The 144,179-nt window shown below is 41.3% G+C and overlaps 2 protein-coding genes and 1 pseudogene across 42 annotated transcripts; 1 reads left to right on the forward strand and 2 right to left on the reverse strand.

The window, feature by feature from the left end:
• Positions 1 to 13,602: 13,602 nt before the first annotated feature.
• Positions 13,603 to 17,614, reverse strand: frzb (frizzled related protein). Its single transcript, XM_035773965.2, has 6 exons — positions 16,708 to 17,614; positions 16,518 to 16,556; positions 16,307 to 16,366; positions 15,856 to 15,921; positions 15,302 to 15,506; positions 13,603 to 14,976 (listed from the first exon to the last, which is right to left on the reverse strand). Exons 1-6 carry the CDS (start codon positions 17,165 to 17,167, stop codon positions 14,853 to 14,855), a joined length of 954 nt encoding a protein of 317 aa, XP_035629858.1. The 5' UTR covers positions 17,168 to 17,614; the 3' UTR covers positions 13,603 to 14,852.
• Positions 17,615 to 18,893: 1,279 nt separating this feature from the next.
• On the reverse strand, positions 18,894 to 101,017 carry LOC118386311 (nck-associated protein 1-like). 41 transcript variants are annotated; one of them, XR_008139856.1, is made up of 33 exons: positions 100,703 to 101,016; positions 93,727 to 93,744; positions 92,556 to 92,666; positions 91,147 to 91,239; positions 90,867 to 90,923; positions 90,557 to 90,699; positions 90,264 to 90,354; positions 89,892 to 90,029; positions 86,141 to 86,189; positions 85,871 to 86,027; positions 85,669 to 85,725; positions 85,457 to 85,553; positions 84,643 to 84,749; positions 83,470 to 83,602; positions 80,350 to 80,433; positions 79,938 to 80,003; positions 75,120 to 75,265; positions 69,840 to 69,972; positions 60,225 to 60,344; positions 57,262 to 57,401; positions 56,364 to 56,495; positions 53,615 to 53,833; positions 50,283 to 50,413; positions 49,872 to 49,969; positions 43,938 to 44,031; positions 43,595 to 43,677; positions 42,603 to 42,683; positions 42,296 to 42,389; positions 39,440 to 39,556; positions 39,036 to 39,145; positions 22,629 to 22,718; positions 21,285 to 21,501; positions 18,894 to 21,104 (listed from the first exon to the last, which is right to left on the reverse strand). XR_008139856.1 is itself a non-coding variant. In XM_052522582.1 (32 exons), exons 1-32 carry the CDS (start codon positions 100,820 to 100,822, stop codon positions 21,385 to 21,387), a joined length of 3,420 nt encoding a protein of 1,139 aa, XP_052378542.1. In that variant the 5' UTR covers positions 100,823 to 101,016; the 3' UTR covers positions 18,894 to 21,384. The 41 variants fall into 41 exon arrangements, 8 of the variants coding, with proteins under 8 accessions (XP_052378542.1, XP_052378543.1, XP_052378541.1 ...); XR_008139851.1 differs by having other exon boundaries at positions 18,894 to 21,124; XR_008139844.1 differs by having other exon boundaries at positions 18,894 to 21,144.
• Positions 101,018 to 102,907: 1,890 nt separating this feature from the next.
• LOC118386512 (dual specificity protein phosphatase 19-like) lies at positions 102,908 to 104,056 on the forward strand (annotated as a pseudogene).
• The last annotated feature ends 40,123 nt before the right edge of the window (positions 104,057 to 144,179 follow it).

Raw genomic sequence — 144,179 nt, forward strand, 5'->3', positions numbered from 1 at the left:
TTTGCAGACTCCATCAGGTTTTCTTCCAGAATGGTCCTGTATTTGGCTCCATCCATCTTCCCATCAATTTTAACCATCTTCCCTGTCCCTGTTGAAGAAAAGCAGGCCCAAACCATGATGCTGCCACCACCATGTTTGACAGTGGGGCTGGTGTGTTCAGGGTGATGAGCTGTGTTGCTTTTACGCCAAACAAAACGTTTTGCATTGTTGCCAAAAAGTTCCATTTTGGTTTCATCTGACCAGAGCACCTTCTTCCACATGTTTGGTGTGTCTCCCAGGTGGCTTGTGGCAAACTTTAAATGACACTTTTTATGGATATCTTTAAGAAAAGGCTTTCTTCTTGCCACTCTTCCATAAAGGCCAGATTTGTGCAATATATGACTGATTGTTATCCTATGGACAGAGTCTCCCACCTCAGCTGTAGATCTCTGCAGTTCATCCAGAGCGATCATGGGCCTCTTGGCTGCATCTCTGATCAGTCTTCTCCTTGTATGAGCTGAAAGTTTAGAGGGACGGCCAGGTCTTGGTAGATTTGCAGTGGTCTGATACTCCTTCCATTTCAATATTATCGCTTGCACAGTGCTCCTTGGGATGTTTAAAGCTTGGGAAATCTTTTTGTATCCAAATCCGGCTTTAAACTTCTTCACAACAGTATCTCGGACCTGCCTGGTGTGTTCCTTGTTCTTCATGATGCTCTCTGCGCTTTTAACGGACCTCTGAGACTATCACAGTGCAGGTGCATTTATACGGAGACTTGATTTGTAAGTCGCTCTGGATAAGAGCGTCTGCTAAATGACTTAAATGTAAATGTAATGTAAATGATTACACACAGGTGGATTGTATTTATCATCATTAGTCATTTAGGTCAACATTGGATCATTCAGAGATCCTCACTGAACTTCTGGAGAGAGTTTGCTGCACTGAAAGTAAAGGGGCTGAATAATTTTGCACGCCCAATTTTTCCGTTTTTGATTTGTTAAAAAAAGTTTGAAATATCCAATAAATGTCGTTCCACTTCATGATTGTGTCCCACTTGTTGTTGATTCTTCACAAAAAAATTCAGTTTTATATCTTTATGTTTGAAGCCTGAAATGTGGAAAAGGTCGCAAAGTTCAAGGGGGCCGAATACTTTCGTAAGGCACTATACATGTAACTGACAAAATAAAGGAAACACTTGAGTAAATGAGGATTACACATTATGTTGGTGTTTTCTTTATTTTTGTTACCTGTAGGCTGTAGAGAAAAAATGTGTTTGAATCAACCAGGGTTTCTGTCAATTCCATTTCAATTCAACCCTGATGAGCCCACTGCAGTCGTGATCTGGGTTCTGGGAGAGAATAACTAATGTCTGCCTCCTTGTCTGGCCCTGCAGGTGCACTCTGGAGAAGAGGAGGAGTGTGTGTGTGTGTGTGTGTGTGTGTGTGTGTGTGTGTGTGTGTGTGTGTGTGTGTGTGTGTGTGTGTGTGTGTGTGTGTGTGTGTGTGTGTGTGTGTGTGTGTGTGTGTGTGTGTGTGTGTGTGTGTGTGTGTGTGTGTGTGTTGAGCTGCAAATCTACCTGAAATATCTCACAGATGTGTACTGTATTCACACTGACAGGCTGCCAGGCCAGACTGTTAAAACAGCTGTACCTGCTGTAATGGCCCAGACTGCCACAGAAGAACAACATACCCTTTTAATGAGGTGAAAACCAAGTGGACTTTTCCTGAGTAGCCTACCCTACTATGTGTAAGGGCATTCATATCCATAATTGCACTAAGAGAGGCTGGAGCACGTATGCCCTGACTAACTGTCTTGGGCATTAGTACGGTGGGGTTGGGGGGAGTGGTTGCTGTGGTCTGTCAGGTGTCAGGTGGTGTAGCTACATGTCAGTACCTCTGTAATGTGTCATGTTCAAGAGCTATAGAAGTATGATTGAAGACTTAGGAGAGTCATGGGAGACTAGGCCAACAAGCTCTCAGTTTAACTGCAGAATCTGACTTTTGTCCATAAACGTCAAATTTCGAAAGTTAAGTTTAAGCATTAATTCTGAATGGTTGACGTAAGGATTAAGGTTTGGGATAGGGTTAAAACAAATTGAACACGTGACACTCAGAGCCAGAGCTCACAACTTATGCCCATTCACCATCCCTGTCCACAATGTCCTTGCAAACTCCAAGCCTATTTAATGGTAATAGCGCTCACCATTGCCCCTAGTGGTCAGTTTTGAAGTCATATCCCGATGTCCTGCTTACCAGGACGGATGTCAAATTTCGCAGTGGACCTTGAACAACTTGGCTGGACAAGGCCACTATTCAGGTCACCTCCTGTTCAAGTGTCTATTCGGCCAGCCATAACCCTAACTTGTAGGCTCTAGCTTATACAACGCATTACTTTTTTGGACAATGCTATACTTCGACAGCCTCTAGTTTTTACCTGACACAGTGGTCTGAGGTAGCCTAGTGGATAGAGCATTGGGCCAGTAACTGGAAGGTTGATGGATCGAATCCCTGAGCTGACCCAAGTTAAAACATTTGAAGGCAGTGTTACCAAATACTAATTGAGTGTATGTAAACTTCTGACCCACTGGCAATGTGAAAAAATAAAAGCTGAATAAATCATTATCTCTACTATTATTCTGACATTTCACATTCTTAAAATAAAGTGGTGATCCTAACTGACCTAAGACAGGGAATGTTTACCCCGGCCTTAAATGTCAGGAATTGTGAAAAACTGAGTTTAAATGGATTTGGCTAAGGTGTATGCAAACTTCCGACTTCAACTGTAAATGCAGAAGACACATTTCAGTTGAATTCATTAAGTTGGACAACTGACAAGGTTTCCACTGTGAAATTCATGGTTTGCAGCCCACATCGGCAGATGCTGGCTTGCAAAGCGTTATATCATTCCTATTGGAATCCAGACAGAATTAGGATATCTAATGACTGGAACTTTTGATCATCCGCAATCTGCAGTTGGAATGACTGCCAAGACTGATATATTAGACTACCTAAACCATCTAAACTGGAACAACCATCTCAATAACGGGTGAAATAAGGCCAAACATTTGCAGATTGGATTGGTTTAGAAAAATGTAATCAGAGGGTGGTTTTAACCTTCCAGACTTGGAATTGTATCAACTCACCACCCAAGGCTTTTACTTGTGACATGTTGTTAAATGCACTAAAGAGGAACAATGGGTACAATTGAAGATGTGCATGCTCATCCCCAGAATCGTTTCACTTCATAGTTAAGAACACTATAACAATATGGAAGAAAATGAGATGGATTCTACAAGAACCAATATCACTGCCTAAAAACACACCCATGTGAAACAATCCTTGGATTGCTTTTCAGAATTCACCAATAAATTGGCCCACATGGACAACTAAAGGCATAGAAACCATAAATGACATGGTAATAGGAAATACAATTATTTCCATGACAGAATTCAAATGCAGTTTTGGACTGATTAATGTAGACATTTTCAAATATATGCAGGTTAAAAGTTTTGTATCACAAAATTTCGACCTGATTGCTTTTGGACATCAGAGCAATGGTTGAGGGAATCCTATCTGTCAGATAAAGATATTGATGTGATAGGTAATATATAAAAAGTTTGCAGAGAGCCTATCCAACTGACAATTTAATAGAGAAAATAGAAACTATTGGAAACAACTATTGTAAAAAATAATAATAAATAAATAAATGTGTTATTTATCTTTGTGTATTATTAGCTAAATTAATCAGTCAATGTGCATGCAAAAACATACTGTAAATATTAAAGCATTCTAAAAAGCAACCTGCTGCAAAGCATTCTGGGAAATATGATAATGAGGCCCCTCCAATGTATTTTTCACTCTGAGGGCTCAATTCAATTTTTAAAAACTGAAGCGGTTACAGATTTCGCAAAACATACATTTTAAGGTACTTTCCAGCCGACATAAGCAACAATTACCGTGAATACAGTTTCTGCTCAACTAAAGTGGGAACATTGCCTTTAAATTTCAATCACGCTGTAAAGCTGAATTTCCACAATGCGGATTGAATGGAGCCCCGAGAGTGTTAACGGAAATGAACTCAACACAGTCGAGTAACAACAACGCCAATTAACTCCTTAGAGTCGATATCCTCGCCCTGGCGGAAATACATTAGATCCGCCTGTTTAAGCTAGATATATATGTTTTGTTTGCATGGCAGAGCTAAAGCGGTGTTTGAATCAGTCTTCTCACGGAAACACAAGTGTCACGGCATTCATCTGAAGTCAGTACCGCCGATCTGCCAACTTCTGTCTGTAGGGTTCGAACAATTTGGGCTACCCACTGATATATGACTCCACAATCGAAAGGTGAGACTCTCACGAACAAGTACATGTCCACAAGCCTCACAAGACTAGTCTGAAGGTAACCCAGTACCAGTTTTAAAGAATTATCGAAGTATATATGGAAGTACTTCAGTGACAAAAAAAGGGATTAAATATGGGTCTCTCAGATTTAGGACAGACACTTCTAAACATTTTATACTTATAGGAGTCATAAAACTGAAAATTAAATAGTTAAATGATCCTTAGTATGACTATCTTAAAACAATTATATATGGTAGCTTAGTAGGAACCCAGCCCCATGCCCTTAGACCTTTAGCACACAGCAGGAACACAGCTGTTTACACAGGGCTGACTCAGGCACTGCGTGTGTGTGGTGTGGGGTGGGGTGTGTGGGGGTGGTGTGGTGTGGTGTGTGGTATCCTGGGGGGCTAGAGAAAAGGCTAATCGATAATAATGACACGTATCTGTCTCAACAAGGTCCCCACACAGCTGGATTACTTTATATCACTTAGGTTTCATCTGTACATTCACCTGTATATTTTCATATCCATTTTCTTCGCATACATTTAAAAAATATATTTTTTAAACTCAACTTCAACATATTCTCCTGCAACCCCTCTCACCCAATGTGGTATGGATCTGCTATTTACTTTACCTTAGAACCGGAACCCCCAACAGAGGCTAGCCAGCTAACTAGCTATTAGCTAGTAGTCAGATAGCCACTGCTAGCGGTCATCAGCTAACCTTTAGCCCGGACATCTCCTGCCAGTCTGCACAGCGTGATTCAACACAGAGCATATCGGACTTCTTCTTCTCCATATCTCTGGATTCCTATCGCAAGCTCTGAACCTTTTCACCTGGATCATTGCAGCTAGCAAGCTGCTATCCAAGTGGCTACTCCTGGCTAACGTTTCTGTCCTGAAGCAAGCACCAATTACCTTGGAGCTAGCCAATGCTAGGCCCATCTCCCGGCTAGCTGAAGAGGTCCATCAGCCACTCCTTGGGATAAAATACCTATTTTGCCAATTGGCCTGGACCCCTTTTACTGCCGATATGGAGCCCCGCCGATTCATCACCACTGGACTACCGACGTAATCCGCCCGAGGGTGTTTTTCAACAGGCTCCTCCGTAGCAACGTCCCCTGAATGCCCATTTGCTAGCCGCGGCCCGCTAGCTGTCTAGAGCATATCGGACTGTTAGCTAAAGAGGTTCATCAGCCAATTTCTTGGGCTACTATACCTATTTTGCCAATTGGCCTGGACCCGTTTACTACACGGACCCCTGCTGATCCATCACGACTGGTCTGCCAACGTAACCGCCTGAGGGGGCTACAACAGACTTCTTCCTTCGTGACGTCCCTCTAAGGCCCTTCTGCTAGCCTGCTAGCCCTGGCCTGCTAGCTGTCTGAATTCCCGTGTCTCCAGCCCGCCTAGCTACTCACTGGACCCTATGATCACTCGGCTATGCATGCCTCTCGCTAAGGTCAATATGCCTTGTCCATTGTCTTCTTGGTTAGTGATTATTGTCTTATTTCACTGTAAAGCCTCCTGCCCTGCTCAATATGCCTTAGTTAACCCATTTCTTCCACCTCCCACACATGCGGTGGCCTCACCTGGTTTAAATTGCGTCTCTAGAGACAATACCTCTCTCATCGTCACTCAACGCCTAGGTTTACCTCCCCTGTATTCATACCTCATTGTCACTCATACCTTTATCTGTACATTATGCCTTGAATCTATTCTACCGCGCCCAGAAACCTGCTCCTCTTGCTCTCTGTTTTGAACGTACTAGGCGACCAGTTATTTTAGCCTTTAGCCGTACCCTTATCCTACTCCTCTGTTCCTCTGGTGATGTAATCCAGTCCCTGCAGTGCCTAGCTCCACTCCCATTCCCCAGGCTCTCTCATTTGTTGACTTCTGTAACTGTAAAAGCCTTAGTTTCATACATGTTAACATTAGAAACCTCCTCCCTAAGTTTCTTTTATTCACTGCTTTAGCACACTCTGCCAACCTGGATGTCCTAGCCGTGTCTGAATCCTGGCTTAGGAAGGCCACCAAAAACCCTGACATTTCCATCCCTAATTCTAACATTTTCTGACAAGATAGAGCTGCCAAAGGGGTCGGAGTTGCAATCTACTGCAGAGATAGCCTGCAGAGTTCTGTCTTACTATCCAGGTCTGTGCCCAAACAATTTGAGCTTCTACTTTTAAAACTCCACCTTTCCAGAAACAAGTCTCTCACTGTTGCCGCTTGCTATAGACCACCTTCTGCCCCCAGCTGTGCCCTGGACACCAAATGTGAATTGATTGCCCCCCATCTATCTTCAGAGCTCATGCTGTTAGATGACCTCAACTGGGACATGCTTAACACTTCGGCCACCCTACAATCTAAGCTTGATGCCCTCAATCTCACACAAATTATCAATGAACCCACCAGGTACAACCCCAAATCCGTAAACATGGGCACCCTCATGGATATCATCCTAACCAACCTACCCTCCAAATACACCTCTGCTCTCTTCAACCAGGATCTCAGCAATGACTGCCTCATTGCCTGTGTCCGTAATGGGTCTGCGGTCAAACGACCACCCCTCATCACTGTCAAATGCTCCCCAAAACATTTCAGCGAGCAGGCCTTTCTTTTCTTTTTTCCCCTTTTTTACCCCCTTTTTTCTCCCCAATTTCATGGTATCCAATTGTTAGTAGTTACGTCTCATCGCGACAACTCCCGTACGGGCTTGGGGAATATGAAGGTCGAAAGCCATGCGTCCTCCGAAACACAACGCAACCAAGCCGCACTGCTTCTTAACACAGCGCGCATCCAACCTGGAAGCCAGCCGCACCAATGTATCAGAGGAAACACCGTGCACCTGGCGACCTGGTTAGCGTGCACTGCGCCCGGCCCACCACAGGAGTCGCTAGTGTGCGATAAGACAAGGATATCCCTACCGGCCAAACCCTCCCTAACCCAGATGACGCTAGGCCAATTGTGCGTCGCCTCAAGGACCTCCCGGTCTCGGCCGGCTGCGACAGAGCCTGGGCGCGAACCCAGGGTCTCTGGTGGCACAGGAGCAGGCCTTTCTAATCGACCTGGCCCGGGTTTCCTGGAAGGATATTGACCTCATTCCGTCAGTAGAGGATGCCTGGTTATTCTTTAAAAGTGCTTTCCTCACCATCTTAAATAAGCATGCCCCATTCAAAAAATGTAGAACCAGGAACAGATATAGCTCTTGGTTGACTCCAGACCTGACTGCCCTTGACCTGCACAAAAACACCCTGTGGCGTACTGCGTTAGCATCGAAAAGCCCACGCGATATGCAACTTTTCAGGGGAGGTAGGAAACAATATACATAAGTAGTTAGGAAAGCAAAGGCTAGCTTTTCAAACAGAAATGTTCATCATGTAGCCAAAACTCCAAAATATTCTGGGACACTGTAAAGTCCATGGAGAATAAGAGCACTTCCTCCCAGCTGTCCACTGCACTGAGGCTAGGAAACACTGTCACCACCGATAAAACTGCGATAATTGAGAATTTCCATAAGCATTTTTCTACAGCTGGCCATGCTTTCCACCTGGCTACCCCAACCCCTGTCAACAGCCCTGCACTCCCCACAGCAACTTGCCCAAGCCTCCCCATTTCTGGACCCCTACAAATCAGCCGGGCTAGACAATCTGGACCTTCTCTTTCTATAATTATCCACACCATTTTTTGCAAGCCCTATTACTAGCCTGTTCAACCTCTCTTTCGTATCGTCTGAGATCCCCAAAGATTGGGAAGCTGCCGCAGTCATCACCCTCTTCAAAGGGGAGACACTCTAGACCCAAACTGCTACAGACCTATATTTATCCTACCCTGCCTTTCTAAGGTCTTCGAAAGCCAAGTTAACAAACAGATCACCCACCATTTCGAATCCCAGCCTATCTTCTCCGCTTTGCAATCTGGTTTCCGAGCTGGTCATGGGTGCACCTCAGCTACGCTCAAGATCCTAAGTTATATCATAACCGCCATTGATAAGAGACAATTCTGTGCAGCTGTATTCATCGACCTGGCCAAAGCTTTCGACTCTGTCAATCACCATATTCTTATCGGCAGACTCAACAGCCTTGGTTTCTCAAATGACTGCCTCGCCTGGTTCACCAACTACTTCTCCGACATAGTTCAGTGTGTCAAATCAGGGGGCCTGTTGTCCGGACCTTGGCAGTCTCTATGGGGGTGCCACAGGGTTCAATTATCCGGCCGACTCTTTTCTCTGTATACATCAATGATGTATACATCTTGCTGCTGGTGATTCTATGATCCACCTCTACGCAGACAACACCATTCTGTATACTTCTGGCCCTTCTTTGGACACTGTGTTAACTAACCTCAATTACAACTCTCCTTCCGTGGCCTCCAACTGCTCTTAAAAGTAAAACTAAATGCATGCTCTTCAACCGATCGCTGCCCGCACCTGCCGCCCGTCCAGCATCACTATTCTGGACTGTTCTGACTTAGAATATGTGGACAAATACAAATACCTAGGTGTCTGGTTAGACTGTAAACTCTCCTTCCAGACTCACATTAAGCATCTCCAATCCAAAATTAAATCTAGAATCGGCTTCCTATTTCGCAACAAAGCATCCTTCACTCATGCTGCCAAACATACCCTCGTAAAACTGACGATCCAGCCAATCCTTAACTTTGGCGATGCAAAATATCCTCCAACACTACTCAGCAAATTGGATGCAATCTATCACAGTGCCACCCATTTTGTCACCAAAGCCCCATATAATACCCACCACTGCGACCTGTATGCTCTCGTTGGCTGGCCCTCGCTTCATATTCGTCGCCAAACCCACTGGCTCCAGGTCATCTATAAGTCTTGGCTAGGTAAAGCCCCACCTTTTCTCAGCTCACTGGTCACCATAGCAGCACCCACCCGCAGCACACGCTCCAGTAGGTATATCTCACTGGTCACCCCAAAGCCAATTCTTGCTTTGGCTGCCTTTCCTTCCAGTTCTCTGCTGCCAATGACTGGAATGAATTGCAAAAATCACTGAAGCTGGAAACTCATATCTCCCTCACTAACTTTAAGCACCAGCTATCGGAGCAGCTCACAGATCACTGCACCTGTACATAGCCCATCTGTAAATAGCCCATCTGTAAATAGCCCATCTAACTACCTCATCCCCATACTGTTATTTTTTATTTTTTATTTTTTTTTCTCCTTTGCACCCCAGTATCTCTACTTGCACATTCATCTTCTGCACATCTATCACTCCAGTGTTTAATTGCTAAATTGTAATTATTTCGCCACTATGGCCTATTTATTGTCTTACCTCCCTTATCTTACCTTATTTGCACACACTGTATATAGACTTTTTCTATTGTGTTATCGATTTGTATGTTTGTTTATTCCATGTGTTACTCTGTGTTGTTGTTTGTGTCGCACTGCTTTGCTTTATCTTGGCCAGGTCGCAGTTGTAAATGAGAACTTCTTCTCAACTAGCCTACCTGCTTAAATAAAGGTTTAAAAAAATGGCCCTGGACAGGTAGGTATTGTTTTGTTCTCAATGTAGCCGGTGTGAAATGCCTAACAAGTTAACGATACGTAGCGTTCAATCACTGGTGCCACTCGCTCTGAGACCTTAATGTGGTTGTTTCCCTTGCTCTGCAAGGGCCATGGCTTTTGTGAACAGATAGGTAACGATGCTTCGTGGGTGACTGTTGTTGATGTGTTCAGATAGTCCCTGGTTTGAGACAAGGAGAGGGATGGAAGCAACACATGAAGATTGAAAATGCTATTCTATTCTTCCTCAGTGTAATCCAGTGTGAAGTTACAGCCTGTGGGTAACTTTATAGGTACTCTAATTGAGAATGTAAGTCAGGCACTTGATGGAGAAAAGCCATTAACTTGAATAGAGGGCTCTTGGGTATAACTAACCACTATGTGAAACACATAAACAGATAGGATAGGGGCCACACGGGACTCCCTGTGTACGTTACTTAGCCGAACACTTTTTCATTGTGTGAACCAACCTTCTTCATTCTAGTCAGTGGCTGCTGCACACAGTTTGAGCAAATTAATTTAGGAACGTAGCTACAAATAAAAAACAAACTCTCTCTCAGTTGAACTATTATCCAATGAAATTATAAAGCTTATAACACAAAACAAAATTCCAATATTTTTTCGAATGGTTATTTCAAATGACGTACACTTTCAAAGTTATTTTGTGTGTTTTCCGTGAACTTCAATGTTCCCCTAATAAAAACCACACTGTGGTTATAAGGTGTTACAACTCACTGACGCCAGAAATGGTGGAAGGGCTGCCAGCTCTACACCGCTCCACAGCTCTCCGCTCCAACCCATTCCAGTGGCCCCGGGTTGGTCGGGTGGGTGGGGTTTTTCCACCTCTCAGAGGAAAATAAACATGGAGCAATCATTCAGTCACCCCGAGGCCCAGCAAACAGGCTCAGCGAAGCCTCGTTGAAGCCAGCCATCAGCAGGGGAAGTAGAGGTCATCTCTCCAGGGGGAATATTAAACATGCTGGGCCTGGGCAATAAGCAGAACAGCAGCAGCACAGAACCTGTCTCTATACATCTACCCAAATTTCATGTTTCACACTTCTAACGCCCATGGTCTGGCCCGTTCACACTTCCACCAATGATAAACCACAAGATAATCAATTAGGATCTGTTGCAGCCTGGTAAATCTTATCTGACGCAAGTTAGTTTGCATTGGACATGGGACAAAAGCAACCATGGAACCAGCTGGGACACTGGTTAAACACATTTTGTCCGGACTTGATATGCTTCCTAGCTAATTCTTCTAACATGTGGCTCTTCTACTCATAAAGCCAGAGGATGAGGAAGGAACAGATCAGCCATCTCCTCCAAAGGGGTCCAAAGGGGTCGCTTGTGGTGATGAGAGATTTTGTTCCAGTGTGTTCTCTATGTGACGGTGGTCGGTGCATACCGCAAAGCGGTGAGGACAGAGAAAACAGAGGTTTCTGACAGAGAGAGAGCAAGAGGGAGAGAGGTGGATGGAGAATAGATGGAGAGAGAGCGAGAGAGATGGAGGAAATATGGAAATAGAGAGATGGAGAAGAGATGGAAAGAGAGAGAGGGAGAAGAGATGGAAAGAGAGAGAGAGAGAGAGAGAGAGAGAGAGAGAGAGAGAGATGGAGGAAATATGGAAATAGAGAGATGGAGAAGAGATGGAAAGAGAGAGAGAGAGAGAGAGAGAGAGAGAGAGAGAGAGAGAGAGCGAGATGAGTTTGATGTGTTGCCACTGTGTTCTCATCCCTGGACCGTTTCATCCCTCTCTCCAGCCACAACCTCTGAGCTTTGAGCCAGCGAGGGCTTTGACCCAGGGTTCTCCCCATCCCCTCCCCTCCCCCCTGCCTTCCCCTGAGCTCCAGCACAGGAAACAGAGCTGCTGAGCTTTCATGGGAAACGGGTAGATACTGCCTCAGTCTCCCAGCGAGGTAGAGGAGAGGAACAGATAGAAGGAGAGCAGATAGAGGTGAATATTCTGGAATCACAGAATAGTTTCTCATCATGCATCATTGCATTGTTTTATTCTACAGGAGAATGACAAATGGCAACTCTAATTAAATTGTTTTAGAGTTGATGCATAATTTCATTATTGCAAAGTCATAATGTGAAATAAAATCACTCCTTTTGCAGAGTGAAGAGGGATTAAAAGTGCACTTTATCTGACCTATCGTTCCAGCTTTCAGCCGAGAGGTAGCAGGTACAGTAGGGCTTGATGGTGTGTCACTCACTGTGCTCTTATGGAAGTCATTAAATATGTGTCTTATAAACCCAGTCAGTAATGTGTTTAGGGAGGCAGGAAGGCGCTGGCCTGGAACAGAGTCGTGCCTCTTCCATGATCTCACACCACTTGAGCTGTGATCCAAATGACACCCTATTCCCTAGATAGTGCACTAATTTTGACCCTGGCCCATAGGGTAGTGCACTATAGGGAATTGGGTGCTATTTGGGACACATCCCAGCCCCGAGCAGAGCGGCTACGCCGGAAAACAAGATTTACATCTCTCACTGCACTGTACTGGGATTTGATGGTTTCCATATGGTGCATCATTTACGTGAGTAAAATGCAGGAGGTGGGACAGATTAATTATGAGAGTGATTTATCCCAAGCGTCCGGTTGCACTAAAACAAGACAGAGGTAGTAGTGTGTGTGTGCACCTGTGCATGCCTGCGTGTGTATGGCTGAAGATGGCCTCCCAATTCATGGACCGAACATCGAGGTGGGCTTGTTATAACAAGTTCATTTTGTGTTCACTATCTCATAAACTCACCACAGACAGTCCATGATTAAGTCTCCTCACTCGTATATTCCTCCCCTACACTTCATATCTGATCACCTGTAAATAAGGTTCCGGCAGCACCCGACAGGGTGAAATAGAAACGATCATCATTCTTAGTCTATGGACTTCACATAGGGAGATGTAGAATCTTTGATGACATACAGTAGTGTGGGCCAGGAAGCATTCAAGACCTCAGTATTATCGCTGACCTGGGTGACAAATAATAAAATATCCACTTTCCTATTTAGTTTCACATGACAAGTAAGCAACAGTAAAATAGTTAAATTATGAATTGTATTCTTGTTCTATTGTGAATTTTTTACTATGCACTCTATTCTTCACTTGAGTGGTGAATTAGGTTGCTTGACAAACTAATAAACTTTGTATGGTTCATGTGATACTGGTAGACCTCTTTTAGTGTGATGAGAATCTGTTTTGCTGCTTCTGTCTGTCACTGCGCAAGGCCAAGCTTTGTCTGTTCATAGCGAGCAAGCATTATTTCACATTCGAGGCCAACACTCTTTCCCTGTCGATTGGTTTGGTTTTGAGACTGTACTGTTGGATGATAAACAGACTCCCTCTGACTAAGAGCATGAATGCTTTCATAGGCTGGGAGGGAGCAGGCGAGCAGTATGCTGATTTGGCCTCAGTCCAGATTCTCTCTCTGACTTTCCTCAACCTCGTAGCCACTCATACATATAGCTTCCCTCTTCATTCCTTTAACTCCTGTTCATTTACAGTACAGTACAGACTTCTCAACAAGCTTCTCTCAATATGTTGAAGTGTGTAGGCTAGTCAGTCATGGCTACCCATGTTGTAGCTTAGTCGGGTCAATTTAGTCAGGTTGAGTTCTTCAAGTAGGTTAGGCTATACAGGTACGGGTAATACTGTATACTACATGTTTGCTGAGGAAAATATTGTTTTGGAATAAAAACATGTTCTGATCACATTATGTGCAAGACAGCTCATACAGCCATGGACTATGTGTTGGATATGACACCAGCCAGACAACGTTTAATAAAGCACTCAAATCAGATTTAAAATCACAATTGAGCGGTGGTTAGCATTTCATAGATTTATATATGTATGTATGTTGTGTACGAAGACAAACCAGAGTGATGTATATGAGAAGTATAAAACTACAGTTCAGTTTAGAAAAACCCGAAGCACCAAAAACGACCGGAAGAAAGACACTTAGCAAATCATCAGAGCTCCAAAGCATGAGACATATAAGAAAGCAATTCAAACATTTGTTCCAGAGAGAGAAAAAGAGAGAGAGAGGGAGACATATTACATGTAATGCAATCATTATTTCAATAGCTCAATGTTGTCGTGTTTTGTGTTGTCATCAATGACATGATATACTCTGTCTTCTTGGATCATTCTGACTTTTCTTCACATACAGACAAAAACATGTCCCGCCTCCCTCCCACCTTCCTCATCCTTTGTTCATTTTTCTCCTTTGAAACGTGTTAAATCTTCTTGTAGTGTAAAATAGCCAGATTACAACTTGTTTGTGTTTAAAAGAAATAAAGCATCACAGAGCACCCCATCATAAAAGCACTTTGGTATCTTAAAGACATCCACTTCATCCCATGTGCAGTCTCTAGCTGCTAGATAAATATTCATCATTTTTCTTTAGAGTGCTTCTAACATAATGCTGTGCTAAGACCATTGTGCATCCTAAATGACACCCTATTTCCTATATAGTTCACTACTTTTGACCAGAGCCTGGGCCAAGTCCAAAGTTCCCTATATAGTTAATAGGGTGCCATGTAGGATGCAGTCCCTGTCACTCTTCCAGTAAAGTCCCTCGCAAGTCTCGTCCAACTGTACACACACTCAGCACTGTTAAATGAACATTTTGTTTGTGCAAAAAAAATTATGAAAACACACACAAAAAAAAAGAATGATAAACAAATACAATACAAAACAAAGCAACAACTAAAAAATAATCTACATTCAGCTACAACAGTTTTGAAAAATAAAACGTGCAATAGTGCAATTTCAGTTTTCTGTCTGCAAACACTTTTCTTTCTATCTCCATATGTTGTCCCATATGTCATCATTTAGGGTTGCAACATTCTGGTAACTTTCCCCAAATTCCTAGAATTCCCAGTTGGAGGATTACATATTTCTTGCTTATTCCCTCCTGATTCCAGAAAACTTGGAATTTTGGGAAAGTTGGTGGAATTTTGCAACCCGATCATCACTGCACAGGGACGCGTCTTGGTTGATCAGTGGCGGCTCCTCCGCATATTGCTTCTCCCAGAGTTCCCCCGGCTCTGGTCCCAACGCCTCACCTTCCTCCCCATACGGTCCTTCCACTTCTGTGCAATGGAGCCTTCGATGAGCAGAAGTCTACAGACAGGTGGGGGGCATATGAGTTACAATGTGTTATGAATTACATAAAGCTGGAAGTAGGGCTACAGTAGGTCCTACTGCCTTCCTTAAAAATGTACAACAGGGTTGGAGTCAATTCCATTTCAATCCTGAATTGAAATGGAATTGACTCCAACCTTGTTGTACATTGTTAACTGAAAGTTCCATTCCTATTCTCCTCCATTGCTATCAATTATGACATTTGGAAATGACAGCTCTGCTGATGTACACAATCATATATAAATGATTCCATTAATGATTGTTGCTAATAGAGATACAGTAATACGACTGGCTAAAGACGTACCTGGATCTCTCCTCATTCTCGTAACCCATGATGATGTACTCGTCGTTGGCAGTGAGAGGAGGACAGGGACAGCCAGAGTTGTAGTACAGTGTGACTGTATCACGAGGGATGTTCACTAAGGAAGACTTCAGGATGTCTTTGACCTCCACGATGGCACTCAGATCATGATTTCTGCTTCTAATCTCCTTCACCCTCGCACGAATCACTGGGAGGAAAAGATTAAACACAATTTTATTTCATTTGATTATTTTAGGAACCTTTACATTTGAAAGCCAATTTGTTTGACTGAACATTCAGGGACGGTTTCCTGGACATGAATTAAGCCTAGTTCAGGACTAAAAAGCGCTTTTGATGGAGATTCCATTGAGAGTGCTTTTTACTGCAGGACTAGGTTTAATCTGTGTCTGGAATAACATCCAGAGTTTTAGGACAATGATAATATCATGCATTGTAATAATCAGCTAACTATATCTCTCTCATTCTGGAATCTTCTCTCACTCACTTCAGAACTGCAAAAGTAATTGCCTAAAAAAATCATACAGAAAATAACCCACCATAGTTGTAATTACTCTTTAGGTAAGTCTTGAGACCCAGTCTTACCGACTTGCACTTGCATCGATCTGAAACAATAAAAGGATGTGATTCATTGTAGAACATCTGGTATTTGAACAGCAATATTACATTCTTGAAATAAATGTAATGACAAACACATGACATCAAAATCTATATCATATTCTAACATAATACTGTACAGAAAAGATTCTTCAGCACTAAATTCAATAGCCAAAAATATTGTAGACATTTCTAAGCACATTAGGATACATTTTTAGTATGTTAGGACAAAAACAGCTCCATGCAAAAGTATGTTAGGACAAAAACAGCTCCATGCAAAAGTATGTTAGGACAAAAACAGCTCCATGCAAAAGTATGTTAGGACAAAAACAGCTCCATGCAAAAGTATTCAAATGTTTAGATAAAGCAAAGAAAATATGAATATTATTTTACCATTGTTGGCTCCTTTACAGTTCACATTGTGAGAGTCACTTGGAAAGTCAGGAGTTGATTCTGAATAAAGATGACAATGATAAGAACATTTTCACTGAAGAACAGTACAATCTATCACTTCACAAGTAGCCTCTAATAAAATAGGCAACTGTGGTTTAATTTTTTTATCAATCTATATTGGGAACATATTCAAGGGTCACATGGATCTTACCAGGTGAGCATTTTGAGGGGTCTTGATAATAGGGGTTGTCTGAGGAAGAGAGGAATAATATTTACTTACAAGTGGCTGATGTAGAGAATTGTACATCATCATCACCATCATATTTTCCCTTTGATCTCTTTATATTATGTGAGGTATATTTATTCACAATATCTATTTCAGAAATACACCCTTATCCTACCTGGTCCTTCTGCTTTGACAATGGCCTCTGGCGAGATACAGACTCCCCGGTCATAGACTGGCAGATCCTCGCAGGCCAAGCTCTCTGGCCAGGTGTGATTATACCGCTTCATCACCGGTTCACAGCCGCACTTCGCCCGTTCACACACCGACTTGCATGGCTTGATAGGGTCGTGTTGGAAGTCAATAGTGCATATTGGAGCGTACATTGCGCACAGAAAGAACAGTAAATCTGGACTGCACTGAGTGCCAAGAAGCCCTTCAAACTGCTCAATCGCTAAGACTGCGTTCGCCTGGGTGCTGTGGTGGAGGTGGTTGGGCATTTTCGTCATGTTCCAGGGCATGGACTTGCACAGTGGGATCCGGATGGGCTCGCAAGCCGCTGCGGACGCTCTGGGTATCCCAAACAGACAGGTAACCGCGAGGAAGGAGACGAAGAACTCGTGTGAAAACATGATCATCCTCAGTTATATTCAGACAGGTGGTTTCGGATAACAAAATACAAAAAAATGAAAGCTAAATGCAATGCCTGGTTATGAAGTAAGCATGGATAAACTTCAATGCAATCCTAAAATCTATAGCCCTAAAGTTGCTGTCGAAAGTTGTCTGTCTACCTGGACGTGTCCAAATTTAGCGTCACGTAGAAGGAACGAGGAGCGAAAGTCATCTTTCGTGCGTAAAACCAAAACAACAAAGCCTATTCGAATCGAATTCCTAGCGGGAGATAACGTGGAGATTCCTTTAGTTTTCCCACTGTTCTTTTGTTGCTTATTCCATCGGCGCGTGTGTGATCATATTGCGGGTGGAAGTGGGCTGGGGTGGTGGCTCCGCTCTCTCTATCCCTTCCTCCCCAGACCAGTTTGCGCTGCAGTGATTGCTCGCTGGAATCGCAGTGACCGCACAGTGCGGGACCAGCTTTTTTACCCCTCCGCATCATCATCATGCCTCAGTCTGACCCAGGACACTCCTCTCCTGCTTCAAGCCAATACCAAGCAGGGCTGGATAGCTTGTCCCACAGCCTTCTTTGAAACGCGTGGTCGTTAGGCTATATAGCCTATTTCATAACTCATTTCAGTAGCTAGGCCTATTAATTTATATTTGGATTAAAAGTAAAGTCATGAAACCCTTATAAAGACACCAGTATAAAGTCACAAATCTAAAGACATATGAGGACAGTGCTAAGTACACAATGAACTTTAATCAAGCCTAACTAGTGTAAACACAACACAATTGTCTTTGAGTGTTAATAGGCTTATTGGCTGTTGACAAGATTAAGAATGTGTTAAATAGCATCCTTTATGCAAACAGTGTTTAAATAATATACAATGAACAGCATGGAGGATTTTAAAGGGATCGTTTACATTACATGTGACCAAGAGGTCATATAGGGTCAAATAGTTAATTATAATTAAGATACAGTATTCACTATTTAATTAAATACCATTTTAGTGTTCACTATTTAATTAAATACCATTTCAGAGTTTTCTGGATCCATGCAAAATTAGGCCAAATAAAGTGGAGCAAATTACTGTTATGAAAACTTCTTAAAGAGCCTTTTCATTTAGTTTCTCATAAATAGTGTACCAGTGGAAAAGAGATCAGCCATTATTATAACGTTCATATTTGTTCCTCCAGTCAAACATGAACACGGAAACGACTGATCGTGTGTGTGTTCACACGTATCTATGCTTGTGTGATCACGTGACTGAGGGGGTGTTTAACATTATGACCAGGGGAACGTCAATGTGATGGCTGCTGGCCGGCACCCTCAGGGTGGAGGAACACTTCCCCACTAATATTTTGACAGCAAAAAAAACACAAAAAAGCACGAAACAAGTGACTAAGACCAATGTTGGCCTACGAAAATACAACTGTTCTTGGAAAGCCGTTCAAGTTCTAGACAACCTTTGTTTCAGAATACACTGACAAGCCAACTCAATAACACAATAAGACAATCAGGTCAGGTGTGAGTTTGACAATTAGCTGCCAAGTGTGACAGCTTGAACTTTTGTGGACATTTCTCTAAACGCATGTCTCAAATGCAAACTCAAGTTAAAACGATTAGGCTAATCGTAGTACTGTATGTCTGTCTGAGTATGTATAGAATTTTGTGTGCAGTTTGTGTCCTGAAGTTTAGATTCAAACATGTCAACAACAACAACACAAAGCACACATTAGGCCAGTAAGTGGATATAGCCTAAGATTTATTTGTCACGTTATGGAGGACACACAGTTCATCGAAACATCGAAAACATATAAAAGTGGTCAAAGGAGAGCTATTTATTAACATTCAATAAATATGAAAGAATGTTTATTATATACCATACAGACAGGTACAATGGAGTGGTTATGCCAATGAGGCATTTAGTTAAAAAATTATTCTATGCTTTATACAAATATCAACGATCTGTTACCACTTTTCATAATATTTAAGTTTAATACCAACATTTTAGCTTAGCTCCAAATAATATAAAATGCTATGGTTTCTCAACAGTTTGGCAAATATCTCAAAAGAACACAAGAATGTAATTAACACAAATTCACAGATACACATACTGTAATAATCAACAGATGATGGTGAATGGAATAACTGTGGATCATCATTTCCCCAAAAATCTGCAATTAGTTTTGCACATTGCAATGTTCCACTTAATAGCAATTTTAGTGTTACATTTTTTAACCCATTCAATATTTAGAAACGAAAGCCTATGACAGTATTCAAAAATGTAATTAAGTAGTAGTGTACCACTGATCATTGTCAACAAAGCTTACATCAGATTAATTTAAGTAAACAAATTATTCATTCATAAAACTGGGTGAAAAGAAAAAACCCTGATCCCACAAAACCAATAATATTATTTTTTGTTTTCTTTAAGACTGAAGATGAAACACAGCACACCCACAATGGTCACATCATCATATCAGACTCTCAAGTTGTACAGAGCCATATATTTCTATTCTCAGTATAGGGCTCTGGGGCTGCCTGCATGTATCAAGCGTCTCAGAGTAGGAGTTCTGATCTAGGATCAGGTCCCCTGTCTATGTAACTGCTGGGTGTAACCCTAGCTAGCAAACTGTCATGGTCAAAACATATAGACTAAATGGTTGCTAAAATGGGAAGAGTTCTGTTCATGATAAGAAGTTGCTCTGCTTTCTTGACATCGAAATCAACCAGACAGGTCCCACAGGCCCTAGTTTTGTCGGACTTGGGACTACTGCCCAGTTGTGTAAACTTGTGCGGCAAATAAGGACAAAGGAAAATTGCAGTTGATCCAGAACAGAGCAGCACGTATTGCACGGAAAATGTATACAGAGGGTGGATGTCAGTGGTATGCATGTCAATCTCTCTTGGCTCAAAGTCTTTTTTTTGCCAGGTGTTGATTGGTTAAAGGTATCGAACTGTTTGTTCAAGCAGTTGGCACATAGTTCGGACACTCATTGGTACAACACAAGACATGCAGCCAGAGGTATCTTCACAGTCCCCCAGGTCCAGAACAGAGGCTGGGAAACGCACAGTATTACATAGAGCCATGACTAAATGGAACTCTCTACCACCCCGGGTAACTCAAACTAGCAATACAACCAGATTTTTAAAAAATGGATAAAAGAACATCTTACTGCACAACGGGGACTGTGAAGAGACATTTTTATACATTTTGTATTATATTCCTCATTGTATTAAGTATTGCATTATGTAGTGTATTCTGCACTGTATTAAGTATTGTATTATGTAGTGTATTCTGCACTGTATTAAGTATTGTATTATGTAGTGTATTCTGCACTGTATTAAGTATTGTATTATGTAGTGTATTCTGCATTGTATTAAGTATTGTATTATGTAGTGTATTATGTAGTGTTATGTATTTTATGTATTCTATTTGTCGTTTTGTTTCCTGTTTGGACTCCAGGAAGAGATTAGCAGTGGGATCCAAATAAAATATTACATCTCATTAATTGTGATCTAAAAGGCTAAACTGATTTCAAATGATCACTCCTACTCTGAGAAGCTTGACACATAAAGGCCCCCAATGTTGTCTCCTTCACTCTCTGTATGCTAAGGCTCCAGACAAAACCGCTTTCTCTCGCTAGGCAGGGAGCCTCCCCGCCTGCCTCTCTCTTTCGCTAGCCTCCCTGCCTCTCTCTCTCTCGCTAGCCTCCCTGCCTCTCTCTCTCTCTCTCGCGAGCCTCCCTGCCTCTCTCTCTCTCTCTCTCTCTCTCGAGCCTCCCTGCCTCTCTCTCTCTCTCTCTCGCTAGCCTCCCTGCCCCTCTCTCTCTCTCTCTCTCTCCAGCCTCTCCTCCTCCTCTATAGCCTCTCCTCCTCCTCTATAGCCTCTCCTCCTCCTCTATAGCCTCTCCTCCTCCTCTATAGCCTCTCCTCCTCCTCTATAGCCTCTCCTCCTCCTCTATAGCCTCTCCTCCTCCTCTATAGCCTCTCCTCCTCCTCTATAGCCTCTCCTCCTCCTCTCTAGCCTCTCCTCCTCCTCTCTAGCCTCTCCACCTCCTCTCTAGCCTCTCCACCTCCTCTCTAGCCTCTCCACCTCCTCTCTAGCCTCTCCACCTCCTCTCTAGCCTCTCCACCTCCTCTCTAGCCTCTCCACCTCCTCTCTAGCCTCTCCACCTCCTCTCTAGCCTCTCCACCTCCTCCTCTCTATCCTCTTTTCACCTCCTCTCAGGGCTCTCAGGTGGAGGAAGGCACACTCTGCTTGTAGACGGCGTGGTATGCGTTACGGAGCAGCACATAGGGGAAGCAAGACTCCAGAAGGTCCATGGTCAGGAATGGGGACTCCTGCACAATCTGGTAGAGAAAACACATGGATGGATAAGGACACAACCCAAAATAAACACTGTGTGAACAAAGTTACACATAGGTTGCATCCCAAATGGCACCCTATTCCCTATATAAGTGCACAACTTTTGACCAGGGCCCACATACGGCTCTGGTCAAAAGTAGTGTGCTATACAAGGGAATAGGGTGCCATTTGGGATGCAGATTAAGTTTAATCACACTTTTGTGATCTTGCTTCGTTCTCTATGTTATCGGGGCAGAGTAGCCCCATGGATTAGGCAGAAGGGTGTGTGTGTGAGTGAGTGTGTGTTCTATCCTATGCCAGGTCCACTGCAGGATAAAGACTGTGGCTGATTCTTCCTTCTTTCCATTACAGTTGTCTTTCTATTCAACAACCTCCCTCCTGTAGATTATTCTTCAAAGGAAAGCAAATCTCCAGACCAATGAGTAAGCATCTCTGATCAAAAGACCATACATGTGTATGCATGACTGCATATGTAATTTTCAATACAGTCAGAAAGAAAATAGTGCTCTGTTCATTTTCCAAAGAAAATAATGCTCGGCTCACTTTCCAGTAGAAAGAGGTTATGCAATTCTCTTCCTTTTCCTTCTACTTTGTGCTGGCCAATGCTAGTGAAAATGTTGACCTTGGAACCAACTGGTATATTACATGTGTTAGTTAGATGATGGTTAGATGATAATTAGATGATGTGACAATGTGTTAGATGATGGCTAGCTTAGTCATAATGCATGTCAAGTTCAAAGTTCAAGTGCTACAGTATACAGTACAACTCCAATCTACTTGGACTATTGTAATCCTTATTTATAGTAAGCCTAACTTTCTAAAACTGCAACTCTTAGTCATTCTGTTTGATATAGTGTCATCAATTTTTAGTATAGGACTCTCTCCTAAATGAATTTTCCAGGTCTCCTTTGGGAAACATTTCTTCTGACCTAAACGGGACTTCCTGGTTAAATAAAGGGTTAAAATAGAACATTAATCTGCATCCCAAATGGCACCCTATTCCCTATATACTGCACTACTTTTGACCATGGCCTATAGGGCCCTATATAGTAGTGCACTATATAGGGAATAGGATGCCATTTGGGACTCATCCATACAGTATGTGACTCACCATATCCAGGAGCAAGTAGACAGATTCTCTGTTCCTTGTTGTGGTTTTGTCAGTCTCCTGGCCGATCTTCAGCAAACTGGAGGAGGCAAGCTGCACGGGAGAGAGAACCGTTTCAATCAGTTTCAACTGACTGTGTAGAAGAATGGTAAAGAACTAGAAGCTTTAAGAACAACTTCAAAATGGGGCGGCAGATAGCCTAGCGGTTAAGAGTGTTGTGCCAGTAACCAAAATGTTGATGTTCCCTTGAGCAATGCACTTAACCCTAAATGCTCCTATAAATTACCCTGGATAAGATTGTCTTCTAAATGACTCAAATGTCAAATGTAAACTTTAACACTGAAAGAAGCATGGTGTCTTTTCACGACGTTTCTACAAGTCACCAAGCTGCACAGGAGAAAACAACTCTCACACCGAGGGCCGGTTTCCCACACACAGATACATCCTATTTCTGAAACTAAACAGCAATTCAAACTTTTTGTCCTGCAATATTTATCTGTGTCTGGGGAAACCGGTCCTAAATGTATAGAAGCACTCGTGTCTCTATCACTTTCACAATGTTACTAGACATTTAAAGCACAATGTTACTAGACATTTGAAGCACAATGTTACTAGACATTTGAAGCACAATGTTACTAGACATTTGAAGCACAATGTTACTAGACATTTGAAGCACAATGTTACTAGACATTTAAAGCACAATGTTACTAGACATTTAAAGCACAATGTTACTAGACATTTAAAGCACAATGTTACTAGACATTTAAAGCACAATGTTACTAGACACTTAAAGCACAATGTTACTAGACATGTAAAGCACAATGTTACTAGACATGTAAAGCACAATGTTACTAGACATGTAAAGCACAATGTTACAAGACATTTAAAGCACAATGTTACTAGACATTTAAAGCACAATGTTACAAGACATGTAAAGCACAATTTGTAAGTCGCTCTGGATAAGAGCGTCTGCTAAATTACTTAAATGTAAATGTAAATGTTACGAGACATGTAAAGCACAACGTTACTAGACATTTAAAGCACACTGTTACTAGACATTTAAAGCACAATGTTACTAGACAATTAAAGCACAATGTTACAAGACATTTAAAGCACAACGTTACTAGACATTTAAAGCACACTGTTACTAGACATTTAAAGCACAATGTTACTAGACAATTAAAGCACAATGTTACAAGACATTTAAAGCACACTGTTACTAGACATTTAAAGCACAATGTTACCAGATATTTAAAGCACAATGCTACTAGACAATTAAAGCACAATGTTACCAGACATTTAAAGCACAATGTTACCAGACATTTAAAGCACAATGTTACCAGATATTTAAAGCACACTGTTACTAGACATTTAAAGCACAATATTACCTGACATTTAAAGCACACTGTTAGTAGACATGTAAAGCACAATGTTACTAGACATGTAAAGCACACTGTTACAAGACATTTAAAGCACACTGTTACTAGACATTTAAAGCACAAAGTTACCAGATATTTAAAGCACAATGCTACTAGACAATTAAAGCACAATGTTACCAGACATTTAAAGCACAATGTTACTAGACATTTAAAGCACAATGTTACTAGACATTTAAAGCACACTGTTACTAGACATTTAAAGCACAATGTTACTAGACATTTAAAGCACAATGTTACTAGACATTTAAAGCACACTGTTACTATACATTTAAAGCACACTGTTACTATACATTTAAAGCACACTGTTACTAGACATTTAAAGCACAATGTTACTAGACATTTAAAAAACAATGTTACCAGACATTTAAAGCACAATGTTACCTGACATTTAAAGCACAATGTTACTAGACAATTAAAGCACAATGTTACTAGACATTTAAAGCACACTGTTACAAGACATTTAAAGCACACTGTTACTAGACATTTAAAGCACAATGTTACTAGACATGTAAAGCACACTGTTACAAGACATTTAAAGCACACTGTTACTAGACATTTAAAGCACACAATGTTACCTGACATTTAAAGCACACAATGTTACCTGACATTTAAAGCACAATGTTACCTGACATTTAAAGCACACAATGTTACCTGACATTTAAAGCACAATGTTACCTGACATTTAAAGCACAATGTTACCTGACATTTAAAGCACAATGTTACCAGACATTTAAAGCACACAATGTTACCTGACATTTAAAGCACACAATGTTACCTGACATTTAAAGCACACAATGTTACCTGACATTTAAAGCACAATGTTACCTGACATTTAAAGCACACAATGTTACCTGACATTTAAAGCACAATGTTACCTGACATTTAAAGCACAATGTTACCAGACATTTAAAGCACACAATGTTACCTGACATTTAAAGCACACAATGTTACCTGACATTTAAAGCACACAATGTTATCTGACATTTAAAGCACACAGTTACTAGACATTTAAAGCACAATGTTACTAGACATTTAAAGCACAATATTACCTGACATTTAAAGCACAATGTTACTAGACATTTAAAGCACAATGTTACAAGACATTTAAAGCACAATGTTACTAGACATTTAAAAAACAATGTTACCAGACATTTAAAGCACAATGTTACCTGACATTTAAAGCACAATGTTACTAGACAATTAAAGCACAATGTTACTAGACATTTAAAGCACACTGTTACAAGACATTTAAAGCACACTGTTACTAGACATTTAAAGCACAATGTTACAAGACATTTAAAGCACACTGTTACTAGACATTTAAAGCACAATGTTACCTGACATTTAAAGCACAATGTTAAGACATTTAAAGCACAATGTTACCTGACATTTAAAGCACAATGTTACCTGACATTTAAAGCACAATGTTACCTGACATTTAAAGCACAATGTTACCAAGACATTTAAAGCACAATGTTACAAGACATTTAAAGCACACAATGTTACCTAGACATTTAAAGCACACAATGTTACCAGACATTTAAAGCACAATGTTACTAGACATTTAAAGCACAATGTTACCAGACATTTAAAGCACACAATGTTACCTGACATTTAAAGCACAATGTTACTGACATTTAAAGCACAATGTTACTAGACATTGTTACTGTTACAAGACATTTAAAGCACACAATGTTACTAGACATTTAAAGCACAATGTTATGACATTTACACAGACTAGACATTTAAAGCACAATGTTACTAGACATTTAAACAATTACTAAAGACATTTAAAGCACAATGTTACTAGACATTTAAAGCACACTGTTACAAGACATTTAAAGCACAATGTTACTAGACATTTAAAAAACAATATTTAAAGCACAATGCTACTAGACATTTAAAGCACAATGTTACCTGACATTTAAAGCACAATGTTACTAGACAATTAAAGCACAATGTTACTAGACATTTAAAGCACACTGTTACAAGACATTTAAAGCACACTGTTACTAGACATTTAAAGCACAATGTTACTAGACATGTAAAGCACACTGTTACAAGACATTTAAAGCACACTGTTACTAGACATTTAAAGCACACAATGTTACCTGACATTTAAAGCACACAATGTTACCTGACATTTAAAGCACAATGTTACCTGACATTTAAAGCACACAATGTTACCTGACATTTAAAGCACAATGTTACCTGACATTTAAAGCACAATGTTACCTGACATTTAAAGCACAATGTTACCAGACATTTAAAGCACACAATGTTACCTGACATTTAAAGCACACAATGTTACCTGACATTTAAAGCACAATGTTACCTGACATTTAAAGCACACAATGTTACCTGACATTTAAAGCACACAATGTTACCTGACATTTAAAGCACAATGTTACCTGACATTTAAAGCACAATGTTACCAGACATTTAAAGCACACAATGTTACCTGACATTTAAAGCACACAATGTTACCTGACATTTAAAGCACACAATGTTATCTGACATTTAAAGCACACAGTTACTAGACATTTAAAGCACAATGTTACTAGACATTTAAAGCACAATATTACCTGACATTTAAAGCACAATGTTACTAGACATTTAAAGCACAATGTTACAAGACATTTAAAGCACAAAGTTACTAGACATTTAAAGCACAATGTTACAAGACATGTAAAGCACAATTTGTAAGTCGCTCTGGATAAGAGCGTCTGCTAAATTACTTAAATGTAAATGTAAATGTTACGAGACATGTAAAGCACAACGTTACTAGACATTTAAAGCACACTGTTACTAGACATTTAAAGCACAATGTTACTAGACAATTAAAGCACAATGTTACAAGACATTTAAAGCACACTGTTACTAGACATTTAAAGCACAATGTTACCAGATATTTAAAGCACAATGCTACTAGACAATTAAAGCACAATGTTACCAGACATTTAAAGCACAATGTTACCAGACATTTAAAGCACAATGTTACCAGATATTTAAAGCACACTGTTACTAGACATTTAAAGCACAATATTACCTGACATTTAAAGCACACTGTTACTAGACATGTAAAGCACAATGTTACTAGACATGTAAAGCACAATGTTACCTGACATTTAAAGCACAATGTTACTAGACAATTAAAGCACAATGTTACTAGACATTTAAAGCACACTGTTACAAGACATTTAAAGCACACTGTTACTAGACATTTAAAGCACAATGTTACTAGACATGTAAAGCACACTGTTACAAGACATTTAAAGCACAATGTTACTAGACATTTAAAGCACAATGTTACTAGACATTTAAAGCACACTGTTACTAAACATTTAAAGCACACTGTTACTATACATTTAAAGCACACTGTTACTATACATTTAAAGCACACTGTTACTATACATTTAAAGCACAATGTTACTAGACATTTAAAAAACAATGTTACCAGACATTTAAAGCACAATGTTACCTGACATTTAAAGCACAATGTTACTAGACAATTAAAGCACAATGTTACTAGACATTTAAAGCACACTGTTACAAGACATTTAAAGCACACTGTTACTAGACATTTAAAGCACAATGTTACTAGACATGTAAAGCACACTGTTACAAGACATTTAAAGCACACTGTTACTAGACATTTAAAGCACAATGTTACTAGACATGTAAAGCACAATGTTACTAGACATTTAAAGCACAATGTTACTAGACATTTAAAGCACACTGTTACTATACATTTAAAGCACACTGTTACTATACATTTAAAGCACACTGTTACTATACATTTAAAGCACAATGTTACTAGACATTTAAAAAACAATGTTACCAGACATTTAAAGCACAATGTTACCAGACATTTAAAGCACAATGTTACTAGACATGTAAAGCACAATGTTACTAGACATTTAAAGCACAATGTTACTAGACATTTAAAGCACACTGTTACTATACATTTAAAGCACACTGTTACTATACATTTAAAGCACACTGTTACTATACATTTAAAGCACAATGTTACTAGACATTTAAAAAACAATGTTACCAGACATTTAAAGCACAATGTTACCAGACATTTAAAGCACAATGTTACTAGACATTTAAAGCACAATGTTACTAGACATTTAAAGCACAATGTTACCAGACATTTAAAGCACAATGTTACCTGACATTTAAAGCACACAATGTTACCTGACATTTAAAGCACACTGTTACAAGACATTTAAAGCACACTGTTACTAGACATTTAAAGCACAATGTTACTAGACATGTAAAGCACACTGTTACAAGACATTTAAAGCACACTGTTACTAGACATTTAAAGCACAATGTTACTAGACATGTAAAGCACAATGTTACTAGACATTTAAAGCACACTGTTACTATACATTTAAAGCACACTGTTACTATACATTTAAAGCACACTGTTACTATACATTTAAAGCACAATGTTACTAGACATTTAAAAAACAATGTTACCAGACATTTAAAGCACAATGTTACCAGACATTTAAAGCACAATGTTACTAGACATTTAAAGCACAATGTTACCAGACATTTAAAGCACAATGTTACCAGACATTTAAAGCACAATGTTACCTGACATTTAAAGCACACAATGTTACCTGACATTTAAAGCACACAATGTTACCTGACATTTAAAGCACACAATGTTACCTGACATTTAAAGCACACAATGTTACCTGACATTTAAAGCACACAATGTTACCTGACATTTAAAGCACACAATGTTACCAGACATTTAAAGCACAATGTTACCAGACATTTAAAGCACAATGTTACCTGACATTTAAAGCACACAATGTTACCTGACATTTAAAGCACACAATGTTATCTGACATTTAAAGCACACAGTTACTAGACATTTAAAGCACAATGTTACCAGACATTTAAAGCACAATGTTACAAGAAATGTAAAGCACAATGTTACTAGACATGTAAAGTACACTGTTACCAGACATTTAAAGCACAATGTTACCTGACATTTAAAGCACAATGTTACTAGACAATTAAAGCGCAACGTTACTATACATTTAAAGCACAATGTTAGACATTTAAAAAACAATGTTACCAGACATTTAAAGCACAATGTTACTAGACATTTAAAGCACAATGTTACTAGACATTTAAAGCACAATGTTACTAGACATTTAAAGCACAATGTTACTAGACATTTAAAGCACAATGTTACTAGACATTTAAAGCACAATGTTACCTGACATTTAAAGCACACAATGTTACCTGACATTTAAAGCACAATGTTACCTGACATTTAAAGCACAATGTTACCTGACATTTAAAGCACAATGTTACCTGACATTTAAAGCACAATGTTACCTGACATTTAAAGGACACAATGTTACCTGACATTTAAAGCACAATGTTACCTGACATTTAAAGCACAATGTTACCTGACATTTAAAGCACAATGTTACCTGACATTTAAAGCACAATGTTACTAGACATTTAAAGCACAATGTTACTAGACATTTAAAGCACAATGTTACAAGACATTTAAAGCACAATGTTACAAGACATTTAAAGCACAATGTTACCTGACATTTAAAGCACAATGTTACTAGACATGTAAAGCACAATGTTACTAGACATTTAAAGCACAATGTTACCTGACATTTAAAGCACAATGTTACTAGACAATTAAAGCACAATGTTACTAGACATTTAAAGCACACTGTTACAAGACATGTAAAGTACACTGTTACCAGACATTTAAAGCACAATGTTACTAGACATTTAAAGCACAATGTTACTAGACATTTAAAGCACACTGTTACTAGATATTTAAAGCACACTGTTACTAGATATTTAAAGCACACTGTTACTAGACATTTAAAGCACAATGTTACTAGAAATTTAAAGCACAATGTTACTAGACATTTAAAGCACAATGTTACTAGACATGTAAAGCACAATGTTACTAGACATGTAAAGCACAATGTTACTAGACATTTAAAGCACAATGTTACCTGACATTTAAAGCACACAATGTTACTAGACATTTAAAGCACAATGTTACTAGACATTTAAAGCACACTGTTACCAGACATTTAAAGCACAATGTTACTAGACATTTAAAGCACAATGTTACTAGACATTTAAAGCACAATGTTACTGACATTTAAAGCACAATGTTACTAGACATTTAAAGCACAATGTTACCTAGACATTTAAAGCACAATGTTACCTGACATTTAAAGCACAATGTTACTAGACATTTAAAGCACAATGTTACTAGACATTTAAAGCACAATGTTACAAGACATTTAAAGCACAATGTTAAAGACATTTAAAGCACAATGTTACCTGACATTTAAAGCACAATGTTACTGACATTTAAAGCACAATGTTACTAGACATTTAAAGCACAATGTTACTAGACATTTAAAGCACAATGTTACTAGACATTTAAAGCACACAATGTTACAGACATTTAAAGCACAATGTTACTAGACATTTAAAGCACAATGTTACCTAGACATTTAAAGCACAATGTTACCAGACATTTAAAGCACAATGTTACCTAGACATTTAAAGCACAATGTTAAGACATTTAAAGCACAATGTTACCAGACATTTAAAGCACAATGTTACCTGACATTTAAAGCACAATGTTACTAGACATTTAAAAACAATGTTACCAGACATTTAAAGCACAATGTTACTAGACATTTAAAGCACAATGTTACTAGACATTTAAAGCACAATGTTACACAATGTTACCTAGACATTTAAAGCACAATGTTACTAGACATTTAAAGCACAATGTTACTAGACATTTAAAGCACAATGTTACCTAGACATTTAAAGCACAATGTTACTAGACATTTAAAGCACAATGTTACTAGACATTTAAAGCACAATGTTACTAGACATTTAAAGCAACTGTTACTAGACATTTAAATGTTACTAGACATTTAAAGCACAATGTTACTAGACATTTAAAGCACAATGTTACTAGACATTTAAAGCACAATGTTACTAGACATTTAAAGCACAATGTTACCTGACATTTAAAGCACAATGTTACTAGACATTTAAAGCACAACTGTTACCTAAACATTTAAAGCACAAGACATTTAAAGCACAATGTTACTAGACATTTAAAGCACACTGTTACTAGACATTTAAAGCACAATGTTACTAGACATTTAAAGCACAATGTTACTAGACATTTTGTTACTAGACATTTAAAGCACAATGTTACTAGACATTTAAAGCACAATGTTACTAGACATTTAAAGCACAATGTTACTGACATTTAAAGCACAATGTTACTAGACATTTAAAGCACAATGTTACTGACATTTAAAGCACAATGTTACTAGACATTTAAAGCACAATGTTACTAGACATTTAAAGCACAATGTTACTAGACATTTAAAGCACAATGTTACTAGACATTTAAAGCACAATGTTACTAGACATGTAAAGCACAATACTGACATTTAAAGCACAATGTTACTGACATTTAAAGCACAATGTTACTAGACATTTAAAGCACAATGTTTAGACATTTAAAGCACAATGTTACTAGACATTTAAAGCACAATGTTACCAGACATTTAAAGCACAATGTTACCTGACATTTAAAGCACAATGTTACTAGACATTTAAAGCACAATGTTACCTGACATTTAAAGCACAATGTTACCTGACATTTAAAGCACAATGTTACCTGACATTTAAAGCACACAATGTTACCTGACATTTAAAGCACAATGTTACCTGACATTTAAAGCACAATGTTACTAGACATTTAAAGCACACAATGTTACCTGACATTTAAAGCACACAATGTTACAAGACATTTAAAACACAATGTTACCTGACATTTAAAGCACAATGTTACTAGACATTTAAAGCACAATGTTACCTGACATTTAAAGCACACAATGTTACCTAGACATTTAAAGCACAATGTTACCTGACATTTAAAGCACACAGTTACTAGACATTTAAAGCACAATGTTACTAGACATTTAAAGCACAATGTTACCTGACATTTAAAGCACAATGTTACTAGACATTTAAAGCACAATGTTACTAGACATTTAAAGCACAATGTTACTAGACATTTAAAGCACAATGTTACTAGACATTTAAAGCACAATGTTACTAGACATTTAAAGCACAATGTTACTAGACATGTTAAAGACATTTAAACAATGTTACTAGACATTTAAAGCACAATGTTACTAGACATTTAAAGCACAATGTTACTAGACATTTAAAGCACAATGTTACTAGACATTTAAAGCACAATGTTACCAGACATTTAAAGCACAAAGACATTTAAAGCACAATGTTACCTGACATTTAAAGCACAATGTTACTAGACATTTAAAGCACAATGTTACCTAGACATTTAAAGCACAATGTTACTAGACATTTAAAGCACAATGTTACTAGACATTTAAAGCACAATGTTACTAGACATTTAAAGCACAATGTTACTGACATTTAAAGCACAATGTTACCTGACATTTAAAGCACACAATGTTACCTGACATTTAAAGCACAATGTTACTAGACATTTAAAGCACAATGTTAAAGACATTTAAAGCACAATGTTACTGACATTTAAAGCACAATGTTACTAGACATTTAAAGCACAATGTTACTAGACATTTAAAGCACAATGTTACCTGACATTTAAAGCACAATGTTACCTGACATTTAAAGCACAATGTTACTAGACATTTAAAGCACAATGTTACTAGACATTTAAAGCACAATGTTACTAGACATTTAAAGCACAATGTTACTAGACATTTAAAGCACAATGTTACTAGACATTTAAAGCACAATGTTACAAGACATTTAAAGCACAATGTTACTAGACATTTAAAGCACAATGTTACTAGACATTTAAAGCACAATGTTACTAGACATTTAAAGCACAATGTTACTAGACATTTAAAGCACAATGTTACTAGACATTTAAAGCACAATGTTACTAGACATTTAAAGCACAATGTTACTAGACATTTAAAGCACACTGTTACTAGACATTTAAAGCACAATGTTACTAGACATTTAAAGCACAATGTTACTAGACATTTAAAGCACAATGTTACTAGACATTTAAAGCACAATGTTACTAGACATTTAAAGCACAATGTTACTAGACATTTAAAGCACAATGTTACTAGACATTTAAAGCACAATGTTACTAGACATTTAAAGCACAATGTTACTAGACATTTAAAGCACAATGTTACTATACATTTAAAGCACAATGTTACTGACATTTAAAGCACAATGTTACTAGACATTTAAAGCACAATGTTACTAGACATTTAAAGCACAATGTTACCAGACATTTAAAGCACAATGTTACTAGACATTTAAAGCACAATGTTACTAGACATTTAAAGCACAATGTTACTAGACATTTAAAGTACAATGTTACTAGACATGTAAAGCACAATGTTACTAGACATTTAAAGCACAATGTTACTAGACATGTAAAGCACAATGTTACTAGACATTTAAAGCACAATGTTACTAGACATTTAAAGCACAATGTTACTAGACATTTAAAGCACAATGTTACTAGACATTTAAAGCACACTGTTACTATACATTTAAAGCACACTGTTACTATACATTTAAAGCACAATGTTACTAGACATTTAAAGCACAATGTTACTAGACATTTAAAGCACACAATGTTACTAGACATTTAAAGCACAATGTTACCTAGACATTTAAAGCACAATGTTACTAGACATTTAAAGCACAATGTTACTAGACATTTAAAGCACAATGTTACTAGACATTTAAAGCACAATGTTACTAGACATTTAAAGCACAATGTTACCTGACATTTAAAGCACAATGTTACTGACATTTAAAGCACAATGTTACCTGACATTTAAAGCACAATGTTACTAGACATTTAAAGCACAATGTTACTGACATTTAAAGCACAATGTTACAGACATTTAAAGCACAATGTTACTAGACATTTAAAGCACAATGTTACCTGACATTTAAAGCACAATGTTACCTAGACATTTAAAGCACACAATGTTACTGACATTTAAAGCACACAATGTTACCAGACATTTAAAGCACAATGTTACTAGACATTTAAAGCACAATGTTACTAGACATTTAAAGCACAATGTTACTAGACATTTAAAGCACAATGTTACTGACATTTAAAGCACAATGTTACTAGACATTTAAAGCACAATGTTACTAGACATTTAAAGCACAATGTTACCTAGACATTTAAAGCACAATGTTACCTAGACATTTAAAGCACAATGTTACTGACATTTAAAGCACACTGTTACAAGACATTTAAAGCACAATGTTACTAGACATTTAAAGCACAATGTTACCTAGACATTTAAAGCACAATGTTACTAGACATTTAAAGCACAATGTTACTAGACATTTAAAGCACAATGTTACTAGACATTTAAAGCACAATGTTACTAGACATTTAAAGCACAATGTTACTAGACATTTAAAGCACAATGTTACTAGACATTTAAAGCACAATGTTACTAGACATTTAAAGCACAATGTTACTAGACATTTAAAGCACAATGTTACTAGACATTTAAAGCACACTGTTACTGACATTTAAAGCACAATGTTACTAGACATTTAAAGCACAATGTTACTAGACATTTAAAGCACACTGTTACTAGACATTTAAAGCACAATGTTACTAGACATTTAAAGCACAATGTTACTAGACATTTAAAGCACAATGTTACTAGACATTTAAAGCACAATGTTACTAGACATTTAAAGCACAATGTTACTAGACATTTAAAGCACAATGTTACTAGACATTTAAAGCACAATGTTACTGACATTTAAAGCACAATGTTACTAGAAATTTAAAGCACAATGTTACTAGACATTTAAAGCACAATGTTACTAGACATGTAAAGCACAATGTTACTAGACATGTAAAGCACAATGTTACTAGACATTTAAAGCACACTGTTACTAAACATTTAAAGCACACTGTTACTATACATTTAAAGCACACTGTTACTAGACATTTAAAACACACTGTTACTAGACATTTAAAGCACAATGTTACTAGACATTTAAAAAACAATGTTACCAGACATTTAAAGCACAATGTTACTAGACATTTAAAGCACAATGTTACTAGACATTTAAAGCACAATGTTACCAGACATTTAAAGCACAATGTTACCTGACATTTAAAGCACAATGTTACCTGACATTTAAAGCACACAATGTTACCTGACATTTAAAGCACACAATGTTACCTGACATTTAAAGCACACAATGTTACCTGACATTTAAAGCACACAATGTTACCTGACATTTAAAGCACAATGTTACATTTAAAGCACACTAGACATTTAAAGCACACAATGTTACCTAGACATTTAAAGCACAATGTTACCTAGACATTTAAAGCACAATGTTACCTAGACATTTAAAGCACACAATGTTACAAGACATTTAAAGCACAATGTTACTAGACATTTAAAGCACAATGTTACTAGACATTTAAAGCACAATGTTACCAGACATTTAAAGCACACAATGTTATCTGACATTTAAAGCACACAGTTACTAGACATTTAAAGCACAATGTTACCAGACATTTAAAGCACACAATGTTACCTGACATTTAAAGCACACAATGTTATCTGACATTTAAAGCACAGTTACTAGACATTTAAAGCACAATGTTACTAGACATTTAAAGCACAATGTTACTAGACATTTAAAGCACAATGTTACTAGACATTTAAAGCACAATGTTACTAGACATTTAAAGCACAATGTTACAAGACATTTAAAGCACAATGTTACAAGACATTTAAAGCACAATGTTACAAGGCATTTAAAGCACAATGTTACTAGACATGTAAAGTACACTGTTACTAGACATATGAAGCAAAATGTTTCTAGACATTTAAAGCACAATGTTACTAGACATTTAAAGCACAATGTTACTAGACATTTAAAGTACAATGTTACTAGACATTTAAAGTACAATGTTACTAGACATGTAAAGCACAATGTTACTAGACATTTAAAGCACAATGTTACTAGACATGTAAAGCACAATGTTACTAGACATTTAAAGCACAATGTTACTAGACATTTAAAGCACAATGTTACTAGACATTTAAAGCACAATGTTACCTGACATTTAAAGCACACTGTTACTGACATTTAAAGCACACAATGTTACTGACATTTAAAGCACAATGTTACTAGACATTTAAAAAACAATGTTACCAGACATTTAAAGCACAATGTTACTAGACATTTAAAGCACAATGTTACTAGACATTTAAAGCACAATGTTACCAGACATTTAAAGCACACAATGTTACCTGACATTTAAAGCACACAATGTTACCTGACATTTAAAGCACACAATGTTACCTGACATTTAAAGCACACAATGTTACCTGACATTTAAAGCACACAATGTTACCTGACATTTAAAGCACACAATGTTACCTGACATTTAAAGCACACAATGTTACCTGACATTTAAAGCACACAATGTTACCTGACATTTAAAGCACAATGTTACCAGACATTTAAAGCACAATGTTACCAGACATTTAAAGCACACAATGTTATCTGACATTTAAAGCACACAGTTACTAGACATTTAAAGCACAATGTTACCAGACATTTAAAGCACACAATGTTACCTGACATTTAAAGCACACAATGTTATCTGACATTTAAAGCACAGTTACTAGAAATTTAAAGCACAATGTTACTAGACATTTAAAGCACAATGTTACTAGACATTTAAAGCACAATGTTATTAGACATTTAAAGCACAATGTTACTAGACATTTAAAGCACAATGTTACTAGACATTTAAAGCACAATGTTACTAGACATTTAAAGCACAATGTTACTAGACATTTAAAGCACAATGTTACAAGACATTTAAAGCACAATGTTACAAGACATTTAAAGCACAATGTTACTAGACATGTAAAGTACACTGTTACTAGACATATAAAGTACAATGTTACTAGACATGTAAAGTACACTGTTACTAGACATGTAAAGCACAATGTTACTAGACATTTAAAGCACAATGTTACTAGACATTTAAAACACAATGTTACTAGACATTTAAAGCACAATGTTACTAGACATTTAAAGCACAATGTTACTAGACATGTACAGCAATGTTACAAGACATTTAAAGCACAATGTTACTAGACATTTAAAGCACAATGTTACTAGACATTTAAAGCACAATGTTACAAGACATTTAAAGCACAATGTTACAAGACATTAAAAGCACAATGTTACTAGACATTAAAAGCACAATGTTACTAGACATGTAAAGTACACTGTTACTAGACATATAAAGCACAATGTTACTAGACATTTAAAGCACAATGTTACTAGACATTTAAAGCACAATGTTACTAGACATGTAAAGTACACTGTTACTAGACATATAAAGCACAATGTTACTAGACATGTAAAGTACACTGTTACTAGACATTTAAAGCACAATGTTACTAGACATTTAAAGCACAATGTTACTAGACATTTAAAGCACAATGTTACTAGACATTTAAAGCACACTGTTACTAGATATTTAAAGCACACTGTTACTAGACATTTAAAGCACAATGTTACCAGACATTTAAAGCACACAATGTTACCAGACATTTAAAGCACAATGTTACCAGACATTTAAAGCACAATGTTACCAGACATTTAAAGTACACAGTTACTAGACATTTAAAGTACACAGTTACTAGACATTTAAAGTACACTGTTATTAGACATTTAAAGCACACTGTTACTAGACATTTAAAGCACAATGTTACTAGACATTTAAAGTACAATGTTACCAGACATTTAAAGTACAATGTTACCAGACATTTAAAGTACAATGTTACCTGACATTTAAAGTACAATGTTACCAGACATTTAAAGTACAATGTTACCAGACATTTAAAGCACAATGTTACCAGACATTTAAAGTACAATGTTACCAGACATTTAAAGTACAATGTTACCAGACATTTAAAGTACAATGTTACCAGACATTTAAAGTACACTGTTACTAGACATTTAAAGCACACTGTTACTAGACATTTAAAGCACACTGTTACTAGACATTTAAAGCACAATGTTACCAGACATTTAAAGTACAATGTTACCAGACATTTAAAGTACAATGTTACCTGACATTTAAAGCACAATGTTACTAGACATTTAAAGTACAATGTTACTAGACATTTAAGGTACACTGTTACTAGACATTTAAAGTCTACCACTCTAACCTTGCCTCTTGGATTTTAACTAAACACTGCAGGGTTTCAAAGAGGATGAGGCTTTTGGGCTGCATCTCACATGGTATCAGACTGGAGACAGCATTACATATTTTAACAGTAGTAATACTTTGTATTGCGCTCCAATATTGTAAGAGACAATATTTTATGAGGAATAATTCCAATGGAAACACAGAGGGGAAAACAAGGTTGGTGGTGTGCTGTACCCTCCTCCTCAGTGATGCAGAAAAAACCCCGGTATCCAGGAAAATTCATTTCAGATATTAAAATAAAAAATGATTTAGAATCACAGAAGGTTTATGGAACATTAATGTTTATCAATCCCGGTCATGAAAATAAAAAAATGAAATAAAATAAATATCCTGCCTCCTCCCACGCCGTGTGTAATAAATTCTTACACGACCTTGGCTGTCCCAAATAGCACCCTATTCCAGGGCCCAAAAGAAGTGCACTATATAGGGAAGTGTGCCATTTAGCATACACTCGCTACATTTAGAAAAACCCACCAGAGAGATTAAATAGATGAAAGAAGAGAGCTGCTTTTAATAAATAATAAGAAAGGGTGGAGAGAAATGTGTGGTATAAACCAAATGGACTACCACTAGAAAACGTACTGCGAGGAACTCTTTGAGGCGGTCCTCGATGCTGCCCTTGTGGATGGTGAATAAAGCTGCAGCGATCTGGTTTATAGCTTTAGCCAGACAGTGGATGTTGTTGCAGTGACCTGTGAAAGGATGACAGACAAGTAGATATTTAGTGTCTCGACTATGTCGTTAAACACTGCGGGTAAAACTATCTACTATATCTCTCTACAATGTTAACTTGAGACTAAACCACATCAATCCATATACATGGAACAACAAATTAACATAAAATGTCCTTAAGACATCTTATTACTTACTGTATGTCACAGCACTATTAACAAAGGACTATTATGAAGGAACCATATTCAGTATAACAACAAATAGACTTAAAATGTACATAGGAACATTTATTTAATGTATCTAAAAACAGGTACCTTCAATAGCAGGGCTATACTGGGACATGACGTTGCTTGCCAAGGTGGGCATAGAGACCGCCACAAAGACCATCAGCAGGCACGCTATCTTGTACTCCTCCTCAGGACTGATGTTCTCTGTTACCAAAGAAAGAAAATGTCTGTTAACAAACCATCACCATGACAGCTTAACAGCACGACTTTATCTTGGCATCATGACATAGAGAAAAATATATATAAAAAAAATAGCAGTTTGGGGGAAATCGGGGGGATCCAATTTGGATATTATCTGAACACGAAGACCCTCTAGCCAAGACAAACTGCAATAAGGCTCTGTAATTAGCTGTAATTTATATTAACAGGACAACACTGGGAGATGATTCAACTATGTGGACCCAGCACGGGGTAAGAGTGCCTCCCAAATGGCATCCTATTCTCTATATTGCACTACTTTTGACCAGACCCTTATGGGTCTCCCTAAGGCCCTGGTCAAAAGTAGTGCACTACATAGTGAAAAGAGTGCCATTTGCATCCTAGGGGATGAAGTTGAGGGTTGATAACTATTTTGATATTAAACAGAGGTTTGTATAAGAACAGTAGGGGCATAATAGAAATGTCTTCGCTGGCCAAACGGCCGGCAGGGCTCTTAATGGCTCTGACAGAGTTAAAGCAATGTTATTGAGTATTTTCCTTAGAGCAACAGAGAGAGGCTGGGAACTTGAGGAGAGCCAGTGGTTTCGTCCCAAATGGCACCCTAATCCCTATATAGTGCACTACTTTTCACCAGACACCTATACAGGGGATAGGGTGCCATTTGGGATGCAAAAAGAGGAATCTCTGGGAATAGGGTAACATTTGGGACATAGAGTGCATTCGGAAAGTATTAAGACCCCTTGACTTTTTCCACATTTTGTTAAATTACAGCCTATTTCTAAAATCGATTAAATAGTTATTTTCCCCTCAATCTACAAACAATACCCCATAATGATATTTTTGTCATAAAAAAAAAAATCACATTTACATCAGTATTCTGACCGTTTACTTTGTACTTTGTTGAAGCACCTTTGGCAGCTATTAAAGTCTCACATCTTCTTGGGTATGACGCTACAGACTTGGCACACCTGTATTTGGAGGGTTTCTCCAATTCTTCTCTGCAAATCTTCTCAAGCTCTGTCAGGTTGGATCGGGAGCGTCGCTGCACAGCTATTTTCAGGTCACTCCAGAGATTTTTGATCGGGTTCAATTCGGGGCTCTGGCTGGGCCACTCAAGGACATTCAGAGACTTGTCCCGAAGCCACTCCTGCATTGTCTTGGCTGTGTGCTTAGGGTCATTGTCCTGTTGGAAGGTGAAGAGTTATCTGGAGCAGGTTTTCATCAACGATCTCTCTGTACTTTGCTCCGTTCATCTTTCCCTCGATCATGAGTCGTTTCCCAGTCCCTGCCACTGAAAAACATCCCCACAGCATGATGCTGCCACCACCATGCTTCTTTAGATGTGACACTTGGCATTCAGGCCAAAGAGCTCAATCTTGGATTCATCAAACCAGAGAATCTTGTTTCTCATGGCCTGAGAGTCCTTTAGGTGCTTTTTGGCAAACTCAAAGCGGGCTGTCAAGTGCCTTTTATTGAGGAGTGGCTTCCGTCTGGCCATTCTACCATAAAGGCCTGATTGGTGGAATGCTGCATCAATGGTTGTCCTTCTAGAAGGTTTTTCCATCTCCACAGAGGAACTCTGGAGCTCTGTCAGAGTCACCGTTGGGTTCTTGGTCACGTCCCTGACAAAGGCCCTTCTCCCCCGATTGGTCAGTTTGGCCCGGGCGGCCAGCTCTCGGAAGAGTCGTGGTGGTTCCAAACTTCTTCCATTTAAGATTGATGGAGACCACGGTGTTTGTGGGGACCTTCAATGCTTATGATATTTTTTGGTACCCTTGCCCAGATCTGTGCCTCGACTTAATCCTGTCTTGGAGCTCTACGGAAAATTCCTTCTACCCCATGGCTTGGTTTTTGCTCTGACATGCACTGTCAACTGTGGGACCTTATATAGACAGGTGTGTGCCTTTCCAAATCATGTCCAATCAATTGAATTTACCACAGGTGGACTCCAATCAAGTTGTTGATATATCATTTTGCAAACATTTAAAAAAACCTGTCATTATGGGGTAATGTGTATAGATTGATGAGGATTTTTAAAAATGTAATACATTTTAGAATAAGGCTGTAACGTAACAAAATATGGAAAAAGTGAAGGGATGCACATATGGAATGGACAGCACTTTGTGGATATGGCTGCAGGCTACATGACTTGACAAACTAATACCAGTGTGTATAAGCATCAACATGTCCTGTTAAGTAACACGTCCCTCAGGGGTGCTGGGGTGTTAAAACATTACCTAAACAAAGCATGGCATATCTGTTGCGATTATGAAAAATTGACAGGACATGTATTTCTTTTTAATTTATGAAAACATTAGTTTGATACATGACCTCAGCAGGGAATGTAGTTCTAATTAATGCTTGTCCAACTCTCTCTCTCTTTGCCATTATTAACAGATTTACTTTCAAACTCTGAGATTTCAACAGCGAAAACTATCCCTATACACAGTGTTTGCACATGTAACTCAGGTTATGATGCATGTGATAGCCATCGTCATTTCAGCTCAACAGCTAAACATATCCATTAATTCAAAATGGAAATTGCCGATTGACCAAGATGTGCAGCAAACTAGTTCACATGTGTTCTTGTTACAGTTAGTCATTATTCAAAAATAATTTAATTGAATACACAATCATAGAGACGTCCTCAATGGTGCGTACAGAGAAATAGACTTCCATGTATCAGCTGTGTGATGAAGCAGTGTATGGAGTGTCCTATCTTACCTGACTTCTGGGAGGAGAGGGCCACCACTAAGGCAGGGTCTATCTCACAGGGCAGGCCTGCTGCAGAGGACAGCTCATACACATTCATGGCCACCTGATGATCAACATACAGGACATCAGAGAGTCAGTCTGCTTCAAACACAACAGCCATTTATATATCATATTAATAATATGAATAATATATGCCACTTAGCAGATGCTTTAATCGAAAGCAATTTACAGTACAGTGTATGTGATCCTTGTGCGAACTGAACCCACAACCTTGACCACATGAAGCATCAATTAAAGGTCCTACTGTGTCTCTCACCTTCATGTCGGTCTCTCTGGGAATGTGATCCTTGAAGTCCTCCACTGAGCTCACCAGGAATGGGATGTGGCACGACAACACCTGTTGACAAGAAGAAGATAATGTGTTACCTCAATACTAAGCCAGAAATATTTGATTTAACCAACTTCAGCACAGGGTGTAATATGAGAAATCAAGATAATTGTGTACTCTATTGTGTCAATATATGATGCCAATCAATTTAGAAATGAAGCATTTGTGTTTAGTGAGTCTGCCAGATCAGAGGCAGTAGGGATGACCAAGGACGTTCTCTTGATAAGTGCATGGAATTAGACAATTTTCCTATCCTGTTAAGCATTAAAAAAATGTAAGGAGTACTATTGGGTGTCAGGTAAAATGTAAGGAGCAAAAAGTACATGATTTTCTTTATGAATGTAGTGGAGTAAAAGTCGTCAAAAATATAAAAAGTAAAGTACAGATACCCCAAAAAACTACTTAAGTAGTACTTAATAGTATTTAAGAAAAAAAAAAAAGTATTTAAGTACTTTACACCACTGCCCACGGGACACGTCTGAAGTCGGTACCGCCAATGTGCCAACTACTGTCTGTAGCTTCTGAACTGTTTGGACTACAAACTAATTTGGAAAGGGGAGATTCTCACAAACAAGATGGTGTTCCCCGTTTTGCTCTACGACCTCCACAAGTGTCACAGGACTCATCTGAAGGTAACCTTGTACCGGTATAAATAAACGAATGGAAATAGTTTGGTACCCCTACCAAAAATGGGGTTAAATATGGGTTAACATCTAAAAAAAATCATTTCTGATCTTTTGAATATCTCCTAGATATAGGACAGACACTTTAAAACCTTATTCGTTATGATATATATTTTTTTACTCTCTGTTTTGCCATTCATGAAGGTGTTTCTATGAGCTATAGCAGTATTATTATCATTAGGATATATATTTGTTATATTGCTACAGGGGTCCTACAATTCAAAAGAGCCGACTTACATCTCGGAGTGCCTCCTGAGCCAGTGATCGGAATGAGAGGATAACGCCGATGATGGTCATCCGTTTCAGAACACTGTCGACTGCTGTAACACCAAGACAAAAAACATGTGAGCCTCACAGACAACTGACATTTTACTGGTATGCAAATAAGATTTAGATGTTATGTTACGTCACTTTTGCCCTTCAGCAGCCATAACCAAAGGTCCGTACGCATAACAGTTATATTTATGGGAGAATGTATCATGTATCTGTTGCTTATTTGGCCCTTGGCAGCACTGGGCCTAGTGTCTGTCTGGCACAGTAAGACTGACCAGGCCAGTAGAAATACAGACAGAGTACCCACATGAGAGCTTCTTGAACAGAGCAGCCATTTCTACCGGCTTGTCAAAGCTGGTCCTCATCTGGGTCAAAACCTCAACGTTGTCCACCACCAGTTTCTGAAGAGGAGAAGAGGAGAAGAATGAGTTGAGGGAGACAGGGAGAGGAGTAGTAATGTGAGGGAAAGAGGAAGGAAGAGAAATAGGGAGATATATAGTATATATACAGTGCATTTGGAAAGTATTCAAACGTTCACTTTTTCCACAATTTGTTACAGCCTTATTCTAAAGTTGATTAAAACTTCTTATGGCTTAGATCCCGTTAACAGGATCGATATGACAACAGCCAGTGAAAGTGCAGGGCACCACATTCAAAACAACAGAAATCTCATAATTCAAATTCCTCAAACATACAAGTATTTTACACCATTTTAAAGATAAACTTGTTGTTAATCCCACCACAGTGTCCATTTTCAAAAAGGCTTTACTACGAAAGCACACCAAACACCAAGCCATTTTTCCAGCCAAAGTGAGGAGTCACAAAAAGCAGAAACAGAGATACAATTAATCACTAACCTTTTGATGATCTTCATCAGATGACACTCATAGGACTTCATGTTATACAATACATGTATGTTTTGTTCGATAAAGTTCATATTGATATCCAAAAATCTCAGTTTACATTGGCGTGTTACGTTCAGTAATGTTTTGCTTCCAAAACATCCGGTGATTTTACAGAGAGCCACATCAATTTACAGAAATACTCATCATAAATGTTGATGAAAATACAAGTGTTATGCATGGAACTTTCTCCTTAATGCAACCGCTGTGTCAGATTTTTTAAAAAGCTTTATCCGAAAAAGCACACCATGCAATAATCTGAGTACAGTGCTCAGACAACAAAACAAGCCATACAGATATCCACCATGTTGTGGATTCAACAGAAGTCAGAAATAGCATTATAAATATTCACTTACCTTTGATGATCTTCATCAGAATGCACTCCCAGGAATCCCAGTTCTACAATAAATGTTTGATTTGTTCGATTAAGTCCGTCATTTATGTCCAAATACCTCCTTTTTGTTCACGCGCTTAGTAAACAATCCAAACTCACGAGGCGCGGGCAAGTCCAGGCGGAAGTTTGTAGAACTGTCAAACGAAGTATAGAATCAATCTTTAGGATGTTTTTTTTATCATAAATCTTCAATAATAATGTTTCAACAGGAGAATCCCCCCCCAAGACAGGGATTTTTACTAGGCTTAAATGTATGTCAGGAAGTGTGAAAAACTGAGTTTAAATGTATTTGGCTAAGGTTTATGTAAACTTGTAACGTCAAGATCTACTTTGTGCATGACACAATTAATTTTTACAACAATTACCTTACAGACAAATGATTTCACTTATAATTCACTGTATTACAATTCCAGTGGGTCAGACGTTTACATACACTAAATTGACTGTGACTTTAAACAGATTGGAAAATTCCAGAAAATTATGTCATGGCTTTAGAAGCTTCTGACAGGCTAATTGACATAATTTGAGTCAATTGGAGGTGTACCCGTGGATGTATTTCAAGGACTACCTTCAAACTCAGTGCCTCTATGCTTGACATCATTGGAAAATCAAAAGAAATCAGCCAAGACCTCAGATTTTTATTTTTGTAGACCAAATGCCGGAAGGTACCATGTTCATCTGTACAAACAATAGTACGCAAGTATAAACACCATGGGACCACGCAGCCGTCATACCGCTCAGGAAGGAGACGCGCTCTGTCTCCTAGAGAAGACCATACATTGGTGCAAAAAGTGAAATTCAATCCCAGAACAGCACAGTAAAACAACCTTATGAAGGTGCTGGAGGAAGCAGGTACCAAAGTATCTATATCCACATTAAAACAAGTCCTATATCGACATAACCTGAAAGGCCGCTCAGCAAGAAAGAAGCCACTGCTCCAAAACCACCATATAAAAGCCAGACTACGGTTTGCAACTGCACATGGGGACAAAGATCTGAAGAAATGTCCTCTGGTCTGATGAAACAAAATAGAACTGTTTGGCCATAATGACCACCGCTATGTTTGGAGGAAAAGGGGGAGGCTTGCAAGCCGAAGAACACCATGCAGGGAATTGAGTGCCATTTGGGACACAATCAAAAACAATTAGAGGCGTTGAATTGTCTGTGATGGGTGTCTTGGCGCAACGAGCCAAAGGATTGTTTTTGAAATGTTGAGACAGTCATGTGTGCCGCTTGCAATGCCTCACATGTCATCCACTCCTTCAGTTTACTTTGAGACGATTCGCCAAAAAAGTAACTTGATGACCACGACTCGGTGTGCACAGACTGAATAAAACCAATGCTTAATTCCTACATCTGATTGTGAATCAGATACCAAAACAATTTTATTTTCACAAATTGCTTTCATATGTGGAGGGAAACGTTTGCATGTTAGAGAATCATAAATATGTACCAGAGCTACGTTAACACACCAATGTGTGCTCTAGGGACTAAACAAACCACCAATTATATTACAATCCAACGACCGGTTTGAAAAAACATGCATAATATTGTCAGTCTGCTGCGCTAAAATAATTTAACATTGATTATCATTCTTTAGATAAATGATATTCCAACAAGAACTCTTCTAAAACAATTTTGCAACACTAACAAAGACATTAGTGTCATGTAATGCACACTACCGTTCAAAGGTTTGTGGTCACTTAGAAATGTCCGTGTTTTTGAAAGAAAAAAATGTGCTTTTGTCCATTAAAATAACAAACTTGATTAGAAATACAGTGTCGACATTGTTAATTTTGTAAATGACCATTGTAGCTGGAAACTGATGATTTTTAATGCAATATCTACAGAGGCCCATTATCAGCAACCATCACTCCTGTGTTCCAATGGCATGTTGTATTAACTAATCCAAGTTGATCATTTTCTGTGAAGGGAGTAGTACACAGCGCTGTACGAGATCTTCAGTTTCTTGCATGGAATAGCCTTCATTTCTCAGAACAAGAATAGACTGATGAGTTTCAGAAGAAAGTGATTTGTTTCTGGCCATTTTGAGCCTGTAATCGAACCCACAAATACATATGCTCCAGTTCCTCAACTAGTCTAAAGAAGCCCAGTTTTATTGATTCTTTAAAATCAGCACAACAGTTTTCAGCTGTGCTAACATAATTGCAAATGATCAATTAGCCTTTTAAAACGATTGGATTAGCTAACATAATGTGCCATTGGAACACAGGAGTGATGGTTGCTGATAATGGGCCTCTGTAAATATTCCATTAAAAAAAGTTTCCAGCTACAATAGTCATGTAAAACATTAACAATGTCTACACTGTATTTCTGATGAATTTCATGTTATTTTAATGGACAAAAAATATGCTTTTCTTTCAAAAACAAGGACATTTCTAAGTGACCCCAAACTTTTGAACGGCAGTATATATCTATCTATAAGGAATGATTTTGTGCCTAACCATAGTACCTTTTCATCCCAGTTACACTAAATCGAATCAAAGAGATTTTGCAGCTCTAAAGTGCAACACTAATCAAATACCAAGCCACGGAACGCAGAGGTCTACGTATGTACAGTACGTCTATTCGAAGTGATTTTGGTTCTGATGTAGGTTTATCAATAGGCTGGCTAGCTGCTTTCCTAACACTTACCATGAACCCATTTTGTCCCAGTCTAATATACAGAACAAAAATAGAAACACAACATGTAAAGTGTTGGTCCCATCTTTAATGAGCTGAAATAAAAGATCTCAGAAATGTTCCATACGCATAAAAAAAATATTTCTCAAAAAATATGGTGCACAAATTTGTTTACATCCCTGTTAGTGAGCATTTCTCCTTTGCAAAGATAATCCATTCGCCCGACAGGTGTTGCTAATTAAGCAGCATGATCATTACACAGGTGCACCTTGTGCTGGGGACAAAAGGCCACTAAAATGTGCAGTTTTGTCACAAAACACAATGCCACAGATGTGTCTAGTTTTGAGGGAGTGTTGGCATGCTGACTTCAGAAATGTCCACCAGAGCGGTTTCCAGAGAATTTAAAGTTCATATCTCTACCATAAGCCGCCTCCAAAATTTTAAAGAATTTGGCAGTACATTTAACTGGTCTCACAAGCGCAGACCACGTGTAACCATGCCAGCCCAGGACCTCCACATCCGGCTTCTTTACCTGCGGGATTGTCTGAGACCAGCCACCCAGACAGCTGATGAAACTGTGGGTTTGCACAATTGAAGAATCTCTGCACAAACTGTCAGAAACCATCTCATGGAAGCTCATCTGCGCGCTCGTTGTCCTCACCAGGGTCTTGACCTGACTGCAGATCGGCGTTGTAAACGACTTCAGTGGGAAAATGCTCACCTTCGATGGCCACTGGCACGCTGGAGAAGTGTGATCTTCACGGAAGAAACCCGGTTTCAACTTTACCGTGCAGATGGCAGACAACATGTATGATGTCATGGCGGCAAGTGGTTTGCTGGATGCGGGGAGGTTATTTTATGAGCAGACAAAAGCTACAGACAACAAACACAACTGGATTTTAACAATGGCAATTTGAATGCACAAGGGATACCGTGACGTGATCCTGAGGCCCATTGTAGTGCCATTCATCCGCCACCATCACCTCATGTTTCCACATTATAATGCACGGCCCCATGTCGCAAGGATCTGTAGACAACTCCTGGAAGCTGAAAATGGCCCCGTTCTTCCATGGCCTGCATACTCACCAGACATGGCACCAATTGAGCATGTTTGGGATGCTCTGGATTGCTGTGTACGATAGCTTGTTTCAGTTCCCGCCAATATCCAGCAAACGGTAGCCACTCCAGATACTGACTGGTTTTCTGATCCATGCCTCTACCTTTTTTTTAACACATCTGTGACCAACCACCACCCAGTCATGTGAAATTCATAGATTCATGGATTTATTTCAATTGACTGATATACTTATATGAACTGTAACTCAGTAAAACCTTTGAAATGGTTGCATATTGAGTTTATATTTTTGTTCAGTGTAAGAACTAATCAAAAAGATTTTGCTGACCCTACATAATTCCGTGGTCCTCTTTTTTTAAACAGAATTCTTATTAGTTACCCAAAATTCAGTACGGGTAGGTAGGGAACTTGATCCATCGTCAGTCAGTCAGCAGTAAGAGGTTAGCAGAAACCCCCACTGCCTCTGCTCTTCTCTGGGAAACACCTCATTAACGAATAATGAAGAAACAAACAAATTTGCTCCGCTGTGGGTCTGGTTCTGTTTCCAGGGGGGAAAAAACTCTGCTTCTGGAAAGAGCCTCTAACCTCTATTGGCTCATACAAGGAAGTATCTCAAATGGCACCCTACTCCCTATATAGTGCACTACTTTTGACCAGATCCCATAGGAGACCGCCATAGGGCCTAAGTCAAAAGTAGTATATAGAGTATATATAGAGCAGGGGTGTCAAACATACAGGTCCAAACCAGCACCGGTTTGAGTAAAAAATAAATAATAATAAAACAAATCGATATACTTTAAAATTAGTATAATCAAATCAAAACTGTGTAGAAATGATAATGGACCTACATTCATACAATTTACTGACTGTCCAGCCTACTGGCAATGAAATATTTAAAACATTCAGTGCAGCCCTCTGGACTTCATTGAAGACCGATTGCAGCCCGAGGCAAAATGATCTTGACACCCCTGATATAGGATACAGGGTCTCCTTTTGGAGCACACTAGGAATTAGAGAAGCGAGAAACCAGGGACGTGTTCATTAGGCACCAAACGGAACAATGTGGTCCTAAACTGGCATGGGACTATTTGGACCAAAAAAAATATATATGTATATTTTTTTGTTGCTATGGCCAAGTGCCCTAATGAACATGACCCAGCCTGCCCTGAGTTAACCCTGGATTACCAGGTCCTCAACCTGTAACCCCTGACCTCCATGACCCCTCACCTTGAGCTCGGCCACCTGGGAGGAGATATGCCACATGAGACTCTCACTGAGGAACTTCATCCCATAGGGCCCCAGCAGCTCTGACAGGGACCGCATTTCTGAGAAGAGAAGAAGATGACTTTATTGTCCAATAAATGTCCAACGGAAATTTGGCGTTCTGCTTTAAACCAACACAAGATGTCTTCTTCTGTATACTTAAGGTGCTTTATCGTCCACAAATGTCGAACATACATGCTTTTTTGTTTTATCCCAATCCTTCCGACATAAGATGGTAATGTTTTGTCAGTGATTCCTGCTATTGCTATAAAAAAGCCATGTTTAAATATGCTAGATAGTAAATCATCTGACTCACTCTCAGTAACATGAATGTCTATTGGTGTCTAAAAGGACAATATAAGTAATGAAGCTTACCTGAGATATCAGAATATTCCTCTGCATTGAAGGTGAGCTCGTTCTCTGTAGGCAGGTTGACAAAAGCCTTCATGGCTGGGAAGTAAGCAATGTGTCCGTTACTTACTTGGCGCAGTAAGGTCTCCAGATACCTGAAGGACAGAGAGAATGTATGGTGTCTGCGTCATTGAATGGAAGGCATGATCAAGGCTGGGATTCAAATCAATCAATGAATTTCTCAGATTTTCACAGAGATCACGTTCACTGCCTTCCTGAAGACAAACAATGTATACGAAACGCTTCAGTCAGGTTTTAGACCCCATCATAGCACTGAAACTGCACTTGTGAAGGTGGTAAATTACCTTTTAATGGCGTCAGACCAAGGCTCTGCATCTGTCCTCGTGCTCCTAGACCTTAGTGCTGCTTTTGATACCATCAATCACAACATTATTTTGGAGAGATTGGAAACCCAAATCTACACGGACAAGTTCTGGCCTGGTTTAGATCTTATCTGTCGGAAAGATATCAGTTTGTCTCTGTGGATGGTTTGTCCTCTGACAAATCAACTGTAAATTTCGGTGTTCCTCAAGGCTCCGTTTTAGGACCACTATTGTTTCCACTATATATTTTACCTATAGGGAATGTCATTCGGAAACATAATGTTAACTTTCACTGCTATGCGGAAGACACACATCTGTACATTTCGATGAAGCATGGTGAAACTCCAAAATTGCCTTCCCTGGAAGCCTGTGTTTCAGACATAAGGAAGTGGATGGCGGCAAATGTTCTACTTTTAAACTCGGACAAAACAGAGATGCTAGTTCTAGGTCCCAAGAAACAAAGAGATCTTCTGACAATTGTGGTACAGTCGTCTCTAATAAAACTGTGAAGGACCTCTGCGTTACTCTGGACCCTGATCTCACTTTGGACGAACATATCAAGACTGTTTCAAGGACAGGTTTTTTTCCATCTACGTAACATTGCAAAAATGATAAACTTGCTTTTGTCACTTCTAGGTTAGACTACTGCAATGCTCTATTTTCAGGCTACCCAGATAAAGCTATAAATGAACATCAGTTAGTGCTAAATATGGCTGCTAGAATCTTGACTAGAACCAAAATATTTGATCATTACTCCAGTGCTAGCCTCTCTACACTGTTGTCCTGTTAAGGCAAGAGCTGATTTCAATCAATCCTTATCCCAGTCTGCTGTTCCCATATGCTTCAAGAGGGCCACCATTGTTCCTGTTCCCAAGAAAGCTAAGGTAACTGAGCTAAACGACTACCGCCCCGTAGCACTCACTTCCGTCATCATGAAGTGCTTTGAGAGACTAGTCAAGGACCATATCACCTCCACCCTACCTGACACCCTAGATCCACTCCAATTTGCTTACGACCCAATAGGTCCACAGACAACTCAATCGCAACCACACTGCCCTAACCCATCTGGACAAGAGGAATACCTATGTGAGAATGCTGTTCATCGACTACAGCTCAGCATTTAACAACATAGTACACTCCAAACCCGTCATTAAGCTCGAGACCATGGGTCTAGACCCCGCCCTGTGCAACTGGGTACTGGACTTCCTGACGGGCTGCCCCCAGGTGGTGAGGGTAGGTAATAACATCTCCACCCGCTGATCCTCAGCACTGGGGCCCCACAAGGGTGCGTTCTGAGCCCTCTCCTGTACTCCCTGCTCACCCACGACTGCGTGGCCATGCACGCCTCCAACTCAATCAAGTTTGCAGCCGACACTACAGTGGTAGGCTTGATTACCAACAACGACGATACGGCCTACAGGGAGGAGGTGAGGGCCCTCGTAGGGTGTCATCAGGAAAATAACCTCACACTCAACGTCAACAAAACAAAGGAGATGATCGTGGACTTCAGGAAACAGCAGAGGGAGCAGCCCCCTATCCACATCGATGGGACAGTAGTGGAGAGGGTAGAAAGTTGTAAGTTCCTCGGCATACACATCACGGACAAACTGAATTGGTCCACCCACACAGACAGCGTCACTTGAGTGGGTTGAGTCACTGACGTGATCTTCCTTGGGTTATGCCGTGGGGGAGATCTTCGTGGGCTATACTCAGCCTTGTCTCAGGATGGTACGTTGGTGGTTGGAGATATCCCTCTAGTGGTGTGGGAGCTTTGCTTTGGCAAAGTGGGTGGGGAAATATCCTGCCTGTTTGGCACTGTCCGGGGGTATCGTCACACGGGGCCACAGTGTCTCCTGACCCCTCCTGTCTCAGCCACCAGTATTTATGCTACAATAGTTTGTGTTGGGGGGCTAGGGTCAGTCTGTTATATTCTTGGAGTATATCTCCATTCTTATCCGGTGTCCTGTGTGAATTTAAGTATGCTCTCTCTAATTCTCACTATCTTTCTCTCTCTTTTTCTTTCTTTCTCTCTCTTGGAGGACCTGAGCCCTAGGACCATGCCTCATGACTCCTTGCTGTCCCCAGTCCACCTGGTCGTGCTGCTGCTCCAGTTTCAGCTGTTCCGCCTGCGGTTATGGAACCCTGACCTGTTCACCGGACATACTACCTGTCCCAGACCTGCTGTTTTAAACTCTCTAGAGACAGCAGGAGCGGTAGAGATACTCTGAATGATCGGCTATGAAAAGCCAACTGACATTTAGTCCTGAGGTGATGAGGTGCTGACCTGTTGAACCCTCTACAACCACTGTGATTATTATTATTTGACCCTGCTGGTCATCTATGAACATCTTGGCCATGTTCTGTTATAATCTCCACCCTGCACAGCCAGAAGAGGTCTGTCCACCCCTCATAGCCTGGTTTCTTCCTAGGTTTTTCCTAGCCACTGTACTTCTACGCCTGCATTACTTGATGTTTCGGGTTTTAGGTTGGGTTTCTGTACAGCACTTTGTGACATCAGCTGATGTAAAAAGGGCATCATAAATAAATTTGATTGATTGATGGTTCACCAAGGATGCGCAGAAATCCCCTTACAAACTCAATCGCAGTGCACAGGACATTTATTTGCGTTTGTTTGAATCAAGGCCTAAATCTGTTATTCATAGACAGGCAGAAAGAGGACATTTGTATTGTTTTGTGAATGTATTGCTTGTGCCAGTTGGTGTAGAGGCTGGTGATGGTGGGTTTGGGTTAAGGGGGTTAAAGAGTGCAGGGGTTAAATAGTTTGGGAGTTAAGGGGGTTAAAGAGTTCGGGGGTTTAGGGGTTAAAGAGTTAAGGGAGGTCAAAGAGTTTTGGGGGGGGTGAGGAGTTATGGGGGGTTAAGGAGTTATGGGGGGTTAAGGAGTTATGGGGGGGTAAGGAGTTATGAGGGTTAAGGGGTTAGGAGGGTTAAGGGGTTAGGGTTAAGGGCTCACCAGTTGGTGTAGAGGCTAGTGATGGTTGGTTCTCCGTGACTGTCCAGATGTTGTGTCTGCTGCAGCAGCACGTTGTTGAACACCCTAGTGATATCTATCTGAACATAGTTCTCTATGCTCTGGAGCACAGTCATGTAAGCCCTGACACTGGTCAGCAGCTCAGATGGTTTGGCTATCTCCTGGGTCGCCTGGTTATACATGGTCATCCCCACGATAGACCTAGAGAAGGAACAAAACAGGATCGATCAGTCAATCAATCAAAGGCATGATGAAGAATTCCTTATATTTCACTGACAGGGATGCAGAGAGGGAATTCATCATGTCCAGGAATTTGATATTTGACTGGCAGATCCAACAGTTAAGATTGGAATAATAGGGATCAATCAATCAAATGTACTTATAAAGTCCTATTTACAACAGCAGATCATCCCTGTTACTGTTAGTTACATGGACTCCAGGGAGTTTGGGCGACTCTTCAACAACGTTCAACAATGGCTGTATTGTTTTCCCTAATGCCTAACCTTTCCGTATTTCTACGTAGATAACTTGGTGTGGAGTGGGCAGATCTGATCCAACATGGCAGGGTTAAAAAAAAGTGGTAAAACGCTTTTTCACACCCTGACCGAGCATTAGGAACATTTTGTAAATAACTAGCCACTTTTCCCTTCTGTCTGAAGTGTGCTGGGAACTGGGAACCTAAGAGCAGTAAAACTTTTATCCTGCACTGATCTGGAGGAGCAGGGCGGAGTGGTAAGTGGCGGTAATTGGGTATGTGTGTGAGCCCTCTCCTCTGTGGGAAGCCTGGACAGTGGAGGGTTCACGGCACTGTGGAGAGGGGCCAGCCAACGCACCCACCACACACACACACACACACACACACACACACACACACACACACACACACACACACACACACACACCACACACACCAAAGCACCAACGTCACAACCCCAACTCCCACAGTGGAAAGCCAAAGCACCAACGTCACAACCCCAACTCCCACAGTGGAAAATAGCTGTTACTCTCCAGCACAACGTTTATTTCATTGGACCGGTCAGGCCCCATTCTGGATGCATGTCAAAAATCACTCTGACACCAAAAAACATTTGTCTGTTCGACTAATAAATCACATATCACATCATTAACCCCAGAGAGGTTTTTTGTTAAACTCTTGTCTAGGGATTTTAATTCAAATTAACAAATGGATGACAATGTTCCTTGATTTATAACAACAAACTAAGCCTCCTTCCTTTTGCATGAGATAGTCAATGGATTGGTGTTTGGGGAGGAGAGACAGATTTCATAACTGACCAGCTAACGTTACAACACAGTGGTGTCATGATGTTGGCCTGGGGGTAGGTTTATGACAGTTATAAATACCTCTTCCCCCCTTTTTCCTCTCTCTACCCTACTGATGTTACATTTGAAAACCCCTTGGTTAACATAGAGATTCTGGGAACATCAGAAGGTGGAGGGAAATGAACTATATTCTGGTAATCTGACCAATTGAACATATGCAGTGGTACTTAATGAATATGATGTCAGTTCGGTTGTCATCTGAGACATTCTCATCAATGATAAGATGACAAACTCTACAGTGTAAAGTCTTCACATCAGAGTTATCGGATTCACATGGAATTGTTGTTCAATTTAAATGTTTGAATATGAAATTATTCGTGATGGGATGAAATGTGATTTTAGCTTCTAAAATGTGAGAATTGGGTTTTCATGAGTGAATTAGGCCTGACTCAGTGGCCCGCCCACGTGAAGATACATAGGTTGTAAACTATGAAACACACCCCTTGTCTCCCTCCACTATATAAGCCCTTGACGAAAATGTAACCTCCTGTTCCGAGGATGTGAGGACGATGGTCCGATGTCAGAATGGTTCAGATAATAACTACAGAACGAAGACAACATCAGCGTGAGCTTTGGTTGCGAATGGTATGAACTTTGAACTCTTATTCACTACAGAAGTGATAACTCATAGCCGTTGAGTTAGCAACAGCAGCTGCAAACGAGGGTTAGGAAGGAACAGACAGAGTATCCCGTCTATCACACAATGGGTGGTAATTTAGAATGCATAAGATACTGTATTTACGATAGCACAGCTTCTTCCTTTGTCCCTCAGTCTTCCCGCTCTTTCACTCAAACCCAGCCCTTTTCTTGTGTGTAACCAGCTGTCATATCTGTTCCACCCGCTAGGGACGTTTTCCTTTATGACGTCATTTTTAATCAAGGTGTAATTCTGTGTGATTAGTTAGGTATTTAGTAAATAAATAATGAAACCCAATTTTGTATTGCTGATTCAACTTGTTAGCCAGGGTTCGTGAAGATAACCAAGAATTTACAACTTTCAGATGAGACTGAAGTCAGGTGACGATTAATATTGACTGCTATTGATGTAAAATATTACTAGGTCTTTAAGAGTTTATTCGGAAGATAACAGCTCTATAAATATTATTTTGTGGTGCCCCGACTCTCTAGTTAACTACATTTACATGATTAGCTCAATCAGGTGACATTAATTACGGAGAAATTATTTTATAGAATAGCGTGTCATATCACTTAATCCGGCATAGCCAAAGACACGACAGTGGGAAGCCATCAGACTATCTGCAGGAATTCACTCATAGCCTCCTGTGAGGATTGGTGTTTGGATTCCCTAAGTTTGTGTGTGTGTGTGTGTTCATGCACATGTGCGATCGTACATATGCGTTTGTGTGTGCAAGCATGTGTGTACACTCACTTGGTGAAGCGGATCTCCAGGTGTGAGGTGAGGTACTCCCTGGGAGTGAAGGTGTGTTCCCATATCACCATGTTGGGTACATAATTGATGGAGAAACACAGCTCGGATAGTGCTGTGTGAAGCTTATCCAGGCTAGGAACACAGACAGTTAGGCAGACATTAAAACCTCATTTCGTTCAGATTAAAGGGGAAATTTGTGACAAAGCAGATGGATTACACATCACTTTTTTTAGCCCAGACCTGAAGCTATATTATCCTAGCCCTGGTCATGTTCTGTTTCTATGCAGCTTACTGGACGCTGAGAATTAGGAGTATAGTAGTAGAGTTTGGACCAAATTCAAGTGGAATACCCAGAGCAGGGAGGGCAAGTGATGGCAGTAAATCTTAGCATGGTATTTTTAACACACAGTGGAAGATGAGGTTGCAAAACCATGTCTGCATCCCAAATGGCATCCTATTCCCTATGTAGTGCATTACTTTTGACCGTTGTCCACAGGGCTCTGGTCAAAAGTAGTGCATTTTGTAGAGAATAGGGTGCCTTTTGGGACACACACAGACCATGACTTACAACACCATCCAATAACAGTGCCCTGTTGAAAATATCTGAAAGTGGATAGGTGGTCATGGGGAGGGGAACAGGTAGCCTAGTGGTTAAGAGCGTTGGGCCAGTAACAAAAGGTCGCTGGTTTGAATACCCGAGCAGACTTGGTGAAAAATCTGTCGATGTGCCCTTGAGCAAGTCACTTAACCGTAATTGCTCCTGTAAGTCACGCTGGAAAAAAAGTGACACAAATGTAAATGTTTAAATCTTTTCTTGATTCCTCCAAATCGAGCATAGACACATTGGGAAAGAGTCCCTAACCTTACTTAGAGACCCTACAGAGTGTACACTACTTACTTGGTGACCAGCAGCCTGTTCTTCCTCATGCTCTCTACTCCAGGCTTCTCTCTCTCAGGTTCTCCTTTCTTCCCCGTCTGCTTCTTTGACTTCTTGTTCACCGCCTGACTGATGGTTTTGGCACAATGTTTTGGCAGCAGCTACAACAGGAGCACAGCAGGGACAGGAAACCCCCTTTAACACTCACAGACCAATAAGGAATGAAGTGACAAATTATGTTTCCAAGGCACTTAGTTGGGACGTGCACAATGTCGGCTATCTGGTATTCTATTTACTAGGCTTGGGCGGTATACAAATGATTTTTCAATAGTTTTTCAATAAATGTGAACATTTGTAGCTACTTAAGTTATTACCTGCAGTCAACTTGTGCAATACGTTAGGAGATAAAGCAGATTGCATTCTTCATTTTACTTGTCACATTATTTTAAATGATGAAGCTTACCATAGTTCCCTAGAACAGTTGATCCAGTCGGGTGTTTGTTAGTAAATAGCACAACAGGAAACAGCAGGAGCTGGTGAACCCATAGTGTTCTATATCTATCAGAGTCTCTGCTGTGTGGCGCACATGAGCTGATGAACTTATTACACTTGGATACAATTCACTACTAAATATTTGCCATCAGATATCTTAATGGCTTTCTGCCAGAAGTCAAAGTGATCTGGATGCGTTCTGTACAGACTCCATTTTTTTCCCTGTGTTTCCTACTAGTGTTTTTCCCCCTCCTCCTTCTCCCATCTACGCCGTGTACACACGCTGCTCTTCTTTCAGTAAAGCATGCATCACAACTTTCTCAATTTGCACAATTTCTCCTGTCCACTTTCACTTGTAAAATGTCCACACTCACTGAAAATGGGATTCAGTAACAACAGGCTATGCTTTTATAACTTTATGAGCTGGATTTGCCGCTCTTTGCAATTAGCTTATGTTTGGTTTCAAACGTTAGCATTTAGCTAACAGCTTCTATATGATTTTGCTATTAGTTCGTGCTAATTCTGTTAGCATTCTGGTAATAGCGGCCCAATGGGCTTTTCTTGTGTTTTTAGCGCACCCTTGTGTGTTATCCGGTAATACAGTAAATCACAAGATGCGAGAAGGATGGTATAGCAATATGAAAATCTGGATACCGCCCAAGCCTATTTACCTGTACATGACAGAAATAGAATTTTGAAAAGTATCTGACTTAAGACCTACATTGAGTCAGTCATCAGTTGAAAAACTTAAATGGCTAGTAAATAGGTCCAACATACTAACATACAATAGTTCCAACACACAGATAACAAGGCATGAACTCAATGTACCTTACGGGCCTGTTTTCCAGACTCAGATTAGGCCTAAATGACGAGGCTTAACCTGTGTCTGGGAGACCGGCCCTTCTCAGTAATTATAATAAATGAGATAGCTAGGAATGACACGAGAGCAGACCCAGACCACTCCTACCAAACAGTAAAAAAAGAAAAATGTTAAAATACATTACACATTTCGTAATGACAGAATGCATTTTAAACTTCACGCACAGTAAAACTTGTGTAGGACTTTGGCCTAATGAAATTATTTTATCCACAGGAGTGGGGAAAAAGGTGCTTGTACATTAATAAGCAAAGACAAAGACGGCCTTAACGACACGTAATAAAATAAAGACAGCCTTAACGATACGTAATAAAATAAAGACGACATTAACGATACGTAATAATAAAATAAAGACGGCCTTAACGATACGTAATAATAAAATAAAGACGGCCTTAACGATACGTAATAATAAAATAAAGACGGCCTTAACGATACGTAATAATAAAATAAAGACGGCCTTAACGATACGTAATAATAAAATAAAGACGTCCTTAACGACACGTAATAAAATAAAGACAGCCTTAACGATACGTAATAATAAAATAAAGACGACATTAACGATACGTAATAATAAAATAAAGACTGCCTTAACGATACGTAATAATAAAATAAAGACGTCCTTAACGACACGTAATAAAATAAAGACGTCCTTAACGACACGTAATAAAATAAAGACGTCCTTAACGACACGTAATAAAATAAAGACGTCCTTAACGACACGTAATAAAATAAAGACGTCCTTAACGACACGTAATAAAATAAAGACGTCCTTAACGACACGTAATAAAATAAAGACGTCCTTAACGACACGTAATAAAATAAAGACGTCCTTAACGACACGTAATAAAATAAAGACGCCTTAACGACACGTAATAAAATAAAGACGGCCTTAACGACACGTAATAAAATAAAGACGGCCTTAACGACACGTAATAAAATAAAGACGGCCTTAACGACACGTAATAAAATAAAGACGGCCTTAACGACACGTAATAAAATAAAGACGGCCTTAACGACACGTAATAAAATAAAGACGGCCTTAACGACACGTAATAAAATAAAGACGGCCTTAACGATACGTAATAAAATAAAGACGGCCTTAACGATACGTAATAAAATAAAGACGGCCTTAACGATACGTAATAAAATAAAGACTGCCTTAACGACACATAATAATATAAAGAGGACACTTCAACAAGCCTATTTCACACCATAGCCTGCTGAATTTGCAAGACGACTCGTCTTTCATTTACATTTTGGCACAAATTAAAATGTTGCACTGACTCGCCCATAGACTGATGTTTCAGCATTGTATAAATTAAGAGTTCAGCCTTCGACTAGCCACGTGCGACATGCACGAGCAGTTACAAGCCTGCACGAGTTAGCGGCAGGTGGACGAGCAATATCCACCATTGTAGTGTGGCTGAAGCCTGATCTGGAAAGAGAAGCTAAATGAAGCTGGCTAGCTTTAGAAAATCCTGAGTAGATCAAGCTTGTATCGTAATATAGCCCTTTGGTCGCTGAGAGTGGACTGTGATTAATCACCATGACAACAGAACCTCACCTGGTCTCTGAGCGTGCACTGTGATTAATCACCATGACAACAGAACCTCACCTGGTCGCTGAGCGTGCATTGCTCGGTGCAGATGTCTGTGATGAGGTTGCGGGCCTGTTTAGCCATCTCATCCAAAAACATGTTGCACAGGGACAAGCTACGGTCGCCTATGTGATGCCTCTGTAGGAAGGAGGGAAAAGGGGAAGAAAATGTTATCCAGGGTAAATCAGTTTGCACTATAGGAGATTGGCTGGTGGATGGTTAGGTGAACGGCTGTTTGTTAGCCTGGTCCCAGATCTAACTCCTTCAGTATTTGTCAATGCCAAACAGATCTAGCGGTTTGTGAATAGCAAAAGGTTCTAAGGTAGGTAGAGAGGTCTGAGTGAACCTGTCATTCATAGGTAGCCAACCCTTAACAGTACACACTGACTGAACAGCACACACCGCCACGCTCTAAAACTGGTCACACAGTCTCCACAAACAACTCTGGTCAAACAGAATAGCTCACAGAATAGGGCTGCGGGCAGCTGAGCGGAAACGGAGGAAAACTAAACTTTCGGAGGACCTACCATGCTTCCACTCCCTCCTCTCTACCTTCTCTTCCTCTGTGTACGTGCTAAAGCTGCTTTCTATCACTCTAATTTTCAAGCTTCTGCCTTTAACCCCAGGAAACTGTTTTCCACCTTCTCTTCCCTCCTTAATCCTCCACCTCCTCCTTCCTCACGGATTACTTTGCCAACCACTTTGAAAAGAAGGTCGACAATATCCACTCCTCATTCACTCAGCCTACAGAGTCCACTGGTCCCACTATTACAGAACTACCTTATACCTTGACCTCCTTCTCCCCTCTCTCTCTCCGTATTAAATCCTGCAACTAGTGATGTCCAGCCGACCTGACAACCTGCTCGCACGACCCCATGCCTTTCTCCAGACCATCTCTGGAGACCTTCTCCCGACCATCTCTGGAGACCTTCTCCCATTCCTCATTAAGATGGCCAATGTTGCTCCCCTCCTCAAGAAACCAACTCCTGACCCCTCTAATGTCAAAAGCTATAGACCAGTACCCCTTCTTTCCTCTCTTTCCAAAACCCTGAGCATGCTTTTGTGAGTGAAATGTTATGTTTGTGTATCAAATCAGTGCTTAGAGCGTTGGGCCAGTAACTGAAAGGTTGCTGGATCGAATTCCCGAGCTGACACGGTAAAAATATGCCGTTCTGCCCCTGAGCAAGGCAGTTAACCCACTGTTCCCTGGGCGCCGAAGACGTGGATGTCGATTATGGCAGCCCCCCACACCTCTCTGATTCTGAGGGGTTGGGTTAAATGCGGAAGACATATTTCATTTGAATGCATTCAGTTGTACAACTGACTAGGTTGTACCCTTTCCCTTTCCCCAAATCAATGCTACTTTTCTAATAACCAATTAGATAGGTTCATGCAGGTGACTGACTGATTGTGTATGGAGGAATCCTCACTATCACTGATATGCAACTCGGCAGGACTCCCAGAATGTTGCTATGGGAACAACCAAAGTATCTCAGTTTCAAGGTCTCAACTTGGAGAGAGAAATCCTCATGAGGTATTGGTCAGCAACATGTGCGAACCACCGGTAATGATTCATTAATCATGCAAATATAACTTGTCTGTGTACAGTATAGCTGTATATAAGAAAACTGCTGGGACTGCCCCAAGGGAGCTTCTGATAGACCTGCACGGTGTGCAGAGTTTTTTGTAACCTGTTGTAAGCTTGCTCATAAAAGAGTGATTCATTTAAGCTCGACTTTAGGTGTCCCTGGTGTTGAATTTCCACCACACTTTCTATGACCAACTCTCTCATTATCTCTCTCAGAACGATCTTCTTGACCCTAACCAGTCGGGCTTCAAGACGGCTCACTCAACTGAGAACTCTCTCCTCTGTGTCACGGACGCTCTCCGCTCTGCCAAAGCTAACCCTCTCTCCTCTATTCTCATCCTCCTAGATACAGTGCCTTGCGAAAGTATTAGGCCCCCTTGAACTTTGCGACCTTTTGCCACATTTCAGGCTTCAAACATAAAGATAGAAAACTGTATTTTTTTGTGAAGAATCAACAACAAGTGGGACACAATCATGAAGTGGAACGACATTTATTGGATATTTCAAACTTTTTTAACAAATCAAAAACTGAAAAATTGGGCGTGCAAAATTATTCTGCCCCCTTAAGTTAATACTTTGTAGCGCCACCTTTTGCTGCAATTACAGCTGTAAGTCGCTTGGGATATGTTTCTATCAGTTTTGCACATCGAGAGACTGACATTTTTTCCCATTCCTCCTTGCAAAACAGCTCGAGCTCAGTGAGGTTGGATGGAGAGCATTTGTGAACCGCAGTTTTCAGTTCTTTCCACAGATTCTCGATTGGATTCAGGTCTGGACTACCAGGCAGGTTGCTCATACCAGGTGACATGGAGAGGAGTCTGCATCACATGCTCTCAATACTGGTGTCCCAGTGGCTCAGTTCTAGGTCCTCTCCTCTTTTGTCAACACACAAAGTCACTCGGCTCCATCAAATCCTCACATGATCTCTCCTATCATTGCTATGCGGATGACACTCCTAGGTGGCGACATGTCTGCCCGGCACGCAGAGATACATCTCAGCTTGAATTTCGGCCCATCACCTGAAGCTCAATCCAATCGAGAAGACGGAGCGGCTCTTCCACCCAGATAAGACCTGCACGCGCTAAGACCTCTCCATCGCGGTGGACAACTGTGTCCCCCTCCCAGAGTGCAAAGAACCTTGGCATGACCATTGACAACACTCTGTCATTCTCTGCAAACATCAAAGCAGTGACTCGCTCCTGCAGGTTCATGCTCTAGTCTACAACATCCATACAGGTCCCCTGTTACTCAGTTAGTAGAGCATGGCGCTTGCAATGCCAAGATAGTGGGTTTGATTCCCGGGACCACCCATACATAAAAATGCATGCATGACTAAGTCGCTTTGGATAAAAGTCTGCTAAATGGCATATATTACACTGAGTGTACAAAACATTTAGAACACCTTCCTTATATTGAGTGGCACCCACTTTTTCCTTCAGGACAGCCACAAATCGTCGGGACATGGATTCTATTAGGTGTCGAAAGCGTTCCACAGGGATGCTGGCCCATGTTGACTCCAAAGCTTCCCACAGTTGTGTCAAGTTGGCTGGATGTCCTTTGGGTGGTGAATCATGTTGAGCGTGAAAAACCCAGCAGCGTTGCAGTTCTTGACACAAACCGGTGCACCTGGCCCCAACTACCATACACCATTCAAAAAGGCACTTAAATATTTTGTCTTGCCCATTCACCCTCAAATGGTACACATACACAATCCATGTCTCAATTGTCTCAATGCTTAAAAATCCTTCTTTAACCTGTCTCCTCTCCTTCATCTACACTTATTGAAGTGGATTTAACAAGTGACATCAATAAGGGACCATAGATTTCACCTGGATTCACATGGTCAGCCAATGTCATGGAAACAGCAGATGTTCCTAATGTTTTGTATACTCAGTTGATTATAATAATAGAGTACGACCCTTCCTCACACAGGAAGCTGCAAAGATCCTAATCCAGGCTCTGGTCATCTCCAGTCTATACTACTGCAACTCTCTGTTGGCTGGGCTCCCTGCTTGTGCCACCAAACCCCTGCAACTTATCCAGAAGGCAGCAGCCCACTTGGTGTCCAACCTTCCCAAGTTCTCCAATGTCACCCCGCTACTCCACACACGCCACTGGCTTCCAGTCGAGGCTCACATCCACTAACCGACCCTCCCTATCTTCAGGCTATGCTGAACTGAAACCCTACACCCCAACCCAAGCACTCTGTTCTGCCACCTCTGGTCTCTTGGACGTCCCACCCGTACGGGTCAGCTCAGTCCAGTGTTCATTTTGGATTTAGCCGAGACTTAGTCATTTTGACAAAAATATAATTAAGTCTTAATCATTATTCAAATGAAAAAAATGTGACAGTCGAGTTATTTTCAAAATGACAAAAGCAGCAGGCAATTTTAGTAAACTAAATGGCCTTTCATTTCAGTCACATCATATTTGTATTGTCTCATCAACCTATAGTAAACAAAATCACCGACTTCCATGTGCACAAACACACAGTACACCATAGCCTTGTCCTACCAACATATTTTTCTGCATAACATCATATTCTCTTCCTAACAGCAGAAATATGATAAACATCTACAGTGCCGTGAAAAAGTATTTGCCCCCTTTCTGATTTTCTCTATTTTTGATATTGAACATTAACAGATCAACCAAAACCTAATATTAGATAAAGGGAACCAGAGTTTAGATATAACAAAAAAAAGATAGTTATTTTATTAATTTTAAAAAGTTGTGCAACACCCAATTCCCCTGTGTGAAAAAGTAATTGCCCGCTCAATAACTCATTGTGGCACCTTTAGCTGCAATGAATGATACCAAATGCTTCCTGTAGTTGTTGATCAGTCTCTCACATCGCTGTGGAGGAATTTTGGCCCACTCTTGCTTTAACTCAGTGACATTTGTGAGTTTTCAAGCATGAAGTGCTTGTTTCAAGTCCAGTCACAACATCTCAATTGGGATTAGGTCTGGACTAGGCTATTCCAAAACTTCAAATGTGTTGCTTTTTTAACCATATTCATGTAGACTTGATTGTGTGTTTTGGATCATTGTCTTGCTGCATGATCCAGCTGCACCTTAGCTTCAACTCACAGACGGATGACCTGACATTCTCCTGTAGAATTCTCTGATACAGAGCAGAATTCATGGTTCCTTCTATTAAGGCAAGTTGTCCACCATCACACTACCACCATTATGCTTGACCGTTGGTTGATGATCTGATAACATTCGGTATCAAAAACAGAGAAAATCAGAAAGAGGGCAAATACTTTTCATGGCACTGTATTAGAATATATGAGAATTATCTGGCCATGTAAATGCCTATTTCAGCCTACATTGATATTACACATTACATACAAACCAAACAGACACACGCAAGCACAGACAGAGGGACAGAAGAGAGAGAGATAGGCAGGCACAATCACCAGATGATGGTGTAAAGTATTGGCGAGTAGTATGGGTTGCACCTCCATCATTCATCCCATCATTGACATTGTCATCATCATCATTTCACATGCCACAGCCACATTGATGCCTAAAAGTATAACGGGAGCTAATGACTGTTTCATCCAATGATGTAGTTGAGTCACTAAAGTAAAAGTCTTGAGTCCCCATGCTCGAGTCCTGGTCCAAGTGCTCAAGTCTGAGTCTCTAGGTCCACATGAACTCAAAATAAAAGATATTTACCCAGTCAGATAGTGTAGTGGCGAGAGGAATTTAGTCAATCAATTGTTTGCTCTCCCGTTCCCTTTCTTTTCCACCAAATGTTTGCATATAGGCTACGTTCAGTTGAAAGATGTTCTCGAATGTTGAAGATAGAAATACCATGAATAGAGGTAACGTTTTTTCTTTAGTTAACATGTCATCGGAAGGTTTGTTCTACATAGCATATTTCTCTCTCAACGTCTAAACGTTGCGTCCTGCTGAACGCGCCCCCAGGTTGTTAGCTATAGCTAGCTATAGCTAGCTAACTGAACAAGGTGTAGCCTAAACCAATGGTTAACAGTCCGGTCCGCAAGTAGCTACATTTTAAACTAGCCCGAGATATGCTTCATGAATGTAAAATGCAGCCCACCAATGCATGATAGAAAAAAAAAAAAAGTAGTGCCAGTATTATGGGTCATGTCTTTTGAACGGTAACCTAAGGGCTATTTTCTCTGAATAAAAGAGCGGGAATTGTCTTCTTTGGCCTCAGAACCTATATATGAGATGCAGTGGGAAAATTGGGAGTGTTGAGCGAGACTACATTTACTGTTGGACATAGGCGGCAGAAAAAGCGCTTAGGCCCAATACTTTTTTTTAATGCAGAAAAACCCTTCCCCCTGAAGCTAGAACAGCCAATTCCCTGCCCATCTTCCAAAAACATCTGAAACCCTACCTCTTCAAAGAGTATCTTAAATGAATCCCATGGCAGTTTGCTCTTTAAACCATTCAGTTTGGTCTTTTTGAAAGCCATAGAGGGTGGGGGAGTTATTTGTTCCCCCAGGCATGGAAGACATGAACAAAGGTTGAAATTTAAAGCTGTGAGTGACAGGTCTTATTTCTCCCTCAGGCCATTGCTAACCGGCAGACTCTATATTAATACTGTGTGTGTGTGCTCCTTACACAACATACTTCAATTATTATCTAGTCACTCAACATTTTCTGAGAAGATTTCACATGGAATAGCTTTCTTTCTAATAACTGTTGCATTTTCATTTTTGTTGAAATGATTATGGCCTAAAAAGGTTCAAATGCTGAGGATTTTTCAAAATAAATCTAAATCGGATGTAAAATGACGTTTAGCTGCCAAAAGAATAAAACAAAAAAAATCTAATCAGATGCCTTTCGCTGAAGTTCTGTGACCTTGGTTGCGTCCCAAATAGCATCCTATTCCTTATGTAGTGCACTACTTTTGGCCAGGGAACTATGTAGGGAATAGGGAGCCATTTGAGATGTATGAGGCCCAGAGGTGGGAACCAAGTCACTATTATTTGAGTCACAAGGTCCAAGTCTGGAGTCGAGTCTGGAGTCAAGTCCAGGTCGTGCATTCTAAGAGCAAGTCAAGTTGAGTCAAGTCACACGTTTTTTTCAAGTATGGTAAAAAAAAATGTATACAGGCAACGACTTGTTCAACAAAAAAAAATCTGTCTATTTATGGAGGCTACTAAACAGCCCTTTATTTAGTCTACAACACATTATGTAATAATACATTAACAACCAATTCCAAACACAAGCTTCACAAGTACATTTTCACATAGCAAAATACCAGTAGGTCTCTGTTAGCAAGTGTTGCTTGATGCCCCATTGCTGGTGAGCTTGCAACGTAAACAGTTCATATTCTTGATGACCAAATCACTTGATTTTCAGAGCCCCCATATTTTATTTTACCTTTATTTAAATAGGCATGAGACAATTTTATTTGATATTAATGTATGATTTGATATTAATTCATGTCAATCATCTCTCCCTACAATTTGACATTTGTGCTGCACCCGATCTCCTATAGCTGTACAGCAAATCAGCAATCTGTTCACTCAGCAGTTTTCAAACATTTTGACCTGCGAAGCCCAAAAAGGATTGGTTCAAAGCTTGCGACCCCTCGTGCACGCGCGCACAGGGCGAACACAATCACTCCGCAAACGTAGCGTGTCATTACAGCCATAAACAGTGATGCACTTTCAAAACACAAGATACAGAAATAAACTGCGTTTTACATTTGGAGCTGAAAGTCATTCATGTTAGCAGTCACTATCAACTAGGGCTATTATGTCACTGTCACTTCTCTGGAGGTCAGAGCAAGCAGGATCATAACTGTATGCAGCGGAGGTTGCATGACCTGTCTGTAGCCTTTTTCTTACTCTCAAACATCGGCATTCATTCTCCAGAATGTAACATCTTCATCCCGTAACTATTGAAGGTAGTGCGATGTTACAGTGATCTTTAGACATAAAGCCAGAACTGAGGTATACAATTATAAACCACCCAAACTAGGCCTATCTGAAATTTGAAAATGATCAATGAAATCACCAGCTTGTTGTGGCAAAAATGCGTCCCATAGAAGATTTATATGGATAATATTAATGTAGGTATGCTACTCTCTTTTTGCCAGGCAGAACTGGAGAATATCAAACAAGCGCTTTCTGGTCACTAATCTGAATATGTGCGTCTGCCTTTGCGCGCCAATGCTGGTGACTGGTCAACAGTTAAGAAGCACAACGTTTTGGTTCTGAAGCACAGATTAGTTTTTGAAACAAGAATTTGGTCCAATGCCGTAGGCTAACGTTAGGTGACTAGATCGAATAAGCAAAAATATACATATAAAATACAAACAGTATGTATGTAGCCTATTAAAATATGTATGGAAAATATATATTTTTCCCATTCAGTTTCACACTCAATACCCCAAAACCTTCTCACTGTGCTAGCTCAGCCAACCTGTGTTGATTGACAGTTTGCTGGTTCAATCAGAGGGCAGAAAGTGTGCATTTCACCAGCCAATCAGTTTTTTTGCAAATGCGATACTGTCTCTGGCTGCGTGTAGAGCAATCCACGGAGACTCTGTGCCACAAAATGAGTGACAAGGCGTAACAAAACCTGCCCAGATAATTTTAAGTAATCATTCTCAAGTCAAAGTCGAGTCCTGAGTCTTGCGGCTCGAAGTCCAAGTCATGTCTCAAGATATTTTATGTTCTATCAAGCCGAGTCTCAAGTCATCAAATTTGTGACTCGAGTCAGACTCACATCTCTGATAAGCCCTGGTCAAAAATAGAATAGGGTGCCATTTGGGAAACAGACCTTTTACTGTTAATACAAACCACTGTAAAATGTTCTGTGCAAGATGGAAATATTCTTGGAAACATTTAATGCTTTTCCAACATAAATAAAGTTTGCAGCTGCCCAAAGCTATGAGGAGTGGACATAGGAAGAGGAACATTTTGAAAACACGCTGAGAGAGGGAGTTTTGTGAAATCCAAGCCTATGGCTCAATAAATCTATTTTATTTCTCTAAGTGCACTCAGACAGCTCCTAAGCAAAAGGCCCTCCTTTGACCACTCTGCTTGGCCACATGAGAACGCCCATTGTGCCACTTCTTTTGGTACTGTTTGTCAACCAATTAGGAGCGAAAATATGCCTTATTTACCAAACTAAATGGATATTGGGCTCCATGTTTGGCAGGAACAAACATGAATGGGCCTGGCGTATTTCAGCAGAGAGGGAAACAGAAATCTGTTGTGGAGGCTGTGTGAGCGGAGGGCTTCCACATCCCCCTGGGAGTAGCTAGTAGCTGCACCAGTGTATGGTTCAACTACAGATTTAATAAATCATGCTTTTCAGCCCTCTACTTCTCAGTACACATCCGGGTACATGGACCACAGCGCTGGACGCTTCGTTACACAACATTCCACAACCCCAGAAAATTTGCAGTTACTTTCCTGATTCTCCGTATGACTCCATCCTGCTGTTGCGGAAGGAGACAGAGGCTGTGTCCCAAATGGCACACTATTCCTTATTAGTGCGCTACATTTGACCAGGCAAATGTTGTGGCCAAAAGTAGTGCACTAATAGGGAATAGCGTGTCATTTGGGATGCACATATGAGCCTTAGCAGCACTGAGACGGAGCTGAAGGAGACTTTTCCAGTCTGTGTGAGACATCCTGTGAAATGGCCTGTTTCTCTGAGACTAGCAGTCCCCCTAAGAGCTACAAAACTAATGAGAGAGATGAGTCCAAATGGAATAGGCTGCTACTGCACCAATATATTTTACTTAAGATTCCAATTCTTGGAAAGACATCTAAAGAACATACAAAAACACTCATCTTTACATTACATGTATTATACATAAACGTGTCAGGGGCCATTACATGTATTTTATGTATTCATTTATTTAAGTAGGAAAAACCCTTAAAAACATATTTTGCAAGGGCGACCTGATCAATTGAACATGAGTTATGTTGAAAATACATTTCTTTAATAAATGACTATCGCAGAGTGACCCGCCAGACCTTAGTGATGCTTACTGTGATGTTTTGTGACACAGTGGTAACATCATATCTCAATGGGACACTCACCTCCTCAGGACAGAGCTCATGGGTGCAGCTCATGAAGTGGGTACAGAGCAGAGGGAAGGAGATGGAGTGACGAGACTGGGATGGCAGCTCCAAACACTGCTGGAACATCTTCTCAAACGCACGACTGTAAAAGCTATCAGAAGGGAGAAGGAGAGAGCGAAAGAGAGAGTGAATGGGAAAGAGGAGGAGAGGGAGAGAGAGAGGAGAGAGGAAAAGAGGAGAAGAGAAAGAGACGGAAAGAGGAAGAGAGAGAGAGAGAAAAGAGGAGAGAAATAGAACGAGCATGAGCTGCAAATTTCAAACATACATCTGGTACAATCATATTTAAATCTGTCCAACCCTCTCCTCTCCTGTGCTGTCTCCACCAAACATAAAGAAAAATAACAAAACCTCTAACAGACAGTTACCATGGGGTTTTAGAGGATGAATGATGGCTATATAGCCTATTAGCTTTTACTATATTTTCCTTGTAAACGACTAACTGAATATGGAGGTAGATGTAAATGTAGACTCCAGAGGTAAACCTCCCACTTGCACACTGCACCTTTGATCCAATCTATTTCTATTGATGTCGTGTCTTCCTGTTTTTACTTTTATACGTACATTTGATGTGTTTTTATTAATACTTTAATTTTTCAATCAAATTGCCCAGCAATGACTCTAAAGGACTCTGAATTCATTATGTTTTCGGAGATTTGAAGTGGGTCATGTTTACATCTGTATCGGACTCTTTTAAAGAACTGTGTGACTCTCTGAATCTTGAACAATTAATTAATGCACCTACAAGATCAAATCCCAGAGCACCTAACAAACCAACGCTAATGGATATTCTTCTAACGAATACCCCTCACAAATACACATGGACTGGGATATTCTGTATTGATGTCAGTGATCACTGTGCAAAGCTTGTATTAGAAATACAAAAATTACCCTGTTACATTTTAAAGACATTTTAGACAGTTTGATAAGCAAGCATTTACATGATCTGATTCCCAATGTTGACACTGCCTGGGAATATTTTGATATTTCTGTCCATTAGTGATCAGCATGCCCCTGTGAAGAAATGTAGATTCAGTGGAAGGGACCATCCCTGGTTTTCTGATAACTTAGCAGAATTAAATAGAAACAGAAATGTTTATTGGGCTCAAGATATACATATAAATCTAATTGTATTAGTCACATGCGCCGAATACAACAGGTGTAGGTAGACCTTATAGTGAAATGCTTACTTATGAGACCCTAAACGACAGTTCATTTTTAAAAAATATGGAGAACAATAAGAGAGAAATGTAACAAGTATTAAAAGAGGAGCAGTAAAATATAACAATATATACAGTGGGGTGCTGGTACAGAGTCAATGTGAGAGGGGCACCGGTTAGTTGAGGTAGTATGTACATGTAGGTAGAGTTAATTAAAGTGACTATGCATAGATGACAACAGAGAGTGGCAGTGGTGTGGAGAGGGGAGGGGGGGAATGTGAATAGTCTGGGTAGCCATTTGACAAGATGTTCAGGAGACTTATGGCTTGGGGGTAGAAGCTGTTTAGAAGCCTTTTGGACCTAGACTTGGCGCTCTGGTACTACTTGCCGTGTGGTAGCAGAGAGAACAGTCTATGACTAGGATGGCTGGAGTCTTTGACAATTTTTAGGGCTTTCATCTGACACTGCCTGGTATAGAGGTCCTGGATGGCAGGAAGCTTGGCCCCAGTGATGTACTGGGCGGTTCGCACTACCCTCTGTAGTGCTTTGCGGATGGAGGCCGAGCAGGTGCCATACCAGGCAGTGATGCGACCAGCCAGGATGCTCTTGATGGTGCAGCTGTAGAACCTTTTGAGGATCTGAGGACCCATGCCAAATCTTTTCAGTCTCCTGAGGGGGAATAGGCTTTGTCGTGCCCTCTTTACGACTGTCGATGAGAATGGGGGTGTGCTCAGTCCTCTTTTTTCTGTAGTCCACAATCATCTCCTTTGTCTTGATCACGTTGAGGGAGAGGTTGTTGTCCTGGCACCACACTGCCAGTTCTCTGATGTCCTCCCTATAGGCTGTCTTGTTGTTGACGGTGATCAGGCATACCACTGTTGTGTCATCGGCAAATTTAATGATGGTGTTGGAGTCGTGCCTGGCCGTGCAGTCATGAGTGAACAGGGAGTACAGGAGGGGACTGAGCAAGCACCCCTGAGGGGCCCCTGTGTTGAGGATCAGCGTGGCAGATGTGTTGTTACCTACCCCTACCACCTGGGAGCGGCCTGTCAGGAAGTCCAGAATCCAGATGCAGAGGGAGATGTTTAGTCCCAGGGTCCTTAGCTTAGTGATGAGCTTTGAGGGCACTATGGTGTTGAACGCTGAGCTGTTGTCAATGAATTGCATTCTCACATAGGTGTTCCTTTTGTCCAGGTGGGAAAGGGCAGTGTGGAGTGCAATAGAGACTGCATCATCTGTTGGGGCGGTACGCAAATTGGAGTGGGTCTAGGGTTTCCGGGATGATGGTGTTGATGTGAGCCATGACCAGCCTTTCAAAGCACTTCACGGGTACCGACGTGAGTGCTACAGGGCGGTAGTCATTTAGGCAGGTTACCTTCGTGTTCTTGAGCAGACGCACTATGGTGGTCTGCTTAAAACACATTGGTATTACAGACCCCGACAGGGAGAGGTTGAAAATGTCAGTGAAGACACTTGCTAGTTGGTCAGCGCATGCTCGCAGTACAAGTCCTGATAATCGGCCTGGCCTTGCGGCCTTGTGAATGTTGACCTGTCTAAAGGTCTTACTCACATCGGCTACGGAGAGCGCGATCACACAGTCTTCCGGTACAGCTGGTGCCCTCATGCAGGTGTCATTTGCCTCGAAGCGAATATAGATGTAGTTTGGCTCATCCGGTAGGTTCGTGTCACTGGGCAGCTCTCGGCTGTGCTATCCTTTGTAGTCTGTAATGGTTTGCAGGCCCTGTCACATCCGACGAGCGTCAGAGTCGGTGTAGTACGACTCGATCTTAGTTCTGTATTGACACTTTGCCCGTTTGATGGTTCGTCGGAAGGCATAGCAGGATTTCTTATAAGCTTCCGGGTTTGAGTCCCGCTCCTTGAAAGCGGCAGCTCTAGCCTTTAGCTCAGTGCGGATGTCCCCATAATCCATTGTTTCTAGTTGGGGTATGTACGTACGGTCACTGTGGGGACGACTTCATCGATGCTCTTATTGATGAAGCCAATGACAGATGTGGTGTACTCCTCAATGCCATCGGAGGAATCCTGGAACATATTCCAGTCTTTGCTAACAAAACAGTCCTGTAGCTTAGCTTCTGCTTCATCTGAGCACTTTTTTTAATCGATCTAGTTACTGGTGCTTCCTGCTTTACTTTTTGCTGTAAGCAGGGATTTGGAAGATAGAATTATGGTCAGATTTGCCAAATGGATATTAATATTTGCTGGTTCAGTTTTTGATAACGGTGGGGCCCAGGTCTCTAATGTAAGTTCTGTTACAGTAAACTATGATATAGGCCCTCATGTGAACCATTAACTTTGAGCCTGTTTCTTATGCAGAGGTCTATAAAGCACTAAAGGCAATAGACAAAGTCTGCAGGCCCAGACAACCTGTATCCCTACCTCTTTAAGATAGCAGCTGGTATTATTACTGAACTTGTGGCTCACATTTTCAACTTGAGTCTCTTGACCAATTCCATACCCAGCATTTGGAAATCAGCTTATGTCCTCCCACTGCTAAAGGGAGGAGATCCCTTAGATGCCGATAACTATTGTCCTATCTCCAAACTCCCTATCCTGGCCAAAGTCTATGAATCCCCATTGAACTCAGTTTAAAAAAAACGTCTTAATTGAAAAGAACATACTGAGCTGGGTTCAGTCTGGCTTTAGATCGAGGCACAGCACCACAACTGCAGCTATGGCAGTGACAAATGACAAACGCACCTGATAAGAAACAAGATTGTGCTGCTCTGTTTGTTAATTTATGAAAGACATTTGATTCAGTTGACCATGAATTGTTGCTTGCTAGACTCAGTAACATTGGTCTCAGTAAAGGGGCAGTAAATTGGTTTAGGAACTATCTTTCTGACAGAAAACAATGTGAATATACCAACAATCACAAGGCTAGCATTCTTGAGATTAATAGAGGTGTGCCCCAGGGTGCCATTTTAGCTCCTGTATTGTTCTCAATTTTTATTTATGATTTGTGAACTGGGATGCAACCAGCAAAGTTGTATCTATATGCAGATAATAGTCATATATTAATGTGCTCATTCTCTGGTTCAGGCTGTTGAAGAGCTTCAGACTGCTTTCTGTCACTGCAGGCCTCCCTTTATGGTCTCAAACGGGTCTTGAACGCACAAAAAACTAAATTAATTAACTTTGCCAGAGCTCGCACTCAGCCAAAGAAGGTTAAAATTTGTCACATCTGGTGGCTTATTAATTGAAAAAAAAGTGGCATCCTACAAATACCTAGGTATATAGTTGGATGACATGTTTTCCTTTAAAGTTCATATGGATAATCTTGTGAAGAAACTGAAATTGTTTTTTTTATTTTAATAGTAAGCCTTGCTTCCTGCTTACGGCTAGAAAGGTTGTCCAGGCCACTTTTCTCTCTGTAAATGATTATGGTGACTTGTATAGGCATGCAGCCTCCTCCATCTTACAGAAACTGGACTGTTTATAATGCATCCATTGCACTTTATTACAAATGCCAAATCACTCACCCATTGCACCATGTACCAAAATGGTGGTTTGGACCTCAATTTATATGCGCAGAAAGCTACATTTGTATGCGTTCGCCTACAAAGCCCTTTTGGATAAACTCCCTCTTTACCTCAGCAGTCTGGTCTCCTTCACCACCAGCAGTTACCATACCCGGTTTGCTAGGTGGTTGCTACTTAAGTCCCCAGGACATTTACAGAATTAGGTAAGACTGCCTTCTCGTCTTGTTTTTTGATGGGAGAATGTTACAGGAGTGTAAATTCTTTTTTCGGCTGGATCATGCTGGTGAATTGTATTGTAAGTTTAAATGTTGTAATGTATTGATTGTTACTGCCTCCATTGAAAAAGATCCTGGTAAAAAAACATTTTTTTTTTAAAAATGGGACATGTAGGTTTTTCTAAATAGGAATCCGAATCCCAAATGTAGGAAATAGGAATCCCAAATCCCTACCAGAATAGGCCCTGCTGTAAACTAGCGTCTTGTCCAGGGGGTGTACTTCTACATCAAGCTGCCTCACGCTATGGAAGCAGGAGATATGCGCCTGCCCTTTGGGTTGTTCTGGCGCAAACAAGGTTTACTTACCAGAATATGGAGAGGTCAGACGTCTCCACCAGCATCTCCACCAGGGAATCCACCATCTTGGTGTGAAATATAATGGTATTCATCATCTTGCCTAGCTCACGGTGGTCTGCGATGCCCAGAGAAGCCTTTGACACACTAGTATAGGCCTGACCAAGAGATAAACAAGGCATTATTGGTATGTCTGACCGGAGGAAAACACAACACGTACCTTCTCATTCAAGAGTTCTTATTTTTACTATTTTCTACATTGTAGAAAAATAGTGAAGACATTATAACTATGAAATAACATATGGAATCATGTAAGTAACCAAAAGTGTTAAACAAAATCAAAATATATTTTATATTTGAGATTCTTCAAAGTAGCAACCCCTTTCATGACAGCTTTGCACACTTGGCATTCTCTCAACCAGCTTCATGAGGAATGCTTTCCCAACAGTCTTGAAGGAGTTCCCACATATGCTGATCACTTTTTGGCTACTTTTTCCTTCACGCTGCAGTGATTGGAGACCAGGACATCTGATGCAGCACTCCACCACTCTCCTTCTTGATCAAATAGCCTTCACACAGCCTGTAGCTTTGTTTTGGGTCATTGTCCTGTTGAAAAACAAATGATAGTCCCACTAAGCGCAAACCAGATGGGATGGCGTATCACTGCAGAATGATGTGGTAGCCATGCTGGTTAAATATGCCTTGAATTATAAATAAATCACAGTGTCACCAGCAAAGCACCCCCACCATCACACCTCCTCCTCCATGCTTCATGGTGGGAACCACACATGCGGAGATCATTCATTCACCTACTCTGCATCACACAAAGACACGGCGGTTGTAACCAAACATGTTGTACTCATCAGACCAAAGGACAGATTTCCACCGGTCTAATGTCCATTGCTTGTGTTTCTTGGCCCATGCAAGTCTCTTCTTCTTATTGGTATCCTTTAGTTAGTGGTTACTTTGCAGCAATTTGACCATGAAGGCCTGATTCACGCAGTCTCCTATGAACAGTTGATGTTGAGATGGGTTTGTTACTTGAACTCTGTGAAGCATTTATTTGGGTTGCAATCTGAGGTGCAGCTAACTCTAATGAACATATCCTCTGCAGCAGAGGTAACTGTGGGTCTTCCTTTCCTGTGGTGGTCCTCATGAGAGACCGTTTCATAATAGCACTTGATGGTTTTTGCGACTGCACTTGAAAAAACGTTCAAAGTTCTTGAAAATGTTCTGTATTCTGTTTCTCTTTGCTTATCAGAGCTGTTCTTGCCATTATATGGACTTGGTATTTTACCAAATAGGGCTATCTTCTGTATACCACCTCTACCTTGTCACAACACAACTGATTGGCTCAAACGCATTAAGGTAAGCAATTCCACAAATGAACAAGGCATACCTGTTAATTGAAATGCATTCCAAGTGACTACCTCATGAAGAGGATTGAGAGAACGCCAAGAGTGTGCAAAGCTGTCATTAAGGCAAACAGTGGCTACTTTGAAGAATTTCCATTTGTTTAACACTTTTTTGGTTACTATATGATTCCATATGTGTTATTTCATAGTTTTGATGTCTTCACTATTATTAAATAGTAAAAATAAAGAAAAAACCCTTTAATGAGTAGGTGTCCACACTTTTGACTGGTACTTGTATGTAATGTTGTCTACAGCTGAAGCGGCTTTATATCTATTTTATTTGTCAAATATATCAAATCAACAGATTTTTGGTATCATGCAGTTTGAAATCTTTTAAAGAATCATTTTCCTGTTAGTAGCGTTCCTTTGCCACTTTCCCAAAAACTCCCTATTTCCTAGGAATTAAAGAAAAAGCTGATTCGATTTGAATTTGGAAGTCAGTGGGAGTCTGGAAGGAAAAGTGTGGTTGGATGAGTTACCATATCATTAACATCTAAGGAAAGGTTTCTGGGAAGACGTCCGTGTTAACTTGATACCGCTGATACTGACAATAGCCAAATAACACAATTTCCTCCCAAAGCATATGGTATCAAACCAAGACTGTATGCAAAACAGATTCTCTCTGGTGTCTTTGCAGAGTTCAAGACAATGCTTTCTTTGATCGTCGAGATCGTCAGAAGGAAAATGGCTACAGTTCTGAAACTGTGTCCCAAATGACACCCTTCTCACATAGTGCACTACTTTTGACCAGAGCCCTATGGCGCAATATGTAGGGAATAGGGTGTAATTTGGGCAACACAACAAGAGCAGTGAAACATCTGCGTTACCAGGGTACAACTAGGCCTTAGAGAATCAATCTGAGAGTCCAAAAATAAAAGCACATACTTTTTGGAAAGAAGTCATCGTGAGCTACAAAAGTGTGAGAAAATGCAGCAAAAGTGTTGACTCGAACATGTTCCACTGGGTCTCAACATCTCTAAATGCCTGCCAACTTAAAGAACATTCAATGCCAACCTGGTACCACAGCCACAAAAACATTTAGCAGGTGCTAAACTCACACAAACATTGTTCAAACGGCCGTGCAAGGATTATATATTGAAAAATTAGACAAGGGGAAAGCCTAAAGATGATTGGAATTCAAGGCCTATTTCGAAACGTTAAAGTGCTGTTGCATGATGTTCATGGTGCCATTGTCAGAACCACATTAGAAAACAGCACTGTGGAGAAGAGACATGACAAGAGAAAAACAGAGAAAGAGAGAAAGAAAGAGAGAGGGTTAGGGTTTCTCTTCCCTCAATCCAGTCCAACTGTGGCTCAACCAACATCTGCTCGTTGGAGTTAGATCATGACACGATGCAAGACTCAGTTTAGATTACAATCACTAACATGACCTTACTGTGGTAATGGTAGCTTGTGTTTCTCATCCAACATGTTCACTTAATGGATCAGACAAACAAGAGTTTCCTAAATAAAACAGAGATTTAAAGAAAATAAAGAAAAGTACTTGATAGATAGAAAGAACATTGATATGGCTTATGACAAGGTCTGTGTGCTGTAACCGCTCACATGGCTTGTGGGTTGTGGTTGACAAGTAGCTCGGAGGAGAAGAGAGCACATGTGGTAGAACCTTTAGAAGCAGTGTTCTTGATGCTTGTGGAAGAGACAGGTTTAGATTCTGATCCAAACATGAAGCTTTCAGGACCATCTTGATAAATTAGGATTATTAGCTGACACATTCTTATTTACAACCATCTATTTTTAGGGATTACAGTGACACCTAAATATGTAGGTATAGGCATATACTGTGGATACAGTATAGCTGTTCATACATTTGTCAGCTGTTCTTATACATAATATTTAAAATACTTTCTCAATTTGCTTTAACCCTGGCAAACACTAAACGCAAAAACACACAGTGAATAAACCAACATCCTGCTTCTTGTAATCTGAGCAGTTCTGTTTTTGCTATCATAGTGTTAAGAGGCTGGCTGTGAAGGGTGTAGCACAGTCAGTAGAAAAACCATGAGACTTGAGAAAATAGTTGTTCAGCTGTGTTGGGAAAACAGTCCCCATTCCACGCATGGAAGCTTTTCTCTCTTCCCCTTGCCTGCTGACTAAACTGAGAAACTTTTCCGAGTTGAAGAATTTCTTGCTGAGGCCCTGAGCTAGGATCAAACATCTCAGAGGGAGTTGAGTGGGACCGTACGTCACAAATGCACCCAATTCACTATGTAGTGCACTACTTTTGACTAGGGCCTAAAAGACCTAACGCGTAAGACCCTGGTCAAAAGTAATGTGAACAGGGCGCCATTTGGGACGCACCCTGAAAAATCCATCTGAGTTGAGGGCTGGGCGAATCGGAAGGCAGCGAAACGGCGAGCCGACCAACGGGTCAGGGAGTGATGTGGGTCCCTGACAGCAGGGATGGTTGTGTTGATCTCAGCAGAGTACTGAGGAGTCAAGCGTGATTGAGAGAGAGAAAGAAAGCGAGAGAGCGAGAGAGCTCAACTCAACCACACTTGAAAATAATATGCCATCTCTCTTTTCTGGGGTGAGTTGCGATTTATTTGGGACAGGATAAAAGACGTGCAACGATTCTTAAACAAACACTGTTTCAAAGAAGAATATTTATTGTCATTCATTCCAAATTCATTTTTAAGAAATGGTCAGGGAATGGGGCCCAGAATCTATCTTCCAATAAAGTTATTTTCCCTGAGAACATTTATTTTTCATCACTTCAAATAACATGTACATCATGCACATGAATAAAAAAAAGAAAACAGATGTCTTGATGATGTATAGACATTTGTCCTCCTCACAGTATCTCAGGCCATATTATCTATTACTAGTCTGTTAAATGAATGTGCAGTGGGGCTTCTCACACAGGTACAAAGAACATCGCTCTGGGCCTGTATTCACAAAGTGTCTTAGAGTAGGAGTGTGGATCGAGGAACAGGTCCCCCCTCTTATTCATTACGATCTAAAATACCAAACTGTCCTATATCAGTTATATATCCCCCCCCACACACACACACACTGGCTTACAGATAGGAAAGTAAGACAGGAGTAGGGTAACTGGAGTAGTGTAGCATGCTAAACACTGGTCTCTCATTACTGGCTAATTATGAGTGCTAATTACGACACAAACACAGAGCACAGTGGCCTCTCAGCATGACCTGGGTTCAAATCACATTCAAAATCTTTCAAAATACTTTAGGCCTTTGCTCTAGCCTGCCTGGAGTGCCAGATGGGCTGGGTTTGACACTTTTGAGACTATTATAGTTGTTCCATTGCACCAAGCAAGCTCAATTGAGCAGACAAAGTATTGTGAAAGGATTTCAAACACTATTTGAACCCACATCTGTCTCCCAGCTCCAGCCGCAAAGCTGGTCTCATTTTCCTGATGGCTTCTTACCTGCAATCTGAACCAGTCCAGCCTCATGCCCCTGAAATCAAACACGTCCCCGTCTTCCACTGTAACACCGACAGAGACAATTCACTCAGATATGGGATCAACATGACACAGGAAGGAAGGAGGACAGAGTAGGGGAGACGTGGGGAGCAGCGCGGGCTCCTACTCTGCTCGCCATCTGTCCTCCCTCCTTTCATCTGTCCTTCACTCTTCACGCTTTTAGTGCTCAAGACTAACATGGCTAGATAAAAAACAACTAAGCATGATCAAGTAGACATTTCCTTCCTAACCTGGACTGTTTACTGTACAGCAACAGGATGGATTGAACTGTGTTATCAACAACAGTCTCAATGAGAAACTGTTTATTGTTGATGATATTTCTGTAATATGAGTGGCAGGCCGTGTTAGGTTGAATACCTTGTTTGACGCCGAGGGAGGTCATGGTGTTGACGAAGGAGGACATGATAATGGACTCATCCTCAGGACAGACGGACAGATTCTAGAGGAGAGGAAAATGAGGAGAGGACAGGGCCTCAGTTAGACACGGTTTAAAGTTGGAATTCACACCGCATATCAGAGAGCAAGACATGTCCAAGCAAAAAAATAATTAAAAAAATACTTGATCTCCATCTAGTGGTCAGCTCTGTTGTTTTCCTTCAAAATAGAAACCTGCATACAACATAGTACAGTACACTGGGTCATCAGTCATAACCTAAATCATAAATACTAAGATATTATGAAACCAAGGGGAAAACATTGACAATGAGTTTCTCTGAAATGGCATCCTAATCCCTAGATAGTAAACTACTTTTGACCTGGGCCCCATGGACCATGGTCATATGTAGTGAAATATATACAGTGCATTCGGAAATAATTCAGACCCTTCACATTTTGATACGTTACAGCCTTATTCTAAAATGGATTCAATTTAAATCCTCAATCTACACACAATAGCCCATAACGACAAAGTGACACAGGTTAAGACATTTTTGCAAATGTATTAAAAATAAAAAACTGAAATTATTCAGGCCCTTTGCTATGAGACTTGAAATTTAGCTCAGGTGTGTCCTGTTTCTATTGACCATACATAAGATGTTTCTACAACTTGATTGGAGTCCACCTGTGGTAAATTCAAATGATTGGACATTATTTAGAAAGGCAGCATTGAAGGTCCCCCAAAAAACAGTGGCCTCCATCATTCTTAAATGTAAATAGTTTGGAACCACCAAGACTCTTCCTAGAGCTGGCTGCCCGGCCAAACTGAGCAATCAGGGGAGAAGGGCATTGGCCAGGGAGGTGACCAAGAACCCGATGGTCACTCTGGCAGAGCTCCAGAGTTGCTCTGTGGAGATGGGAGAAACTTCCAGAAGGACAGCCATCTATGTAGCACTCCAGGTTTCAAGACTAGTCATTCAACTGAGACTGCTCTTCTCTGTATCACGGAGGCGCTCCGCACTGCTAAAGCTAACTCTCTCTCCTCTGCTCTCATCCTTCTAGACCTATCGGCTGCCTTCGATACTGTGAACCATCAGATCCTCCTCTCCACCCTCTCCGAGTTGGGCATCTCCGGCGCGGCCCACGCTTGGATTGCGTCCTACCTGACAGGTCGCTCCTACCAGGTGGCGTGGCGAGAATCTGTCTCCTCACCACGCGCTCTCACCACTGGTGTCCCCCAGGGCTCTGTTCTAGGCCCTCTCCTATTCTCGCTATACACCAAGTCACTTGGCTCTGTCATAACCTCACATGGTCTCTCCTATCATTGCTATGCAGACGACACACAATTAATCTTCTCCTTTCCCCCTTCTGATGACCAGGTGGCGAATCGCATCTCTGCATGTCTGGCAGACATATCAGTGTGGATGACGGATCACCACCCGGATCACCACCTCAAGCTGAACCTCGGCAAGACGGAGCTGCTCTTCCTCCCGGGGAAGGACTGCCCGTTCCATGATCTCGCCATCACGGTTGACAACTCCATTGTGTCCTCCTCCCAGAGCGCTAAGAACCTTGGCGTGATCCTGGACAACACCCTGTCGTTCTCAACTAACATCAAGGCGGTGGCCCGTTCCTGTAGGTTCATGCTCTACAACATCCGCAGAGTACGACCCTGCCTCACACAGGAAGCGGCGCAGGTCCTAATCCAGGCACTTGTCATCTCCCGTCTAGACTACTGCAACTCGCTGTTGGCTGGGCTCCCTGCCTGTGCCATTAAACCCCTACAACTCATCCAGAACGCCGCAGCCCGTCTGGTGTTCAACCTTCCCAAGTTCTCTCACGTCACCCCGCTCCTCCGCTCTCTCCACTGGCTTCCAGTTGAAGCTCGCATCCGCTACAAGACCATGGTGCTTGCCTACGGAGCTGTGAGGGGAACAGCACCTCAGTACCTCCAGGCTCTGATCAGGCCCTACACCCAAACAAGGGCACTGCGTTCATCCACCTCTGGCCTGCTCGCCTCCCTACCACTGAGGAAGTACAGGTCCCGCTCAGCCCAGTCAAAACTGTTCGCTGCTCTGGCCCCCCAATGGTGGAACAAACTCCCTCACGACGCCAGGACAGCGGAGTCAATCACCACCTTCCGGAGACACCTGAAACCCCACCTCTTTAAGGAATACCTAGGATAGGATAAGTAATCCTTCTCACCCCCCTTTAAGATTTAGATGCACTATTGTAAGTGACTATTCTACTGGATGTCATAAGGTGAATGCACCAATTTGTAAGTCGCTCAGGCCTTAATGGTAGAGTGGCCAGATGGAAGCCACTTCTCAGTAAAAGGCACATGACAGCCAATTTGGAGTTTGCCAAAAGGTACCTAAAGGATTCTCAGACCATGAGAAACAAGATTATCTAGCCTGAAATCAAACCTGGCATCATCCTCACGGTGAAGCATGGAGGTAGCAGCATCATGCTGTTGGGGAAGTTTTTCAGCGACAGGGACCGGGAAACTAGCCAGGATCGAGGAAAAGATGAACGGAGCAAAGTACAGAGCAATCCTTGATGAAAACCTGCTCCAGAGTGCTCAGGACCTCAGACCGGGGGCGAAGGTTCCCCTTCCAACAAGACAACGACCCTAAGCCAAGACAACGCAGGAGTAGCTTTGGAACATCTCTGAATATCCTTGAGTGGCCCAGCCAGAGCCCGGAATTGAACCCGATCGAGCATCTTTGGAGAGACCTGAAAATAGCTGTGCAGCGACACTCCCCATCCAACCTGACAGAGCTTGAGAAGATCTGCAGAGAAGAATGGGAGAAACTCCACAAATACAGATGTCAAGCTTGTAGCGTCATACCTAAAAAGACATGGGGCTGTAATCACTACCAACAATCCTTCAACAAAATACTGAGTAAAGGGTCCGAATACTTAAGTAAATGTGATATTTAAATAAAAAATATGTATGCCTTGTCATAATGTGTGTGGTATTGTGTGTAGATTGATGACGAAAAAAACAATTTAATACATACTAGAATAAATCTAACGTACCAAAATCTAACGTACCATTTGAGAGGGAGCCCATGAGAGCTTCAGCTAGCAGTCTTACCTGTACTAGCTCGTTGAGCACCACGGCATCGAAGCCAGACAGGTACTGGACATAGTACCTCTGCATGACAGGACCATACTTCCTCACATGAGCCCTCAGCTCCTCCATGTAGAAGATCAGCTCTGCAATGTGCCTGAGGACATAGAAAAGCAAAAATTATCTAAAATTATACAAAACAGAAACGCAAGATGTAAATTGTTGGTCCCATGTTTGATTAGCTGAAATAAAAGATCCCAGAAACTTTCCATATACACAAATCTTATTTCTCTTAAATTTTGTGCACAAATGTCTTTACATCCCTTTTCGTGAGCATTTCTCCTTTGCCAAAATAATCCATCCACCTGACAGGTGTGGCATATTAAGAAGCTGATTAAACAGCATGATCATTACCCAGGTGCACCTTGTGCTGGGGACTATAAAAGGCCACTGTAAAATGTGCAGTTTTGTCATAGAACACAATGCCACAGATGTCTCAAGTTGAGGGAGCGTACAATTGGCATGTTGACTGCACGAATGTCCACCAGAGCCGTTGCCAGAGAATTGAATGTTAATTTCTCAAATATTGTTTTAGAGAATTTGGCAGTACTTCCAACCGGCCTCACAACCGCAGACCACGTATAACCACGCCAGCCCAGGAACCTCCACATACGGCTTCTTCACCCGAGGGATCATCTGAGACCAGCCAACTGGACAGCTGATGAAACTGAGGAGTATTTCTGTCTGTAATAAAGCCCTTTTGTGGGGAAAAACTCATTCTCATTGGCTGGGCCTGGCTCCCCAGTGGGTGGGGGGCTATGTCCTGCCAGGCCCCACCCATGGCTGCACCCCTGCCCAATCATGTGAAATCCATAGATTAGGGCCTAATGAATTTATTTCAATTGACTGATTTCCTTATATGAACTGTAACTCAGTAAAATAATTGAAATTGTTGCATATTGCGTATTATTTTCATTTAGTATAAGAGAACAGAAGACCTAAACTTCATCCGTATGCTCAAATCTCCTACACACCAAGGCTTTCCTTAAAGGGTCATTTTATTCAAAAATCTTTGAGACATAGCACTTTTAGCCTCCTGATGGCAGTCAAGCAAGAGAAAAACATGTCACGAAGATGTATTTTCACACAGGGCCACTACATGCCATAGTTACAAGTTGAGTAAGTAGGATGTCTTACTTGTCAATAAAGTCATCTGTGCTCTTCTTCTGGATGTTGTCTGCATGTCGTAGCAGCCAAATGATCTCATCCCGAGCGAACGACAGAGCCATGAATACAAACAGGGCCTAGGCACAGGACAGGAGTCAGGTTTTATAGTTAATATCACCCATCAATTAGACACGACTGCCCACTTAGAGTGTAAGGACTACTTGATCTAAACAGGTCATTCAGGATTTGAATCCCAATCCTCTGACCCCTTTAAAGTTAGTCCAACTAGCATTATCATGTCAACACAACTAGAGTGCTTATACTATAGTGTTCGTTCAACTAGCATTATCATGTTAACACAACTAGAGTGCCTATAGTGTCAGTCCAACTAGCATTATCATGTCAACACGAGTGTATAGTGTTAGTCCAACACAGGAGGCGGTGGCACCTTAATTGGAGAGGACGGGCTCGTGGTATTGGCTGGAGCGGAATGATATCAAATACATCTAACACATGGTGTTAGATGGCATTCCATTTACTCAGTTCCAGACATTATTATGAGCCGTCCTCCCCTCAGCAGCCTCCACTGTAGTCCAACTAGCATTATCATGTTAACACAACTAGAGTGCCTATAGTGTTAGTCCAACAAGAGAGCAGTAGCGCAGGTGCAGAGCTGTGGTTGAGCGGCAACACTCCCGGCAAAAGCCACATATACAAATCTCCCTAACTGAGACTGGGGTTCAATCCCTGTGTCCACCCTTCCCACTGTTTCTCCCACCTGCATCCACTTCTGATTTCAAAACTGTCTAAATGGTGCTGTGATGAAAGAGCAGTGGTGCAGTACCTTTGGGCCCAGTAATCCTGGCTGGTCAGATAGGACTGTGGCCAGCTCCTTCAGGGCAGATCTCAAGAATTTGCGTCTTTCTCTGTGCATCAAGCCTCTGTAACAAAACAAACAATCACATTCTGAGAGGATAGTGTGGCAAATACCATTTAAAATCTCTGTGCTGAATTGCATCCTAAACCGTCAATGAGATACATTTGTGGGGCACTTACGCATGTGACAGAGCTTGTTCTTTGCACTCTTTGATGTCATTCACACGCTTATTGTAGCTGTGAAATGAAAAGGAAGAATAGTTAATTTACTCATACAGACTTAAAATGCCTGGGTATGTTCTTAAACTGTCCCTCATTGAGCATGCTTTTCAGTCCAGGGCGACGCTTAGTCCAGGAAAACTGTTAATGTGTGATCCCTCACCCGCGGATGTTGATGAAGAGGTCCTCAGCAGCCTTGTGGATGTGGAACACCTCGTCTCTGAAGAGACAGAGGCAGGTGCTGCTCTGAAGAGCCAACTTCCACAGGCTCAGAGCTGCCTGGTCGCTGTTCAAGACCCCATGACACAGGATGAAGCCAACTGACACACAAACACAAGGACAGAGAGAGTTCAATGCACAGAAATAAGATTGTGAAACATTCAAAACAAATAGGTCAATTAGGTCAGACTGTACTCTACAAACAAACACTTACATACTATCCACTTCTCCATGGCGTCCAGGGACAAGTATTCACAGGGCATCTAGAAGAAACAGAATCATAGGTCAATGCATGTTGCTGTGAGCAGGAAACGGTGTGATTGGAGATCTACAGTGCACATAGAAAGTCTACACCATTGAATTGTTTTCAGATTTTGTTGCATTTCAAAGAGGGATTTAAATAGATTTCATTTTCATTTTTGATCCACACAAAATATTCCATCATTTCAAAGTGAAAAGAAAATTCTACAAATGAAATAACTAAAATACACAGAACCAGTCAAAAGTTAACACACCTACTCATTCAAATCCCCCCCCCCCTTATTTTTACTATTTTCTACATTGTAGAAAAATAATGAAGACATTAAAACTACGGAAAAACACATATGGAATCACATAGTAACCCAAACAAAAAGTGTGAAACAAAATCAAAATATATTTTATATTTGAGATTCTTCAAAGTAGCCAACCCTTGCCTTGATGACGGCTTTGCACACTCTTGCCATCACACCTCCTCCTCCATGCTTCACAGTGGGAACCACACATGCAGAGATCATCTGTTCACCTACTCTGCATCTCACAAAGACATGGCGGTTGGAGCTGTGGTGTATTTGCAGCAATTCGACCATGAAGGCCTGATTCAAGCAGTGTCCTCTGAACAGTTGATGTTGAGATGTGTCTGTTACTTGAACTCTGTGAAGAATTTATTTGGGTTGCAATTTCTGAGGCTGGTAACTCTAATGAACGTATCCTCTGCAGCAGAGATAACTCTGGGTCTTCCTTTCCTGTGGTGGGTCCTCATGAGAGCCAGTTTCATCATTGCACTTGATGGTTTTTGCCACTAAAATTTAAGAAACTTTCAAAGTTCTTGAAATGTTCCATATTGACTGACCTTCATGCCTTAAAGTAATGACAGACTGTTGTTTCTCTATCTTCTGTATACCACCCCTACCTTGCCACAACACAAGTGATTGGCTCAAACGCATTAAGAAGGAAAGAAATTCCACACATTAACTTTTAACAAGGCACACCTGTTAATTGAAATGCATTTCAGGTGACTACCTCATGAAGCTGGTTGAGAGAATGCCAAGCGTGTGCAAAGCTGTCATCAAGGCAAAACGGTGGCTACTAAGAATCTCAAATATATTTTGATTTGTTTTAACACTTTTTTTGGTTACTACATGATTACATATGTGTAATTTCATAGTTTTGATGTCTTCACCATTACAATGTAGAAAATAGTTTAAAGAAAGACAAATCCTTGAATGAGTAGGTGTGTCTTTTGACTGGTACTGTAGCTGTTACATAAGTACTCGCCCCCTTTGTTCTGACAAGCCTGAATTAGTTCAGAAGTAAAATGTGACTTAACAAATCACATAAATAAGTTATTTGTACTCACACTGTGTGAAATAATACGGGTTCACATGATTTTTTAATGACTACCCCTTCTTCTGGACAGTACATCTGTACGGTCCCTCAGTTAAGTATTGAATTTCAAGCACAGATTAAACTACAAAGACCAGGGAGTTTCAAAAGCCTCAAAGAAGGGCAGTGATTGGTAGATGGGTAACAATAACAAATCAGACATTGAATATCTCTTTAAGAATGGTCAAGTTAATAATTATGTGGATGATTTATTAAAGTACACAGACATCAAAGATACATTCATCCTTCTGAACTGAACTGCAGGACAAGAATGAAACTGCTCAGGGATGTTATCATGAGGCCATTGGTGATTTTTAAAACAGCTACATAGTTCAATGGCTGTGATGGGAGAACACTGAGAATGGTTTAACAACATTGTAGTAATTCCACAATAATGACAGTGAAAAGAATACAAATATACAGAATAAAAATATTCCAAAACATGCATCTTGTATGCAACAAGGCACTAAAGTAATACTGCCCCAAAAAAATCCTAGAGGAAAACCTGCTTCAGCCGGCTTTACACCAGACACCGGGAAAGGAATTCACCTTTTAGCAGGACAATCTACATCACAAAGCCAAATCTACACTGGAGTTGCTTACCAAGAAGACAGGGAATGTTCCTGAGGCCAAATTACAGTTTTGACTTAAATCTGCTTGAAAATCTATGGCAAGACTTGAAAATTATTGTATAGCTATGATCCTTGACAGACCTTGAAGAATTTTGAATATACTGGGCAAATATTGCACAATACTTGTGCAAAGCTCTTATGGGACTTTCCCAAGAAGACACAGCTGTAATCGCTGCCAAAGGTGTTTTTAACATGTATTGACTCAGTGGGGTGAATAGTTATCTTATCAAAATATTAGTGTTTTATTTTTCATTAAGCTAAAATAAAAGAAAAATTGCATTTTCTTCCACTTTGACATTACAATATTTTGTGTATATCGTTGACAAAAAATGACAATTTTAATCCCTCTATGTAACACAATAACATATGAAGTCATCCAAGGGGCTGTAGACTTTCTATAGGCAGGCAGTGTATTGATGGTACTGTGTGGCTCAAGTATGGCACGAGCAACACCTTAGTCATTGTTCAACTCCTGGAGAGATCATATTACTGCACTCACCCTCACTGTGTCTGACTGGGCTGGGTTGAGCACGGTAACTCACGGTGTCTGACTGGGCTGGGTTGAGCACGGTAACTCACGGTGTCTGACTGGGCTGGGTTGAGCACGGTAACTCACTGTGTCTGACTGGGCTGGGTTGAGCACGGTAACTCACGGTGTCTGACTGGGCTGGGTTGAGCACGGTAACTCACGGTGTCTGACTGGGCTCGGTTGAGCACGGTAACTCACTGTGTCTGACTGGGCTGGGTTGAGCACGGTAACTCACTGTGTCTGACTGGGCTGGGTTGAGCACGGTAACTCACGGTGTCTGACTGGGCTCGGTTGAGCACGGTAACTCACTGTGTCTGACTGGGCTGGGTTGAGCACGGTAACTCACTGTGTCTGACTGGGCTGGGTTGAGCACGGTAACTCACTGTGTCTGACTGGGCTGGGTTGAGCACGGTAACTCACGGTGTCTGACTGGGCTGGGTTGAGCACGGTAACTCACTGTGTCTGACTGGGCTGGGTTGAGCACGGTAACTCACGGTGTCTGACTGGGCTCGGTTGAGCACGGTAACTCACTGTGTCTGACTGGGCTGGGTTGAGCACGGTAACTCACGGTGTCTGACTGGGCTGGGTTGAGCACGGTAACTCACGGTGTCTGACTGGGCTGGGTTGAGCACGGTAACTCACGGTGTCTGACTGGGCTGGGTTGAGCACGGTAACTCACGGTGTCTGACTGGGCTGGGTTGAGCACGGTAACTCACGGTGTCTGACTGGGCTGGGTTGAGCACGGTAACTCACGGTGTCTGACTGGGCTGGGTTGAGCACGGTAACTCACTGTGTCTGACTGGGCTGGGTTGAGCACGGTAACTCACGGTGTCTGACTGGGCTGGGTTGAGCACGGTAACTCACGGTGTCTGACTGGGCTGGGTTGAGCACGGTAACTCACGGTGTCTGACTGGGCTGGGTTGAGCACGGTAACTCACTGTGTCTGACTGGGCTCGGTTGAGCACGGTAACTCACTGTGTCTGACTGGGCTGGGTTGAGCACGGTAACTCACTGTGTCTGACTGGGCTGGGTTGAGCACGGTAACTCACGGTGTCTGACTGGGCTGGGTTGAGCACGGTAACTCACGGTGTCTGACTGGGCTGGGTTGAGCACGGTAACTCACGGTGTCTGACTGGGCTGGGTTGAGCACGGTAACTCACTGTGTCTGACTGGGCTGGGTTGAGCATGGTGCTAGGAGCACTGATGAGACTGAGTAGCTGGGCGTTCCTCCACTGGTCAGCAGACAGGTTTCTCCTGGGGTACACCATCTGGAGGGAGAGCAGGGCGTCTGACAACGACTACAGGGGAGGGAGAAATTGATTTAGGACAGTTTATATGAACTTTCATGAACAAGCATTAATCAACTATTAACACATATGTATTTTATTATTAGTAAACATTTAAAAACAATATAAGCATTTATAAACATGGCTTAAGCATACAAGTTATAATACAGTGTAACCAAAAAATGTGTTATTGTCAGTGCTTAGGACAAGAACATAACATGTTGAGATATAGGTGACACTATTCACCTTCCCATGTGGAACAAACTCCTCCATCATCTTTTTCAGGGGGTTCTCGTAGTCAACGATCATCTGTCCCAGCCTAGGGTACTCTCGATCACTAGATGGGGAACAAACATACAACAATGTTGTTGATATTTCTAGTTCTAAGGGATTTCTAAGTCCGAATCAACAATACAAAGAGTGTTTTAGTCATGCATCACATTTTCCCTATAATACTATGCCATTTTAATATAATGCCACTGGAACTGTATGTATAAAAGCTTTAAGCTTCACTTATTTGAATATTAATATTGTTTTACCTTGATCCATGTGTCATTTCATGGGCATAGTTGTAGAGGCCAATGATAGCTTTCCTCTCTTCAATCCGAGACAGTAGCATCATTAGGTTAGTGTAGGTCACTACTAAGTCAAGGTAGTTTTTGGTCAGGTCAAAGTTTACAGTCTGTAGAAAGATATGGGAACAAAATTAGATCTAGACCGATCCCTTAAGAGTCAGTCAGCAAACTTATCTAATCCAAGTAAAAACATAACATCTTTGAGATATAATCTTGGAGGAATAACCAAAAGCATTCTGTAATTACATGTCCTGTAAAAACAAATGTGTCTTACAATATCAAAGAATACTTGGCAAGCATCAATAGTGTTCAGCAGCTCACAGACATGGTCCTGGAAGCAGAAAGAAAACAGTATTTATATACATTTCACAGTATAGTACCTTGATAATAAGTGGAACTGATTTGTGATGGATTATCATTACACATGTATATAAAGTACTGTACATTGGTATCAAGACAGTCATATTATGCTCCTGCTACTGCTTATTTGACAACGGATCTTAAAACCCGTTCTCTATTTTCACTACATTGAATGATGCTTAAATTGCACATACCTTAAACTCCATCACATCTACGAATGTGAAGTAATACAACGCTAGATTCTTAAGGATTTCAGACTTCTCTTTTTGTAGTTGTGCAAGCTGTTGCTGTAGAAAAGAAATACATGATTGTAACAAAAAGGTGCTCTAAAGTTAAACATAGGACACACAAAAGTTCAATGTATGGATGCTATGGAACAATGAGCACAGTCAAATAGGCTGACGGAATCTGGCATAAGAGTTCAAACATTGTCTACTTTATCGTGACTTTGACATCTGTGTTTGCTAGTTCATGTTTGGTAGAGCAGTGAGTGGTCTCAACTAGAATAACTAGATATCCTGAGAAATACTACCAAGGACATCACACAATGTGTCAGGGTAACATTTTGACAACGCTAAACTGTAGAGCTCTAACCAAAAACACCTTTCCAAAACACTCATGCCGCCTTCGATAACATGACTGCATTTTTAGCAGTCACAATGGGGGCTTTATTTAACCAATGATAGCCTCTCACAAGCCAAAAATGAAGTCATGTTTTATATGGATTGTTATCTGTGGTGTGCGTCCCAAATGGCACCCTATTCCCTATGTAGTGTGCTTCTTTTGACCAAGGACCATAGGGCTCTAGGTAAAAGTAGTGCAGTATAATGAGAATAGGGTGCTATTTGGGACACACCCTTGGTCTCTTGCCCATAAATGTTACTTATTCTAACTATTAACAGTTACCTAATAGTATTGAAAAACTTGTGTGAAAGATAATACAAATATGAATAATTAGCAACAAATTAAATGAAAATCTGCTACATAGAGAATAATAAGACATGCAAAACATAGAAAAAAAGGAACTCTGAGGAGCTTCAACTTACCAAAAGAATATTCCAGAAAAAAGCCAAGAAGTTAAGCATGCAAAACAAAAACACAGACCAAGTAAAACATGAACGACTGCAGCAAAAAGTACAACATAGCAAACCACATGACAGCTACACCACAGAAGCAGTTAAACAGTTCAAATGAAACAGAAAGCCGGCCAATGGTGATAGATAAGCATCAAGTGGAAAAACACTTGAAAAGACAAACATGGTGAGAATGAATTAGTTGTACTGAAAAAGGCTAGCTATAAAAAGATAGAATTGTCATACAGAACATAACATTTATGGAAATGTACATGTGATTGATACATATATAGTGAAGAGATAGGATAATGGATCTCAGATGGAATTTAATTTACATTTACAATTCCTATTTTATCTCAAAAGAGTCAAATACTATGATTAAAATGACTAATTACAACAATTAATGCAATTAATAAATGCACATTATTGCACAGACCTTGTAAGGACTGCATATAGATACCAAGCAGCATTCAAATGAGCTGAAATAACATGGAATATATCTGGAAAATACATGCAATAGACAGACTTACATTGTTGTTGCGCGTTTCAACCGCTGGGAATTTTCTGACAATGAACTTGACAGCAGACTCCAGGTTCTTGTCTATTAAATAGGATGGTTTGGCTTTAGGGTCACCACATGCCTATAATGAAGAGGGACAAAAACGACAAACGCTAAAGAAGCATCAACAATATTACTAACAACAACAACAACACATCGGCAGAAAACTGATAGGATGATGAGGTAGTATTTTGAGTGAGTGTATGAGAGAGAGCGAGAGCCAGACAGAGAGAGAGACTGAGATAGAGTATGAATACATGTCCACTGACTGAGTGCTGTATGGGAGGTTGGAGAGCAGTTCGTGAGAAAGCAGTGCATGGGCATACTCCTACTGGGAGAGAAGATAGCTGAACTGTGTGTTACAATATAGATGTTAGAAGAAACAAAAGGTTAGCATGTGTATGTTTGAGGTAGGATGGTGTATGGTATACGACACTGGGCATGCACAGCTACCCAACAAAACAGGAATAGTTATGTTTTAGTATTCAGTCAGTCTATAACACATAAGAGTGTTGAGGTTCGCAATACAATAAAACTAAAACAGCAGAGCGACAAACATATAGAGAAAGAGTATGTTCAAATCCTCATATCATCAAAACTGGATTGAAGATGAGTGATACGATGTGATGGATCCATGCAGGGAACACTTTCATTTAGCAGAGGAGAGCAGGGTAGTGTTGAATTGCATAATGATATGTCAGTGAATTCAACCAGGCCCTATCTTTTCCCATTGCCTGATCTTCAAACCCGAAAAAAATACAAACTTTTTGTTTTTGTGGTGCAAATGTCCGAGAGCTGTGAATTTGATGCTCACAAACCAAAAGATGTCCATGGTTAAAGCGTTAATGTATTATGATCTAGTTGTTGGACTATAGGTGCTCACCTTTTTTTAATAACAAGCTAAAGATAACTAACAGTTGCAAAGTCTATCTGGTAAGAAATAAACAGGAAAATATTATATCTATTTTAACCTAATAAAATTATTCCAGCGATTCAATTGCACTTTGGGATGGGCCTGTTTGCTGAATTGTGAACTTTGTGAGTACTGAGTAGTATACAAGTAATTCCTGGACATGATGCTGTTAAGGATAGCAGGGAGGGGTAGAACGAGGGAGAGTGATTTAGGGAAGAGCTGAGCAAACCTTCCAAACTTGTCCTTGCTGAGGGAAGCATTGTGACAGAAAGAGAGAAAACCACACAGGTAAACACAGGTAAACACAGGTAAAGTCAGGTTTAAAACATAGAACCATGCATCGCTACATTAAAAAGGCTTCGGCTTTTACTTCCGGGATATTTGTTGAGAGATAGTTTGGCTTTACACTGTGCACAATAATTCATGTGTTGCCTGTCAAAGCATTGTTCAATCACTATCTCACACCATGCTGGGAACCCTCCTCCTAGAGTAGCAACACCGTAGAGTATTAAGGCTTTAAGTTTAAGAAAGGACAAAACGTATTCTTTGATTAGTACAAGTAGGAACAGAAACATGCAAGTAAAACCAAGGAAAATGCTAAGCCAGTGCATCTACCAATGAACCCAAAAAGAATATGGCCTGAAACATTTCATGCACAGAACCCGTAGCTCATATAGGCAGTTAGGCAATTCATTGTTAATTTCCAAGATAAATTCACAACATAAAAAAAATAACAGAACATGTCTAACAGTACAATGACATACAGAGATTAGCTTGTAAATATTGTAAATATTTTGTTTAAAAATGTGCAAAATCAAAAGGAGTAAAAGAAAATATGTTTCTCTGCTTCATCCAACACAACTTTGGTCTGAGACCAGTTAAGTTAACTTAGGTCTTATTTAGTGAGCAGCACTGACTACCATAAGCACTTCTTCTCTAGTGCTATTACTAATTGCTCTAGCAGAGCTTTCCAAGTGCTAGCAATGCTTCCCCCCTTCCCCAGTGTTAATTGCTCCTCCCCAGTGATAACAGTACTTCCCAAGTGCTAGCAATGCATCCCCCCTTCCCCAGTGTCAATCGCTCCTCCCCAGTGATAACAGTACTTCCCCCTTCCCCAGTGTCAACTGCTCCTCCCCAGTGATAACAGTGCTTCCCCAATGATAACAGTACTTCCCCAATGATAACAGTGCTTCCCCCTTCCCCAGTGTCAACTGCTCCTCCCCAGTGATAACAGTGCTTCCCCAGTGATAACAGTGCTTCCCCAATGATAACAGTACTTCCCCAATGATAACAGTACTTCCCCAATGATAACAGTGCTTCCCCAATGATAACAGTGCTTCCCCAGTGATAACAGTACTTCCCCATGCTAACAGTGCTTCCCCCTTCCCCAGTGTCAACTGCTCCTCAACCGTGATAACAGTGCTTCCCCAATGATAACAGTGCTTCCCCAATGATGCTTCCTCAGTGCTAACAGTGCTTCCTAAGTGCTACCATGGTCATAGGAGAGTGAATAACAGATTGAGGTAAAGGCTATGTACACATAGGAGACCCTCCCCCTCTGACCTCATAGATGCAGTAAAGACATCAATGGAACTTGACCGTAACAATGGAAATTCCATGGAAATGCGTGAGGGAAATATCCCAAGTCTTCTTATTGTCCACCCAGTAAAATTAGCCTGCATTTAGGCTATTGTTTATGTGTATTTCACACTAAAAATCTGAGTATAAATCTGAGTATAAATGCTTGTATGGATGTCAACCCCAACACATGTTCATGTCATTGTCACCAATCAACTGCATTGCAGTTAAAAACAACTGACTAGCACCACTGATTTCTGTATGCCAGCTATGGTACCAGCTGATACAAAAAGGAGTTATCAGTCACTTCTTCTATACCTGAAAAGAAACAACTTCTACATGTTATGCAGCGAAAATAGCCAAATATATCCAAATCAGACTTTAGTAATCACATTGGGGACCTGTTACAATACATCAATCATGACGGATTAGACAAATATCCACTTTGTTAGATCAGATTTCTATCCTCTTCAGTCTGCGTTCCATTGACCGCTTTTACTGCATCTATAGGACTCTCCGTCTATCAGGACCCTCCTCCGTCTATCAGGACCCTCCTCCGTCTATCAGGACCCTACGTCTTTCAGGACCCTACGTCTTTCAGGACCCTACGTCTTTCAGGACCCTACGTCTATCAGGACCCTCCTCCGTCTATCAGGACCCTCCGTCTTTCAGGACCCTACGTCTTTCAGGACCCTACGTCTTTCAGGACCCTACGTCTATCAGGACCCCCTCCGTCTTTCAGGACCCTCCGTCTATCAGGACCCTCCTCCGTCTATCAGGACCCTCCGTCTTTCAGGACCCTACGTCTTTCAGGACCCTACGTCTTTCAGGACCCTACGTCTATCAGGACTTGGACTGAAACACACAATACCAAGGAGCTGACTGAATTCCTATTGCACTCACTACATCAATGTACTGATAAAGTCTTGATCTGGTTATTGGCATATGGATGGATGATGTGTTTTTTCTGCAGTACTGCTATCCAATGTTCAACCCAGTGACCAGAATCTCTGTTGAATGTTGTGAGTCTTTCAGCAGGACAACAACCCAAAACACACATAAAAAGCACCATGGAATGTTTCAAGAACAGATGCTGGACTGTTCTGGAGTGGTCTGAATCTGAATCACATCCAAAACCTATGGCGAGATCTGAAAACAGCAGTTGGTGGGAGGCACCCCTCAAACATTGAAGAATTAGAGCAGTTTTCTGCTGAAGAGTGGGCCAAATGGTAAGTAGAAAGGTGCAGCTAGCTCATTGATGGCTGCTAGAAGCATTTTTTGGCAGGTTCTTGACCAATTTTTAATTAAAATTGTAGACTTAAGTTTACAAAAATAAAATTGGTTCTGCAATGTTGAAAATCCAATAAGGTGTGATGAACAAAATGTATTTTCAATTTAAATTCATTGAAATAGGACATTTAAGAAAATTGCAAGGGTGCCATTATATTTGGCCGCAACTATATGTTAGACTCGAGGACAATTTGAGCTAACCCTAACTCTTTTCCTTAACCTACTGTAACGGATGTGAAACGGCTAGCTAGTTAGCGGTGGTGCGCGCTAAATAGCGTTTCAATCGGTGGCGCCACTTGCTTTGAGACCTTGAAGTAGTGGTTCCCCTTGCTCTGCTTTTGTGGAGCGATGGGTAACGATGCTTCGAGAGTGACTGTTGTTGATGTGTGCAGAGGGTCCCTGTGTGCAGAGGGTCCCTGGTTCGCGCCCGGGCGAGGGGACGGTCTAAAGTTATACTGTTACACTACTTCACCTAGCCTGCCACAGGTAATTATCTTAACCTGCTGCAAAAAGTCACTTCTGCTAGTGAAAACCAGCAGGCTTGCCCCTGAGAGCAGCAGGAGTTTCCACTATGCGATACACCTTCATTCATGACATCATAAGAAGCTCTCCCCTCTCCACAAACATGCTTATTTTTATCAATGTGAAAACCTACATTTGAAAGGCAAAATTTTTCAGCCAGTAGTCTATTTGTCTGAACACATACATTGCTACATTGCAATATAAGGGAGCCATACATGCTTATGAAAAGTCTTACACTTTTCAAACAAATATTGCACTGTAACACTGATACACTACATAAACATTATTGTTAAATGACAGAAATATCATCATTGTATAAGCCAGGGGTTCTCAAACTCTTTGGGGCCAGGGACCACTTATGTGATAGCAAATTTATCAGGGACCACTTCATAATCAGAACACAACTTGAGGTAGATAAAAATAGCATACAAAGAGTTTTACTAAGATTTCAGCAGTACAACTCTCAGGCCCTGGGAAGGAACATTTTATAGGTCCACCTCTTGGCATCGGAGAAAATAAATCCTAAAATTCTACACATTTTGTCATGGGTCAGAGAGATTGTGTTGTTGTTGCAACTTCAAAGCCAATATCCTGCAATTCTACACATTTTACCATAAGGAAATTAGAAAACTGTGCAGTTTTACATCTTAAATTACAGCGCATTTATGTAAAAAATGTTTTATAATAATTGGGTGGGAATACAAGAAGTATTGAGTTGAAAAATGTATAATTGGTGGAGTCCTGTGGATACCAATATCCAGCCGAGCCTCCCAGTCCCATGTTGCCCAGGGTTAAGAACATGAATTGTAATGTAATATTGTACCACACCCTCTAAACTTATTCCTGGATCCATTGGAAAAAATGTGTTTAATCTGTTATTGTTAGTAATATTCATTTAAAAAATGCAAAGTCAAAAATAAAAAATGTAAATATTGAGATCTGGCTGCGGACCCCCTGCAGTGACTCTGCGGACCCCACTTTGAGAACCCCTGGTGTAAGTTACATCAATATAATGAGAAATACTGCTGGCTCAGACAGTAGTGTCCCACTTGCAGCCAGCTGTCATATCAGGGGTCCCATTGTTTTGCTGTCAACAATTCTAATGCTAAGCTATAAGCGGTTCTTGGTACATAATCCCATATTGTTGGTCACTGAATCTTCAGATTCACATGTAACTTGCTGAGTGGGTATCAACAAAATATCTCTCTATTTTGGATGAACGCTCCAATTAATTGTGTTTGATAAAGCTGCTCGTCTAAGCAGTTTGATTTACTGAGGTAGTCCTAGTAGACTTGTGCAGTAGGCTACAGTAATGTGCTTTAATGGGGTAGACCTGTGGTAGTAGTAGGAGTGTGCAGTAGGACAATGATATAGGCCTGTGGTAGACCTGTGTGCCTTAGGAATGTGCAGAAGCCTACAGCTGTTTGATGTACTGAGGTAGTCCTGTGCCGCAGCCTACAATCACAGCACACTACAATCACAGCACGCTACAATCACAGCTGAAACAAAAAAGCCATCTGAAATTCTTCATAAGTGCTATCAATGCCTACCAGTTGCCAAGCAACAGATCTGCTAGTTCAATGCACAAGCATCGAACGCTGCCACAGTTTCAATAAAGTACATTTTCCCAATAACAAGAAATGTTAGGCCTATATAATAACAAGAAATGTTAGGCCTATATAATAACAAGAAATGTTAGGCCTATATAATAACAATAAATGTTATTGGAAGCATGAAAATTGAGGTTTATAAATGGAACTGTATGAGTAAAAGGCCTAATATTACTGATAGATTGTCTGCAAAACTGCTGCTCTTTAATTATTTGTTACTTTTTTAGGGGTATTTTCTTACTACATTGTTGGTTAAGGGCTTGTAAGTAAGCATTTCACTGTAACACCTGTTGTATTCGACGCATGTGACAAATAAAATGTGATTTCATTTGAAAACCGGCAGACAACTCAGCTCTTGCGTGTTGTGACAATCAACCTTATAGTCATTTTGATAGTCATTCTGTGTTCTGAGGAAAGTTGTTTTCCCTTCGGAATCCTGTATCTTACTTGGGCTGCATAATGTTTCTATGATAATGTATCTGTATCACCATCTAACTTCAATTGAGAGTTTAGAGAGAGAGATGATTCTGTGGCACCTATTAAGGGCTAAGCCTTCTAGCCCGGGTAGGCCGTCAGAACAAGGGTTGATTGGCTGGCAGACAGACAGGCAGGCAAGGCAGAGAGGCATTATTCTCCACGAGCCTCCTTTCAGCTAGACGCTGGACTGCCTCCAGCTATCTTCTATCTGCTGCCATTTACCCAAAGTCGTCCAAGCATCTCCGATACCCAGTCTGTGTCCCAAATGGAACTCTACACAGTGCACCTCTTTTGACCAGAGCATAGGAATAGGTTGCGACACAGTACTCTCTTCTCATTAAAGGACTGACTGTATCAAGGCCATTAACATGGACAGATACACTAAGAATGCTCTTTTCTGTTACACTGACTGAAAGTCTTGTATGAAATCTGCATTTTATGACACCTCCCGAGTCCCCACTATGAATAAGTAATAATGAATAGTGAATAGTATTAAACTAGTAATACTACTAAGAATGCTTTTCTCTGTAGGGGTTTAAAATAAGTAAATTAAACATCATGGGCCAGTTTACCAGACACAGATGAAGTCTAGTCCTGGACTAAAAAGCACTTTCATTTCATATGTTTCTTTAGTCCAGGACTAGGCTTAATTAGTGTCTGGGAAACTGGTTCAAGTGTGGAATCTGTATCATAATGTCACCACTTTTACAAGTGTACTAAACAAATAATTATAATCTCTAAAGCAGTGCCTTCTTTTAGGTACTTCTCCCTTCTGTCCTGCGAAAATGTGTTTTATTGTGTGATTTTAAAAACTGGACCTGTATGCTACTATGCATCAGGCATTAAATAACAACTCTACAATAACTGTATAACAACCATATCCAATACATGTACAACGACTGTAGATACTGCCGTGCCATTTGTTAGTATCCTACAGTCATGATGTGCAATTTGCCCAATGATGTCTTGATTTGATTCTGTACAGCACTTTGAGATATCAGCTGATGTACGAAGGGCTATATAAATACATCTGATTTGTGCTGGGTGTTTAGGCCTACTGGATGATGTGATGGCTGAATAGAATGGTCTACATCAACAAATGACTGCTGTCAGACAATATAGGCCTAATGTGTGTCAGATAGTGTTAATATTATTACTCTAGTATCTACTAATCCGACACATTATGTGTTCACATTAAATTGATATATCTCACCGATTTCAATCTCACCAAAAATAGCTCAAGAATCTAGAACACCCTTCCTTTCTTAATTTGATTGAATATTATATTAGCAATGTGGTGAACGAGAAACTATGTAACGTTAACTAACGTTAGCTAGCCAGCAATCACAAAAACATTTGCACAGCTAGGCATGTAGGCTATTTCACTGAGCTACTATTTTATTTCAAAGGAAGTGAGCAACATCTTTAAATATCCGATGAGTTTGCATTATTGTTATACGAAGATTGAAATAGATCAATCTCAGAAAACAGTGATTTGGCATTTTGATGCTATTGATGACAGAGCTTGGCTAGCCACATAGCTAACTTATACTGCAACACATTTCAAGAGGGCCTTGACTGGAATCCTGCAGCCCTAGCCGTCATTCTTTGGATTTCAAATGAAGGCTTCTGCCATACATCACAAATCATTTTGGGGTTTGATCTTTAATTTCTCTTGAATGTAGTTACAATTTACTATGAACCTAAGAATTACACGGAGTACCTTACCTTCTTGATATTATAGACACGAGTGAGCATCCCGATGCCCCGGTCGTTCAGAATGGTAAATTTCTCGGCCAGCTTCTGCTGGCCCGGTTGGAGCGAGCCGCGCGACAATGTTGCCGACATAGCTACCGAATCTTGTAAAATAATCGTTGTAGAATTTGTTTGTTGTGAAAACAGTGACACTCGAGTGTTAAAATGTTATAAATCGCCCATTCTGTGGGTTGAGCGGTTTTGCCAAGCCCCACTCCTCTCTCCGGTCGCAGACTCGGTTTTTACTAGGTGTTGTCCTATCTGACGAAAACGAGGCTGTTTCCTGCAATCCAAAGGCATGTCACGTGACCATCTAGGGAAGGAACATACTATTTTATATGTAGGCTGCACCCACACTACACCCACGACAAAATAGTTCTAAATTATAGGTTTCTATTATTACATTTGTTTGGTCGAGTAATGCGTGCATACATGTTTAATAATGGGAGGTCCCAGGAATCGAATCCACTATCCATCCTGGCGTTGCAATGCTCTACCAACTGAGCTACAGAGGACCAACATGCATTCCTTGCATTCTTGTGGTGGTCATTATCATTAGTGTGACATTTTATTTTATTATTTTATTAAATACTTGTCATTTGCCATGGTATCAAGAACATACTCTTGCTAAACTGGTTTTAAAACTGGTTTTTAAAACTCACCTCAACCAATCACAATGCTTGTTTTGACCCACCTGTTGTAGAATACATGATTTAAACATAAATACTGTTCATGTGTAAAACTTCATATGGGCAAGCCCTTTAGGGCAATCCTCGATTCAATGGTATCTCGGTTGTGTTGGAAAATGATATATGAAATAATATACCACTGCACCAGCCTGCTGGACAAATCAAATCAAATCAAATGTATTTATATAGCCCTTCGTACATCAGCTGATATCTCAAAGTGCTGTACAGAAACCCAGCCTAAAACCCCAAACAGCAAACAATGCAGGTGTAAGCACGGTGGCTAGGAAAAACTCCCTAGAAAGGCCAAAACCTAGGAAGAAACCTAGAGAGGAACCGGGCTATGTGGGGTGGCCAGTCCTCTTCTGGCTGTGCCGGGTAGAGATTATAACAGAACATGACCAAGATGTTCAAATGTTCATAAATGACCAGCATGGTCGAATAATAATAAGGCAGAACAGTTGAAATTGGAGCAGCAGCACAGTCAGGTGGACTGGGGACAGCAAGGAGCCATCATGTCAGGTAGTCCTGGGGCACGGTCCTAGGGCTCAGGTCCTCAGAGAGAGAGAAAGAAAGAGAGAATTAGAGAAAGCATATGTGGGGTGGCCAGTCCTCTTCTGGCTGTGCCGGGTGGAGATTATAACAGAACGTGGCCAAGATGTTCAAATGTTCATAAATGACCAGCATGGTTGAATAATAGTAAGGCAGAACAGTTGAAACTGGAGCAGCAGCATGGCCAGGTGGACTGGGGACAGCAAGGAGTCATCATGTCAGGTAGTCCTGGGGCATGGTCCTAGGGCTCAGGTCCTCCGAGAGAGAGAAAGAAAGAGAGAAGGAGAGAATTAGAGAACGCACACTTAGATTCACACAGGACACCGAATAGGACAGGAGAAGTACTCCAGATATAACAAACTGACCCTAGCCCCCCGACACATAAACTACTGCAGCATAAATACTGGAGGCTGAGACAGGAGGTGTCAGGAGACACTGTGGCCCCATCCGAGGACACACACACACACACACACACACACACACACACACACACACACACACACACACACACACACACACACACACACACACACACACACACACACACACACACACACACACACACACACACAGGCTTTAGAATGGCATCATGTGATAGTGACATCTGTGACGCCCAGAAAAAAAGCCCAGGGACCCATATGGGTTGATTGACTGATTTGGGCTGATTGACTGATAGGAGTTCTCAATTTTCAAATTGGTGTTGACAAAACCTGTCCAGAAAACATGCAGGTTTTAAGTTTGTTGCCACTGAGACTCTGAGTCCACTAGATTATTGCATGTAAACACATGTATTTTTCCCTACAGACAGTTGAAACTTTTACAGTACCATTACTGTAGTAAGTCAATATAAACATATATTGCCAAATCTCTATAGGCTCAGTTATATTTCCATTACAAAATGCCTCACAGGTTCACAATTTGATGGTTGTTAATTATTGTTGTAGGCTCACAAGATGCTGCACATGATTTGGCACTCTGAAAAAATATAAGGTATTGTTTAATGTAATAGAGACATGTTTATATCATTTTCTGTCTACTTCTGTTTTGTTTTGGCGTTTCATAAATGTTCTTCTTCCATTTTAGGTGTCCCACATATTGAATGTAGCCTATGGTGTTGAAAACGCCTTTCCAGACCTGTTCATTAATAAAACACCGAGCATTCTGGATGTGTCTAATACTGACATAACATCCTATTTCCAAGAGTGCTCAAAATTCATAGACCAAGCAAATAAAGAGGTAAGTTGTTAATGTTCTCACGACCTTGTAGGCTAATTGGGGGCAGTAATATCCAGTTTATTTCAATTTTAATATTTTCTTTTTATGCTTTAATACCCTATATTTCACTGCATTCATCTTACCTGACAGTAAACATTCCTAAGCATCATGAATGGTGACACAAGTGTTTTCCACTTGCTAACTTCTTTTTATTAATAAGCACTCTACTGTATACAGCACATCGGTCAAATTACTTTACGTTAAGCTACTTTGTTTAACTTTACTTTAGTAATTTCATTGACTGTTCAAGTTTATTACCTGGCCTATACCTGATACTGGACAGCAGTGAGCCAATGCAAAGCCTCCCTCACTACCTCTAGGCATCCCCAATGTGTAATAAATAATACACAGCAGAGTTTTCACCATGCATAATTTATCCTGTTGTAGAAATATCATATATATAGTGGCCCTATGTTTGCTATACAACCTTTTAGCAAAATGCGGTGCTGGTTACCCAACAACCTAACACTGCCTCATGCTGAAAATTCACCAAAGGTTTATGATTACAATAACTTGATCAAACTGGGCTGAAGTGCTTTTGGGTATGCCTTCATTCTACTGGCATAAGGCTTGTTTCCCTCTTCTTCCCCCTCAGAATGGAGTTGTGTTGGTTCACTGCAATTCTGGAGTCTCGAGGTCCGCCTCGGTTGTCATTGGATACCTGATGTCCAGGGAAGGGAAGCCTTTTGATGACGCATTTGCCTTGGTAAAATCAGCCTGGCCAGCCACATGCCCAAACCCAGGCTTTGTCGAACAGTTGAAAGGTTTCAAACCTAAATGGGGCATACAAGCCAATGGTGGGGACTATGAATGAGCAACAACAGCAACACCTGCAGCGCCAGAGTAATGCATTTCATCATCAGCCACTGTTTCTCATAAAGAGATCATTCTGATAAAGATCCTTGGCTGTGTCCGAAATAGCACTCTATTCCCTATACAGTATTGTGCACTGGGGCCCTGGTCAAACGTAATGCACTATATAGGGAATTGGGTGACATTATGGATCTTAATATGGCCCCTAATCCCCTAATCCAAGGAACCCCACCATCATGTTGAGGTGTTCATTAGCCGTCATTTTGAAATGCCCTACAATGTCCTGTCAATTTACACTGTGGGGCCAGTGTTATCCAATAGTTAAACATTCCCGTTATCAATTTCTATAAACCACTGAGGGTGGTTTGAGGCCACAATGGAATTGAAAATAATCTCATTTGAATAGGAAAGGTATAAATATACAATTCTCAATTTTATGAACGATGCCATGTCTGTGCAACAATTCTTAAATTAATTTTGAGTCTTTCTTTTTTTGTACCAAAAATGTGTGGGGTGACAGGTAAAGAAAACGGACTAAACTGATACAAAAATATTATTGTTTAATGTTGAGTTTAAATTTGATATTCCTTGGTTATTTTGTGGGTTGTTATTCTATGTTTAGTTGCCTGTTCTGCACTAGCCATATTGCTTCACGGTTCGTTTTGTTGTTTTGTTTAGTTCTGTTCCATGTTCTCTCTTTAATTAAAGAGTTATGTTCGCTTACCACGTTGCGCCTTGGTCTCCTCCTTATGACGACCGTGACAAAACAACCCACCAAAAAGGGACCAAGCTGCGTGTTAAAAAGGAGTGGACATCGTGGACCCGGGAGAAAGAGGAGTGTAGGACATCCTGGACCTGGGAGGAGTTAATGGCAGGGGACAAGACCCTGCCATGGAAGCAGGTGGAGATAGCACAGGAGGAACAGCGTCGATATGAGGGTACATGGCTCGCTCAGAAGCCCGAAGGCAGTCCCAATATGTTTTTTTGGGGGGGCACACAAGGAGATTGAATGAGTCAGGTCGGAGAGCTGGTGCCGGCTCAGTGCTCCTGGTCTCCAGTGTACCTCCTTGGACCAGGATATCCTGTGCCGGCTTTGCGTACTGTGTCTCTGGTGAGTCTACACAGCCCAGTAAGTCCCGCCAGGACGGGTTGTGTCAACTATACACTCAAGACCTCCAGTACGCCTCCACAGTCCAGTACATCCTGTTCCTCCACCCTGCACTCGCCCTGAGGTGTGTGTCACCAGCCCAGTACCACCAGTGCCGGCATCACGCACCAGGCTTCCAGTGCGCCTCCAGGGTCCAGTACGCTCTGTTCCTGCTCCTCGCATTCGCTCAGAGGTGCGTGTCCCCACCCCGATACCACCAGTTCTGGCACCACGCACCAGGCTTACAGTGCCTACAGGCCTACAGTGCGTCTCGGCAGTACAGAGCATCTGGCGACAGTGCCCAGTCCGGAGCGTCCGGCGACAGTGCCCAGTCCAGAGCGTCCGGCGACAGTGCCCAGTCCGGAGCGTCCGGCGACAGTGCCCAGTCCGGAGCGTCCGGCGACGGTGCCCAGTCCGGAGCGTCCGGCGACGGTGCCCAGTCCGGAGCGTCCGGCGATGGTGCCCAGTCCGGAACCTCCAACGACGGGCCACAGTCCGGGGTCTCCAACGACGGGCAACAGTCCGGAACCTCCTACGACGGGCCACAGTCCGGAGCCTACAACGATGGTCCCCAGCCCGGGGTCTCCAGCGACGGTCCCCAGCCCGGCATCTCCAGCGATGGTCCCCAGCCCGGGGTCTCCAGCGACAGTCCCCAGCCCGGCGTCTCCAGCGACGGTCCCCAACCCGGCGTCTCCAGCGACGGTCCCCAGCCCGGGGTTTCCAGCGACGGTTCCCAGTCCAGAAAATCTGGCGATGATCCAAGTAGCGAGGGTCCCTAGCCCGGGGTCTACGGTGAGGATCCGCAGTCCAGAGCATCCGGCGATGATCCACGGGTCAGTGATACAAGAGCGGACTCAGTATAAAGAAGGGGGGTGACGTCCAGAACCAAGGACAGACAGGAGATTCTGGCGGCTCAGGACAGACGGGAGACTCTAGCGGCTCAGGACAGACGGGAGACTCTGGCGGCTCAGGACAGACGGGAGACTCTGGCGGCTCAGGACAGACGGGAGACTCTGGCGACTCAGGACAGACGGGAGACTGGCAGCTCAGGACAGACGGGAGACTCTGACAGCGCTGGGCAGGAGGAAGTCTCTGGCAGCGCTGGACAGGCGGGAGCACCTGTAGGGAGAAGACGGAGAGACAGCCTGGTGCGGGGGGCTGCCACCGGAGGGCTGGTGCGTGGAGATGGCACCAGATAGACCGGACGTGCAGGCGCACTGAAGCTCTTGAGCACCGAGCCTGCCCAACCTTACCTGGTTGAATGCTCCCCGTAGCCAGGCCAGTGCGGCGAGGTGGAATTGCCCGCACTGGGCTGTGCTGGCGAACTGGGGACACCATGCGTAAGGCTGGAGACCAGATGCGTAGAGCCGGCTTCATGGCACCTGGTTCGATGCCCACTCTAGCCCGACCGATACGAGGAGCTGGAATGTACCGCACCGGGCTATGCACAGGCACCGGGGACTCCGTGCACTCCACCGCATAACACGGTGCCTGCCCGCTCCCTCTCGCTCTCCGGTAAGCACGGGGAGTTGGCTCAGGTCTCCTACCTGACTTAGCCACACTCCCCGTGTGCACCCCTAATACACTTTTGGGGCTGCCTCTCGGGCTTCCAGCCGCGCTGCCGCGCTGCCTCCTCATACTGGCGCCTCTCTGCTTTCGCTGCCTCCAGCTCTGCTTTAGGGTGGCGATATTCCCCTGCTTGTGCCCAGGGTCCCTTGCCGTCCAAAATCTCCTCCCAAGTCCAGGAGTCTTGTGTTTTCAGCCGCTGCTGCTGCCCGTTACCACGCTGCTTGGTCCTCTTGTGGTGGGTGTTTCTGTAAAGGATTTCCTCCTCTTCGTCTGTGGAGAAGTAAGGATCGGACCAAAACGCAGCATGGTAAGTGTCCATATTGATTTATTCAAAAACACAACTGAACACCGGAACAAAATAATAAACATGAAATATACAAAACCGAAACAGTACCGTGTTGCCCAAACACTCACACGGAAACAAACACCCACAAACCAAAAGTGAAACCCAGGCTACCTAAGTATGATTCCCAATCAGAGACAACTAACGACACCTGCCTCTGATTGAGAACCATACTAGGCCGAACACAAAAACCAACATAGAAAAACAAACACAGACTGCCCACCCCAACTCACGCCCTGATCATAATAAAACAAATAATAAAATAACAGAACTATGGTCAGAACATGACAATTTATATGTCTATGGTTGCCTAGATTGGTTCTCAATCAGAGGCAGCTGTTTATCGTTGTCTTTGATTGGGAACCATATTTAGGTAGCCATATTCCTTGGTTATTTTGTGGGTTGTTATTCTAAATTTAGTTGCCATATTGCTTCACTGTTCGTTTTGTTTGGTTCTGTTCAGTGTTCTCTCTTTAATTAAATAGTTATGTTCGCTTATCACGCATGCGCCATGGTCTCCTCCTTATGACGACCGTGACATATATGAACATGTTTGACTGCAAATTAAAATGTTGTGAACGCTTGTTCAAGCACAGGGATGAGCTACTTTGATGGGGGTGGGGGCCACAAAAAAAATCAGTGCCCACAATGGCTCGCGGGTCTGCGTACACACATCCATACAGGCATGCAGTCAAACTGATTTGTGCAATCAATCTATTTACGCAGTTCACATTTTTGTTTTGAAGTTATTTCCTGCAATTTGGCCATGGGGTGTGGAGAAAGTTTTGCAGTTTTAAGGCAAGTTTTCTGCAATTCTAGTCATTTTGCCATGGGGTGGAGAGAACTTTTTGCAATTTTATGACAAATTTCATGCAATTCTACTCATTTTGTCATGGGGCAGAGTGAAAGAATGTGTAGTTTTACAGCTGATTTTCTCATGCATTTTGCCATGGGGTGGAGGGAAATTGTTGCTGTTTTAAAGCAAATTTCCTGCAAATCTACACATTTTACCGTGACTTATGTCATTAATCAATCTAAAAATTGTTAGCTGACATGGCTAATTCAGTAACTGTCAGTGATTGACATAACAAGAGAAAAACTGCTGATTCACAACCAAATTTGCACCTTGTGTATTCTACTATTCTAACTCTCAACAGTAAGTTGAAGAAAAAAAATGAAGAAAAATAAATATACTTTTAAATGTTGCTCGGGGGCCTTTTTTTGGAAATTGATCTGAGGGAGTACAAAAGGTGGGCCGTGGGCCGCTCGTTGCAGATCCCTATTCTAGAATGTAAACTTATTTTATTTGAGTTTCTTGGATTTTTGTCACCCATGAGCAAATCGGGAAGGGGACTGTGGAAATGTCTCTGTCTGTATAGTACATTTGTATGTTCGTTCATCACACGTGATATCTCAGACAGCACTCGCCCAATTTTGACTAAACTTTGGTGAATGATGGGTTTTGCCATAGAGATCCACCTTTTACAAAATTACACTGATTGGCCCAAGGGGGACGTTATAGTAATCAACTGTACGTACATTAGTCACACGTGATATCTCAAACACCACTGGCCCCATTTTGATTAAACTTGGATTAATGAAGCGTCATGCCATAGAGATCTGTCATTGACAAAATTACACTGATTGGCCCAAGGGTGGCACTGCATCAATCGTGATGGATGACATGTTTACTGTTTTGCTTTATTTTGGCTTCCATACACAATGTACTGCTTACATTTCCTCCATAATATTTGTTTTGGCAACTAGTGTGAATTATTAATCAAGAACCTATCTTTTGATTAATGCATGAATGAACCCTTTTGATCAATGTGTGTGTGTATTCAGAATATACAGTGCCATCAAAGTTTTCATACCCATTGACTTATTCCACATTTTGTTGGGTTACAGCATGTATTCAAAATTGATTAAATAGATTTGTTTCACCCATCCACACACGATACCCGATAATGGCAAAGTGAAAACATATTTTTGAAAATGTAGCATGAAAAATGAAATACAGAAACATCTCATTTACACAAGTATTTACGCCAGAGTCAATACTTTGTAGAAGCACCTTTGGCAGTGATTACCACTGTGAGTCTTTTGGGGTACGTCTCTAAGAGTTTTCTACACCTGGATTGTGTAACATCTGCCCATTATTATTTTCAAAATTATTCAAGCTGTCAAATTGGTTGTTGCTCATTGCAAGGCAGCTATTTTCAGGTCTTGCCATAGATTTTCAACTAGATTTAAGTCAACTGTAATTTGGCCATTCAGGAACATTCACTGTCTTCTTAGTAAGCAATTCCAGTGTAGATGTGTTTTTGGTTATTGTCCTGCTGAAAGGTGAATGTATCTTCCAGTGTCTGGTGGAAAGCAGACTCAACAAAGTTTTCTTCTAGGATTTTGCCTGTGCTTAGCTCCATTCCATTTATTTTCGATCCTGAAAAACTCCCCAGTCCTCCCCAGTCCAAGCATACCCATAACATGATGCAGTCACCACTATGCTTAAAAATATGGAGAGAGGTACTCAGTAATGTGTTGTATTGTATTTGCCACAAACATAACACTTTGTATTCAGGATAAAAAGTTAATTGCTTTGCCACATTTTTTGCAGGATTACTTTAGTGCCTTGTTGCAAACAGGATGAATGTTTTGGAATATTTTTATTCTGTACAGGCTTCCTTCTTTTCACTCTGTCAATTAGGTGTCACGTTCTGACCTTAGTTCCTTTGTTATGTCTTTGTTTTAGTATGGTCAGGGCGTGAGTTGGGTAGGTTGTCTATGTTCGTTTTTCTATAATTTGTGATTTCTGTGTTCGGCCTAGTATGGTTCTCAATCAGAGGCAGCTGTCAATCGTTGTCCCTGATTGAGAATCATACTTAGGTAGCCTGGTTTCACTTTTGAGTTATGGGTGTTTGTCTTCCGTGTCAGTGTTTGTTACCACACGGGACTGTTTTGTTTATTCACGTTTATTGTATTGTTCTATTGTGTTTGATTAAACATTATGGACACTTACCAAGCTGCGTATTGGTCCTCCGATCCGAGATGTACCCCTTCTCGCTACTCCTCCTCAGAAGAGGAGGACGAGATCCGTTACATGAGGTCAGTATTGCGGAGTAGCTTCAATGTTGCTGATCCATCCTCACTTCACAGCCATGAAACTCTGTAACTGTTTTAAAGTCACCATTGTCCTCATGGTGAAATCCCTGAAAGGTTTCCATCCTCTCTGTCATCCAAAGTGTAATTAAGAACTTCACCATGCTCCAAGGGATATTCAACGTATGCTTTTAAAAATGTGACCCATCTTTAAGAACTTCACCATGCTCCAAGGGATATTCAATGTATGCTTTTTAAAATTTTACCCATCTACTAATATGTGCATTGGACAACCTTCCTGGTCTTTGTGGATGAATATGTGTTTGAAATTCACAGCTTGACTGAGGGACCTTACAGATAATTGTATGTGTGGAGTACAGAGATGTGGTAGTCATTAAAAAACAGGTTAAACTCTATTATTGCACACAGAGTGAGTTCATGCAATTTATTATGTGACTTGTTAAGCACATTTGTATTCCTGAACTTATTTAGGCTTGCAATAACAAAGGGGTTGAATACTTATTGGCTCAAGATGCTTTATTAATTTGGGAAAATTTGCAAAAACACAACAACACTTTGACATTATAGGGTATTGGGTGTAGCCCAGTGACAAAACAAATTCAGGCTGTAACACAACATAATGTGGAAAAGGTCAAGGGGTGTGAATACTTTCTGAAGAAACTGTATATATTGAATAAAAAAAACTGCTACTGAAGAGTTCATCTCCATTCAATTAAGTTTATAAAGTTATTATATTATATTATTTCATATCAATTACATCGCTAACACAGCACAACTGTAAATAAGGCACCATGATGCCAAATGCTGTTGGCGCGTTTGCTTGTCATGTTTAACCACAAGAGAGCGGCTCCAATATTGCCGCCTAATCGAGGGGATGCTGTGGTAGACAAGACAACTAACTGTATTTAGACTACTGAACATCAATAGCAGCGAGCTGGGAAATGAGAAGACAAAACAGACTGACCAGTACTAGACTCTAACTACATGGCATGGATTTCGCATCCAACAGAACAGGTGTGGCCATGGGCTCTCCATCGCTGTGAGGAGTCGCTCGCGGGAAAGCTTAACCTCTCACATGCAGACAGGCTTCGGCGGGGATTTCTATATTCTTCATGGGCACGCTCTCTTCGAAGCTCACGCGACGGAAGACTGCAGTTGTCTCGGTCATAGTCACGGAGCGGGATGATGCGGTGTGGACAGCAGCGAACGAGAACCACCTGACCGAAACTGGACCGAATGCCGTAATTAAAAATGCAGTTCAAAAGGTCGCTCCAGAGATGCAGAATGTTTCTGTCATCAGCGAGGAAGGCAAGTGCTGAAACTTTCGTTGCCCTTATCAACGTAGCATATACCCTGTTGTCAGGGTGAATGTCAGTGCGGCTGAATAGAGAGAATAAGAAAGTGTCAAGTTGCTTTATTTTGTAAAGACAACTTAATACTTGATATTTAAAATATTGAATTAGTTAGGCAGGTATTAATGTCAGTCAGTTACTTCTCTCATTCAGTATGCCTACTTCAACTAAACATACTGTAATGAAACAGGCAGGGAGCAGGTCTCGAACCCTCGACCTTCTAACCCGAAGTCCAGCACGCTTTCGACTGTTCCACAAAAGCATGCTCGTGCGGCAGAGTCTATATTGTTACAATACTCACCTTGCCTATGACAGACTACAACTTGCTGGTTATTAGATAGCAAATTTTAAACTGTAAAGTAAGCAAGATGAGTCTCACAGTTTGCAGTAGCCTAAACACTATTCCATATAGACCTCATGATTTCCCTAGATACAGTATATAACCTGTCATTACCAGTGTTTGAAACTGCATGGACAATCTTCAAAATTGTAGGGTAAAACCCAGTGACTTCTAGTCAAACCAAACTGTATTTACAAAGGTTTAGGCTAACATGTTGACCACTTCATCCCAGTTTTTGGTTATCTCAACATTTACTGTGCAATGCCCATGGTAAATTGAGTGAAACACATACACACTCATTGGGACCCAGACCCACAGGACCTTGTTGCACCCTGCAACACACCCACATTGGAGTTTGCAAGCTGCATAATGGCTTCCGAGACTTTGACAACATCATGCAGCTTGCACAACATCATGCAGCTTGCACATCAGAGTCTAATATTGAAGTAATTTTTCTAATGCGCAAGGCCTCCCCTGTAGCCTACAAAAATACCCTCCAAATTGAACATTGTTATAGCCCTTACAGCTGAGGTCACTGAAATATTTTTTATTTGGGGATAATATTATACCACCTCGTATTTATACCTATTATACCACCATCAATTGAAGTTACAAATCTTCCTTATTAAGAACAAACTGGTCAGATAACAGCATGGGTTGGACATGAGGCAGGACTCATTTACACCACCCTCAGAATACAATCAAAACACACTTATGAAATATTGTAAATCACGATTAGCCTGTAATATACCTCAGAGGAGGCTGGTGGTGGGAGCAATAGGAGTAATCAATGGAACAGAGTCAAACCGTTGTTTCCATGTGTTTGAGGTGTTTGGTACCATTCCTTCACTTTCACCACAATTTCTTACAAAACATCCTTATTCTAGAATTGATTAAATTGTTTTGTTTCCTCATCAATCTACACACAATACCCCATGAAGACAAAGAAAAAACTGTTTTTTAGACACTTTAGCAAATCTATACAAAAAAAAAAAAAAAACTGAAATATACCATTTGCATAACATTTACATTTACATTTAAGTCATTTAGCAGACGCTCTTATCCAGAGCGACTTACAAATTGGTGCATTCACCTTATGATATCCAGTGGAACAGCCACTTTACAATAGTGCATCTAAATCTTTTAGGGGGGGTGAGAAGGATTACTTATCCTATCCTAGGTATTCCTTAAAGAGGTGGGGTTTCAGGTGTCTCCGGAAGGTGGTGATTGACTCCGCTGTCCTGGCGTCGTGAGGGAGTTTGTTCCACCATTGGGGGCCAGAGCAGCGAACAGTTTTGACTGGGCTGAGCGGGAACTGTACTTCCTCAGTGGTAGGGAGGCGAGCAGGCCAGAGGTGGATGAACGCAGTGCCCTTGTTTGGGTGTAGGGCCTGATCAGAGCCTGGAGGTACTGAGGTGCCGTTCCCCTCACAGCTCCGTAGGCAAGCACCATGGTCTTGTAGCGGATGCGAGCTTCAACTGGAAGCCAGTGGAGAGAGCGGAGGAGCGGGGTGACGTGAGAGAACTTGGGAAGGTTGAACACCAGACGGGCTGCGGCGTTCTGGATGAGTTGTAGGGGTTTAATGGCACAGGCAGGGAGCCCAGCCAACAGCGAGTTGCAGTAATCCAGACGGGAGATGACAAGTGCCTGGATTAGGACCTGCGCCGCTTCCTGTGTGAGGCAGGGTCGTACTCTGCGGATGTTGTAGAGCATGAACCTACAGGAACGGGCCACCGCCTTGATGTTAGTTGAGAACGACAGGGTGTTGTCCAGGATCACGCCAAGGTTCTTAGTGCTCTGGGAGGAGGACACAATGGAGTTGTCAACCGTGATGGCGAGATCATGGAACGGGCAGTCCTTCCCCGGGAGCAAGAGCAGCTCCGTCTTCAGGTTCAGCTTGAGGTGGTGATCCGTCATCCACACTGATATGTCTGCCAGACATGCAGAGATGCGATTCGCCACCTGGTCATCAGAAGGGGGAAAGGAGAAGATTAATTGTGTGTCGTCTGCATAGCAATGATAGGAGAGACCATGTGAGGTTATGACAGAGCCAAGTGACTTGGTGTATAGCAAGAATAGGAGAGGGCCTAGAACAGAGCCCTGGGGGACACCAGTGGTGAGAGCGCGTGGTGAGGAGACAGATTCTCGCCACGCCACTTGGTAGGAGCGACCTGTCAGGTAGGACGCAATCCAAGCGTGGGCCGCGCCGGAGATGCCCAACTCGGAGAGGGTGGAGAGGAGGATCTGATGGTTCACAGTATCGAAGGCAGCCGATAGGTCTAGAAGGATGAGAACAGAGGAGAGAGAGTTAGCTTTAGCAGTGCGGAGCGCCTCCGTGATGCAGAGAAGAGCAGTCTCAGTTGAATGACTAGTCTTGAAACCTGACTGATTTGGATCAAGAAGGTCATTCTGAGAGAGATAGCGGTAGAGCTGGCCAAGGACGGCACGTTCAAGAGTTTTGGAGAGAAAAGAAAGAAGGGATACTGGTCTGTAGTTGTTGACATCGGAGGGATCGAGTGTAGGTTTTTTCAGAAGGGGTGCAACTCTCGCTCTCTTGAAGACGGAAGGGACGTAGCCAGCGGTCAGGGATGAGTTGATGAGCGAGGTGAGGTAAGGGAGAAGGTCTCCGGAAATGGTCTGGAGAAGAGAGGAGGGGATAGGGTCAAGCGGGCAGGTTGTTGGGCGGCCGGCCGTCACAAGACGCAAGATTTCATCTGGAGAGAGAGGGGAGAAAGAGGTCAGAGCACAGGGTAGGGCAGTGTGAGCAGAACCGGCGGTGTCGTTTGACTTAGCAAACGAGGATCGGATGTCGTCGACCTTCTTTTCAAAATGGTTGACGAAGTCATCTGCAGAGAGGGAGGAGGGGGAGGGGGAGGAGGATTCAGGAGGGAGGAGAAGGTGGCAAAGAGCTTCCTAGGGTTAGAGGCAGATGCTTGGAATTTAGAGTGGTAGAAAGTGGCTTTAGCAGCAGAGACAGAGGAGGAAAATGTAGAGAGGAGGGAGTGAAAGGATGCCAGGTCCGCAGGGAGGCGAGTTTTCCTCCATTTCCGCTCGGCTGCCCGGAGCCCTGTTCTGTGAGCTCGCAATGAGTCGTCGAGCCACGGAGCGGGAGGGGAGGACCGAGCCGGCCTGGAGGATAGGGGACATAGAGAGTCAAAGGATGCAGAAAGGGAGGAGAGGAGGGTTGAGGAGGCAGAATCAGGAGATAGGTTGGAGAAGGTTTGAGCAGAGGGAAGAGATGATAGGATGGAAGAGGAGAGAGTAGCGGGGGAGAGAGAGCGAAGGTTGGGACGGCGCGATACCATCCGAGTAGGGGCAGTGTGGGAAGTGTTGGATGAGAGCGAGAGGGAAAAGGATACAAGGTAGTGGTCGGAGACTTGGAGGGAGTTGCAATGAGGTTAGTGGAAGAACAGCATCTAGTAAAGATGAGGTTGAGCGTATTGCCTGCCTTGTGAGTAGGGGGGAAGGTGAGAGGGTGAGGTCAAAAGAGGAGAGGAGTGGAAAGAAGGAGGCAGAGAGGAATGAGTCAAAGGTAGACGTGGGGAGGTTAAAGTCGCCCAGAACTGTGAGAGGTGAGCCGTCCTCAGGAAAGGAGCTTATCAAGGCATCAAGCTCATTGATGAACTCTCCGAGGGAACCTGGAGGGCGATAAATGATAAGGATGTTAAGCTTGAAAGGGCTGGTAACTGTGACAGCATGGAATTCAAAGGAGGCGATAGACAGATGGGTAAGAGGAGAAAGAGAGAATGACCACTTGGGAGAGATGAGGATCCCGGTGCCACCACCCCGCTGACCAGAAGCTCTCGGGGTGTGCGAGAACACGTGGGCGGACGAAGAGAGAGCAGTAGGAGTAGCAGTGTTATCTGTGGTGATCCATGTTTCCGTCAGTGCCAAGAAGTCGAGGGACTGGAGGGAGGCATAGGCTGAGATGAACTCTGCCTTGTTGGCCGCAGATCGGCAGTTCCAGAGGCTACCGGAGACCTGGAACTCCACGTGGGTCGTGCGCGCTGGGACCACCAGATTAGGGTGGCCGCGGCCACGCGGTGTGGAGCGTTTGTATGGTCTGTGCAGATAGGAGAGAACAGGGATAGACAGACACATAGTTGACAGGCTACAGAAGAGGCTACGCTAATGCAAGGAGATTGGAATGACAAGTGGACTACACGTCTCGAATGTTCAGAAAGTCAAGCTTACGCAGCAAGAATCTTATTGACTAAAATGATTAAAATGATACAGTACTGCTGAAGTAGGCTAGCTGGCAGTGGCTGCGTTGTTGACACTACACTAATCAAGTCGTTCCGTTGAGTGTAATAGTTTCTACAGTGTAGCTATTCGGGGGCTAGCTGGCTAGCTAGCAGTGTTGATTACGTTACGTTGCGTTAAAAGAACGACAATAGCTGGCTAGCTAACCTAGAAAATCGCTCTAGACTACACAATTATCTTTGATACAAAGACGGCTATGTAGCTAGCTATGTAGCTAGCTACGATCAAGCAAATCAAACCGTTGTGCTGTAATGAAATGAAATGAAAATGTGATACTATCTGTGGAGCGAAGCGGAAAGCGACCGGGTTGTTGAGTGGGAAGTTATATTCGGTAGACGTTGGCTAGCTGTTAGCTGTTAGCTGTTAGCTAGCTAGCTAGCAGTGTCTCCTACGTTAAGGACGACAAATAGCTGGCTAGCTAACCTCGGTAAATTAAGATAATCACTCTAAGACTACACACTCTAAACTACACAATTATCTTGGATACGAAGACAGCAAAGACAACTATGTAGCTAGCTAACACTACACTAATCAAGTCGTTCAGTTGAGTGTAATAGTTTCTACAGTGCTGCATAAGTATTCAGACCCTTTATTCAGTACTTTGTCGCAGCACTTTTGGCAGCAATTACAGCCTCGAGTATTCTTGGCTATGACGCTACAAGCATTGCACCTGTATTTGGGGAGTTTCTCCATACCTCTTTGCAGAACCTCTCAAGCTCTGTCAGGTTGGATGGGGAGCGTTGCTGCACAGCTATTTTCAGGTCTCTCCAGATATGTTCGATCAGGTTCAAGTTCGGGCTCTGGCTGGGCCACTCAAGGCCGTTCAGAGACTTGTCCTGAAGCCACTCCTGTATTGTCTTGGCTGTGTGCTTAGGATCGTCGTGAACCTTCGCCCCAGTCTGTGATCCTGAGGGATTAAAAAAAAAATCTGATCCTGAGCGTTGTCTTGGCTGTGTGCTTAGGGGCGTTGTCCTGATGGAAGGTGAACCTTTGCCCCCGTCTGAGGTCAAAATCAAATCAAATTGTATTTGTCACATGCGCCAAATACATCAGGTGTAGACCTTACAATGAAATACTTACTTACAAGCCCTTAACCAACAATGTTTTAAGAAAAAACGTGTTAAGTAAAAAAATAGAAAATAAAAGTAACAAATATTTAAACAGCAGCAGTAAAATAACAATAGCGAAGCTATATACAGGGGGTACCGGTAGAGTGTCAATGTGCGGGGGCACCAGCTAGTCGAGGTAATTGAGGTAATACGTACATGTAGGTAGAGTTAAAGTGACTATGCATAGATAATAAACAGAGAGTAGCAGCGTAAAAGAGGGGTCTGGGTAGCCCTTTGATTAGCTATTCAGGAGTCTTATGGCTTGGAGGTAGAAGCTGTTAAGAAGCCATTTGGATCTAGACTTAGCGCTACGGTACCGCTTGCCGTGCAATAGCAGAGAGAACAGTCCATGACTAGGGTGGCTGGAGTCTTTGATACTTTTTAGGGCCTTCCTCTGATACCTTGTGGTATAGAGGTCCGGGATTGCAGAAAGCTTGGCCCCAGTGATGTACTGGGCCTTACGCACTACCGTCTGTAGTGCCTTACGGTTGGAGGCCGAGCAGTTGCCATACCAGGCAGTGATGAGACCAGTCAGGATGCTCTCGATGGTGCAGCTGTAGAACCTTTTGAGGATCTGAGGACCCATGCCAAATCTTTTCAGTCTCCTGAGGGGGAATAGGCTTTTTCGTGCCCTCTTTACGACTGTCTTGGTGTGTTTGGACCATGAGAGTTTGTTGGTGATGTGGACGGCAAGGAACTTGAAGTTCTCAACCTGCTCCACTGCAGCCCCGTCGCTGAGAATGGGGGCGTGCTCGGTCCTCCTTTTCCTGTAGTCCACAATCATCTCCTTTGTCTTGATCACATTGAGGGAGAGGTTATTGTCCTGTCACCACATGGCCAGCTCTCTGACCTCCTCACTATAGGCTGTCTCATCGATGTTGGTGATCGGCATGCTTAATGATGGTGTTGGAGTCGTGCCTGGCCATGCAGTCATGAGTAAACAGGGAATTCAGGACTGGACTGAGCACGCACCCCTGAGGGGCCCCTGTGTTGAGGATCAGCGTGGCGGATGTGTTGTTACCTACCCTTACCATCTGGGGGCGGCCCGTCAGGACGTCCAGGATCCAGTTGCAGAGGGAGGTTTTTAGGCCCAGGGTCCGTAGCTTAGTGATTAGCTTTGAGGGCACGATGGTCTTGAATGCTGAGCTGTGGTTAATGAATAGCATTCTCACATACAGTTGTCGGAAGTTTACATACATCAAATACATTAGCCAAATACATTTAAAGTCAGTTTTTAACAATTTCTGACATTTAACACTAGTAAAAATTCCCTGTCTTGGGTCAGTGAGGATAACCACTTTATTTTAAGAATGTTTAATGTCAGAATAATAGTAGAGAGAATTATTTATTTCAGCTTTTATTTCTTTCATCACATTCCCAGTGGGTCAGAAGTTTACATGCACTCAATTAGTATTTGGTAGCATTGCCTTTAAATTGTTTATCTTGCGTCAAATGTTTCGGGTAGCCTTCCACAAGCTTCCCACAATAAGTTGGGTGAATTTTGGTCCATTCCTCCTGACAAAGCTGGTGTAACGGAGTCAGGTTTGTAGTCTTCCTTGCTCGCACACGCTTTTTCAGTTCTGCCCACAAATGTTGAGATCAGGGATTTGTGATGGCCACTCCAATACCTTGAATTGGTTGTCCTTAAGCCATTTTGCCACAACTTTGGAAGTATGCTTGGGGTCATTGTCCATTTGAAAGACCCATTTGTGACCAAGCTTTAACTTCCTGACTGATGTCTTGAGATAGTGCTTCAATACAGTGCCTTGCGAAAGTATTCGGCCCCCTTGAACTTTGCGACCTTTTGCCACATTTCAGGCTTCAAACATAAAGATATAAAACTGTATTTTTTTGTGAAGAATCAACAACGAGTGGGATAAATCATGAAGTGGAACGACATTTATTGGATATTTAAAACTTTTTTAACAAATCAAAAACTGAAAAATTATTCAGCCCCCTTAAGTTAATACTTTGTAGCACCACCTTTTGCTGCGATTACAGCTGTAAGTTGCTTGGGGTATGTCTGACAGCGTCGTGAAGAAGGCGCAGCAGCACCTCTTCAACCTCAGGAGGCTGAAGAAATTCGGCTTGTCACCAAAAGTACTCACAAACTTCTACAGATGCACAATCGAGAGCATCCTGGCGGGCTGTATCACCGCCTGGTACGGCAACTGCTCCGCCCTCAACCGTAAGGCTCTCCAGAGGGTAGTGAGGTCTGCACAACGCATCACCGGGGGCAAACTACCTGCCCTCCAGGACACCTACACCACCCGATGTTACAGGAAGGCCATAAAGATCATCAAGGACATCAACCACCCGAGCCACTGCCTGTTCACCCCGCTATCATCCAGAAGGCGAGGTCAGTATAGGTGCATCAAAGCTGGGACCGAGAGACTGAAAAACAGCTTCTATCTCAAGGCCATCAGACTGTTAAACAGCCACCACTAACATTGAGTGGCTGCTGCCAACACACTGTCATTGACACTGACCCAACTCCAGCCACTTTAATAATGGGAATTGATGGGAAATGATGTAAATATATCACTAGCCACTTTAAACAATGCTACCTTATATAATGTTACTTACCCTACATTATTCATCTCATATGCATACGTATATACTGTACTCTACATCATCGACTGCATCCTTATGTAATACATGTATCACTAGCCACTTTAACTATGCCACTTTGTTTACTTTGTCTACATACTCATCTCATATGTATATACTGTACTCGATACCATCTACTGTATGCTGCTCTGTACCATCACTCATTCATATAACCTTATGTACATATTCTTTATCCCCTTACACTGTGTATAAGACAGTAGTTTTAGAATTGTTAGTTAGATTACTTGTTGGTTATCACTGCATTGTCGGAACTAGAAGCACAAGCATTTCGCTACACTCGCATTAACATCTGCTAACCATGTGTATGTGACAAATAACATTTGATTTGATTTGATTTTGATTTGATCAATCCACGGTTTATGCTTTGGGTATGTTTTAATCGTTGCTGTGGGTATAACATCGCTGATGCACTTTCTAATGAACTCGCTCACCAAATCAGCGTATTCGTCAATGTTGATGTTGGACGCAGTGTGGAACATATCCCAATCCACGTCATCGAAGCAGTCTTGAAGCGTGGAATCAGATTGGTCAGAGTTTCCCTGCATTTAAAGTCCCCGGCCACTAGGAGCGCCGCCTCTGGATGCATTTTTTTCTGTTTGCTTATGGCCGTATACAGCTCATTGAGTGCGGTCTTTGTGCCACCATTGGTTTGTGGTGGTATATAGACAACTTCGAAAAATGCAGGTGAAAACTCTCTTGGTTAGTAGTGTTTTCTACAGCTTATCATGAGATCCTCTACCTCAGGCTATCAAAACTTAGATTTCCAGCTGTTTTTTACAAATATACATAGACCTCCACCCCTTACCAGAGGCTGCTGTTCTATCCTGCCGAAAAGCTTAAACCCCGCCAGCTGTATGTTATTCATGTCGTTGATCAGCCACGACACGATGAAACATGATATTACAGTTTTCAATGTCCTGTTGGTCGGATATACGTGATCGAAGCTTGTCTATTTTCTTATTGATTGATTGTACGATGGCTTATAGGATCGATGGTAAAGGTAAGTTACCCTCTCTGCGACGGAACCTTACATGGCACCCGGACCGTCATCCCCGATATCTCCATCTCTTTCTCCTGCCAATGACGGGATGAGGGCATCCTCACTAAGTATTCCTCAGTACGGGTTAAGTAATCGCTGTCCTGATATCTAGAAGCTCTTTTCGGTCATAAGGCATGGTGGCTGAAACATTATGTACAAAATAAGTTACAAATAACATGAAAAAACAAACAGAATAGCATAATTGGTTACGGGATCGTAAAACGGCAGCCATCTCCTTCAGCGTCACTATAGTATAGAGCGCTCTGGAGCAGGTTTTCATCTCTCTGTACTTAGTTCTGTTCATCTTTCCTGCGATCCTGACTAGTCACCCAGTCCCTGCCACTGAAATACATCCCCACAGCATGATGCTGCCATCAACATGCTTCACCGTAGGGATGATATTGGCCAGGTGATGAGCGGTGCCTGGTTTCCTCCAGACGTGAAGCTTGACATTCAGGCCAAATAGTTCATTCTTGGTGTCATCAGACCAAAGAATCTTGTTTCTCATGGTCTGAGAGTCCTTTAGGTTCCTTTTGGCAATCGGGCTGTCATGTGCTTTTTACTAAGGAGTGGCTTCCTTCTGGCCACTCTACCATAAAGGCCTGATTGATGGAGTGCTGCAGAGATCGTTGTCCTTCTGGAAGGTTGTCCCCATCTCCACAGAGGAACTCTGGAGCTCTGTCACCTCCCTGACCAAGGCCCTTCTCCCGCAATTGCTATGTTTGACCGGGCAGACAGCTCTTGGAAGAATCTTGGTGGTTCCAAACTTCTTCCGTTTAAGAATGATGGAGGCCACTGCATTCTTGGGGACCTTCAATTCTGCAAACATGTTTTTGGTACCCTTCCCCAGATCTGTGCCTCAACACAATCCTGTCTCTGAGGTCTATGGACAATTCTTTCAACCTCATGGTTTGGTTTTTACTCTGACATGCACTGTCAACTGTAGGACCTTATATAGACAGGTGTGTGCCTTTCCAAATCATGTCCAATCAATGGAACGAAGTTATAGAAACATCTTAAGGATGATCAATGGATAAAGGATGCACCTGAGGTCAATTTCAAGTCTCATAGCAAAGTTTTGTTTTAAACATACATTTGCAAACATTTAAAAAATCCTGTTATTGCTTTGTCTTTGGTTACTTTCAGGAGGCGGGTGGCTTTTAGATACTTACTTTTGGCCACCTGTGAGAGTAAATGTAATTCCTGTTGGTCAGGTTAAGTTTGTGCACTGGAATGTTACATTTTCCTTGAATATTATTGGACATTACATATTCTAATACAAAACTATGAACATGATCATTTACACATTGCAACAAAGTGGTTACTATTAGTGTTGATACGTTTGATACTGGAGCTCCGAGGCATGCATAGAAATCGCTTAGAAGTTTACTTTCGAAGCAGTGTGCCGATACCTGCATCACTTTATCTGAGTGAAATGATCAATGACGTCCAAAGCATTATTTCGTCGAAGAAAACACCTGATTGGTTTGGTATTTGTTTCAGTAGAAGATAAAAACAATTCCCTTTGCACGCGCTACGTCGTGTGGGACATCATATATAATTATTTGGCTGCTCTAAATTATTTTGACCAGCAGGTGCCACTAGTGTACACTGTTTTGCTCAAAGCCTCAGGTATGAACCTATTTCGACACAATTGTCTGGAAAGCCTCAATGCATCAAGAAGCTTCGTTTCCGCATCACTAGTTCCAAACCTATTGGGGATATTACATTGGGATTTGGATAGGTATTTAAGGAACTCATACACTCCTGTAAGCTTCGTTAATGCTACAAATGTGCCAGTATTCAACGGTAACGTGATAACAATTCAACAGAAGAGATGAACCGGACTGAAATTTACTCTCACGAGTGACCGACAATAACTTCCTGAGCAGCCATATTATAGATGACGCCCCAAACCCTGTAGCACGTGCGCAGCCTTTATGTCTATTACCAAACCAATACCAAACCAATTAGGTGTTTTTTTAATGAAACAAGCTTCAGTCATCATTGATCACATGCTTGTGAAAAAGTGATACAGGCATCGGTACACTGCTTAGAAGTAAACTGCTTAGCGATTTTGACACATGCCTTGGAGTGCCGGCATCAAACGTAACATCACTGCTTGCAACCCAGCAGTTGGGTCATCCAATCAACCCAATATTTTTTTAGAGTGTAAGCCCTCAAAATAAAGCCTTATGAAATACATATTCTATCGTGTTAAATAATAATTATAGCATATTCACTTAGGTTCTCACTTGGTGAAGCCTATTGGTCTGAAAATGGAAGTATGCAACAAGCATACAAGCAACAAATTCAGTCATATGTGGTAACTCTACAATGCACTCGAAAAGCAAAGCATTCTGGGAAATATGCAAATAAAGCTTTACGCTAAGCAGTGTGTTAATTAAACACTGTTCAGTGTCTATATAGTAGTGGTGCATGGGTCAGCTGTTTGCTCAACCACACCCGCCCTCAATTGCTAATAACCTATCTGCAACCACCTGACTGTGGTAATAAAGTAAAAATCTGAGGCCCACACCCAACCACAACCCTCAAATATGGAAAATGTGCTATAGGCTACAGTCAAAGACAGCAGAATTATTTTTTGACAGGGGGTGCCGGATTTTCTTTTAGATATGTTTCTGCTTATAATTCCCAATATTTTGGTAGGCTATTTGTTAGTCAACTTGTCTATAATTAGATATAGTAGCTTCTCTTGTGTCATTATATGTTGCCCTAGATGACTAAATAAACCCTTTTCACCATGTCATAAATTAATGCTTCAATCTAGCTGACATCGGTAAAGTTTTCTCTGTCATCTTCTTTTGCGGAGCAAAGAAGTTTATTCTAACCGGTGAAGATATTCTGTGCAAAATTTTCAAATGACATCAGGAAATAGAAAGCTATGAAAATGACCCAACATGTTTCTGCTAACATTTCCGTTTGGCTTAGATGCATATTTTATGTGGTTGAAATACTATCAGCTTTTATGATGTTGATAAAGATAGCACATCTACAGATGGTATCTGAGCATTAGCATTCTCTCAAGATGCTGAAAGAAATAAATAATATTTCTCCCCTCCTGTTCCAGTAACATTTTTGCCTACATTTGGTGTAGCATTTTATTGCAAGAAATGCTTAATTCTGCAGGAGTTCATATTAAGGCTATGTGAGAAGGTTAGAGACTTACAGTCAATGTCCAGATAACATTTTCCATTGTACCCATCTGACAGTAGGCTTCAGTTCCCTTGACGTGCCATAGGCCTATTTGAAGTCCCTGTCTTGTGATTATTTCTATAGTGCCTCAATCGTCACACATAACATAGCCGACATTGCTATCATCCTCTTCTACCACTTCACAAAATCTTTCCAAAACATGACTTTTCTGTCTCTCCTTTCTCTTTATTTTCAACTTCATCGCAGATTTTCTCTTATTGAAATAAACTCCACCATTGTCCTTTTTGCCTCCATGGATTGGCGTTAAGTTTTTCTGCCCATTCCCAAAAGCATTTGGTGATTTCCGTGTATAGGCTATTTGGCGTGCATACAGTTAGGCCATAAAGCTTAGTCTTATGCCCTAATGCTAGACAGCCTAAAACAATGAAAGAAAAACCTCAATGTACCCTATAGAAATAAATTGCATAAGAATGATACATTGATGGATTTTTTAAAGGTTTTGTTTTCTCTTTATTCAACCGCCCACCACCCACCTGCCATTCATAAAGATATAACCGCCGGGACTTCGGGTTATGAGTCAACTTGCGCACCACTACTATACAGGTCCGTACATTCAGTGTTCATTTAATACCGGAGAATTTGCTGTGTAGCATATTGCTGTTGTTTTCGTCTTCATTACCCTTTAGAAATCCATCATAATGACTAAATCTATCTGTTTTATTTTAAGCCCACTGGACTGGGTTGAGTAGGCAGAACAAAGACAGTGGAATTCATAATGGGTCCTCTCCACTACTCTCTGGGCAGTAGAGTGAGAACACACACACACACACACACACACACACACACACACACACACACACACACACACACACACACACACACACACACACACACACACACACACACACACACACACACACACACACACACACACACACACACACACACACACACACACATTTCCTCTTTGGACAGGATATTGAGTGCACTGCAGGTTCAATCTCTAATTCACTCCCCAGACCTGGGTTCAAATACTATTTTAGATAATTTAAATACTTTATCCGGGCTTGATTGAGCTTGTCTGGGTCAATAGTACACTCCCAAAACTGTAAACCCCCGCCCACATGGCACTCTAGGCAGGCTAGAGCAAACTGTCAAAGTATATGAAAGAGATCAAATACTATTTAAACCCGGGTTTGTTGCTATCTGCTGCCAAAGCTTATTAGCAATTAAAGACAGCCACATGAGGCGTAATTAAGAGGAATGAACTCAGCCCAATCACAGTGAAGAGCTGTTAAATTAAAATGAGTACAAACCAGGGTCAGTCTGCACTGTATTTTTCCAGCGGTAGTTCCTACATCCCATCATCTATACAATCAACAAAATTGTTATTTTTAGATGTTAATTTGCTCTTAATGGTGCCAGTGAACTGTTTATTAGCCTCGTCTGTGTGAATGGAGAAATATTGTAGATGTGATAGTCTCCTCTCACAACCGCTGAGAGAAGAGAGATGTGAAAAGAGAACATTGAAAATGAGTGATACAGCTTTTTGCATGGTGAAAAGGCATATGTTCCTTTCATTGAATACAAAGAGATACATAGCTATTGACTTCCTATAGAGATTTAGCTAATAGACTAGTAATCTATATTTAATAGTACATAATTAAGTCTTTGACTTCTCACGGTAATGAGCAGTCCTGCCTTGTAACATCTTCCATTCACAGGCCACAGCATTACCTTGTAGGGTAGAAGTTTGAGCCTGATGTATGCCACCTGTATTTCTGAGACCTAGAGTCTAGACCACACTGTTAGTTAGATACTGGGAAAGATTCACTGCCCTTGCAATGTCAAGCCACAGGCCACACAGTATACGAGAATTCCCCGTTAGCAGTCAGGTCAATGAGCAACAGAAACCTTTAAAGGCACGCTATGTAATTTAGCTTACAGTAATCAAGTCACCTCTTCCACTTCTTTCATTTTGTATTTGCAAATACCCATTTGCACTGATTGTAAATACATGTCTCTTAAATGATCAAAATGTAAATGTAATCAGTCCTCAAGAATATAAACAAACATTAAGTATTCTTTCTGTTGCCACTTAGCAGAAGATCAGCCAAACTGCTAATCACGTGGAGGGAAATACTAATGCACTGGGGGTTTTGGGTCGGTTTATAAAGAGGATTTTAATCTAACATGGATGGCCACTAGATGGCGGCCTGTAACTATAAACCTGCAAAAAAATAACTCCCACTTCTTTCTGGAGGCTCAAAGGATGAAGAAATATAGGTGGTGAGCAGGTGTATTGAGTGCAACATAGCAAGACGTGTGTGTGTGTGTGTGTGCGCGCGTGGGCGTGCGTGGTGTTTCCGCTAGGATTTGTTTTTCAGCAGCAGTGGCAAACGTAAGGTTGCTTCTGGTGACTTTTTAAAAGGACATTATATTTCAAAATGAATTCAAATGAAAGTTTATTGACACATATTTAAGTTGAAATATAATTTCCCATTTAAAATATTATAACCTGTAGCCTAACTGATGCAGCATAGCGGCTTTAAATAATAGTCTGAAACATGGGGTCTTCCATCTGCATTTACCTAATTGAAAAAACAAAACAAAAAAACATATACACTGTAACTTGTTACTCTGATCTTAAATGTGTGTCTCGGCAGAAACCTTTTTTAAAACTAAATCATTTTGGAAGTGGCAGCAACGATTTAGCAGCAAAAAATAAATAATCTTTCCTGACTATGACTATCAAAATGACTATAAGGTACAGGATTGTCACAACACGCAAGAGCTGAGTTGTCTGACGATTTCAAATGAAATCAAATTTTATTTGTCACAAGCGCCGAATACAACAGATGTAGACCTTAAGGTGAAATGCTTACTTACAAGCCCTTAACCAACAATGCAGTTTTAAGAAAATACCAATTTTAAGAGATAAGAATAACACATAATTGAAGAGCAGCAATAAATAACAATAGTGGGGCTATATACAGGGAGTACCAGTACAGAGTCAATGTGCGGGGGCACCGGTGTCGAGGTAATTGAGGTAATAACTACATTTAAAGTAGTGACAATGCATAGATAATAACAAAGAGAAGCAACTGCGTAAAAGAGGGCGGGGGGCAATGCAAATAGTCTGGGTAGCAATTTGATTAGCTGTTCAGGATTCTTATGGCTTGGGGGTAGAAGCTGTTTCGAATCCTCTTGGACCTAGACTTGGCGTTTCCGTACCGCTTGCCGTGCAATAGCAGAGAGAAGAGTCTATGACTAGGGTGGCTGGAGTCTTTGACAATTTTTAGAGCCTTCCTATGACACCGCCTGGTATAGAGGTTCTGAATGGCGGGATGCTTGGCCCCGGTGATGTACTGGGCCATGGTGCCTTGCGGTCGTATGCCGAGCAGTTGCCATACCAGGCAGTGATGCAACCCGTCAGGATGTTCTCGATGGTGCAGCTGTAAAACCTTTTGAGGATCTGAGGACCTATGCCAAATATTTTCAGTCTCCTGAGGGGGAATAGGTTTTCAATCTGCTCCACTATAGCCCCGTCGATGAGAATGGGGGCGTGCTCGGTCCTCCTTTTCCTGTAGTCCACAATCATCTCCTTAAGGGGAATATAGGGGAAACACTGATGTCTCTACTGTGTGTGTGTGTTGAGCAGGTGTATGGAGTGCAACATAGTACGCCATCTCTTTGAGGGAGTGTGACCTCTAGGAATCAATGTGCTCAGACTGCAGTGGTGGATTGGCCATTTGGCAATTCTGGCAAATGTCAGATGGGTTGAAACATTTTTAGTTGGGTGGGCTGGTTGAAATTGACACACACTCGCAAACATTTTTTTGTATATAAAAATAAAACAATGAAAAAGGTGACATGGCCGGCGGCCCATGGACCTTACGGATAGGCGGGACAGTCGCGTCCCACTTGGGCAAAAAATAGGGAAAATGCAGCGCGGCAAATAAAAAAAAATGATATAAAATCAAACTTTCATTAAATCACACATGTAAGATACTCAATTAAAGCTACACTTGTGAATCCAGCCAACATGTCAGATTTTAAAAAGGCTTTTTGGCAAAAACATAAGAAGCTATTATCTGATGATAGCGGCGGCAGGGTAGCCTAGTGGTTAGAGCATTGGACTAGTAACCGAAAGGTTGCAATTTCAAATCCCCGAGCTGACAAGGTACAAAATCTGTCGTTCTGCCCCTGAACAGGCAGTTAACCCACTGTTCCTAGGCTGTCATTGAAAATAAGAATTTGTTCTTAACTGACTTGCCTAGTAAAAATAAAAATAAAATTGCACAACCAGTAAACAAAGAGGGTAGCATATTTCAACCCAGCAGGCACTACACAAAACGCAGAAATAAAATATAAAACATGCATTACCTTTGACGAGCTTCTTTTGTTGGCACTCCAATATGTCCCATAAACATCACAATTGGTCCTTTTGTTCGATTAATTCCGTCCATATATATCCAAATGTCAATTTATAAAGCACGTTTGATCCAGAAAAAAACAGCTTCCAAAAAATGCAATGTCACTACAAAATATTTCAAAAGTTGTCTATAAACTTTGCCAAAATATTTCAAATGACTTTTGTAATACAAATGTAGGTATTTTTAAACGTTAATAATCGATCAAATTGTAGACGGGTCTATCTGTGGTCAATACAGGAAGACAACAAACCAACCCTACTTTTCGCGTCTTGCGCAACTCTCAACAGTGTTACCCAGTTCCTAGTTGGCCTACTTCTTCATTGCACAAATGAATAACCTCAATCAATTTCCAAAGACTGGTGACATCCAGTGGAAGCGGTAGGAACTGAAAACCAGTTCCTAAGAAATATCGTTTGCCAACGAGAACTCACTGAACAGACTGAGACCTAAAAAACAATGTCTGAACGGTTAGTCCTCGGGGTTTTGCCTGCTACATAAGTTCTGTTATACTCACAGACATGATTCAAACAGTTTTAGAAACTTCAGAGTGTTTTCTATTCAAATCCACTAATAATATGCATATCTTATATTCTTAGCATGAGTAGCAGGAAGTTGAAATTGGGCATGCTATTTATCCAAAAGTGAAAATGCTGCCCCCTATCCCCAAGTGGGGATATTTGTATTCAATTTTTGGGGGTGATTTCTCTGTTATACTAATCTATTCATTGGTTGCACGTTTCATCACAAAATTGTTTTGAACGTTTGTTTTAGGACTGATCCCCAGCTGAGTATTCTACTCGATGAAGCCTCAATTGGTGTCATCATTGTGATGTCTCCAGATTGACTTTAGATGCAGTATAACTTTAGCTAGCTAGCTAAGATTGAGGGGAGAGCACAATATTTTTAGCTAGCTAGCATTAGCTAGAAAACTCCATGTTTAGCCATGCAAGGCATTCTTCAACAATCAGCATAGCCTGCTGGGTAACGTAGTCTAAATGTAATTAACACATAACAACACATCTTCTTTCCTTTAAAAGAAAACTACTTTTGTAGTCACATCATATTTGTTTACTCAACCTGCATAACATGCAATTTTCAATAACACACATTTCTTTCCTCAAATTAGTTTTCTTCTATCTAAAAATAAATATAGTCTGTCCAACAATACTCTATTGTGGCTCTATTTATAATATATAATAATAATAATAATAATAAAATATATGCCATTTAGCAGACGCTTTTATCCAAAGCGACTTACAGTCATGTGTGCATACATTCTACGTATGGGTGGTCCTGGGGATCGAACCCACTACCCTGGCGTTACAAGCGCCATGCTCTACCAACTGAGCTACAGAAGGATCATTTCTTTTCACATAACCCAAACATTCAGTCCAGGTGCCCCTTTTTTGTATTTGTTTTAGCAATTCTCAATAAGCCTTTCAGGGGCTCTGACAGTCCTTTTTGGTCGTTCTGCTGAAGTGCTTCCTGAAACAATTGGACAGCGTTCACTGTCAGTCAGTTCTGACTGAATTGTCCATTTCTAAAGGCATTTGACGCTTCCGCAGTATCCTCCTGATGATCCTCAGTCCCTTGAGTGAATGGCTGAAGCCTTAGATCCACTCTGTTTCGTCTCAGTTGTGATCCATAATCCGTTTGTATCTCATAGGATCGCGGTGCAACTTCTATCTGCACACACCCTTGCTGCATCCATGTTCCTGTAGTGATGTCTCAGAGTCGTACATGATCTCCAGGTTTCAGTTCAGGTAAGTGTCTTGCACTTTTGTTGTGTCGCTGTTTTTGTTTGTGTTTGTGTTTTTCCTTTGAGAGTTTGACTTTGTGAGCACCTCTGGGTGTTAGCAAGTCCTCGTGGATGGGTAGGTTGGTTCTGATGCGACGTCCTATCAACATTTGTGCAGGTGAAAGTCCGTTCTGCAGCGGTGCGCTGCGGTAGATCATCAGAATTTTGAGGAAATCCTCCTTTCCATTGTGTGCCTTTTTCATCAGACCTTTGACAATTTTGACTGAACTCTCTGCTAAGCCGTTGGACCTTTGGTAGTTGTGGCTGGAGGTATTGTGTCGGAATCCCGAGTTGTTAGCAAACGATCGGAATTCAGAATTTGAAAACTGCGGGCCATTGTCCGAGTACAGTTCAGACGCAATCCCATGTCTGGCAAAGACTGATTTCAGGTAGGTGATTACAGCTTTGCTGGAGGTAGTTGGCAGTGTTGCTACTTCAGGGTAGTTTGAGTAGTAGTCGGTAACAACAATGTGACTTTTGCCATTGCAGTCAAAAAGGTCAACTCCAACTTTGTAGTAGGGTCTGTTGGGTACTGGATGAGGCATTAGCGGCTCTGCTTGCTGCTTTGGCCTGTAGGTCAAACACAGTTCACATGAAGCAGTGGGTCTGGCTGATTTCCTGGTTCATTCTTGTCCAGTACATTACTTCTCGTGCTTGTCGTTTGCATTTTTCCTCACCCAAGTGGCCCTCGTGTATTTTCTGTAGCATTTCTTTGCATAGTGTCATGGGAATGACAATCTTGTTTCCTTTGAACACTATGTCATCCTCAATGGTGAGCTCTGCTCTGCACATCCAGTAATCCTGTATTCTCCTTAGACAGTTGTTTTTTTGTGCAGGCCATCCTATCAGTGTTGTTTCTTTCAACTCTGTCATTGTTTGGTCAGCTGCGGTCTCTCTTTTGATCTGCTCCATTCTCTCAGAAGACACAGGAAGTGATGCTACAATCATGTCAACGTAGGCCTGAATCTCACGTGTTTTTCTGTGTGTCGAAGCTCTCCTTCTTGTCGACTGCTCGAGAAAACGTGTCGGCGGCGTACATGAACTTTCCCGGAGTATAGATCATCTTCACATCATACTTTTGCAGTCTGATCAACATTCTCTGGATTCTCATTGGACAATCATTCAGTGGCTTACACATGATTGACATCAATGGTTTGTGGTCAGTTTCTACTTTGAAGTCTCGTCCGAAGGCGTATTGGTGAAACCTTTCACAAGCGTATGTGCTCCCCAGTAGTTCTTTCTCTATTTGTGCATACCTTGTCTCTGCACCTGTCAAGGATCTGGACGCATAAGTGACGGGTTGCCATGTGTCGTCATGCTGTTGCAGAAGAACTGCTCCCAGGCCAAACTGTGACGCGTCTGCAGAAATCATTGTGCTTTTCTCTGGATCATAGAACCTGAGCACTGGCTCTTCTGTGATTGTCTTCTTTAGGTTTTTGAAGCACTTTTCCTGTTCATGGGACTATTCCCATTCCTTTTTCTGTTCCAGAAGACATCTGAGTGGAGCGGACTGTGCTGACAGTTGAGGTATTAACTTTGCAAGATCATGCCCATGAAGCGTCTCACATCGTCCTTGTTCTTCTCGCGCTCCATGTTGTTGATGACAGATGTTTTCCTCGGGTCTGGTTTGACTCCATCCTCAGAAAGTACTCCTACGAAGGTAAGTGTTTTCACACCAAACTCGCATTTGTCCTTGTTTAGTTTTAGGTTGACCTTCCGTGTCTGGTCCAGCACTTGCCTCACTCTCGCATCGTGTTCTTCTTTTGTGGACCCCCAGACGATGATGTCATCCATCATAGTCTCCATTCCTGGAATGTGCTCGAAGATCATGTGGATTGTCTTGTGGTACACCTCTGGCGCTGAGAGAATCCCATATGGTAGACGAAGAAATCTGTACCTGCCCTCGAGTGTGTTGAATGTGTATAGCCTTGAGCTTGCATCATCTAGCTTCATTTGCCAGAATCCCGATGAGGCATTAAACTTACTGAACCACTTTGCTCCAGCAAACTGTGACATTATCTCTTCTCTGGTTGAACTTGAAATGCTCTCTCTTGATTGCTTTGTTGAGATCTCTCGGGTCTAGACATATCCTGAGATCGCCAGTGAGATTACCCAGTCTGTAGGTTCATCCATTTTTTGATGACGTCCATCTTTTCCATGCGTCCGAGGTCCTCTTTGAGCTTTTTCCTCGGTGCAAATGGAACTTTTCTGCATGCATGCACAACTGGAGTAATTTTGTCATCAGTACTTATTTTGTGTTCTCCTGGTAAACATCCAAGACCCTCAAACACATCCTCATAACCAGTACTGATTCTTGGACATTTTCAGTCTGTGATTTCACTACACACACTCTTTTCAACAAATTGAGCTTTTCACATGCATTGATTCCTAGAATAGGCTGTACACTCTTTTCCACAATCAGCAGCTGTGCTCTGAACTGTTTTCCTTTGTGTTGTAAAGTTACTATGCAGCTACCTTTGACTGGTACGTTCTCCCCAGCATAACCAGTAACCTTCATTTTCACCGGGTGTATTTTGCTCTTCACCTTCAGTGTTTTGTAGTCATCCAGCGACAACAGGTTTACCTGTGCTCCAGTATCAAGCTTGAATGGTATTATAGTTTCTGATCATGAGAGAAAACCTTGTATCTCTCAAACGTGACGTTCTGGCTTGGTACAAAGTACTCCTCAAATTTAGCCATTAGCACAGTCAATGTCAAGTTTGCCTCGTCTTGCTGAAAGCTATTGTAAATGTCCAATGCATCCTCTCCAATAACATGTAGAAAAATAGAAGCTTTCAATTTGTCATCATCTCCCCTTGCACCACTAGCTGCTAGGTAGATATTGAATCTCTGCTTGAAACGTTTCCAATTGTCAGCTAAATTGCATGTTAACTGCATAGGAGTAGGAGGCCTAAGCCTATCCATGACGGAGAACAGGAACAGTGTCAATTTCTCTTATTTCAGTATGTTGCTCATCAACTTGCTCGTCAACAGATTCCAATGCAACCTCGCTCTCGCTGCTGTCACTCTCGCTTCTGCGGCTCGTTGTCCTGGTTTTCTGATGAGCTGAGCTGAACTCGCAGTCAAAGTCAAATGTGGCATTAGCAAAGAGACCTGCTCCGACTCTGTTGTCAGTTAGACATCCAAGATTATGCATAGTAAAAAATGGAAAGGGTGCCTATTTTTTTTATTTAACCTTTATTCAACCAGGTAGGCTAGTTGAGAACAAGTGTCACACCCTGACCTTGGTGTTCTTTGTTTTCCTTGTTATTTTGGTTAGGTCAGGGTGTGACATGGGTGATGTATGTGTTTTGTCTGTCTAGGGGTTTTGTATGTTTATAGGGCTGTTTCCTTTCTAGGTAGTTTGTATGTCTATGGTTGCCTAGATTGGTTCTCAATTAGAGGCAGCTGTCTATCGTTGTCTCTGATTGGGAACCATATTTAGGCAGCCATATTCTGTGGGTACTTTGTGGGTGGTTGTCTTCTGTCTGCACCAGATAGGACTGTTTTGGTTTTTCACATTTGTTGTTCTGGTATTTTGTAGTGTTCACGTGGTCTTTATTAAACATGTTGAACTCTAACCACGTTACGCTTTGGTCCGGTCCTTCGTCCACAGAAGAAAACCGTTACAACAAGTTCTCATTTACAAATGCGACCTGGACAAGATAAAGCATAGCAGTGTGAACAGACAACAACACAGAGTTATACATGGAGTAAACAAACAAGTCAATAACACAGTAGAAAAAAAATAGTCTATATACAGTGGGGCAAAAAAGTATTTAGTCAGCCACCAAGTTCTGTGCAAGTTCTCCCACTTAAAAAGATGAGAGGCCTGTAATTTTCATCATAGGTACACTTCAACTATGACAGACAAAATGAGAAAAAAAACCCAGGAAATCACACTGTAGGATTTTTTATGAATTTATTTGCAAATTATGGTGGAAAATAATTGCTGTTTGCTTTCCTGACTAACTGCGTGTATTGGTTCCTGACTTCCCTGAACAGTTGCATATCGCGGGGACTATTCGATGCTATTGCAGTCCGCCACAGGATGTTTTTGTGCTGGTCGAGGGCAGTCAGATCTGGAGTGAACCAAGGGCTATATCTGTTCTTAGTTCTGCCTTTTCTGAACGGAGCATGCTTATTTATCTAAGATGGTGAGGAAGTTACTTTTAAAGAATGACCAGGCATCCTCAACTGACGGGAGGAGGTCAATATCCTTCCAGGACACCCGGGCCAGGTCAATTAGAAGGGCCTGCTCGCAGAAGTGTTTTAGGGAGCGTTTGACAGTGATGAGTGGTGGTCGTTTGACCGCGGACCCGTAGCGGATACAGGCAATGACTCAGTGATCGCTGACATCTTGATTGAAGACAGCGGAGGTGTATTTGGAGGGCCAGTTGGTCAGGATAATGTCTATGAGGGTGCCCATGTTTACAGATTTAGGGTTGTACCTGGTGGGTTCCTTGATGATTTGTGTTAGATTGAGGGCATCTAGCTTAGATTGTAGGACTGCCGGGGTGTTAAACATATCCCAGTTTAGGTCACCTAACAGAACAAACTCTGAAGCTAGATGGGGGGCGATCAATTCACAAATGGTGTCCAGGGCACAGCTGGGAGCTGAGGGGGGTCGGTAGCAGGCGGCAACAGTGAGAGACTTATTTCTGGAGAGATTAATTTAAGTTCGAACTGTTTGGGTATGGACCTGGAAAGTATGACATTACTTTGCAGGCTATCTCTGCAGTAGACTGCAAATCCTCCCCCTTTGGCAGTTCTATCTTGACGGAAAATGTTATAGTTGGATTTGGAAATCTCAGAGGTTTTTTTGGTGGCCTTCCTAAGCCAGGATTCAGACACGACATGCCTATAAACGTGGAATTATGTGGTATTATGTGGTATTATGTTTAGAGTTAGTGATCTAGTTAATATGTTTTCAGATTCCACTTCCTCAGGTGAACCCCAAATGAAATAGCCTATAATATTAGTTAGTGCACATAAAGATGTAATTCATCTCTCTTGAACAAAACAAATGTCTGGAAATTCTGGATTCCTTTTTTGACAGTAAAATATAACTACAGTAAATTCTAATTGTCAACCTAAAATACTTGACAATCACTGGATTAGGTTGCACATCAAAATGTTGTGAATCATGCATTCTTGTTTGGATGTGTTAGATGAAACAACTTGTATATTGAATACCTCAGTAGTCTATGTATTATACTTCTTAATAAAGCACTATGAATTACTTTACAAGATGAATACTCATGATTTGTGTCAGACCAAATAATTGCCCGGTGCCACCAGTTGTAAGGACACCAATAGCGTTTGCTGGCCAAGAGTACATAGCATTTGCGAACCGAGTGCGCACCGACTTTACAATTGGCAGACAAACGTTAAATCCACATTCGGTGCGATGTGTGCGAGCCTTAAAATTTAGTGTCACCAGTAACACCAGGGGAAAATGTAAGTCTGGAGCCCTGTAATCGTAATCATTAATTAAGGTGTTTATTTAGGGGAACACATATGACGGCACTAATTTGCTAAATATTTCCTAAATCAGCTTGTCTTTATAACGTTTAAGTTTTAAGCAGACAGACAGACTGGTGTGGATAAAATGCCAGGGTCTAATTCTTGTCCCAGTCCGCCTCTGTCAGACTGGATTATTTATTTATTTATTTAACCTTTATTTAACTAGGGAGGCCTGAATTGAACCAAAAGCTTTATTTTACATTTTGGCTTGTTTAATCTTAGAGGATTATCTTGTCACACCCAGAAAGCTGATCCTTGATAAAACATCAATTAATTTACCTTATTGCTTTTCCCTTTCCTCTTTTTTTGTATGGATTCATAGGGGCCATGTGCCTGAGGATTACAGAGACCTTTGAACAATGTTGATGTGGGCCAGGAGTCAGGATTAAATCTAATGTTTGATCCTGTTTGTTCCTCTTGCTAACTGTCAATAAGAGAAGCAGTTGATTATGGTTCCCATTGATAGTTTTTGTTGACTGATTAGTCAATTATTTAAGTATTTCTGCCATACAAGCTTCCACATGTATTTGTGAATAGCTATAGCTATTTTGATATGGAAAAAGGAACCACATAAATACTATTGATTACCAGGCCTAATGATATATATGCTATAAGAGCAGTACAATGAGTAAACATTATTATTTTTACCTTTGCAGCTGGAGGATTCCTATGGGCAAATTTTCTGAGTCTATTCTTGTGGTGTTTTGAGATTTATTTCATTTATTAGGATCCACATTAGCTGACGCCAATGGTGACAGCTAGTTTTACTGGGGTCTGACATAACTAAAAAGACATTACAGACAAAATACTTTACAATTGAAATACATTTAAAAAACATTAACATGTAGTGTGCGTGTGTGCATCTATCAGTTACACATGCATGTCAGTACATACTGTACACACAACAAGTAGGTCACATGGGGGTGTTGTAGACCGTCCTGTAGACACAGAGAACATTTAGAACATTTAGGCCTGTTTCAATGCCACAAAAATAGTTATAATTCCAGGGCTGTGGGGTGTTTGTGGGCTGACATTAATTCAGTGGAAAAGGAAGGAGATGTCAGGGAGCGAATGGGTTTCTTGATTACACAGAGAATATATGAGTCTATTCAATTAGGTTACTATTTTTTATCCCTGGCAGATGTATTACCTTCTGATATACGTAATAATATTTAATACAAGGCATATATCACCTTTGACAACGAGTGCGTAAGACATACTTTTTTTAACACGGTTTGGCTTCATTATAAGTGCAGACATCATTAATTAATTTTTGTCAGATAATTATCTTAGCAACAATTTTAGAATGTCTAGTAAATGAACCTGGGAATTTTTTTGCAATATTAAATGAACTCCTAATATTAATTTCCCATCTTGTCCAACAAATCAGTGTTGATGTCTTTTTAGGTGGTTATAAATAGTGATGGGCACGATAATTCAATAGTACTGTCGCGATCTGTTTCAAATTGTTTTATCAAACATACTTTTTCTCTTTCAGCTGTGGTTTTATCCTAGCCAGCCTTTTAAGGCCATGAGCTTTTTGGCCATTTTTGGGGGTAATATTGCCAGGCAACGAGATGTTACCTTACCTTTACCTTTTTGCTCTGAGCAGTGGAACTCATCTTGGCATTCAATGAAAATGACAGAATCTTCAAAAGAGGCGGGAGCGCAAATATTTGTCAAACCAAGATGGCAGCTGTGGTGAAAACCCCCATATGAAAAACACCACTAATTTTACTTTTCTAGTAAACAAATATGTATGTTTTCCAAATGATACAAGCAGTTTTGTAGTGTGGGTAACTACTTACAACTAACTAGCTATTTGTTTTGTAACTTAAGTATGTTTACAAATCTTGTGTATACCCGTTTAGATGTAGCTAGTTAGCTAGCTAGTGATTTATGCTAACATTAGCTACCGTAGCTAGCTAGCATCTGAGACTTAATTGCTGCTATAATTGGAAAAGGCTATAAGGACACTCCTGGCGCCCAAACCGATATTTAATTTCAGTATTGATTACAATTAAGTTAGGGTAAGGGTCAGGGTGAGGGTTAAAGGTTTGGTTAATGTTACAGTTAAGGTAAGGTAAGGGACATTTTTAGGTTTTTGCTAGTCAGTTTAAGCATCAGCTGTGTGCTTATAGTCTTTTCCATTATAATTGCTGGTGGGTGTTGATTTTATCATTGGGGGTTTAGGGGTTTGTTAGCTAGCTAGCCTTAAGCCAAACAGGTTAGCAGAAAGTTTTGATTGGTGTAATCAGCTAACACCAAAAAAGCGCATTACCTTTTCCAGTCTGCTTCTCTCCGCTTTTATCGATATGGACTTTCTAGTGCCCATCACTAGTTATATAAATAGGCTATATGGGAGCACGTGATGCCGCGGAGCTGAGCCGACGTTGACAAACCGAGCTCTTCAAAGTTATTCTATTTTTACCTAAATAACAACGTTGAAACAATATTCTAACATCGGCTGATAAATTGTCAAGTACTTACATTCCCAAAGAGCCATGGACCGCCCAAAGGAGACGCAAGATGGACGACCAAAACGTTGTTGATTCCCAAGATAACGATAACGCTACAGCTAGCAAGATTAGCATTAGCCCTCATAACTCAGACGACAGTTCCAGACTGTTGCTCTCAGCAGCCTCTTGCGAGCCTGCCGACATGCTGGCTACTCTCCTCCGGGAAATTCAGGATGGTAACAGAGGTCTTTCTCTGAAAATTGATAAGAAATCGGCTGAACTCCATTCTTCCATTGACGACCTGAAATCCTCCATGAATGATCTCCTTTTGAGAACGACTGAGGCAGAGTTGCGCATTAGCACAGTTGAAGATACCATCGCTAGACATGACCAGGTCTTGACACAACTGCAAAAGGACAATGCCTACCTCAAAAACAAGGTAGATCAGATGGAGAACCAGAGTAGACGTAGTAATATCCGTGTGGTGCGATTGAAAGAGGACAGCGAGGGCCGTGACCCGGTCCGTTTCTTCACTCAATGGATCCCGGAGGTCCTAGGCATAATCAACTTCACCAAGCCGCTGGAAATCGAACGCGCCCACAGAACATCAGCGCCGAAACCCCGGCCAGATGAGCCCCAACAAGCCGTCCTGATCAGGTTCCTCCGTTTCCAAGACAGAGAGAAGATACTGCAACTCGCAAGAGCCAGAGGGGACATCACCATCGATGGAAAGAGGGTCAGCCTTTTCCCAGATATGAGCGCGGATCTCGCCAGACGCCGCAAGCAGTTCAGACCTGCCGCCAAAGCACTGAAGGAGAAGAAAATCACCGGCTACCTCATCCATCCTGCGCGGATGAAAGTTCAGTACAAAGGCCGAAGCCATCTCTTCAACACACCGGGAGAAGTGCACACTTTTCTCAAAGAACTGAGCAACGTCTGAGCCAGGACGGTCTCTCTGGGGGATAAAATGCAGTTCGTTTGTTTTCTCGTATCCGGATTAAACTGCTGGTATCTCCCGGTCACTTTAATTGATTTGTACATTTTCAACTAACCGTATCTTCCCGGGGTGAGTTCTATTACATTTACAGGAGAGTATATTTTGGTTTAGTCCATATCTACTGGGCGAAGCAATAAGTGGGTTTAGGCCCACTGCTTTCCCCCTCATTTATGTTAATCTTTCGACAAGAGACTCAAGCATCCCTTACCGTGGGCAGTAAATATTCAGCCATAAATATCTATTCACAACGTTTGTTTTCAATTTAGAGAGCTCACAGGTTTTAGTTTACGCCAAGGTTTAGCTAGTAAGAGCAAGATGGAAAGCGAGCAGCAATGTATCTCTACAAGTGTATTCATGTTTGATTGTTGGGATTGTTGTTTTAGTCTGACAATCGGGGTGGGTGGGATTTTTATTATTTTTTTCTTCCTTTTTTCTATGTTTATTGTTTCCTTCCTAAAGAGACACACGGGTCACTTTTGTGCTCAAACCAAAGTTGAAACATTTCCTAATTATCTGCATATGATAGATTTGTATTCAGTTACATATTTGAAACCCAACCTATGCTTAATCGACTAAAATATGTCACATTCAACGTAAAAGGTCTTAACAGCCCGATTAAAAGGAAAAGAGTCTATACATACCATAAGAAATTAAAGCCTGGCATTGTGTTTTTACAAGAAACACATCTTACAGCCAGTGAACACAAGAAATTGAAGAGGGAATGGGTAGGACAAGTTTTTGCATCCTCTTTTAACTCCAAAGCAAGAGGAACTGCAATTTTGATAAGTAGACACATCCCCTTCTGCGTCAACAACACCATCTCTGATCCCTCTGGCAGGTTTGTTTTGGTGCAGAGTCTTGGACCCTATTGAATATTTATGCTCCTAACTTCGATGACCATATGTTTATTCAGAATGTCTTCCTTCAGGTTGCTCAAGGACCACCAGGATGGCTACTGGTTGGAGGAGAATTTAATATTTGCTTAGATACAGTTCTTGATAGGTCTTCTGATAAACCCTCACTTCTTACCAAAGCCGGCAAACATTTGACTTTCGACACAACTGTTTCATAGAGTGTTAGATGTCGAGTATCTTCCCAGATTGCTTAGTGACCATTCTCCTCTGGTATTATCAATCTCCATTCCTACCAAGGTAAATGGAGCTTATAGATGGAGACTAAATTCTACACTCCTAAAGCAACCTGAATTTTGTGCATTCATCAAAGAGCAGATCAATATTTTTACTTTGACAAACAAACCCTCTGCTCCTGACAGCTTCATTCTTTGGGACACATTGAAGGCCTATCTGAGTGGACAGATTATTTCCTATACTAAAGGGCTGAAGAAAAAACACGGTGCGGAACTGAGTGCCCTTGAATCTGAAATCTCCGAGCTAGAGAAAACCTACCAAAGAGGCCCGACTAAAGATCCATACAGGCTTTTGGTAAATAAAAAACTTAAATATAATATTCTGAACACATATCAAGCTGAGAGGGCCAACACTAAATCAAAACAGCGTTATTATGAGCTTGGGGAGAAAGCTCACAAAGTATTGGCATGGCAACTGAAAGCAGAGGAAGGTAAGAGGACAATTAATGCCATAGAAACTCTTACTAAAGAGATATCTTTCGACCCTACTGAAATTAATAATACTTTTAAGAAATACTATGAAGACCTCTACACTTCCCAATCAAGCGATGATCTATCAGAGATAGACTCCTTTCTCTCCTCTCTCAACCTCCCATGCCTGTCAGGGGAAGACAGCGAGCGCCTGAGTGAACACTTCTCAGTTCCTGAATTGTTGGAGGCCATTAAATCCTTACCTTCTAATAAATCTCCTGGGGAGGATGGCTTCCCTCCAGAGTTCTATAAAGAATTTAGGGAGCTGTTGGTCCCCTACCTTATGGAGGTACTTAAAAAAGCCAGAGAAGACAACTGCTTTCCAGAGTCCTTCTCTCAAGCAGTGATTACTGTAATCCACAAGAAAGGGAAAAACCCGCTAAAGTGCGCCTCCTATAGACCAATCTCTCTCCTTAACACAGATTGTAAACTGGTCACCAAGATGCTATCTAAGAGACTGGAGTCATGTCTTCCCCTGTTGGTCAACCCAGATCAGACTGGCTTCATAATTAATAGATTGTCCTCCAATAATCTCAGAAGGTTCTTTGATATAATTCACCTTGCTAACAAAAAACCTAGTGTCGCAGTCTCCCTCGACGCTGAAAAGGCCTTTGATAGGGTTGAATGGCCATACCTCTTTCGCGTCTTGGAAAAGTTTGGTTTAGGTACCGTGTTTGTAAATTTGATAAAATCACTCTACAAATCTCCTAAAGCTAGGATTGCTACCAATGGGATTACTTCCTCCTCTTTCCCTCTTTATAGGGGGAACAGACAAGGTTGCCCAATTAGCCCCCACCTTTTTGCCCTCGCCATCGAACCGTTGGCTGAGGCTATTAGAACGTGCCCTGACATACATGGCTTTGAGGTGGGCCCCCATACCCATAAATTATCACTCTTTGCGGACGACCTTATCTTATTTCTAACAAACCCAGAACACTCCCTCTCTCACTTGCAGATCCTACTACAGTGTTATAGTTCTTTCTCTGGATATAAGGTCAATTTTGATAAAAGCGAAATCTTACCGTTGTCTGTCTTTGACCATCATACCATCAAGCACAAGTTTCCTTTCAGATGGTCGCCTATGGGCTTCACATATTTGGGCATAATGGTGGATGGTAATCTGAACAACCTCTATAAACTCAATCTGGCCAGTTTGTTGCAAAAGGTGGAGGTTGACCTTTGTAAATGGATGGACTTACCTCTCACTCTACTGGGTAGAATCAATGTAATTCAAATGAATGTCCTGCCCAGGTTTCTATATCTGTTTCAATCTCTCCCTATCCCTGTTCCCGCAGCATTTTTTTCCTCTCTCGACAAGCTGACCAGACGGTTTATCTGGCACGGCAAAACCCCTAGGGTTGGCCTGGATAAACTGACCCTTGATTACAGTCAAGGGGGTTTAAACCTCCCCAATTTTAGAATGTACTACTGGGCTGCACAGTCTAGGTTTCTGGCTCAGAGGTTTGACAATGGTCCCTCTCCCTCATGGTTGAACATTGAAAAGCTTGAGGTAAATGATGACACTGGGGCAGATTTGTTTTACAAATGGGACAGAAAATCTATAAAAACCATCACAGACAACCCTTTAATCATACATTCTGTCCTGGCATGGTGAAAACTGCATGAGCTGTTCGGACGAGGGGGATTCCTTTCCCCTAAAACCCCTTTATGGAACAATAGATTGATCCCTATGTTTTTCCAGAATAGTAACTTTAGACCATGGTCTGATAAGGGGATCACTCTTCTGGAACATTGTTACGAGGAGGGAGTTCTTATGTCTTTTGATCAGCTGAAACAGAAATACCACTTGCCTAACAGGGACTTCTTTAGCTACCTACAACTACAAAACTTTATTAGGGTGACTCTCAAGGGACAATGGAACCTACCTAAGATGTCACCTATTGAACAACTCTGCCACGCAGACCAACCACTGTTCAAGACCATTTCCCGTGTTTACAATGCTCTTATGTCAGGACTAACACTGCCTGGGCTAGATAAACCCTGACTTAGATGGGAGAAAGATCTGGGTATTGATCTTGATGAGGATCTATGGAGTGACCTATACAGGGATGGTGTTACATCCACATTGAACTCCAGATACAGACGGATCCAGTTTAATTTCCTCCATCAGCTCTATATCACCCCATCTACACTGCACAAGTTCAACCCAGATATCTCCTCCCTATGTTTTAGATGTGGCTCAGATGAAGGAACATTCCTCCATTCCACTTGGCAGTGTTCAAAACTACACGGTTTCTGGCAGGGGGTATGCGATACCATATCCTCAATTCACGGGGTTGCATTCCCTTTAGACCCGGAGGTCTGTCTACTGGGTAACTTTACTAACACCAATCTTAGGCAAAGCCATACTAAAAAGCTAACAGAAATATTGCTAGCGATTGCCAAGAAATGTATTGCCTTGAAATGTAAATTGGATTCCTCCCTGCCAGTTGCAATGTGGCTATCGGAAGTTAATAGTTGTATCCCTTTGGAGAAAATCTCATTGATTGAATCTATATACAGTGCCTTGTGAAAGTATTCGGCCCCCTTGAACTTTGCGATCTTTTGCCACATTTCAGGCTTCAAACATAAAGATATAAAACTGTATTTTTTTGTGAAGAATCAACAACAAGTAGGACACAATCATGAAGTGGAACGACATTTATTGGATATTTCAAACTTTTTTAACAAATCAAAAACTGAAAAATTGGGCGTGCAAAATTATTCAGCCCCCTTAAGTTAATACTTTGTAGCGCCACCTTTTGCTGCGATTACAGCTGTAAGTCGCTTGGGGTATGTCTATCAGTTTTGCACATCGAGAGACTGAAATTTTATCCCATTCCTCCTTGCAAAACAGCTCGAGCTCAGTGAGGTTGGATGGAGAGCATTTGTGAACAGCAGTTTTCAGTTCTTTCCACAGATTCTCGATTGGATTCAGGTCTGGACTTTGACTTGGCCATTCTAACACCTGGATATGTTTATTTTTTAACCATTCCATTGTAGATTTTGCTTTATGTTTTGGATCATTGTCTTGTTGGAAGACAAATCTCCGTCCCAGTCTCAGGTCTTTTGCAGACTCCATCAGGTTTCTTCCAGAATGGTCCTGTATTTGGCTCCATCCATCTTCCCATCAATTTTAACCATCTTCCCTGTCCCTGCTGAAGAAAAGCAGGCCCAAACCATGATGCTGCCACCACCAT

The sequence above is a fragment of the Oncorhynchus keta genome, chromosome 7, assembly GCF_023373465.1.
Source record: "Oncorhynchus keta strain PuntledgeMale-10-30-2019 chromosome 7, Oket_V2, whole genome shotgun sequence".
In the NCBI taxonomy this organism is placed as follows: Eukaryota; Metazoa; Chordata; class Actinopteri; order Salmoniformes; family Salmonidae; genus Oncorhynchus; species Oncorhynchus keta.

What these genes read in the sequence shown, in the direction of transcription:
- frzb (XM_035773965.2), bottom strand. Translation starts at nt 17,167, where the DNA reads ATGATCATGTTTTCACACGAGTTCTTCGTCTCCTTCCTCGCGGTTACC. An exon ending in TGTCAAAGCAGAAGGACCAG is followed by an intron (nt 16,557 to 16,707) that starts GTAGGATAAGGG and finishes TCTCTTCCTCAG; the next exon opens with ACAACCCCTATTATCAAGAC. An exon ending in GAGAATGAGGAGAGATCCAG is followed by an intron (nt 14,977 to 15,301) that starts GTACGTCTTTAG and finishes ACCTGTCTGTAG; the next exon opens with ACTTCTGCTCATCGAAGGCT.
- LOC118386311 (XM_052522581.1), bottom strand. Translation starts at nt 100,822, where the DNA reads ATGTCGGCAACATTGTCGCGCGGCTCGCTCCAACCGGGCCAGCAGAAG. An exon ending in CCCTCGGCGTCAAACAAGGT is followed by an intron (nt 80,004 to 80,349) that starts ATTCAACCTAAC and finishes GTCTCTGTCGGT; the next exon opens with GTTACAGTGGAAGACGGGGA. An exon ending in GTATAGCCCTGCTATTGAAG is followed by an intron (nt 39,146 to 39,439) that starts GTACCTGTTTTT and finishes ATCCTTTCACAG; the next exon opens with GTCACTGCAACAACATCCAC.